General features: G+C 41.3%; 2 protein-coding genes across 2 annotated transcripts; one reads left to right on the top strand and one right to left on the bottom strand.

Annotated features, from left to right (window-relative positions):
- Positions 1–23,836: 23,836 nt before the first annotated feature.
- On the bottom strand, positions 23,837–64,483 carry LOC138741773 (acylphosphatase-2-like). Its single transcript, XM_069896061.1, has 4 exons — positions 64,379–64,483; positions 55,251–55,267; positions 29,997–30,106; positions 23,837–24,633 (listed from the first exon to the last, which is right to left on the bottom strand). The coding sequence occupies exons 1-4, from the start codon at positions 64,437–64,439 to the stop codon at positions 24,519–24,521; spliced, it is 303 nt and encodes a 100-aa protein (XP_069752162.1). The 5' UTR covers positions 64,440–64,483; the 3' UTR covers positions 23,837–24,518.
- A 14,410-nt stretch (positions 64,484–78,893) lies between these two features.
- Positions 78,894–80,450, top strand: LOC138741772 (probable G-protein coupled receptor 75). Its single transcript, XM_069896060.1, has one exon. The coding sequence runs from the start codon at positions 78,894–78,896 to the stop codon at positions 80,448–80,450; it is 1,557 nt and encodes a 518-aa protein (XP_069752161.1).
- Positions 80,451–144,179: the final 63,729 nt, after the last annotated feature.

The raw sequence follows: 144,179 nt of genomic DNA, 5'->3' as shown, positions 1-144,179 counted from the left end.
CTACCACTCTCTGGCCTCTCCCTTTCAGCCAATGTTCAATCCATTTGACTATCTCAAAATTTATACCTAAAGACTGCACCTTCCTAACTAACCTTCCATGTGGTACCTTATCAAAGGCCTTACTGAAGTCCATATAGACAACATCCACTGTGCTACCCTCATCCACATTCCTAGTCACCTCTTCAAAAAATTCAATCAGATTGGTCAAACATGACCTTCCTCCCACAAATCCATGTTGAGTGCTCCTGATCAGACCCTGTCTATCCAGATGTTTATAAGTACTATCTCTAAGAATTTTCTCCATTAATTTACCTACCACAGACGTCAAACTTACAGGCCGATAGTTGCCAGGCTTCCTCCTTGAACCCTTTTTAAATAACGGAACCACATGCGCAATGCGCCAATCCTCCGGCACTATCCCCATATCTAATGACATTTGGAAAATTACTGCCAGAGCCTCTGCTATTTCCTTCTTCACTTCTCTCAATGTCCTGGGGAAGATCCCGTCTGGTCCCGGAGACTTATCCACCTTTATGTTCTTCAAAAGCCCTAAAACTACACCTTTTGTAATCTCTATATTCCCTATATTTACCCAATTTGCTTTTTTTATCTCACATCTCCCAATATCCTTCTCCTTAGTGAATACCGAAGAAAAGAAACTGTTCAATATCTCCCCCATTTCTCTAGGCTCCACACACAGTTTTCCGTTCTGATTTTCTAAGGGACCAATTTTGTCTCTAGCTTTCCTTTTACCATTAACATATTTGTAGAACTCTTTTGGATTAGTTTTCACCCTGCTTGCCATAGTTTCCTCGTACCTTCTTTTAGCTTTCCTAATTCCTCTCTTAAGATTCCTCTTACATTCAATGTATCTTTCAAACATCTCCTTAACTCCATGCTTCTTATATCTAATGTACGCCTCCCTTTTTCTTCGAACCAAGTTTCCAATATTCCTTGAAAACCACGGCTCTCTCAAACCTTTTGCCCCTCCTTTTAACCTAACAGGAACATAAAGCTTTTGCACTCTCAAAATCTGATCTTTAAAAGACTTCCATCTCTCTACTACATCCTGCCAATAAAACAAATTGTCCCAATGCACACCCTGCAAGTCCTTTCGCATCTCCTCAAATCTAGCTTTTCCCCAATCAAAAACCTCAATCCTTGGCCCTGATTTCTCTCTTTCCATAATGACATTGAAGCTGATGGCATTATGATCACTGGACCCGAAGTGCTCGCCAACACTAACCTCCGTCACTTGACCCATCCCATTTGCCAACAGTAGATCTAACACTGCTCCTTCTCTGGTCGGCACCTCTACATATTGTTGTAAAAAACTATCTTGCACACATTTCACAAACTCTAACCCATCCAGTCCTTTCACAGAATGTGTTTCCCAATCTATATGTGGAAAATTAAAATCTCCCATAATTACAACCCTGTGCTTATCACAAATATCTACTATCTCCCTACAGATTTGCTCCTCTAGGTCTCGGTCCCCACTGGGTGGTCTATAATACACCCCTACAAGTGTAACCTCTACTTTCCTACTCCTCAGTTCCACCCAAATAGCCTCCGTTGATGTGCCCTCTAATCTATCCTTCCTAGGCACCGCTGTAATATTTTCCCTGACAAGCAATGCAACCCCACCTCCTCTTGCCCCTCCGACTCTATCACACCTAAAACAACGAAACCCAGGGATATTCAGTTGCCAATCACATCCCTCCTGCAACCATGTCTCACTAATCGCTACCATATCATACTTCCAAGTATCAATCCACACCTTCAGCTCATCCACCTTTTTTACAATACTCCTGGCATTAAAATATATGAATTTCAGAGATTTCCCAATTTTTAATCCCTGTTTTCCCTCATCTTTAATAATATTATTTACTTTTCCTGCCAATTGCCCTTCATCTTCTTCTAGACCATTTCTCTTCTCTATCACCTGCCCATCCATATTCAAATACTTACTACAAACTTTCTTTGTTTGCATTCTAACCTTCTCCTTACTGCTCTGTACTATTTTGTTCCCTCCCCCCAACCATTCTAGTTTAAAGGATCCTGAGTAGCCCTAGCAAATACCTCTGGCAGGATTCTGGTCCCCATGGGATTTAAGTGTAACCCGTCCTTACTGTACAGGTCACATCTCCCCCAAAAAAGGTCCCAGTTATCCAGAAACTTAAAACCCTGCCCCTTACTCCACCCCTTCAGCCACGTGTTAATCCTCCACCTCATTCTATTTCTATTCACACTGTCACGTGGCACAGGGAGTAATCCAGAGATTACCCCCTTTGCGGTCCTTCTTTTTAACTCCTTACCTAACTGCCTGTACTCACTTTTTAGGACCTCTTCTCTATTTCTCCCTATGTCATTGGTACCTACATGTACCACGACCTCTGGCTCCTGTCCCTCCCACTTTAGGATATCTGGGACACGAGCAGCAACATCCCGGACCCTGGCACCAGGGAGGCAAACCACCATCCGGTTCTCCTTGCTGCGTCCGCAGAATCCCCTATCCGTCCTCTTAACTATGGAGTCTCCTACCACAATTGCCCTCCTCTTCCTTTCCCTCCCTTTCTGAGCTACAGGGGCCGACCTCGTGCCAGAGGCACAGCCACTGTCGCTCCCCCCAACCTTGATGTCCCCCTCAACAGTGCTCAAAGAGGCGTACTTATTGCTGAGGGTTACATTCACAGGGCTCCTCTTTGGCACCTTACGTTTTTTTTGTCCCTCTCCTAACAGTTACCCACCTTTCATCCTCCCGTGGCCCTGGGGTGACCACCTGGCTGTAACTCCTGTCTATGACTTCCTCTGTTTCCCTAACCAGCCTGAGGTCATCGAGCTGCAGCTCTAGTTCCCTAACACGGTCCCTGAGAATCTGCAGCTCGACACACCTAGTGCAGATATGGACATCCGGGAGTCTGGAAGACTCCAGGACCTCCCACATCCGGCACTCCTGACAACACACAGCCTTAACACTCATCCCTTACCCCAATGAAGTAGTAATAAAGACTATCTTAGCTTTCTCTCCGTCTGCTTTCGCCGAAGCCTGATGAGCCAAAGCCTGGAAGTCCCACTCCTTCACTGGGCCACTCACTTGCTGGGCCACTCGCTGTCCCTCTTATTTATTGGCCTTTTACCAATTAACCCCTACACACTCTCCTGTACGCTCGCTCGATCAATGGCCGCCTCCGACGCCGACTCCTCCCCGCAGACCCTGGTAAGAGACTTTTAAAAAAGTTTTCTTACCTGCCCCGGACTCTTTTCTTTTCTGTCCTTCTCCTCTCTCCTTTTCTCTCCTTTTCTCTTCTCTCCTCTCCTCTCCTCTCCCTACTGCTAGGCTCTGTCCCCAATAAGAGTCTTTAAAAAGACCTTACCTTCCTGTCACACTCTCTTGTACGCTCGCTCGACCAATGGCCGCCTCCGACGCCGACTCCTCCCCGCAGACCCTGGTAAGAGACTTTTTAAAAAGTTTTCTTACCTGCCCCGGACTCTTTTCTTTTCTGTCCTTCTCCTCTCTCCTTTTCTCTCCTTTTCTCTTCTCTCCTCTCCTCTCCCTACTGCTAGGCTCTGTCAAACACTTCTTCCTCAGAGCTCTTGTCCAATGAGAGTGAGGGCTCCACCGTGTGGCAGTGCCTGATGTCAAGGGGCAGATGCTGAGCACGGAAGGTACAACCCACCCTCACCGCAATGACGTTCACTCTCCCTCACTAAGCAACATCTGACCAGGCCCCAGCCCTGACCTGAACAGCCACCGCTGCTGCTGACCAGGGACCCACCGCTGCCATCACCACTGAGCCAGCCGCCACCATCACCGCCACCACTGCCGACCAGGGACGCGCCACTGCTGCCAACTAGGGACCCGCCGCCGCTGCCGACTAGGGACCCGCCATCACTGAGGCAGCTGACCAGGTACCTGCAGCTGCGACCGACGCTACCGATGTGGTACCCACCGACGCTGCCAACTGGGGACCCGACGCTGCCAACCAGGGACCCGCCGATGACGACCGCCTGTCTGACCGCCCCACCGCCAACAGCAAGCAGCGAGCCCCAACACTTACCGTTGGCTGGCCAACACCCCTAGCAAGCTGCAGACAACAACACCAACTCCTCGATGCTGTCTCTTCAGGCCCAACTGTTTGCATGACGTCATCATGCACACATTATGTGACGTCATCACACAGGACTCTACTGTCCCCATTACAAGTCTCTGCATCAGTAACCCTCGACCAGGACTTCCCCCATCCCCTCACAAAAGCAATGGAACTGATTAAAGTGCATGGACACTATACCAATTGCTTATTTGACTCGGGGTCAACTGACAGTTTTATCCGCCCAGACCTGGCCCACCTTTGTGGACTGGCTATTCTCCCCACTGCACAGAGGATTTCATTGGTGAACAGATCGCTCTCGACTGGGGTAAAGGGGTACTGTGTGGTGACCCTGAAAGTCCAGGGCATCACTTTCACAGACTTCAAACTATTAGTCCTTCCCCAATTGTGTACCCCTGCACTGCTGGGATTAGATTTTCAGTGCCAGTTTCAAACCATTTCCCTGCACTTTGGGGGGCCTCACGCTCCACTCTCTGTCTGTAACCACTCCACCCCAGAAGCCTCCTGCCAGCGGTAGCCCGAGCCATCCGCCCCTGTGCCCCAGGGCCTCACCTGTAGTCTCTCCACCCTCCGAATTGCTCCGCCAGTGCTTTTCGCAAATCTCACCCTTGGCTGGAAGCCTGTGGCCACCAAAAGCCGGCAATATAGTTATGAACACAGAATATTTATCACAAGCGAGGTGTGCAGACTGCTGGACGAGGGCATTATGGAACCTAGCTCGAGTCCCTGGAGGGCCCAGGTGGTGGTTGTTAAAAATGGGGAGAAGCCACAATGGTGGTTGACTACAGCCAGACAATCAATCACTTCACGCTTCTGGATGCGTATCCCTTTCCACAGATCACGGATGTGGTGAATCAGATCGCCCAATACCGTGTATTTTCTACCATTGACTTATGTTCGGCCTATCATCAGCTCTCGATCCGCTGAGAAGACTAACCTTTCACTGCCTTTGAAGCGAATTGGAGGCTGTATCAATTCCTCAGGGTATCCTTTGGGGTCACAAATGGCATCACAGTCTTCCAGCGGGAAATGGACTGGATGGTGTACCAGAACGGACTGACTGCTATTTTCCCGTATCTGGACAATGTCACCATCTGCGGCCATGACACGGAGGATCATGATGCCACCTTGAGAAATTTTTTCAGACTGCAATTTGGCTGAACTTGACCTACAATTTCGACAAGTGTGTCTTCTGGTCCACTTGGCTCACAATTCTAGGTTGCGTGGTAGAGAACGGGGTGGTCATGCCAGACCCTGACTGCATGCGTCCCCTCATGGACTTGTCCCCACCCCCCCCCCCCCCACACCCAGAAGGCACTCAAATGCTGCCTGGGTTTTTTCTCTTACTATGCCCAATGGGTTCCACACTATGCCGACAAGGCACGGCCACTCATCAAGACCACCTCTTTCCCCCTGTTAACTGAAGTCAGAGCGGCCTTCGACCGCATCAAATCGGACATCGCTGCTGCAACGCTGCATGCCAGCGATGAGTCCATCCTGTTCCAAGTCGAGAGCGATGTGTCCGACTTTGCACTGGCAGCCACTTTGAACCAGGCCGTCTGGCTGGTAGCCTTCTTCTCCAGAACCCTCCAGGGTCCTGAGAGCCGACACTCCTCTGTCGAGAAGGAGACCCAGGCCATAGTCGAAGCAGTACGTTGTTGGAGACACTACCTCACTGGCAGGCACATTACACTGCTGACCGACCAACATGCGGTCTCCTTCATGTTTATGTCAGCGAGGTAAGATCAAAAATGACAAAATTGGCTGGTGGAGAATTGAGCTCTCCACCTTTAATTATGACATACTGTATCAGCCAGGTAAACTCAATGACCCACCAGATGCACTCTCCAGGGGGACTTGCGCCAACATACAACTGAACAGGCTGCAGAAACTCCATGAGGAGCTCTGTCATCCAAGGGGTCACTAGGTTCGCGCACTTTGTCAAAGCTCGCAACCTGCCCTATACAACGAGGAGATTTGCTCCATGACCCAAGCCTGCCCAGTGTGCGCTGAGTGCAAGCCCCACTTCTTCCATCTGGAGAACACCCACGACATCAAAGCCACCCGCCCATTTGAGAGTCTCAGCGTGGACTTCAAGGGGCCCCTACTGTCGACCTACCATAACACCTACATCCTTACTGCCATCAACGAGTACTCCCACTTCCAGTTCGCTGTGCCTTGCTTGGACATGACTGCCTCCTCAGTCATAGAGGCCCTGCACACCATCTTTGCCATCTTCGGGTACCCCAGTTACATCCACAATGACAGGGGGTCCTTGTTTATGAGCGCAGAGCTGCGGCAGTACCTTCTTGAGCATGGTATTGCTTCAAGTAGGACCACCAGCTATAACTCACGTAGTAATGGGCAAGCCGAAAGAGAGAATGCCACCGTCTGGAAAGCGGTTACGCTTGCCCTCTGGTCCAAAGGTCTCCCCATTTCTCGCTGGCAGGACATGCTTACTAGTGCCCTACACCCCATCCGCTCCCTCCTATGCACCACGACCAATGCCACCCCCATGAAAGGATATTCTCTTTTCTGAGGAAATCTGAATCGGGAACGACCATACCGGCGTCGCTCACGGTTTCCGGTCCTGTTCTCTTACAATGTCACGTCTGGTACTCAAAGAATGACCCCTTGGTTGACCGAGTGTCTCTGCTCCTTGCAAACCCGCATTATGCCTATGTTGAGTACCTGGACAGATGGGAGGACACAGTCTTGGTAAGGGACCTTGCCCAAGCCGGATCAGGCGCAGCAGTGCCTTTAACCCAACCTCCCCTATTCCTTCTCCCCCAGGTCATGTGCTTGAAACGAGGGACCAGCACCACCCCACTAGCTCAACCAGACTGTCGACAATGCCCTTGGGGAATTGAGCAAAACAGTGGCCGCACCCTACGGGCTTGCCGGCGACACGACTCCGGCGACCCCAATCCTGGCACCACGACGGTCACGCCAGATGGTCAGGCCCCCTGACCGGTACAGCCCCTAACCTCCATCCACCCTGGGGTCGGTTCTCAAAGAAGGGGTGAATGTGATAGTACAGATTCTATCACCAATGTGTATATGTACAGATTGTAGTGTAGGATGACAGTGATTGGCTGAGAGCATAGCCACACCTACTGGCAGGTCTTAAAGGATTGCTCCGAGGCAGACCAAGTCATTCTGGACTGGTCAACCTACTTGTGATATGCTCCAATCTTTTAGTTAATAAAAGCCTTGGTATGGATCAACAAGTCTTTGGTTCTTTCGATGCGCTCTACATGAAGCTTTAGGGGTGATTGACTTGTGCTTAGTTATCAGTTATCTGAGTTTGATTCAACCTCTAGCTTGAAATTAAAAATAAAAGGTGAGTGTATAAATCACCAGGTGAAAAACCAGCAACTATGAATATTGACCAATTCATAGCGAACTCTTCGGTGGTTAATTTAAAAATGGCTAAAAAGTCAGAACTGATGGTTATAGTTGGCAAGTTGAAACTTCTTACAGTAAGAACTGGGATGAAAAAAAAAGAAATTGCCCCAAAGATTGTTAAGCACGATGTAGGAAAGGGAGTATTTGAAGAAGCTGAATTAGAACAGTTTCCAAAGGAGAAAACATCAGAGGAAGTAAAGTTGGCTTTGAGAAAACTAGAGTTTGAGGAAAAACGAGAGGCAGAAAGAAAAGCTGAATGGGAAGCAGTAAGGCAGGCAGAAAGGGAAGAGAGAGAGGAAAAAAGAGAGGCATAAAGGAAAGCCGAACAGGAAGCAGTAAGACAGGCAGAAAGGGAAGAGAGAGAGGAAAAAAGAGAGGCAGAAAGGAAAGCTGAATGGGAAGCAGTATGCAGGCAGAAATGGAGGAGAGAAAGAATGGAAACATGAGCTAGAACTAGCTAAAATGAGACAGACCCTAACCCAAGGAGAGGGAGAAGCCCAAAACCTACATGCTGGTCAGGAAGAGAGGTTTCTGGTCAGTAGAGAAGTGAGGTTAGTTCCTCCATTTGAGGAAGCTGAAATAGACCACTATTTTCAGCATTTTGAGAAAGTAGCTGCAAATTTAAAATGGCCACCAGATCAGTGGTCACTCCTGCTACAAAGTGTTCTTAAAGGGAAAGCCCAACAGGTGTATTCGTGTCTCACAGTACAACAAGCAGCTGATTATGAATTTGTAAAGCAGGCTATACTCCGATCTTATGAACTAGTCCCAGAGGCTTATAGACAAAAGTTCAGGAGTTTTAAAAAAAGCAGCAATCCAATCTTACCTGGATTTTGCTTATAGGAAGGTTGTGTGTTTTGATCGGTGGTGTGCCACAATGAAAGTAGAAGATAACTTTGATTTATTGAGGGAAATTATTTTGATTGAGGAGATTAAAAATTGTGTTCCTGACGATATTCAAATGTACTTGGCAGAGAAAAATATAAAAACTTGGCAAGAATTGGCTTACTTTGCAGAGGAATATACTTTAACCCACAAGCCTAAGTGGACACCAGGGAAAACCTTTTAAAGGAATACTGCTGATAATACAAGTAGAATAGAAAGAAAATCTGCGCGCAGTACTGGCCCCACCCTTTACACCCATGGTTCGTGTGCTGTGGCCAAGCAAGCCGGGACGTGGCAGCATGGTCCTTGGTCATAGGTTTTATATTGGAGTGGCCTTCTCTTATGCAGGTTTCTTACCCGGGCTGGAGGGGCCTGCCTCCCCTCCTAGGTCGGACCATACTGCCCGGACAGGGGCCGGGCCCGCCGCTGCTTTCCCTGTGCCCGGACCGGGGCCGCCGACTTCTACTTTCTGCCCAGACCGGGGCCTCCGCCTGCCTCACTCGACCGAGGCCGAGGCCGCCGCCTCCCCTTCGCTCTTGCCCGGATAGGGGCCGCCGCCTGCCTCACTCGACCGAGGCCTGGGCCGCTGTCTCTCCTTCGCTCTTGCCCGGATCGGGGCCGCCGCCGCTTACCTTCTGCCCAGACCGGGGCCACCGCCTGCCTCACTTGACCGAGGCCGGGGCCGCCACCTCCCCCTCGCTTCTGCCTGGACTGGGCCTCCGCCTGCTTCACTCGACCGAGGCTGGGGCCACCGCCTCCCCTTCGCTCTTGCCCGGATCGGGGCTGCCGCCTGCCTCACTCGACCGAGGCCAGGGCCACCGCCTCTCCTTCGCTCTTGCCCGGATCGGGGCCGCCGCCGCCTACTGCGTGCACTGCACTCCACCTAAAAGCTCCTTTGCGCAGGCCCGAGAACATGTCCATGTCCTCCCCCTCCACAACCTCCCCCTCAAAAGATGCTCACAAATTCAAGCTAGCATGCTGGAACATCAGAACCATGCTGGACAAGGCGGACAGCCACCGACCTGAACGTCAGTCTGCCTCCATCGCACATGAACTCAGACTTGACATCGACATAGCCGCTCTCAGTGAAGTCCGCCTTGCAGATGTAGGCAGCCTCCAAGAACGCGGCGCGGGCTACACACTCTACTGGTCTGGCAAGCCTATGGATGAACGACGCCTATCTGGTGTAGGCTTCATGGTCAAGAACTCCATTGCCTCCAAACTGGATCATGTCCATGTGACTCCCCCTTCAAAACAAGCATCGCATCACCCTCATCAGTGTCTATGCTCCAACCTTCCAGGCGGAACAAGCAGAAAAGGACAAGTTCTACACTGATCTGCGCAACCTCATTCAACGCACCCCTACAGCCGACAAGGTTGTCATCCTTGGCGACTTCAACGCTCGCGTTGGCAAAGACTCAGAAACCTGGCCAGGAATCCTGGGCAAGCATGGTGTCGGCAAGTGCAACGACAATGGGCGCCTCCTGTTGGAGCTCTGCGCAGAACAGCGGCTTGTCATTACAAATACCCTTTTTCAGCAGAGGGACAGCCTGAAGACTACCTGGATGCATCCCCGTTCCAAACACTGGCACCTCCTGGACTACGTCCTGGTACGAGAAAGAGACAAAGGAGATGTGCTCCACACCAGGGTCTTGCCCAGCACGGAATGCCACACTGACCATCGGCTGGTTCGCTGCAAGCTCAACCTTCACTTCAAGCCAAAGCCCAGGAACAGTAAAGCCCCCAGAAAGAGGTTCAATGTTGGATACCTGCAGTCAGACGAAGTGAGAGGAAACTTCCAGGCAAACCTCAAAGCAAAGCTCGAGGATGCAATCCGCCTCATGGACTCGTCACCTGAAACCCTCTGGGAACAGCTGAAGACTACCATACTGCAATCCTCTGAAGAGGTACTGGGCTTCTCCTCCAGGAAAAACAAGGACTGGTTCGACGAAAACAGCCAGGAAATCCAGGAGCTGCTGGCAAAGAAGTGAGCTGCCCACCAGGCTCACCTTACAAAGCCGTCCTGGCCAGAGAAGAAACAAGCCTTCCGTCGCGCATGCAGCCATCTTCAGCGCAAATTCCGGGAGATCCAAAATGAGTGGTGGACTAGCCTCGCCAAACGAACCCAGATCAGCGCGGACATTGGTGACTTCAGGGATTTTTACGAGGCTCTAAAGGCTGTGTACGGCCCCTCACCCCAAGTCCAAAGCCCGCTGCACAGCTCAGATGGCAAAGTCCTCCTCAGTGACAAGATCTCCATCCTCAACCGATGGTCAGAACACTTCAAATCTCCTTTCAGTGTCAACCGCTCAGTCCAAGATTCCGCCCTGCTCCAGCTCCCTCAACAGCCCCTAAGGCTAGAGCTGGATGAGGTCCTCACCCGGGAAGAGACATATAAGGCAATTGAACAACTGAAAAGTGGCAAAGCAGCAGGTATGGATGGAATCCCCCCAGAGGTCTGGAAGGCTGGCGGCAAAACTCTGCATGCCAAACTGCATGAGTTTTTCAACTGCATCAGGACCTTCGTGATGCCATCATCATCACCCTGTACAAAAACAAAGGCGAGAAATCAGACTGCTCAAACTACAGGGGAATCACACTGCTCTCCATTGCAGGCAAAATCTTCGCTAGGATTCTCCTAAATAGAATAATACCTAGTGTCGCCGAGAATGTTCTCCCAGAATCACAGTGCAGCTTTCGCAACAGAGGAACTACTGACATGGTCTTTGCCCTCAGACAGCTCCAAGAAAAGTGCAGAAAACAAAACAAAGGACTCTACATCACCTTTGTTGACCTCACCAAAGCCTTCGACACCGTGAGCAAGAAAGGGCTTTGGCAAATACTAGAGCGCTTCAGATGCCCCCCAAAGTTCCTCAACATGGTTATCCAACTGCACGAAAACCAACAAGGTCGGGTCAGATACAGCAATGAGCTCTCTGAACCCTTCTCCATTAACAATGGCGTGAAGCAAGGCTGTGTTCTCGCACCAACCCTCTTTTCAATCTTCTTCAGCATGATGCTGAACCAAGCCATGAAAGACCTCAACAATGAAGACGCTGTTTACATCCGGTACCGCACGGATGGCAGTCTCTTCAATCTGAGGCGCCTGCAAGCTCACACCAAGACACAAGAGCAACTTGTCCGTGAACTACTCTTTGCAGATGATGCCGCTTTAGTTGCCCATTCAGAGCCAGCTCTTCAGTGCTTGACGTCCTGTTTCGCGGAAACTGCCAAAATGTTTGGCCTGGAAGTCAGCCTGAAGAAAACTGAGGTTCTCCATCAGCCAGCTCCCCACCATGACTACCAGCCCCCCCACAACTCCATCGGGCACACAAAACTCAAAACGGTCAACCAGTTTACCTATCTCGGCTGCATCATTTCATCGGATGCAAGGATCGACAACGAGATAGACAACAGACTCGCCAAGGCAAATAGCACCTTTGGAAGACTACACAAAAGAGTCTGGAAAAACAACCAACTGAAAAACCGCACAAAGATAAGCGTATACAGAGCCGTTGTCATACCCACACTCCTGTTCGGCTCCGAATCATGGGTCCTCTACTGGCATCACCTACGGCTCCTAGAACGCTTCCACCAGCGTTGTCTCCGCTCCATCCTCAACATTCATTGGAGCGACTTCATCCCTAACATCGAAGTACTCGAGATGGCAGAGGCCGACAGCATAGAATCCATGCTGTTGAAGATCCAACTGCGCTGGGTAGGTTATGTCTCCAGAATGGAGGACCATCGCCTCCCCAAGATCGTGTTATATGGCGAGCTCTCCACTGGCCATCGTGTCAGAGGTGCACCTAAGAAGAGGTACAAGGACTGCCTAAAGAAATCTCTTGGTGCCTGCCACATTGACCACAGCCAGTGGGCTGATATCGCCTCAAACCGTTCATCTTGGCGCCTCACAGTTCGGCGGGCAGCAACCTCCTTTGAAGAAGACCGCAGAGCCCACCTCACTGACAAAAGACAAAGGAGGAAAAACCCAACACCCAACCCCAACCAACCAATTTTCCCCTGCAACTGCTGCAACCGTGTCTGCCTGTCCCGCATCGGACTTGTCAGCCACAAACGAGCCTGCAGCTGACGTGGACATTTACCCCTCCATAAATCTTCGTCTGTGAAGCCAAGCCAAAGAAAGAGAAAGAAAATCTAGAAATGAGGTTAAAGGAAGAGAGGAAGAGAAATAGATAAAGAAAAAAAATTCGAGTGTTATTTGCCACTATTGTAAGAAGGCAGGGCACATAATAACAAGTTCAAATTGAAGAAAGAGAAAGGGGTGGTACCAACTGCCTGTGTTCAGAGTGAGAAAGTTAGGGATATTTTTAAACCATTCATGACTGAAAGTTTCATTTCAGTTAAACAAAGTGCCAGCTAAAATCCTGCAGGATACTGGAGCAGCAAAATCATTTGTATTAAGCAACGTTTTGAATTTTGGTGAGGAGATCGATACTGGAGATGTGAATTTAATTAAAGGCATTCATGGTGAAGCAGAGCCTATACCTTTGCATAGAACAGTGATGAAATCAGACTTAATTAATGGCCCGGTTATGATATGGATAAGATCAAGTCTGCCAGTGGATGGAGTTTCTCTTTTGTTAGGGAATGATTTAGCAGAGGGTAAAGTCATACCTGCAGTGAAACTCACAGGTAAGCCTTTGGTTTATGAGTCCAAAAAGGATTTGGAAATCTACCCTGCATGTGCTTTTACTAGAGCCATGTCTAGAAAAAAGGTAGAGGTAGAGAAAGTCTGTGATGATCCTGTAGTCGAGGCAAGCATTGAGGACAAACCTAAGGATGCAGCTTTGCTGTTGTCAAGAGAAGAATTAATAGCCAGACAAAAGCATGATCCTGATAAGAGATAAGATTCTGTCTAAGCAGGAAATTTAAACTGTGCCAGTAGGTTACTTTGTTCAAGATGGAATATTGATGAGAATGTGGAGACCACAAGTGATAGCTGCCAGTGAAAACTGGGTGGTAATAAGGCAAGTTGTAATTCCCAAAACCTAAAGGAATGAAATATTAGTTGGCTCATAGTATACCTTTAGGAGGTCATTTTGGAGTGAATAAGATGGTAGAAAAGATAAAGAAACAGTTTTATTGGCTGAAATTAAGAAAGGATATTGTGAACTTTTGTAGAACCTGTCACAATTGTCAACTGATGGGCAAGCCTAATCCAGGACCACCAGTGGTATCTTTACAACCCATCCCTGCTTTTGGGGAGCTCTTCTCAAAAGTGATAGTGGATTGTGTTGGCCCATTGCCAAAAACCAAAGTGGGAAATTAATATTTGTTAACACTCATGTGCACAGCTTCAAGGTTTCCGGAGGCTATTCCCCTGAGAAACATTAAAGCAAAGACAATTGTGAAGGCTATACTAAAATTTTTCACACTGTTTGGCCGACCAAGGGAAATTCAATCGGACCAAAGGAGTAATTTTTTGTCTGGAATATTTCAACAGGTGGTGTATGAATTGGGAGCCCATCAAATTGTGTCATCTGCCTATCATCCTGAAAGTCAATGGGCCTTGGAAAGATTGCATTTAACTGTGAAAAATATGATGTGGGCTTATTGTGTGGAAAATAATAAGGATTGGGATGAAGGTATCCATTTGTTATTGTTTGCTGTTAGAGAGGCAACTCAGGAGTCCCTTGGCTTTAGTCCATTTGAGTTGGTGTATGGTCATGAAATCAAGGGTCCATTACTATTATTGAAGGAACAGTGAATACATAATGATATACAATCAAATCTGTTAGATTATGTTTTAAAATTTAAAAACAAATTACATCAGGCTTGCGAGATGGCAAGGAAAAATTTAAAAAATATTCAGGGAAAAATGAAAATTTGGTATGATCAAAAAGCAAAAATTAGGGACATTAAATCTGGTGACAAAGCATTGATTTTGTTTCCAATGCAGTCAATCCCTTTGAGAGCTCAGTTTTCAGGACCATATAAGGTGAAATCAAAAATTAACCAGGTCACCTATGTCATTGAGACACGGATCATCGAAGAGGGACACAGGTCTGTCACGTGAACATGCTTAAACCTTACTTTGAGAAAATGACTGAGGAGGAGACTAGGATTCCAATCAAGGTGGTAGTTATAGAGGAAAGGAAGGAGAAGATAAGTTTCATGGAAGGTCATGGAGCACAGAAAGTGATAAGCCCTGGGCTGTAAAATTCTATAGTTTTGCAAAACTCAGACACCAAGTTAATGCATTTGACTAAATCAGAAAGGGAAGAAATGAAGTCATTATTTATGAAATTTAAGGATATATTCCCAGATATTCCAAGAAGATCTACTGTGGCTTGTCATGATGTGGAGATCAGTGATGCTAAGCCTATTAAGCAGCATCCTTACCGAGTTAATCAGGAAAAGAGCAGATTGTTGGATCAAGAGGTGAATTATATGCTCAAAAATGACATCATCTAAAAATCAAGTTCAAATTGGAGTTCACCCTGTGTTCTTGTGCTTAAGCCAGATGGCTCAATTAGGTTTTGTACAGATTATTGAAAGGTAAACATGGTGACAAAGATTGATGCGTTCCCTATTCCCAGAATAGATGATTGTATAGATAAGGTGGGGAAGGCTAAGTTTCTTACAAAGATTGATCTCTTAAAAGGATACTGGTATGCTTCTTTGACAGAGAAAGGCAGAGAAATTTCTGCATTTGTTACACCTTCGGGATTGTATGAATATAATGTTATGCCTTTCGGGATGGAAAAATTCACCTGGCACATTTCAGAGAATGATTAATGCAGTAATTCATGGTTTAGAGCACACAGGAGCCTACATCGATGATTTAGTAATTAGTACGGATGCATGGGAAGAACACATGCTTGAATTAGTTATTTCAGAGACTGGTGGAAGCACACCACACAGTGAATTTGCACAAGTGAGTTTGGACATGCCACTGTAATTTATCTGGGTTATGTGGTAGGACAGGGACAGATGGCATCGGTTGGAGCGAAAATATTGGCTATCACTGTGTTCCCCATCCCCAGTAATAAGAAAGCTCTTCGGAGATTTCTAGGTATGATTGGCTACTATCGTAGATTTTGTAAAAACTTTGCAGAAATTACATTTCCATTAACAAAACTACTTGGAAAGTAAGAAAAATTTATCTGGTCAGATGCATGCCAGGAAGTGTTTCTGAAGTTAAAGGCTATTTTATGCCTGAACTTGTGTCCCCTAACTTTGAAAAGCCATTCTCTTTAGCCTTGGATGCCAGTGACGAAGCGGTTGGTGCTGTACTATTACGGAAGAAGGATGGTGATGGAGTAGAACATCCTATTTTGTACTTCTCAAAAAAGTTTAACGACCCTCAACAAAATTATTCCAGCATTGAGAAGGCACTTGTTTTAGCGTTGCAACATTTTGATGTGTATATTTGTACTGCTCAAAAACTGTTAATAATATATGCTGATCATAATCCATTAGTTTTTCTGTCTAAAGTGAAAAATAAGAACAGACGGTTATTGAATTGGAGCTTACTATTACAAGAGTATGATTTAATTATTACAGACATACAGGGGATGGATAATGTAATAGCAAATTGTTTGTCAAGATGTTAATCTGGGTAGATATGATTCTAATCACATACTTATTGTAAAAAAAATGGAGTGTTTATTTTATTTTATTTATGTAATATTTCCATTAATTGTTAAAAATTTGTTCTTGTGGACCAAATATTTTTTTTAGCAGGAGAGGTGTTACAGAGTTCTGTGTTGTGTATTGGCCTGTGTGTTGTGTGATTTTATGTTAAAAAGTGACAGTTTGCCTGAGAGAGCCAAGGTGAAGGTGGACTGCTGAGAGAGTGGGAGACAGACTGAGCATGTGCAGAAAATGATCTAAATATTTCTGGACTTGGACGATAAACCACCACAATGGGTGCTGTGGAGTGGAAGAAGGTCCAGAGCATGAGTCATGGTCTGGAGGACAGTTTAGAATGTTGGGATTTCTAAAAGGATTAACATTCCAAAGGCAGCCAGAAGGATCCGGACCAAGCCAGTGGTTCCTCTCTCTGCAAGCAACACAAGGCAACTTCGAGTTTTGTGCTCTCTCTCTCTCTCTCTCTCTCTCTCTCTCTCTCTCAAAGATCTTTTGGCTTCAGTTTACCAAACAAACTGAATTTTGTTTATGATATTTGCTTCAGTTGAGATCGAAGTTTTGTGAGTCTTGTGTGTTTTGTGTTTTGGTTCTAAGTTTTTCTGTGGGCTGGTTGGAAGTGTAGCTTAGACTTTGATTATGTATGTTTTATTTAGGCTGGGGAATTTATTAGTTTTAAACTGTAATAGAGATTTGCATAGTAACCAGTGAGCATTATTATAAAAGGGGAGGGGGTTGAATTAAAGTTTGAAGGTTAATTTTTTTGTTAATAAAGTAATTGTTCATCTTTACCCTTGTGTGATATGTCTTCTTTGTGGTTGCTGGTTTGATCTTGTAACACATTTCTGCATTCCACTTGGCAATGTTGCACAGTTAAAACCTTTTTTTGGTTCACAATAGGTCATTTATTGGGACAAATAGTGGGGGTGAAATTCCCACAGGGTCCAATGCTCTTTCTTACTGGGAGATATTAGAGGGGCCAAACCTAAATTGAAATTGAATATATAGCAAGTGAAATTTGTTCAAATAGCTTTGGTGATAGCTAGAAAATGTATTGCATTAACTTGGAAGTCAGATATTGATTTGGGATTAGATCGCTGGCTTGCAGAAGTTAGGAGTTGTATACCACTTGAGAAAATTACTTAGAATTTAAGAAATAGATATTATATGTTTTGTAAAATATGGTGCCCATATTTACAAAGTGTGGGTATTAATATTTAAATGAATCTCTGACATTCCCTTTCTTATGGTCTCTCTCTAATATATAAAACACACACACACACACACACACACACACACACACACACACACACACACACACACACACACACCATATGTATTTGGAGTGAATTTGAAATATTGACTTTGCTTATTTTGTGGTTTAAAATAAAGTATTAAATAAAGAAAAACATACAAACTGACTGGGAAAAACAGAAAGTAAAATCACTAAAATTTGTCCCTGATTGAGTTTGTCTTTGAGAAGTCTGATAGTGGAGGGGCAGCAGCTGTTCCTGAACCTGGTGGCGCGAATCTTGTGGCACCTACAGCATTTTCCTGATGGCAGTAGCGAGAACAGAGAAGAATGAGGGGAGATTTGATAGAGGTATTTAAAATTATGAGTGGGATAGACAGAGTAAATGTATGTGAGATACACACCAGAGGATATGGGTTAAAGGTGGATGGGGGAAAATTTAGGGGGGACATAAGGGGGAACTTCTTCACACAAAGTCACACAGAGAGGGGTGGGTGTGTGGAACAAGCTGCCACTGAAGTGGTGAATGCAGCCTCAATTTTTAACATTTAAGAAGAATTTGGACAGGTACATGGATGGGAGAGGTATGGAGGGCTACCAATTGCAGGACAGTGGAATTAGACAGGAACAAGGTTCAGCACAGACTAGAAGGGCTCTGTTTCCGTGCTGTATTGTTTTATGGCACTAACAGCATGCGCTGGGAGGTGTGGATCCTTGATGATTGCTGCTGGAATGATTTAAATTTAATTTAAAAAATTTAGACATACAGCATAGCAACAGGCTATTTCGGCCCACAACTCTGTGCAGCCCAATTTTTGAATGGTGGGAGGAATCCAGAGCACCTGGGGAAAACCTGCGCAGACACGGGGAGAATGTACAGACTCCTAACAGACAGCATGGGATTCGAACCCCAGTCCCGACAGCTGACGGTGTAAAGGGGTCACGCTAACTGCCACGCCGTGAGTTGCCGGAAGATGCTGTTTGCTGGGTGGTAGGGCCATGAATTTCTACCTTGTATTAAAAGTCAGCCATCAACGGCTTAAAGAACAAGTTCGCCTGGACTTTTCCAATGACCTTGTCTTGTTCTGGTCAGTTGTGCTAAATAAAGCCCAGTTTGGAAGAATCTGGGGAGCAGCTGTTCACTGAAGTAACAAAGGCCAGATGGCCTGTTCTGTCTCCGCAAACAATTTCCACTATCTGCCGAGCTGTAACTTTGCAGTAACTCCCCAGGACTCTGCAGCCAACATCAACCCTATTGTTTACTCTACAAAATAAAGCAGCCTGAATCAACAGCTCGTCATATTTCTGCAAACCCTTTGCATCACCACATTAAAGACATTAAAGAACAAGGTTCTCTTGTTAAAAGTGTCACTGAAATTGGTTTATGAGAAGTACCAGCACCTTCCCTGGTGTGGGGCAGTTCCTCGCAGATGTGCCAGAGTCTAAAATACTTTGCCCCAGCCATTCTCAACCTTTCCTTGATGAAGGGCTCAAGCCCGAAATGCTGGTTATGTATCTTTTTCTTTACTGTGTGACCTGCTGAGTTTCCCCAGCATTGTGTTTTTACTTCAACCACGGGTGCCTGCAGATTTTCGTGTTTTACTCATTGGCTACATTCTAAAAAGGATGAGAAATGCTGAGTTTACACATATATTTATAGTTACAGTGGAATATTAAAATGGTTATGTCTTTAAAAGAGATAGATGGTGGGGGTTCAGTGTTGGTCACTTCAAACAGACAATAACACTTCACAAAAGACATCTCATTTAAAATGCAAGAGCTTTGCTGAAGATGAATGTTGAGGCTCCAGTGACTTTGCAGAGACAATGGAACTGCTAAGAACTTCAAAAGGACGTGCAAATTGGAACAGAGTCCAGGCTCAAGTACTGATAAGAATTTTCAAAGATTGGGTTTGGAGCCTTGGGAGAGGTCATTTGGTTTTTACAAGCAGAGAGGAAAAAAACAAACAGGATTCTTCTATGAGAGAGAGAGAGAGAGAGAGAGAGAGAGAGAGAGAGAGAGAGAGAGAGAGTCAGTTCTACAGTAGCAGTTGAGGCTGCAAAATGACAAGCTGGCAGGCTTGTTGAAAAACCCCATTTTGAATATGGGTTGTGAGCTCTGAGTTCAGCCTGTTCAAAACCCTTGTAGTCCTTACAAGAGGAAATGGCTGGCTAGAGCATTTCTCCTGACATATGAGAAACAAGAAGAACTCTGTGGTGACCTGGAAGAAGAGGTCATCATTTGGAAAACCCATGATGGGCACGTTTCTTCGGCAAAACATTGAAGTGACTGATTTGAGGAAATCAGTTTGTGTGTGTCCAATGAGCAACAAATTTATCTCTGAAACCAACAAGAACCTTGCTGAGTGGTAACCAATTAACTTTAAGCACCAGAGCTGGTGAAGGTTCATAAATGTTAAATTCTGTGCACAGTATAAGAATTGCCCGATACCGGTGAACTTTGAAAAGTGAGAAGTGAATGATTGGACTGTGAATCAAAGAACTTTCCTGAACATATACACATTACATACACATGCGCTCAGAATGAGAAGGGGGCTATGTTAAGTTAATAGTAATAAGTTAAAGTTTTATCTTGTTATTATGTTTAAAGAAAATTAAAAGCAACTTTTGTTTAAGTAACCATTGTCTTGATGAATTTCTATTGCTTCTGGGTTTTGGAGTTCCCTGGGCTGGTAACATGATATATTTCTGAGATGAATCTAAATAATGCATTTGTAAAGAGCTTTTGAACTCCCTTTCAGGACGTCCCAAGATGCTTTATAATTATTTAGCTTGTCACTACTGTAATAAAAACACAATGCTGGAGAAACTCAGCAGGTCAAACAGTTTACTTTATATAGCAAAGATAAAGATAAATAACCAATGTTTCAGGGTGGAGCCCTTCAAGGTATGTGAAAATGTTGGCAGATGCCCAAACAAAATGTTCGCTCCACCCCCTACCACTTTGTTTGGGTGCCTGTCTACATTTTTCCATACCTTGATGAAGGGCTCAAGCCTGAAACATTGGTTCTGTATCTTGATCTTTGCTACATAAAGGACACTGTTTGACCTGCTGAGTCTCTTCAGCATTGTGGTTTTACTTCATCCATGGCATCTGCAGAATTTCATGTTTAATTCTCAACTTTTCTTTTGGCTGGAATTGTGAAGGCTGCTGTGCGAATAATTCTGAGGCAAAGCTCACAGACTGTACAACAGGCTTTAATTAGCCTAAACGTGTACACATCAGTCTCAGTATCTTGCTGGCTCCACATGTCTGATTGTCCCCGAAGGGGCTGGCTCAAGTCTTTATACGGGCCGGTGATTGACAGCCGGCAGGTGGGACCGCCCTCGCAGATTGCTACCTGCATGTACAGTGGTTGCCCTCTACGGTAAGGCCAGTAGGAGTGCAGCCAGTGTAACGGTTGTATCACCATGGGAGTAGGTGTTACAGCCCGTCAAGCCTGCCCTGCCATTCAATAAGATCGTGGCTGATCTGATCATTGTTCTCTCTGTATTGCACAGTCAGTCTGGTTACATTAGTTATCTGTTCACAGTTCTTTTATTGGTTTACATGTTTACACTGTGTACGGTTTAGTTTTGGAACTACCAATTAGAGGCAATTCAGGAAAAAAGGAACCTCAGGGTTGTACGTGATGTCATGTATGTGCTCTGACAATAAATCTGAAATCTGCCATGGGAAAAAGGCGCTGGCTGTCAACCTTATTTATGTCGCTCAGAATCTGGTAGATCTCTATTAAATCTCCTCTCGTCCTGCAAAGGATAATTTTGCACAGCCTGGCTATTCCTATCTCCCATATATGTACAAGCTCTTTCATCTCATGGTTTGAATTATCAGAGTTCTCCAGCTTCAGTCTTACTCCATCAATTCATTGTTTCATTTCCACCTGTACCTTAAACTTATTGGCCTCTCAAATAAAAGAAATGAAACATTAATCTAATACAGGTCTCTCGAAACTTACGCACATTAACTAGACACCCCTCTCAGTTACCTCTGTTGCAAATAAATCTACGCCTTAGCTAAGCCAATCTTTCAGCATAATTAACATAATGCTGTTACAGCGCCAGCGACCTGGGTTCAAACCTGGCGCTGCCTGTAAGGACTTTGTACATTCTTCTCGTGACCTGCGTGGGTTTTCCTTGGGTGTTCTGGTTCCCTCGCCTTTCAATTGGGTGGCACAGGATTGTGGGCCAGAGAACCTGTTACTGTGCTATACTAATTTAAATTTTAAAAAAGTTAAAAAAATCTCCAGCTCTGACTCCAACTTTGTAAATGTCCTTCCTTGATCAAGCTGCCAAAGAATTTACTACCTCCATTCCTATATGTACATCAGTCACAGAACTGTGTGTGGGGTTGGGAATGTAACGAACAGAAGGGATTCCATCACATGATTCCCATACTTTTCCCTCCTTGATTGAGAATTCCTTTCCATATCTTCCATACATCCTTGTTTCAGAAAGATCTATGTGGTCTGCTATCCACAATTTGCTTCCGACCAGCTTTAACCTATGCCCCCTTGTTCTAGTTATATGACATTTTTAGTATGTTCTCTGCTTGAGCCCTGCTGCAGCCTTCAGACTAGCACTGGGAAAGGTGATGGTTACCCATGGAGTGAACAATTCTAACAGAATGTGCACAGCCCAGAATCCAGCCATTTGGCCCATCTAGTTCCTGCCGCTCTGGGCTGCAGGTTAGTCAATTCTCACCTTATGACATTTACAAGGCTATGGCAGGGTCTTTAAATTTATTTTATTTTTGACCAACAGCCCTTCCAGCCCATGAGCCCGCGCTGCCCAATTACACCCAACTAACTTACGGCCGCCATTACGTTGTGATGAATGGGAGGAAACCAGAGCACCCATTAGAAACCCACACATACAGACAGCGAAGGATTCAAACCTGGGTTGCTGGCAATGTAATAACATTGCCCTAACCGCAGTGCCAACCGTGTCCGCATGGGTTTCTTCGGGGGCTCCAGTTTCCTCCTGCACTTCAAAAATATATTGGAGCGTAGATTAATGGGGTGTAATTTGGGCAGCACGGACTCATAGGGCCGAATTGGCCTGCTACAGTGCTGTATGTCTAATTTAAATTTAAGAAAAGATGCAGAGGCATTTCTTTCGCCAAATGGTGGCCAGTCTGTGGATTTTGTGGCCACAGGTTGTTGTAGAGGCCAGATCATTGGGCGTATTTAAGGCAGAGATTGGTAGGTTCTTGATTAGCCAGGACATCAAAGGTTATGGGAAGAAGGACAGGCAGCAAGGCTGAGTGGGAAATGGATCAGCTCATGATGGAATGGTGGGACAGACTTGATGGGCCAAATGGCTTATTTCTGCTCTTTCATCTCATGGTCTAAGTACAAACTCCAGATATCTTACAATTCTGATTCTTGTTTTAATGCAACTAGCATTTTGAACAACATAATTCAACGGCATTGGTTTTTCCTTCTATACCACACATGTCAAACTCTGGCCCGCGGGCCAAATTTGGCCCGCGATATAATTATATTTGGCCCGCAAGATCATTTCAAAAATGTATTAGAGGTGGCCCACCCTGCAGCGAGAGCCGATGCTGTTTTTTGGTAATGTCACCCCCTCCATCCTCCCCCTTCATTGCACATCCTTCCCCATTGTAACATGAGAAATTGTAACACGAGAAGTCTGTCGATGTCATCAGCCGGCAAGCCGGTTGGAAGGCTCCCCGCACAACCAGTCACTTCTCCCACCTGTCGAGCGGTGCGGCGGATTGGCGAGCGCCTGTGATTTCCTGTCGGCGCGACGGGCATGGCAGGCTGCGCACGGCCCCCGGGCAGCGTGAGCCCCGTGCGACTGGCACCGGATGGCCCTTCCACAGCGCGAGCGCACTTCTCCCGGTCACCACGGCCTTCAGCTCTTGCACCCGCGCGGACCCCAGGGACGGCTGGTTCAGCCCTGCACGTGAAGAGAGAGATGGTGGCTGTCCACAAAGGCTGATCGGCAGCTCGCTGGGCCTGAGTGGGTAGGTAAGCAGGGGTGGGCAGAGGGTGTAGGTGAGGAGTAATGGGCAGGGGAAGTTATGGTGGTGCGAGGGGCAGTTAGAGGGAGGGATGAGTAGAAGGAGGGGTGGATAGGGAAGAGGTAAAAGGGGAGGGGCAGGGCGAGTAGGGGAGGGGTGATTAGAGGGTGAGAGACGGGTAGAGGGAGGAACAGGTTGAGGGGAGAGGCAGTAGAGGGGCGTGTATAGGATGGGGTGGGTAGAGGCAGAGCGAGTGGAGTGAGGGGTGAGTAGAGGTTGGGTAAAGGACTGGTCAGGTAGAGGGATGGTGGGTCGAGGGTGAATAGAGGCCTAGAGCCTGAGGAGTGATCAGGAAATGCTGAGTCCTGATGCAGCCAAAAATGGACACAGCCTGTGAATGCTGACTACATCTCCAAAGGGACCAAATATGTTTCCCTCAGGTCAAGCAAAGGGTGAACTTGAGCTACCTACTCCTGACCTGTAACATTATCCTCCTAAAATTATATCCTAAAGTTTTACATTACATATGTTGAAAGAAGAGAAAACATGCAGATGTTGTTGAAAAATTTCAATAAATATTTAGTTCGGCCCTCGACTTAGTCCAAGTTTTTAATTTTGGCCCTCCGTGAATTTGAGTTTGACACCCCTGTTCTATACGACTATTTGCAATGTTGCTCAAATACAGATGATTATGCTCAAAACTACTTCAATGATGCAGTCTAAACCCATAAGACGCTTTGATTGGAGATTTGGCTGGCAGAGCACACCCACTTTCGAACCACCTTCAAAGAGCCTGCTTTTCTGCAAGAGATTGGTGCCTTGTGTAACCAAAACAAGAATCAAATGTGGTAAGGTGGTTTTAATCGCGAGGCCCCAAGATGCAGATCACACCGTGCCACAGTGCAAAATAAAAGAATCTTGGGAAGTGTGCAAGAATGTTGCCAGATTTTCCTGGAGGGATGAGACAAATCTCTACTCAACTATTTCCCTCATGGGCTCCCTGGAAATCAGCATTGAAGCAAAACAAAGTCACAACAGGAATGCATGATGTTGCCAATTTAGATCAGACTCCAAAAGCTGTAAGGTTTAGATCTGATCTGAAAATTATATTGCAAAGGCCTTGAAAGCAACAAACTTCCCTTCCCTTCCAGCCTTGAATCACCTCTTCCCAGCCAGACGATGTAGTCAGAAGGTTAGCAGCCCTGGCAAGCATCCGCTGTTGTGCCCCCTCATTCTTAATATCTGGTTGAGAAATTATTAAAATCCAACTTGGAGATGTCTCTCTCATTTGAGAAATGAGCTTTGTCAATGCGCGACATTGGGCTTCCCACAGACTTCAGCCAATTCATCCTGCAATAAGAAACAGAAGAAATAATTGGAAAACAATACCGGTTGAGGTGGTAGACAATATTGGACAGCGAAAATTTTGATTCCTGAACACTTTTGTATTGTATGTTTTATGGGCTACTCATCACAAGAATTACCTTAAAACTTTCCTATCACATACCATTTTTAAGATGTAATCTATTTTTGCGATTACCAGTCAAATTTTAAGTCTACTAGGGAATTGCCCACAAAACAAATGTTGTCTTAGGCCTGGGCATGCATGGGAGGCATTTAAAGATGTTGTTGAGAATTTTATTGGCAACTTCTGAGCACCAAACTACATCCAGCTGATTGACAATGTACTTCAAGCATCCAAAACATGTCGTTGAAAATTTATTTTCTGCATTCGCACTCCTTCCCTGCTGATCAATGACGAACATGGTGAAAGGCTATACCAGGACATTACGACCATGGGAAAACTGAAAAATTTCAGGACAACTAAAATCCATCACTGCTGGCTGACTATCATTGGATGCTGACAAGAGAGGCATCAGATGCTGAGTACAAACGAAAGTCAGTGGCAAAACATTTTTGGGTCAGTTAAACTAACGCAATGTGTCAGCATCATTATGTGATTAAACATTCTAAATTTAATAAAAAGTTTAATGTTTCTCCAACATCCTACATGATACAGAAAATCTTGAAGTGGTTTATCATAATCCCCATTTTTTTCAGGAACCAACCTTCTAACCACCAGGCTGAGAAACAGCTTGTTCCCATAGGCATTGAGACAGATGAACTGCTCATACAAACCGTCTGAGATCCAACTATTTATTTAACAATAATATATATTTATTTTAATATTTGTATATATATGTATATGACATATGAGTTACGAGGGATGCCTATTCTGAAGAAGTTCTCCTCCTCTCTTCAAAGGGAGTCTGTGAGAGTCTCTTTCATTGCTCCTCATCTGCATTCTCTGCCACTCTCTACAACCATGACTCACTTCCACAGCACCTTTTTTGAATACTTTATTTATAAATTTTAAACCACAATATAATATTACATTAAATTGTAAACTAGTTAAAAAAAAATTACATGTGGATATGCTCCCCCCCCCCTCAACCCATCCTCCCACCCTTCCTAGCTATTTGTCCCCGACTCATAACTTGAAGAAAGGCTCAGGCCCGAAATTTCGGTTATATATCTTTACCTCCTATGAATACTGAGTGACCTGCTGAGCACTTCTGTGTTTTTAGAACGTACAAACTCCTTGCAGACAGTGCCGAGTTCGAACCCAGGTTTGCTGGTGCTAAGCTAACCGTGCCTCCAGCATTGGAACCTCCTGTCTCTCTTTTCAACTTGTGTACCACAGCCCCTGGGATGACTGGGTGGGGAGAACCATTTTGCAGAAGATTATCTCATTACTCAACAATTCGTTCTTTGAAACCTTTTTCTCCCCATCCCACCAAACAAGACTAAACATCCCACATCCAGCCATTATTTGGTTTTTGGGTTTCATTACCAGCACATTTGGCCACTAAACTAGTATCAACTAAATGGAAATAATCTTTACAGCCCTGTTATATGTGGATTGTGGAGGAACGTGTGGCCCCTGTCTAGAACATTGTGGATTGCGGACGTTGTGACCTCCCTGGCGGAAGCTTATTTGGAAGTCACATCAGCTGCCAATCAAGGTTAAACTCCCACCATCTTATCATTGCCTTATTTAAATCTCTCAGTGTCATCATATTAGCCAGATCCCCAGCTTAGAACTGTATAAAACATCGATGTGCACCACTTTTCTTTCTTTCTGCCTCTTGGTCCAAGTCCCGGTCACAATGTGGACATTGCTGGATGAGTCACCTTATCTAAGGAAGGATGTTCTTGCAATGGAGGGAGTGCAGAGGCGATTCACCAGGCTGATACCTGGAATGGCAGGAATGACTTGTGAGGAAAGATTGCGCAAATTGGGATTGTACTCGCTGGAGTTTAGAAGATTGAGAGGGGATCTCATAGAGACATATAAAATTCTGGCAGGACTGGACAGAATGGATGCAGATGGGATGTTTCCAATGATGGGAAAATCCAGAACCCGGGGCCATGGTTTGAGGATAATAGGCAAACCATTTGGGACCGAGATGAGGAGGAATTTCTTTACCCAGAGGGTGGTGAATCTGTGGAATTCATTGCCACAGAGGGCAGTAGAGGCAGGTTCATTAAATATATTTAAGAGGGAATTAGATATATTTCTTCAGTATAAGGGTATTAAAGGTTACGGAGAGAAGGCGGGGACGGGGTACTGAACTTTAAGATCAGCCATGATCTCGTTGAATGGCGGAGCAGGCTCGAAGGGTCGAATGACCTACTCCTGCTCCTATCTTCTATGTTTCTATGTTTCTATGAGTCGCGCGGTAAGGTGTGCACTAAAGTTGAGCCGAGGTATTGCGATAGATCAGTGCTTGCAGAAAGCTGCAGCCCTGTTGGTACAGGGATTTGGGAGTGTGTTTGAAAGTCCCTGTCTGAAATGTGTACACGTGTAGGAATGTGTCGATAATAGGCAGCCACTGGTATTGGAGTCCAACGTAAGACCTATGTGAATGTCTGTGTATTTGTTTAGTAGTAGAGTCATTAAGTATTATTTGACGACTTCCCTGTTTGTTTCCCATGTGTTCAATAAAGTTACCTCTGATTGTAACATGTGTCCAGACTTGTCTCTCTATGAACCCATCGAACCTGATACTTCTGTAACACAACCCCTCAGTCATTAGATGCCAAGGACTACAACACAATCATAAATACTGTATCTTTGGGAATATGCAGCATTTATCTTACAAATTCAGCCTTGCTGACAGCTTTCGTAAAAATCTTTCACTCCACAAATGGTGCACATATATAAGCTGACCTCATTCACACATCTCTCTCTGATGAATTTTTGAGTTTGTGCTAAATAGTCTTCATAAAAATAGCATCTATCTGCCCTAGTTTATTGTCAGAGAAGGGACAAACTTTAGGTCCAAAAAGAATTGTGGAAATGTCCAGAGCGCAGTTTTTCTAATTTTGTCTTTTAATCGGTGATACAGTTAAAAACTTCTATTTTCAACAAAACTTTAACCAATTTGGTGCCTAAGAGGGGCACAGTTAAGAGGCCATTTCTAACCTAGTCACATACAGTAAAACTCCAAGTATCTAATAATCCATAGTTTGGGAATTTCAGTGGTTCAGCATTTGGACCCTTTCCCCACTCTTTACTTTAAGCCAGATAAGGACCCTGTAGCCACACTCACTTTAAATTCATCTCATTCATTGGATTATACCACTGTGTAATGACTACCATTTATACTCATGAAAAAGTCAAATTTTGAAGCACATTTTTTACCTTTAAATTTATGGGATTGACTCTGAGATGTATACTATTTTTGACCATGGTACATATCTGCATCATCGGACATGATGGGAGCTCTGATGGCTGGGTGGATGGGACCGGCTGGGAAGTTCACAGTCGAGGCGTCTGGAGCTTCAATGGGTGGGCATCCGGGACTGGGTGGGAAGTCCTCGGTGAGGCGTTAGGAGCTCTGATGAGCGAATGGCCTGGACTGAGGCATGAGTCCATATTGGAGGTGTTGGGAGCTCTGGTGGGGTGGCGGCCAGGGCCAAGACATGAGTGTCTTGGAGGTGTCGGGAGCTCCAGCCTGTGGGTGGCCAGGGCCAAGGTGAGAGAATAGGGTTGACTTTACTCACAATATATGGAAAATATCAGTTTTGGGGCCAAAAACACAAAATCGACTTTTACATGAGTGTAAAAACAAGGTGAATTGAAAGTGTTGGGATAGTCATAACAGTAAAATCCAACAATCCAAATAAAGAACACTGCATGACCTTTTGAGTTTATCCAACATCTTTGTTTAAACCTGCAATCTGGAAAATCAGCCAGTCTGACTTCCAGGAGCAGAGGGAGTTGCATGATAGAAATTTTATTGCGTTTTAGTAACTGTTTATCCAAACCATTGATAACTTTAAACTTCATGCCTCTATTACAAATGGCATTTTGCTGATGGCACTTTAGAGGCAGTTGAGTTGATTTGCATCAATGGCAATGCACACAATGACGGGAAGGTTGGAGGTGTTGTTGAGCATGTAGAAGGTTGTCGTAGGTTACAACAAGGTATAGACAGGATGCAGAGTTGGGCAGAAACATGACAGGTGGAGTTCAATCCAGGTAAGTGTGAAGTGAGGCATTTTGAAAGATCAAACTTGAAGGCGGACTACATAGTTAATGGCACGATTCTTAATTGTAGGGAAGAACAGAAGGTTAATGGTAGGATACTTAACAAATTTGTTTTGGTCACCTTTATCTTTATTCTTAAATAAATTATTAGTTTAAGGGGTGCGAGAACATATTAAAATTTTTTAGGGGTGTGGGGCATAAAAAAGGTTGGGAATCACTGGTGTAGAAGAACAGAGGGACCAAATCCATAGATCTCTCAAGGTTTCCATGCTGGTTGATAAGGTTGTTAAGAAAGTTTATGGTATGCTGGCCGTCATTAGTCGGGGGATTTAGTTCAAGAGTCGTGAAGCAATGTTGCAGCTCTATAAAAATATGCTTTGACCACACTTGGAATATTTTAGTCAGTTCTGGTCACCTCATGTAGAAGCCAAAGGGAGAATGCAGAGGATACCAGGTTATGCCTGGATTAGAGAATGTGTCTTATGGGGCAAGGTTAACAGAACTAGGGCTTTTCTATGTTCATTGAAGTTCATAAGATTGGAAGGTAATCTCATTGAGACATACAATAAATAGATGCCAAGTATGTTTAACAGGAACAGCCTCTTAATAAGGGTTCTATCATTTAGGATTGGTTACATAAGTTACATTATGTCTATTTGTGTTCTGTTTAGAATTCTCTTCCCCTCCTGCTGGCAGTGGATCCTTAATTGAGTAAAGATACAACTGATAGATATAATTTAAAAATAATTAGACATACTGCATGGAAACAGAGCCTACCGGCCCACAAGCCCCTGCTGTTCAATCAACCTACAGCCCCCCTACATTTTGAAAGGTGAGAGGAAACTGGAGCATCTGGGGAAAACTCACAGAGATACAGGGAGAACCTACAAACTCCTTACAGACAGTGCCAGATTCAAATCTGGGTTGCTGGCGCTATAATGGCATTGCGCTAACCATGCTGCCCACATTTTGGAATGACCAGGATAAGGAGACAAGGCAAGAACATGGATTAAGAGAATCAGCCTGGGTTAGAGGATCTAGAAGACTTCCATTTTATCTGGTGATTGGTGAAGTCCAAAGGTGAAATGTACCATCTGACTCAAATCTGAAAGACTGAATGTGGAAGAGGGCCACAGGTTCATCTCGTAGTACTTACATAAAGTTCACTTTATCAACAGATCCTTGCACCTGCCCAGTTACTGTGCCTCCTGCTGTATTCTTCACCCAGCCAACCAGGCCTAGTTTTCTGGCCTGTTCCTCTGTGTACTGAAAACCAAAACACAACGGGACAAAATGTTACTGACACAATGCAAAAGTCCTTAAATCAGTCCCTGATTGAGTTCATTGTTGAGGAATCTAATGGTGGAGGGATAGCAGTTGTTCCTGATCCCAGTGGTGTGAGATTTGTGACACCTATACTTCCTACCTGCTTTTCTAGCCCGGTACCCTCATCAGGGCTGATCATCTAATTCAGTCTTCTGTTCTTACATCCCCTCCCATCACTTTTCCCCTCATGAGTTTGCCCCTGAGACCTTGTGAAAGATAATGATTTGACTTCAGATTGGAGGTCAATCCACAGGACCGTAAAAGCGGCAGAGAGGATCACTAGGGTATCTCTTCCCTCCCCCAACATTGACGTGATTTACTGGATTCATTGTCCAAAGAGGGCTCGCTAAATCATTGAGAACCCTCCTCACACAAGCATCTCTCAGCTGTTTCCGTCAGGAAAGAAATACAAGAGATTCGGAGCCAGAACCACCAGGTTGAGGAACAGCTTCTTCCCATGGGCCGTGAGAATGCTAAATGACTCATACACACCCTCCATGATTCAACTATTTCTTTAACAGAAATATTTATTTATTTTAATATATGTATCTATGATAATGATCATTTCAATTCTGCTCCCAACTCCCATGCAGACATGTCTGCCCATGGCCTCATGCACTGTCAAACTAAGATCACCCATAAATTGGAGGAAGATTTGATTATCCGTCTGGGCGCTCTCCAACCAGATGGCATTAACATTGACCTCCGGTTTCTGCTAGCCTGCTCCCCGTTCCCCCTGTCTTCCCTTTCCCTCTGTCTCCTTTCCTCCAGCTCTCCACCCCCTTCCCTCTCCATTCATAGAGGCTTCCCCCCCCTCTCCCTGCTTGCTCCCTCCCTTATCCACCTATTACCTCCTGTCTGTAGGCCTGTGCTCCTGCCCTTGCCCCGCCCCAGCCCACCATTTTGTTCAGGCGCCTGCCTATATTTTGTCATACCTTTGATGGAAGGCTCAAGTTCTAATCGTTGCTTATGTATCTTTATCTTTGCTACAGTAAGTAGAGTTTAACTTGCTGAGTTTCTCCAGCATTGTGTTTTTACTTCAATCACGGTGTCTGCAGACTTTCGTGTTTTACCAAATGAGAACGAATTTATCGTCATTTACATAAGTGCATCAACATTCTTACTTTCTGCAGCCAAAAGGATACTTCTTCTAAAAAAAACAATTACGTCTAGACATTAAATTACCAAAGTATGAAAATACATAATAAATATAAAAGATAGATTATTGGAGCAAGAGGAAAAAGTGGTGTTTCAATTTTGCAGACAGGGATTTTTATGTTGCTGGAGGAGTGTATGATTAGCGTTATATGGGGAGGTTTAAGAACATTTTAATTTCAATTTAGACATCCAGCATGGTAACAGGCCCTTTCTGCCCACGAGCCAGTGCCACCCAATTTACACCAATTGACCTACTACCTCCGTACGTTTTGAACGGTGGGAGGAAATCGGAGCACCCAGAGGAAACCCACGCAGGCATTGGGAGAATGTACAAGCTCCTTACAAATGGCTTTCGATCCTGGGTTGCTGGCGCTGTAACAGCATTGCGCTACCTGCGACAGTAACTGGAGAAAGACTGCGCTTAAACCTAGGGATGCTGGTCCTCAAGTTTCCACACTTTCTTCCCGAAGGTGGCAGCGAGAAGAGGTTGTGACAAAAGCAAATGTTTTATATATGGGCTGGAGCAATTTTCTTTTTAAATAATAGGGTGATATTAGCTACCCTCCAGTCTGATGGAATTGTTCCAAAGTCCAAAGAACTTTGGAAAAAATCAGCAAAATGTATCATTTATTACTCAGGCCATTTCTTTAACTAATCTGAGCCAATTTCTTAAGTATCTTTTCATTAAAAAGAGGAGAAAAATATGGGAGAAATAACCACACATTTAGTGCTTTCAATATTCTTTTTTTAAAAAAAAATTGCAAATGCCAGAAATCTAAATTAGAAATAAGAAATGCTGAAACACTCAGCAGGGCAGTTCACACTGTGATTCAGATGCATCCTGGCCTGGTGAATATTTCGAGGTAAATATTCACTTCAAAACATTATACTTTTCTGTGTTACATACACTCAGGCAGGCGGCAAGCTGTTGGCGACGTGGGCGAGGAACCCCTGCAGGCTGTGGGCTGCTGGTGACTTGAAGTCAAAGGACCCGCACCAGGCTGCTGGAAGCTGGTTCATGGGAACCAAGTAGCGGAACCAGCATTTGAGAGGATGCTGTGGGCAAGTGAGGCTCCCAAAGGGCACCAAGGGTTGAAGGCTCCTTGATCCATCGAGGATTTGGACCTGTGCTTGGATTGACAAAGGTTGGGTTGGTTTTGAACGGAACTGGAAGCTTGTGCAACTGCGAGAACACTGGAGGCGAATTCATGGACATTCAGTAATTCTGAGGGGATTCTGCTTCTCCTTCTCTATCTAAAACAGGCAACACAAATGGTGAATCTTTGACAGCTTTATGGCAATTTTGTGGCAAGACACAAGAGAAACTTGTCCGTGAACTACTCTTTGCAGATGATGCCGCTTTAGTTGCCCATTCAGAGCCAGCTCTTCAGCGCTTGACGTCCTGCTTTGCGGAAACTGCCAAAATGTTTGGCCTGGAAGTCAGCCTGAAGAAAACTGAGGTCCTCCATCAGCCAGCTCCCCACCATGACTACCAGCCCCCCCACATCTCCATCGGGCACACAAAACTCAAAACGGTCAACCAGTTTACCTATCTCGGCTGCACCATTTCATCAGATGCAAGGATCGACAATGAGATAGACAACAGACTCGCCAAGGCAAATAGCGCCTTTGGAAGACTACACAAAAGAGTCTGGAAAAACAACCAACTGAAAAACCTCACAAAGATAAGCGTATACAGAGCCGTTGTCATACCCACACTCCTGTTCGGCTCCGAATCATGGGTCCTCTACCGGCACCACCTACGGCTCCTAGAACGCTTCCACCAGCGTTGTCTCCGCTCCATCCTCAACATCCATTGGAGCGCTCACACCCCTAACGTCGAGGTACTCGAGATGGCAAAGGTCGACAGCATCGAGTCCACGCTGCTGAAGATCCAGCTGCGCTGGATGGGTCACGTCTCCAGAATGGAGGACCATCGCCTTCCCAAGATCGTATTATATGGCGAGCTCTCCACTGGCCACCGTGACAGAGGTGCACCAAAGAAAAGGTACAAGGACTGCCTAAAGAAATCTCTTGGTGCCTGCCACATTGACCACCGCCAGTGGGCTGATAACGCCTCAAACCGTGCATCTTGGCGCCTCACAGTTTGGCGGGCAGCAGCCTCCTTTGAAGAAGACCGCAGAGCCCACCTCACTGACAAAAGGCAAAGGAGGAAAAACCCAACACCCAACCCCAACCAACCAATTTTCCCTTGCAACCGCTGCAATCGTGTCTGCCTGTCCCGCATCGGACTGGTCAGCCACAAACGAGCCTGCAGCTGACGTGGACTTTTTTACCCCCTCCATAAATCTTCGTCCGCGAAGCCAAGCCAAAGAAGAGGAAGAAATAGTATCTGATCAAGTGCATTATCCGTTTTACTGCCATTTAATGATGATCTACCAATTTTGAAATGAAATTAGCGCAAATCTATATTTTCTATCACATATTCCCTATGACTGAATCAACATACTGTGCTCAAATGGAGAGTACATGACACTGGCAGAAACTGGGAAGCTTCTCCAATCATTAACCATTCTCTGCCATCTGCACCATCACAGATGCTCTGATTTTCTGTGGGCAAAGCCACAGGAGTGAATGTGGGAAAGAAAATGCGAGTATGATTTTTAAAATTTTTTTTATTTTTCACATTATGAACCATATCAACCAAAATATGTACAAATGTTTCTCATTAAATTTGCACAGTGGTCTTTTCTCCCTTTTTCCCCCCCTCCTTCCCTCCCTCCCCTCTACCCACCCCCTCCAATACCCATAAATATTCAACATATACAATACAATAAAACCATAAAACAATATCTTCACATAAAGGAATATAAACAAGAAAAATGCGTCATCTATTTATTACACACTGAATCCAGTCGTTTTGTCTTCTTATCATTTTCATTCTCATTTTAGGGGCTGGCAGTCCGAGGCAAGCTTTCTGATATGTTCCATCTATGGTTCCCAAATTTGTTCAAACATTGTGACTTTATTTTTTAAATTATATGCTATTTTTTCCAAATGAATACATTTATTCATTTCCATGTACCATTGCTGTATTCTCAGGCTCTCTTCCATTTTCCAAGTTGACATTATACATTTTTTTGCGATCTCTAAGGCTATCATAATAAATCTTTTTTGCACTTTATCCAATTTGAGGCCTAATTCTCTACTTCTTATGTTACTTAAAAGAAATATCTCTGGTTTTATCTCTGGTTTTTTTGGTATGTTATTTTTTGTAATTTTATTTAATATCCAACTGCACGAAAACCAACAAGGTCGGGTCAGATACAGCAATGAGCTCTCTCCATTAACAATGGCGTGAAGCAAGGCTGTGTTCTCGCACCAACCCTCTTTTCAATCTTCTTCAGCATGATGCTGAACCAAGGCATGAAAGACCTCAACAATGAAGACGCTGTTTACATCCGGTACCGCACGGATGGCAGTCTCTTCAATCTGAGGCGCCTGCAAGCTCACACCAAGACACAAGAGCAACTTGTCCGTGAACTACTCTTTGCAGACGATGCCGCTTTAGTTGCCCATTCAGAGCCAGCTCTTCAGCGCTTGACGTCCTGTTTTGCGCAAACTGCCAAAATGTTTGGCCTGGAAGTCAGCCTGAAGAAAACTGAGGTCCTCCATCAGCCAGCTCCCCACCATGACTACCAGCCCCCCCCACATCTCCATCAGGCACACAAAACTCAAAACGGTCAACCAGTTTACCTATCTCGGCTGCACCATTTCATCAGATGCAAGGATCGACAATGAGATAGACAACAGACTCGCCAAGGCAAATAGCGCCTTTGGAAGACTACACAAAAGAGTCTGGAAAAACAACCAACTGAAAAACCTCACAAAGATAAGCATATACAGAGCCGTTGTCATACCCACACTCCTGTTCGGCTCCAAATCATGGGTCCTCTACCGGCATCACCTACGGCTCCTAGAACGCTTCCACCAGCGTTGTCTCCGCTCCATCCTCAACATTAATTGGAGCGCTTTCATCCCTAACGTCGAAGTACTCGAGATGGCAGAGGTCGACAGCATCGAGTCCACGCTGCTGAAGATCCAGCTGCGCTGGGTGGGTCACGTCTCCAGAATGGAGGACCATCGCCTTCCCAAGATCGTGTTATATGGCGAGCTCTCCACTGGCCACCGTGACAGAGGTGCACCAAAGAAAAGGTACAAGGACTGCCTAAAGAAATCTCTTGGTGCCTGCCACATTAACCACCGCCAGTGGGCTGATATTGCCTCAAACCGTGCATCTTGGCGCCTCACAGTTTGGCGGGCAGCAACCTCCTTTGAAGAAGACCGCAGAGCCCACCTCACTGACAAAAGGCAAAGGAGGAAAAACCCAACACCCAACCCCAACCAACCAATTTTCCCCTGCAACCACTGCAACCGTGTCTGCCTGTCCCGCATCGGACTTGTCAGCCACAAACGAGCCTGCAGCTGACGTGGACATTTACCCCCTCCTTAAATCTTCGACCGCGAAGCCAAGCCAAAGATTTAATATCTGACTTAGTTCTTCCCAAAACGTATTTACTTTCGTACATGCCCAAGTTGCATGTACTGTTGTTCCCATTTCCTTCTTACAGCGAAAACATCTATCTGATAATGTTGGATCCCATTTTTTAAACTTTTGAGGAGTGATATATAACCTGTGTAACCAATTATACTGTATCATGTGTAACCTTGAGTTTATTGTATTCTTCATAGTTCCAGAACATAACTTTTCCCATACTTCATTTTTTATCTTTATGTTTAGATCCTTTCCCCACTTCTGCTTAGGTTTATAGTTTATTTCATTTTCCTTATCTGTACATGTTGATTATAAATCTTTTAATTATCATTGTGTCTGTAATCACATATTCAAAGCTGCTTCCTTCAGGTAATCTCAAGCTGTTTCCCAATTTATCCTTTAAATAAGCTTTCAATTGATGACAGGCAAACATTGTACCATGAGTTATTCCATATTTGTACTTCAACTGTTCAAATGTTAATAAATTATTTCCCAAAAAACAATTTTCTATTCTTTTGATTCCTTTTCTCTCCCATTCTCTAAACCAGGGGTGTCAAATTCAAATTCACAGAGGGCCAAAATTAAAAACTTGGACTAAGTCGAGGGCCAAACTAAATATTTTTTGAAAATTTTCAACAACATCTGCATGTTTTCTCTTCTTTCAACATATGTAATGTTAAACTTTTTCTTATTAAAATAAATGTTTAATAATAGTTTTGGTTAAACTCTTTCCAGAAGAAGCATTAACAAATGAAAAATAAAATATTCAATAAATAATATTTCTCTATAGCCTTTAAGCTCCTTTTAAATGTATTTTTTTTCACAAGCCAAAAAGTCAAGAAAATAACAACTTGCTTCAATGAAAATCCAATCTTTCAACTATGAACAGTCCAAAGTTAACCAAAGAAAATATTAATCCAAGCTACACTGTGATTTACTCTGATGCACCTGGGTCTAAACCAGATACTTGGCATCTCTTCTTAGATGCAAGTTCATCAAACTCTTGGGTCAGAGTTTCCCTCCCACCTGTCTTGAAAGGTCCTGTTTTCTGTCTTTCGTTTGGCCATTTTTTGTAAGGGGTTTATTACATGTGAGTTGGGCGACAGGTCGCAGATGCTAATGAAAGTAAAGAGAGGAGGTGGGGGCGATTAGCGGGCTGACGGGCCGGCACCAACGCATTTGCAAAGCATTCTGGGATTTGTAGTATTAGCTGTGCATGCGCTATACTGGCGCGACGGCCAGCGGGCCAGCTCTAATGCATATTTGATATGATCTTGCGGGCCAAATATAATTATATCACGGGCCAAATTTGGCCCGTGGGCCTGAGTTTGACATGTGTGTTCTAAAGGAAAGGTTATCTATTGTGAAAGGGATTCGTGGATTTTCCATCAATAATAATTTTGGTAGTTGGTAATTCATTTTTTTTTCCTTTCTAAGTGGATCTTCTTCCATGTATTAAGTAAATGATGCAGTACTGGTGAGATTTTATATTGCACCAGCTTTTCAACCCACTTATAAAGTATATGTTCCGGTATCTTCTCTATTTTATCTAGTTCTATCTTAGTCAAGTCTGGTTTTTCCATTGTCTGGTAAAAATCTGATAAATACCTTAATTGTGCAGCTCTATAATAATTTCTAAAATTTGGTAACTGCAAACCACCTTGATTATACCTTTCTGCTAATTTATCTAACACTTCCCTTGGTTCCTCCCTTTCCCAAGAATTTCCTCTTTAGTTCATTAAACAATTTTTCTGTTAAAGAAATTGGCAATGATTGAAGTAAGTATTGTATCCTTGGGAACACATTCATTTTAATGCAGTTTACCCTCCCTATCAACATTAGCGGTAATTCTTTCCAATGTTCTAAGTCTTATTCCAATTTCTTTAATAGTGGCTGATAATTTAGTTTATACAAGTGGCTTAAGTTATTATCTAACCTCATCCCTAGGTATTGGATTGCTTGTGTTTGCCATTTAAATGGTGATTCTTTTTTAAATTCTGCATAGTCTGCGTTACTCATCGGCATCACTTCACTTTTATTTGTGTTGATCTTGTACCCCAATATTTCTCCATATTCCTTCAATTTCTTATGTAATTCTTTTATTGATATTTCTGGTTCTGTTAGGTATATTATGATGTCATCTGCAAATAAACTGATTTTATACTCCTTCTCCTTTATTTTTATCCCTTTTATTTTATTTTCTATTTTTATCAGTTCTGCCAAAGGTTCTATTGCTAAGGCGAACAATGAGGGGGATAGTGGACATCCCTGTCTAGTTGACCTACTTAATTTAAAGTGACTCGATACATATCTATTTACTGCTACCTTCACCAATGTTCCATTATACAATGCTTTAATCCAATTTATATATTTTTCTGGTAGATTGAACTTCTGTAATACTTTAAATAAGTAGTTCCACTCTACTCTGTCAAAGGCTTTTTCTGCGTCTACAGCAACAGCCACCTTTGGTTTCTTATTTCCTTGAACTGCGTGGATTAGATTAATAAGTTTACAGACATTGTCCGCTGTTCGTCTTTTCTTAATAAATCCAGTTTGAACTTGTTTTACTATTTTTGGTACACAATCGGCCAATCTGTTTGCTAATACTTTCGCTATTATCTTATAGTCTGTGTTAAGTAGAGATATTGGTCGATATGATGTTGGTGTTAATGGATCCTTCCCCGTCTTTGGTATTACTGTAATTATTGCTGTCTTACATGAATCTGGCAAGTTTTGTGTTTCTTCTATCTGGTTCATTACTTCCAGGAGAAGAGGAATTAATAACTCTTTAAATGTTTTATAGAATTCTATTGGGAGTCCATCCTCTCCTGGTGTTTTATTGTTCGGAAGTTTTTTTTAATATATCCTGTATTTCCTCTATTTCAAATGGTTTTATTAATTTATTTTGCTCCTCTTCTTGCAATTTCAGTAGTTCAATTTTAGCTAGAAATTCATCTATTTTGTCTTCTTTCCCTTCGTTTTCAGTTTGATATAGTTGCTCATAGAATTCCCTGAAGTTTTCGTTGATCTCCGTTGGGTTATATGTAATTTGTTTGTCCTTTTTCCTTGATGCCAATACCGTTCTTTTAATTTGTTTTGTCTTAAGCTGCCACGCTAGTATTTTGTGTGTTTTTTCTCCTAGCTCATAATATTTCTGTTTTGTCTTCATTATGTTCTTCTCCACCTTATATGTTTGTAGTGTTTCATATTTTATTTTTTTATCTGCCAATTCTTTTCTTTTAGTTGTATCTTCCTTTGTTGCTAATTCTTTTTCTGTACTTGCTATTTCCCTTTCCAACTGTTCTATTTCACGATTGTAGTCCTTCTTCATCTTAGTTACATAACTTATTATCTGCCCTCTGATGAACGCTTTCATTGCGTCCCATAGTATAAACTTATCTTTCACTGATTTTGTATTTATTTCAAAGTACATTTTAATTTGTTGCTCAATGAATTCTCTAAAATCCTGTCTTTTAAGTAGCATGGAGTTTAATCTCCATCTATACATTCTTGGAGGGATGTCCTCTAGCTCTATTGCTAATAATAGGGGTGAATGATCTGATAGTAGTCTACGTTTATACTCAGTTTTCCTAACTCTCCCTTGAATATGGGCTGACAACAAAAACATATCAATCTTTGAGTAAGTTTTGTGCCTACTCGAATAATATGAAAATTCCTTCTCTCTTGGGTGTTGCCTCCTCCATAAGTTTCATTTCCTGCATTGATTTAACCATAAATTTGGCTACTTTATTCTTTTTACTCGTCTTTTGTCCAGTTTTATCCAACATTGGATCCAAATTAAAGTTAAAATCCCCTCCTATCAATATATTTCCTTGTGTGTCTGCAATCTTCAAAAAAATATCCTGCATAAACTTTTGATCCTCCTCGTTAGGCGCATATATATTGAGCAAATTCCAAAATTCTGAGAATATCTGACACTTTATCATTGCATACTTCCCTGCCGGATCTATTATTTCCTCCTTTATTTTGATTGGTACATTTTTGCTAACTAGTATGGTTACACCTCCAGCTTTTGAATTATAGGATGCTGCTGTTATGAGTCCTAACCAGTCTCTCTTTAGTTTGTTATGTTCCTCTTCAGTTTGATGCGTTTCCTGCACAAATGCTGTATCTATTTTTTCCTTCTTCAATAATTTAGTGGCCTCTTCCTTTTAATTTGGTTATGTATTCCATTAATGTTTATAGTCATATAGTTCAACATGGCCATCTTATATCTTGCATACACCTCTTTTGAAAATGCGAGTATGATTGATGGTAACTGTTAACCTAAACAATTCTCTTCACACCCGATCTGTTTCACTGACATTCCTCGGGAATGGAAGTCTGCCATCCTTGTCCAATCAGGCCTGTCTGACAGATAAGCCTGATTGGACAAGGTTGGCTATCTGTGGTTCCAAACCACAGGAGTAGGGTTGTATAAAAAAGGGCGGCACTGCCGCTAGTGCGGACCCAGTAGAGCGGAGACACAGCACTGCTCCGAAGGTTTCAACCAACCAGTCCTAATGCCAGCAGCTCCGTACAGGTGTTAAATGGCCTGTTAAAGGAGCCGACATTCTAAAAGTAAAATCCTGTAACCTCGGGCCTGTGCCCAAATAGCGACACCGGTGCTGGGCAGCAGCCATGAGGGTTAGCAAATTCTGGAGAGCAGCAGACCAATGCAGGGCACAAGAAATGGGGAACGCACTCGCCCCATTGAGAAGGAGACACCCTACCGGATGGTGACCATGGCAGCAGACCAGCGAGGGGCTCAGTGGCTGAGAGACCCACCACAGGCTGTGGGCGACTTGCACTCGGGGGGACCCAGACAAGCTGCGGGATGTTGGAGACTGGGTCACGGGACCGGGTATCGGAGCTGGGATTCGAGAGGGTGCTGAGGGCTTCCCGATCGTATTGGAGGTATGGACCTGGAGCTTGAGTTGCCGATGGATCGAACAGGAGTGTGTGCGGCTGCAGTGACTGCGGAGCACAGGAGGCAAATCCACAGACATCAGTTATTCTGAAGGGACTCCCTTTTGCTTCTCCTTCTCTCTTGCTATAAGGGGTTCCAGGCGACTCTGCCTTATGACAGGCAGAAGGCAATTTTGTGCAATATTATGTTCTTTACTACTACAAGCCAATAGAAGAATCTGGAATCTTGAGGAATTTTTTTGCACACTGAAATGGTACATTCAGGGATACTTAAGATTAGACAATACATAATCAGTTTAAAAAGCAGTAAAAGTTGGGTCATGAATGATCTAAGTAAAGGACAGAAACTAGATTCATTAATGACAAGCTAGGGAAAATGGATTTAATGTTCTTGGCAAAATATCGGGGAATGAAGCAAAAACTTGTGAACATGATGTGATCTGGAACAGTGGCTGAAACAGTGATTGATGCAGATTCAATTGAGACTTTGCAAAGAGACTTGGATAAAATATATATTTTTTTAAACAAACAGCTCTGTGGGGAATGGGAATGAATTGTTTTACAAAGAGCCAGCTCAGGTTTCATGGCACAAATAGCCTCCTTCCTAATTGTAACAATTCTATCATTCAATAAATAATACCAAAATTGTTCTGTCATGCTCTGGTTCACAAAGAAGATACCGTATATATCCACGAAGAAGTCGATCTCATTTAAATGTCGAGCCCCTATTTTTGCCCAAAAGATCTGGAATTTTCCATGCATCTCATGCAAAAGTTGACCCTGGTCTTTCACTTTGACCCCAGCCACCCGCAGGCCAGAACTCCCAACACCTCAAACAAAGACTCTTGCCTCTCCGCCCCTCCCCCACCCCGCTCATCAGGGCTCCTGATGCCTCGAACGCTGGCTCTTGCTTCTCGCACACCGATCATAAGTCCCGATGCCTCCAACAACAGATATTTTCTGCAGCCCCGACCTCCCCCAAGGTGGGATGTGTGTTTTGATGCATACACCCTGTGTTATTACTTAAATTCATCATGTTTTTGTTCTTTATTCATTTAGAAATCATTTGGACTTCTGATACTGATAAAGGTATTGAATTCTAATGTGAATTCTAGTCCCTCAAAAGTAGTATCCATGTTAATATTCAATCCCATAAATTTAATATTAAAAAATGGTCTACCAAATTTGACTTTTAAATGAGTATATATGGAATTAAAATTTTCTTTTCAACTCATGTGCATAAAAAAAATTGATTTCTTCCAGACTTCTCCATTTTTTTATATAGTTGGTAGGAACCAAAACTTGACTGCTTTATGGGGAAGGGGACCCATAAACTTTACACAGTGTCCTGGGGGCAGCATAGCTGACGAAAGGTTAATCAACAGCAAGGAAGACAATACCAAGGAGGTGGGGTGGGGTGGTGGGAAGAGTCAACAGGAGGGACACCCACTAGGACCTGACATCTGAGGATCAGGGTTTCTTTAAACAGCATAACACTGATGGCAGCAGTTAGCATAGCGGTTAGTGCAATGCCATTACACAGCCAGTGATCGTGACAGAGGTTCGAATTCATCGCTATCTGTAAGGAGTTTGTATATTCTCCCCAGATCTGCGTGGGTTTCCTCCAGGTGCTCTGGTTTCCTTCAATCATTCAAAATGTACCAGAAGTTGAAGTTAATTGGGTGTAATTGAGCGGCATGAGATTGTGGGCCAAAATTGCCAAAACAGTGCTGCTTGTTTAAAATTTTTTTAATTAAAAAATCAAAACTAATGAATGACTGGGCATCATTGGTGCCAAAAACCTCATGGGATGCAGAAAGCAAGTCACCATCATAAAAGGAGACAATATTGCTGGGATAATCCACGGCCTGGTAAGAATGATTTAATTCCCGAACAGTGAAAAGAAAATATTTTCATGAAGCCCAACTTGATCTTTCGAAATTGATCAAAGGAACGTAACACAAAACTGTGAAACATGAATGTCTGCAGTATCTGTGATTGTTGTAAAAGACACAAAATTCCTCGAGGAACTTAGCAGATCATGCACCATCCATAGGAAGTAAAGAAATATAACCAATGTTTTTTGGCCTGAGCCTTAAAAAGCAGGCAGGCAGCTGAATTAAAAGGCTGGGTAGAAGGAAGGAAAGGGCAAGGGGAAGAGCACAGACCAACTGACAAGAGGCCATAATTGGACATGTATAAGGCAGAAGAGAAAAAGTGAGCATTGAATGGTGGAATAATGTGGCTCTGAATGCAGAGCAAGAGGAGAAAAGTCAGAGGGAAAAGGAAAGAGAGAAAGAGACAGACGACATAGAGGAGAAATAGGGATCGTAAAGAGGGAGGACCTAATGGAAATTGGGTAAGTCATTGTTAATGCTATCCAGTTGGAGGGTGCCAGGTCGGAATATGTATTGTTATTCCTACAATTTTCCGGTGGTCTTAATCTGGCAGTACTTGAGAGAGCATGGACAGGTATGTCAGCAAGGAAATGGAGCAAGTAATTGAAATGGGTTGCCACCTGCTGATCCCCACGATTGCAGCGGACAGAGGTGAGGTGGTCTGTGTGAAGCCTCATTGATGTAGAGGAGACTACAACAGGAGCAGCGGATGCAGTAGAACTGCTTTTTTTTAAAGAATGCTAAACAGAAGTTAAATTAAAGTACAAACTATCACTTCAAAGTTCAGATTTATTGTCAAGAGCATTTTAATTTCATGGCATCACATACAATCCTGAGATTCTGTTTCCTGCAGGCGAGGCAGAATTACCACTTATTGACAGTGCCACTAAAACTGTACTCATCGTACACATGTAAACAAATAAAGAAATGTAAACAAACTGACTGTACAATACAGAGAGAAACAATCAATTAAGTGCAAAAGGAAGAGTCCTTAAATGAGTCCCTGATTGAGTTTGTTGTTGAGGATTCTGAAGGTGGAGGGGTAGTAGCTGTTCCTGAACCTGGTGGTGTGAATCTTGTGGCACCTAGACCTTTATTCTGATGGCAGCAGTGATAAAAGAGCGTGTGTTGGGTGATGTGGATCCTTGATGATTGTTGCTGTTCCCATAGATGTTCTTGGTGGTGGGGAGGGCTTTGCCTGTGATGTTCTAGGCCACGTCCACTACCTTTTGCAGGGTTTTACGCTTGGGGATATTGGTGTCCCCATACCAGACCGTGATGTAGCCGGTCAGCACACTTTCCACCACACATCTCTAGAAAGTTGCAAGGATTTCCTCTGTCACATCAAACCTCTGCAAACTCCTGAGGAAGTAGAGGCACTGATGTGCTTTCTTCATGATACCATTAGTGTGTTAGGTGCAGGAAAGAGTCCTCCAAGATAATGTCTTCCAATAACTTAAATTTGCTCACCCTCTCCACCTCTGATCCCCTAATGATCATTGGATTGTATACCTATGGCTTTCCTTTCCTGAAGTCAACAATCAGCTCCTTAGTTTTGGTGACATTGAGTGCAAGGTTATTGGTACACCATTCAGCCAAGTTTTAAATCTCCATCTCGTAAGTTGATACATCACCTTCCTTCAGGATTTAAAAATTTACATTGCAAGAAAAACAAAGATCAGAATTGAAGTGGGAAGGCATCATTTTGAACACAAAGTTCATTTTTACAGTAGCACAGTAGTTCACTGTTCTGTTATCCAGAGGTCTCCAAAACTGATCCAGAAACAAGTCTTCAAACCACTTCTCGGCAGTTGGAATTTAAATTGAGTTAAAAAGATAGATTTGAAATGAAAAGCTATTATCAGTGATGGTGACAATGTAACCACTGGATTATCATTAAACCCCATCTGGTTCACTCGTGCCCTCCAGGGATGGAAATTTGGCTTCCTTATCCAGTCTGGTTTCTATGTGACTCCAGATGTGGTTGGTTTTTAACTGGTCTCTTAGTTTTGGAGCAATTAAGCAGGGCAATAAATGCTGGGCTGCCCTCCATGAACGTCTATATGAAAAGCATAAAGTTTAATCAGAATGTCTGAGAGTTCCTGTAATTTACTTGATGAAAGGATAGAGACCTGAAATATTATCTCAATTTTTTTTCTTTCACTCCATCTGCTGCTGAGTGCTTCCAGCATCTCTGCTTTCATTCCAGATTTTCAACATCCACAAGATTTACTTTTCTACTGACTTTTTCACTTAATGAAGAGTTCCAACCCGAAATGTCAACAGTTCTTTTGCTGCTCGCCCTGCCAAGTTCCTCCAGTAGACTGCGCTCTCCTCCATTTCACTCTCATCTGCTCTGGCCCCCTCCAGCCCGAGACGCAACAAAACGGGATTCCTTTGTCCTCACCTACAATCCAACACATTATCCTCCATAATTTTCGTCACCTACAACATGATCCCACTACGGCCCCCTCCAGCCCGAGATGCAACAAAACAGGATTTCTTTGTCCTCACCTACAATCCAACACATTATCCTCCATAATTTTCATCACCTACAACATGATCTCACTACCAGACACATATTCCCCTCCCTCCGTGACTCTCTCGTCCACTCATCTCTCCTCACCAATCTCCTCCACCCCCCCCACCCCCTCCCACCCCAGCACCTTCTCCTGTGGCCGCAGGAAGTGTCACACTTGCAACCACACCTCCTCCCTCCTCAACCTTTGGGGCCCCAAACAGTCCTTCCAAGTGAAGCAACACAGGAGTTTTTCTATTGCATCCAGTGCTCCTATTGTGGGCTTTTCTACATCAGAGAGACTGGAGGCAAACTGGGAGATCGCTTCGCTGAGCACCTTAGCTCTGTCCACATCAGTGACAGGGATCACCCAATGGTCAACCATTTCATTTCTGTGTCCCACTCACTCACTGACATATCTGTCCATGGCCTTGTGTTCAGTCAAACCAAGACCACCCATAAATTGGAGGAGCAGCACCTAATTTTCCATCTCACCCCTCTCCAACGGGACGACAGTAAACATCGACTTCTCCAATGTCTGCTATCCCACTCCCCATTCTCCTTCTCTTCTCCAAACTTTTCCTCCAGCTTTCCACCCCATTTCTCTTCATTCACAGACAGAGCCACCCCCTCCCCCTGTTTGCTGGTGTGCCCTCCCTCCCATTTCCACCTATTACCTCCTGCCTTCTGCTACCCCTCCACCCCACCATTTTGTTAGGATGCTTGCCGACATTTTTGCATACCTGAACACTGTATGTATCTTTATCTTTGCTACACACTGTGTGACCTGTTGAGTTCCCCCAGCTTTGTGATTTTACTTAATTCATGGTGTCTGCAAATTTACTATTTTACTCCTTCAGTGGACTGTGTTTTTGCTTCAAATTAATTTTGCTTTCTCCCTGTTTAGCTGGTACTTACAATTTCATCATCTCCATATTAATCATGAGATTGCAATTCTCCCTCCCAATTGCAGCTGTAACCTTGAACATAGAACATTACAGTGTAGTACAGGCCCTTTGGCCCTCGATGTTGTGCCGACCCATATATTCCTACCAAAAAAAAGTACGAAACCCTTCCTACCTTGTAACCCTCTATCTTTACTTCATCCATGTGCCTGTCAAAGAGTCTCTTAAATGTCCCTAATGTTTCAGCCTCTACCACCAACCCTGGCAAGGCATTCCTGGCAACCACAAGTCTCTGCGTTAAAAAAAAACTTACCCCTATTATCTCCCCTATACTTTCCTCCCTTTGTGTTTGCTATTCCTGCCCTGGGAAAAAGGCACTGGCTGTCCACCTTATCTATGCTTCTCAGAATCTTGTAGACTTCTTTTCAGTCTCCTCTCATCCTTCTTCTCTCTTGCCTCTTACGACTTATATTCCAATCCAGGCAACATCCTGGTAAATCCCCTCTCCACAGCTTCCTCATCTTTCCGATAATGAGGTGACCAGAACTCAAACTTGTATGTTTTAAGGAAGGCTTGATGCATATTCGAGGGAAAGAGGAATAGTGATCTGCAGGAACAGGGTGCGCCCTGGTAAATATAATGGGAATGCTGCTCACTTCAATACCAACAGGGCTGATGCAGGCAACAATATGCAACACATCGGCATCTTTTTATCATACCATTTTTTGAAAGACTTTTGCAAAGTACTCTATTCAGTCTTTTTAATTGCTTTGCTAATTTTAAAATCACTGACCTAAATTTAGAGCTTGTGCCAGGGGCAAGGTGTTTCAGATGCTAGGTGTGGGAGAAGGTATACGCAATGCATCCATGAGTTTCTGCTAAGTAATAGTCAAGATTGCTTGCTCCTAGTACGTGTTCTGAAAGCCTAGACAATGCTGCATTAATGTTTCATTAAAAATAGGCTAGAATTGATAGCTAGATAAAATCAGATTCACCAGAAATGAATCCACGAAGGGTTGCTCATGTCTTACTAATCTGGCTGTAACTGAAATACCAAAGTCTGCAGATGCTGTGTTTGCATTAAAAACACACAGAAATGCTGCAGAAACTCAGCTGGTCTTGCAGTGAGATAAAGATTTATTGTCAATGTTTCAGGCCTGACCCCTTTTTCAACGAATAAGCAAAGAATAGCCAAAAAAAAAACTGGAAATAGAGACAGTGCTGGCTGGGGGAGGAGTCAAGACCAACAAAAGGGGTGAGGTGGAATGAATTTAGTCTGCATGAAAGGAGACAAAGGGAAATAGGGAGAGAAACAGAGTTGGGGAAAGGCAATGGGAGAAGAAGTGGTGGGTGGTTTAATCAAAGACAGAGAAATCTATGTTAATGCCATTCAGTTGTTGGGTGTTGTTCCTCCAATTTGCAGGTGGTCTCAGTCTAGCAGTGAATGAGATGATGGACAGACATATCAGCAAGGGAATGGGATGGGGAATTGAAATGGGTGGGCACTGGGAGATCTATGCTATTGCAGCGGACAGAGTCAAGGTGCACAACAAAGCAATATCCCAGTCAACGCCCAGTCTCTCCGATGCAGAGGAGACCACAAGGGGACCTCTGGATGCAGTGATGATGTCCGCAGATTCACAAGTTAAATGTTGCTTCACTTGGAAGGTCTGTTTGGGATCCAAACGTAGTGAGGGAGGAGGTGTGGGTGCAGGTGGAGCACCTTTTGCGGTCTTAAAGTACCAAGGGGACGACTGGTGGGGAGGGAGGAGTGGACAAGGGTGTCACGGAGGGAGCAGTCCCAGAGGAATGCAGAGAGGCGAGGAGAGGGGAATATGTGTCTAGTGGTGGGATCATGAAGTAAGTGGCAAAAACGGCAGAGAAGGATGTGATGGATGCAGAGTCAATCTGGCCATAAATCTTGAGGAGGGCATTAACATAGTGGGTTGAGAAGAAAGAACTCCTGATGATTTCAAAACAGTGTCAAAGAATCACTGGCATCTACTTGAAAAGGAAGACAGATCTACAGTTACCATGATAGGATAAATTCCAAACATGATCTAGAATTCCTTGAAGCAAAATACTTGCAAGGTAGACAGTTACTGGAATGTTTGTGAGTGTGGTGCACTCTTAGCCAGAATCAGACACACACAAAGATAAAGACTGTACAACAGGCTTTAATCCACAAAGACTTCCACAGAGCCAGCTGGCTGTGGCCGCAGCAACTCCAAGTGAGACCTCGAGAGGCTGGCGCAGGCTTATATCCTGGAGGGTGATTGACACCCGACCGGGTGGGGCTTGATCCATTCAGGCCGACTGATTGACAGCCGGCCATGTGTTGTCCTGTCCCCTTTCACTCCTGCAGGTACAGAGGTTTCCCCCTGCAGTAGGCCGGTGATGTACCACCACATTGAGGGAAGATGTTAATAGTGTATCAGGAAAGATCATATTTAAGTTGTATCCCACTCAAGCTAGAATATTAAGTCAAGAATGCAAAATATGCTTCAGTTCGAGGGAAGTCAATCTCACTCGCAGATGGTTCAGGGAAAAGAGGGTAAAGACTTAAAATTTGGGGTTTATATAAAAAGCATTTTATTTAAAATCCTGTGACTGCGGTTTCTGGGCCCAAGATGGTGGCACCTGTGTTCGGCAGAGGACACGAATGGTTGCAGACCCTGGGAGAGCAAAGGACTGGCACTGAGCACCAGAAAACAGGGAGACCATCTCCCACCCTCCGTTTGAAAAGGAGAAGCACAGGAAACAACCCATGGGATGATGACCATGACAGTGAACCAGCGAGGGGCTCTGAGGCTGAATAACGTACAGGCAGCGAGCTGTTGTTAACTCGAGGTGAGGAACTAACGCAGGCTGTGGGGTGCTGGTGATTGGGGCCAAGGGACTCACACCAGGCTGAGGATTGCTGGAAAAAGGCTTGAGACTGTCTGAAGGAGTATCTGGTATCGGAACCAAGATGAGAGGGGGTGCCAAGGGCACTGAAGGCTTTCTGATTGTGTTGGTTTGGATCTGGAGCTCAGCTTGCTGATTGTTTGGACTGAAGGTGTGTGGCTGCAGGAACACTGGAGGCAAATACCCCATTACTCTGGGTGGACCCTCTTTTGCTTCTCTTTCTCCTACTGTCAGGGGCACTGGGCAATTTATGCTGAGTGTCATTTTATGTCTGCCCATGATGGACAAAAGGAAATGTCGTGTCATATAGGTTGAGTACCCCTTAATCGGGAAATCTGAAATGCTCCAGAACCGACACTTCTTGAATGCCGACATGACGCCAAAGAAGAAAATTCCACACCTGACCTCATTTGCCCATGTGGGGCTCTGACACTCTGTTGGCATCAGTTTGTTACCAACCATGGTTACCGCCGGACCTACGTGTATTACTCACTGTGTTTTTTGTTTATTTCCTGCTCTATGGTATAAAGATATTGTTAAAAATGCCCAAAGGTGAAATAAAACAGTCCTTCCAAGTGAAGCAACATTTAACTGATGCTGAATCAAGGTAAGTACAAAACATTATTTCTTAAATCTGAAATTCATCTCCGCCTAAAATGCCATGTTCGAGTGCAATACGTAAACCAGCAACATAATTACGTCGAAAACAATGAAATACAGTGAACCTTTTGATCAAAGCACAGCATTGTAGGTGGAGACTGAAAGCCTGCCGTTGTTTAACAGCTGATACAGGTATCAGCTATCAGTCATCAGTTATCCCAAACACATCATTCCAAAATCAAAAAAAATCCAAAATCTGATAAGGGGTACTCAACCTGTATTACTTTTCCTATTTTATTACATGACAATAAAAGAGTCTTGATTTTTAAAAAAATTTGGACATGTGGCACAGTAACAGGCTCTTCCAGCCCACTTGCTTGTGCCGCCCAAATACCCCAATTAACCCAAACCCCCCCCACCCCATACGTTTTTGTAGGGTTCGAGGAAAACAGAGCACACGGGATTGTGGTGCGCTATCGGACAGAAGCAAACACACAAAACCTAAAGTCTGTACAAAAGACTTTATTCGACGTCAACTTCCACAGAGCCAGCTGTGAGGAGTGTCTTTGAAGGGCTGGCTCAGGCTTATAACCCAGAGGGTGGGGCTTGGTCTATTCAGGTCGGCTAATTGACAGCTGGCCAGGTGTTGTCTTGTCCCCATGCTCTTCTGCAGGAACAGAGGTTTCCCCCTGCAGTAGGCCAGTGGTGTACCACCACAGGGGTATCCCATGCATACACGGGGAAAAGGTACAAAGTTCCTCCAGATACACCAGATTCAAACCCGGGTCGCTGGCGCTGTATCAGAAATGCGCTGTGCTGCCCTAAAATGCAACATCATCCTTCTCTCATATATGCAGCCCTATTACAATTTCGAACTGATAATACTTTACAGACTTAGTGTGCCAGGCCTCTTCACTAACAAGAGAGATCCAACAGAGGTGGCCACAAGGTGATATGCACATGGATGGGAGTAGCCTTGTGATCCTGACTGCAGATGCCACAAGGTTTCATGGCAATACGTCAAATGTTACCACAACAGTACCACATATAAGCCTCCCTCAGCCGATGAATGGTTGCTCCTTCAGGCTGAATAATCCGTGAAAGCACCAAATGCAGCAAGGGGCAGGATGTACTCAGGGCTTGGGGAACATCAATATCCATCACTAAGTTACCACTATTGGCTGCGTCCTCAGGGACATTGCTGCCAGATTAGTGTGTGTGCCAGCTGTTTTCAATGGGGCCATACTCTGGGGGCCACAGCCTATTTATGGGGGGAGGGAGGGGGACACTGACTGAGATCGTAAAATAAATTTTATGTAGTCAGTAGGAGGGAAGAGCAGAAGAAACCAACTAGATTTAAGTGCTTCTCAGAGAAGGGGGCCCATAAACCTTGAGCAGTCCTTAGGGGGCCATAGCCAAAAAATGGTTGGTGGAAACCAACAAAAACAATTACTGTTTTCCATTGCTTGTTCAGAACCGACCTCGGGACGGTGTAATACTAGATCTCCTGTTAGGGAATGAGCTGGGTCAGGTATCGAACATTAATGTATGAGAACAAATTGGGTCTAGTGATCATAACTCTGTTAGTTTTCAGCTAATTTTAGGGAAGAGCAAAGAGGGGCCTAAAGTTGAGGTTCTGGATTGGAGAAGAGCAAATTTCGAAGGAATAAGAAGGGATTTGGGGAGTATTGAATGGGTCAGGATATTTTCAGGTAAGGATGTAAATGAAAAATGGAGGATATTCAAAAAAGAAATTTTGCGGGTACAGAGTAGATATGTCCCAGTGAGGATCAAAGGAAAGGCTGGAAGTCATAAGGAGGCTTGGTTTTCGAGGAATATTGGAAATTTGGTTAGGAGAAAAAGGGAGGTGTACAAGAGGTATAAAGAGCAGGGAGCTGAGAGTTTGAAGGAGGACTACAAGGAGTGTAGAAGGAATCTTAAGAAATTAGAAAGGCCAAAAAAAGGCATGAAGAGGCTTTGGCAGACAGAGTAAAAATAAATACAAAGGGTTTCTATGGGTACATTAAAAGTAAAAGATTAGTGAGGGATAAAATTGGACCCCTTGTAGATAGTGAGGGTAGGCTGAGTGAGAAGTCAGAGGAAATGGGAGAAATTTTGAATGATTTCTTTGCCTTGGTATTCACTAGGGAAAAAAAATATTGAACCAGTTGAAGTAAAGAAAAATAGTGGGGAGGTCATGAAGCATACAAGGATAACCGAGGAGGTAGTGATGGCTGTGTTTAAAAAGATAAAGGTGGATAAATCTCCGGGACCGGACAAAATATTCCCAAGGACACTCAAGGAGGATTGTGGACAGATAGTGGGGCCATTAACAGAGATATTTAGGATGTCACTGATCACGGGGGTAGTGCCAAAGGATTGGAGGGTGGCGCATGTGGTTCCGATGTTTAAGAAAGGGTCCAAATGTAAACCTGAGAATTATAGGCCCGTGAGTCTGACGTCTGTGGTGGGTAAGTTGATGGAAAGTGTTCTGAGGGATGGTATTTACAAATATTTGGAGGTACAGGGATTGATAGGGAGTAATCAGCATGGTTTTGTCAGGGGTAGATCATGCTTGACAAACCTGATTGAGTTTTTCGAAGGGGTTACAAAAAAGGTTGATGAAGGGAAAGCTGTGGATGTTGTCTATTTAGACTTTAGTAAAGCTTTTGACAAAGTTCCCCACAGGAGGTTAGGAAAAAAGGTGGAGGCATTAGGTATAAATAAGGGGGTAGTGCAATGGATTCAGCAATGGTTGGATGGGAGGTGTCAGAGAGTAGTGGTGGAAAATTGTTTGTCCAATTGGAGGCCAGTGACTAGTGGAGTTCCTCAGGGATCGGTCCTGGGTCCACTATTGTTTGTTATATATATTAACGATCTGGAAATAGGGGTGGAGAATTGGATAAGCAAGTTTGTGGATGATACAAAGATTGGTGGTGTTGTGGACAGTGAGGAAGATTACCGTAGATTAAAAGGTGATTTAGGAAGGCTGGAGGTGTGGGCTGAGAAATGGCTGATGGAATTTAATACAGATAAGTGTGAGGTGTTACATTTTGGAAAGGCAAATCTAAATAGGTCATATGCATTAAATGGTAGGCTATTGAGATGTGCAGAGCAACAAAGGGATTTAGGAGTGATGGTAAATAGTACCCTCAAGGCTGATACTCAGGTAGATGGTGTGGTGAAGAAGGCATTTGGAATGTTGGCCTTCATAAATCGTAGTATTGAATTCAAGAGTAGGGAGGTTATGATGAAATTGTACAAGGCATTGGTGAGGCCAAATTTGGAGTACTGCGTACAGTTTTGGTCACCAAATTATAGGAAAATAGAGAGAGTACAGAGAAGGTTCACAAGAATGTTGACAGGATTTCAAGGTTTGAGTTACAGGGAAAGGTTGTGCAGACTAGGGCTTTTTTCTCTGGAGTGTAGAAGATTGAGAGGGGACTTGATAGAGGTGTTTAAGATTTTAAAAGGGACAGATAGAGTAAATGTGGATAGGCTTTTTCAGTTAAGAGTGGGGGAGATTCAAACTAGAGGGCATGGTTTAAGATTGAAGGGGGAAAATTATAAAGGGAACATGAGGGGAAATTTCTTTATGCAAAGGGTGGTAGGGACGTGGAATGAGCTTCTGGCAGACGTGGTTGAGGCGGGATCATTGGTTACATTTAAGGATAAACTGGATAGTTACATGGAGAGGAGAGGACTGGAGGGGTATGGACCGGGTGTTGGTCAGTGGGACTAGGAGGGTGGGGATTTGTTACGGCATGGACTAGTAGGACCGAACTGGCCTGTTCTGTGCTGTAAGTGGTTATATGGTTATATAGTAACAGACGTGATAAAGTCTCACCTTTTTGTCTAGTCCAGGAACACAATCCTTTACCTGAACATCTAAAATCCAGAAAGCTCCAAAATCTGGCAAGTGGGGAGAGCGACAGCAGCATGACTGGAAGGGGGTGGGGGTGGATAAAGCAGCACAATTCGGGTGGGCTTAAATCTGGCTTTCCGAAATCCAGAAAAATCCGTAATCCGGAACACACTGTTCTCCAAGGGTTCCAGATAAAGAATTCTGTTCCTGTACCATTTGCCCAAATTTGGTCCACATTCCTCCAAACGTTTTCTATTCCTGCCTTTAAATGTATTTTTAAAAGTTGCTACAATTGTTCTCGTCTCTACCACTTCGTCTTGTGCCTTATAGACACCACACTCATGTGTGAAGAAGGTGCTTTAAGGCCCTTTAAATCTTTCCCCTTTCAACTTAAATCTTTGCCCTCTGGTTTTAGATTCTCCTACCTTGGATCACACTTCATGTTCTGTCTGGGCACCCTCCAAATGGATGGCAATAACATCGACCTCTCCAGTTTCTGTTAGCCCCCGTGGCATAGCAGTTAGCGTAATGCTATTACAGAGTCACCAATCCAGGTTCAAATCTGCCACTGTCTGTAATGAGTTTGTACGTTATCTCCGTGCCCGCATGGGGCACTGCTGTTTCCTTCCACCTTTCAAAATGTATGGGGATTATAGGTTATTTAGATGGCAAGGGCTGTTACCATGCTGCATGCTTAAATTTAAATCTTTCCCTATGTCTCCTTTCCTCTAGGTCTGTCTCTCTTTCCCTCTGTCTCCTTTCGCCAGCTCTGCTTTCACAGAACCAAAACCATCTACCTCCCCACTCAACTCTCTCCTCTCCCCCATCCATATTCAATCAACACCTTTTGTCTATTAATTTGTATTCCACACCCTACCCATTCTTCTCTTCTTCCCAGCCTTTTCATTCAGGTGTCTGCCTGCTCTTTACTCGAAGAAGGGCTCAGGCCCAAGACATCAGGATTGAAGGCATCCACTTAGAACAGAAATGCGGTGGAAGTTTTTTTTAGCCAGAGGGTGGTACATCTATGGAATTTGGTTGTGGAGGCCAGGTCATTGGGTGTATTAAAGGCAGAGATTGTTAGGTTCCTGATTAGTCAGGGCATCTCAGGTTATGGGGAGAAGGCCGGGCAGTGGGGCTGAGTGGAAAAATGCATCAGATCATGATTAAATGGTGGGGTAGAGTCAATGGGCTGAACAATCTATTTCTTTTCCTAGGTCTTATGAACACAGTGAGACCTGCTGAGTTCCTCCAATGTTTCAGTGCTTTTTAACTACAAGATTCAGTTTACCTTATCTATGTCCCTTATGATTTTATAAGTATCTTTGAGATCCCATCCCCCCATAACCTCCTCGCCTCTAATTATTATTCAAGTCTACCAATTCTGCTCGCATTCTCGTGAATTTTTTTCCACACACTTTCCAACTTAGTATCTTTCCCGTCGTTAGGTGATCAGAACGGCACACAATGCTCGAAGTGCAGTCTTACCAACATGTTGTAACGTAACATCCCTGTTCCTGTAATCAACCCCCTGACTGACGAAAGCGTATTCTTTCTGTGATTACGACTTGTGAAGAGGATTGAGTTTTAACTATTATTTTTAAGAGCTGAGCAGGCTAATCTGCTCATAAAATGAACTTGGAAAGTCAAAAGAATTCCTCTCAAAAAAATAAGTATTAACTCTCACAGCTTCCTTCCTGTTCAATAAGTACATACTCACATTTGACAGCCTGAGTGACATAACTAGCTGTGGTGAGAAATGGATCCATTGGGAGTCAGCAATCTTACCTTTCGGAAAAAGACACCTAGAAGTGGAAAGGAACAAAAATAATAATTTTAGGGTTTCCAACAAACAGTTCAGCTGCAATATTTTTAAACAAGTAAATCGGCTGGCATAGCAGCTAGCACGCCTTTACAGAGCTGGTGATTGGGACTAGATTGGGGTTTGAATCTGTTTGTAAGGAGTTTGTACCATCTCCCTGTGTCTGCTTGGGTTTTCTCCAGAGTGTCCAGTTTCCTCCCACTATTCAAAATGGTACTGGGAGTGTAGGTTAATTGGAGGTAAAATTAAGCAGCTTGGACTCGTGGGCTGAAATGGGCTGTTACCGTGCTGTATGTCAAGATTTTTAAAAGATTTGCAGACACGGTGATTGAAGTTTACATAAAAAATGCTGGAGAAACTCAATAAGTCCATGTGGCACAAATGTTTCGGGCCTGAGTCTTTCATCAAGGTATGAGCAAAAAGCAGGCAGGTGCCTGAATAAAATGGTGGGGGAGGGGCAGAGAACTGCAGGCAAGAGGTAAAAGTGTTACGGGGAGGGGTCTGAATGGAGAGGGAAGGGGTGGTTAGCTGGAGAGAGAGAGAGAGAGAGAGAGAGAGAGAGAGAGAGAGAGAGAGAGAGAGAGAGAGAGAGAGAGAGAGAGAGAGAGAGAGAGAGAGAGAGAGTAGTCCTGGGTTGGCAGTGCATGAGGCTTTGTACAGATATGTTGGTGGGGGAGTGGGACACGGAATTGAAAGGGTTGGCCATCGGGAGATCCCTGCACTTGCTGTGGACAGATAGAAGGTGCTCAGTGAAACCATCTCCCAGTCTGCATCCAGTCTCTTTTACGATCTGCACCATTTCACTGAGGACAGTTTGGTGCCCTGAATGGCAGTGAGGGAGGTGTTGTGGGCACAAGTGTGGCACCTCCTGAGGTCACAAAGTTAGGTACCAAGGGGATGATTAATAGGGAGGGATGAGTGGATGAGGGAGTCATGGAGGGAGTGATCCCTGCAGACACAAACTGAATATTTTTCTTGGGTCTGTTACCCAAGACTTGCACTTTGAAAGCAAGTGGAAAGCTACAAATAAATATTCTACGTGGATCTGGAGCTGCACTGGCCCTTTAAAGCACAAAGTTAATGCACTACCTCTGGTCCCTGGAGTTTCTAGAACTCTTCTGTGCCCAATTCATATAGACTGGTGAGCAATTCCCATTCTTATCTGCATCATTAGTTAAAAATAGACATAATTCCAGAGATATTTTTATCTCAAAAATATTCTGGTGTCTTTGGTACAATTACTTTCATCACAAGCGAGAGCCCTCCCAGTCAGATGCTTCTTATACAACCAGAACATCACCCTCCACCCTGTTATCCTCAGGACAACTGCAGTGGAGTGGAGGCAGTCACCCATTTTTTTTACTGAATGAAGCAGGGGGGCATTGTCATGGTTTATCCCCAACAGCAGCGGGACAGAGGATGCTATCATCTGCGGACTGCTCCCAGGGACACACTCTTTGTGTCCAACATCCAGAACTGAAGACCATCAACTCTGTGAAAGATGCACTTTGGTTAGCCTGAAACCTGTTGGCCTTTCATCTTACTGAGATGTCAGTCTGGGAATGTTGCCAACCAGCACATTCAAGACTGCAAGAGCATGGGCTGAAGGACGCACTGAGGCTTGGCGTAGCCAAATGAGGGCACTGTGGGGAAGGATCTAGAGTTTAGAGTCCTCCCTTTACCGGGAACTGAGGGGCTGACACTGAGGGAAAGCCCCTCAGCCAACAGAGCAAGGAGACACCACAAGATGCCACTGTAGCGGAAATGGAGAATGGAGAGAAGAATATGTCAATATGATTGGCACTAAAAAAGTAAAAAGTCATCAATGGTTTTCTTGTAATGTAAATAATTTATTGAGAATAAAGTATATTTTTGGGAAGAAAAAAAGATTTTGCCAAAGAACATCTATTAATTGATAGTAGAGAGCTGTGAACTCAGCCAGTGTCATCGTGGACACCAACTATCACTCCATTCAGGACATCCACAAGAGGCATTGTCTCACAAAAGTAGCTTTTATACTGAGCTAAAAACATTGGTTATGTATCTTTATCTTTTCTATATCAAGTACACTGTTTAATCTGCTAAGTTTCTCCAGCATTCTGCTTTCACTATTACCAGCCAGGCATGACATCAGAAACCCTGGCAAATTTCTGCAGAAATGTGGTAGAAAGTGTGCTCACTTGGCTGCATCATGGGCTGGTATGGAAACACAAATACCCCTGAGGCAAAACACTCCCTACATCTCCAGGGAATGCTGTCTTTGGAGAGCAGCAGCAATCATCAAGGACCCACACCACCCAGCGCACGCTCTGTTCTCACTGCTGCCATCAGGAAAGAGGTCTAGGTGCCACAAGACTCGCCCCACCAGGTTCAGTAGCAGCTGCTACCCCTCCACCATCAGACTCATCAACGACAAACTCAATCAGAAACTCATTTAAGGACTTTTGGGCACTTCAATTATTTTTTTTGTTCTCTCTGTATTGCAGTCAGTTTGTTGACAGTTCTTTGTTTGTTTAATGCTATGTACAGTTTATTCTTTGCACTACCCTTTAGTGTTAATTCTTCCACGCCTGCAGGAAAAAGGGATGAAGACCAACACCCAACAGTACAAAAACAGTTTCTTCCCCTCCACCATCAGATTTCTGAATGGACAATGAACCACAGACACTGCCTCACTTTCTTTTCTTTTGCACTAATTTATTAATTTTAAAATATGTACTTTATAGCAATTTTTCACTAGTCATGCTGGCGCAAAACAATGAATTTTGTGACATGTTCATGAGAATAAATTCTGATTCTGATAAATTCATGCACGTAATGAAAAAATGTAATGTTCCTAATTGAATACACAGCATATGATCACACTGCTGTCCAACGAAGCTCGCTGGAGGCCCAGCAGTTTTCGTTGTCAAGCTTGCATAGTACTGGGAAGCAGCTAATTTTGAGATGAGAGCCAACAGCATGGTGAAGTGGGAAAATCTGACTGCTGCTCCGTAGGGTTGATCCTCAACTCAGGCTTGGAGGCAGCAGTGTGGATCTCATTCTGTAGCCCCTGCAGATCATCTGTCAGGTTGAAGACAACCTGACCACTGAGGAGTGTGATAGAACAGAGGGATCTGGGAATAGGGATACATAGTTCCCTGAAAGTGGCATTTCAGATAGATTAGGGTCATAAAGAGAGCTTTTGGCATATTGGCCTTTATAAATCTAAGTCTTAAGTACAGGAGTTGGAATGCTATGGTAAAGTTTGCATAAGACATTGGTGAGGCCAAGTTGTGTGTCATTTTGGTCACCTAACTACAGGAAAGATATCAGTAAGATTGAAAAAGTGCAGAGAAGACTTACTGGACTTACAGATTTCAGTGAGTTACAGGGAAAGTTAAACAGATTAGAACAATTTTTTCTGGGGGTTGGTAGAAGAATGAGGGAAGATTTGATAGAAGTATTTAAAATCATGAGGGAGATGGACAGGGTAAATGTAGATAGGCTATTTTCACAGATGGTAGGTAAGATACAAACCAGAGGACATGGGTTAAGGCTGAAAGGGGAAGAATTTAGGGGAACATTTGGGTGAACTTCTTCACACAGAGAGTTTTGGGAGTGTAGAAGAAGCTGCCAGCTGAAGTGGTGTATGTGGGCTCAATTCTAATATTTAAGAAGAATTTTGACAGGTACATGGATGGGAGGCCTATGGACTGGGTGCAGGTCAGTGAGACAGGCAGACAAATAGTTCAGCACAGACTAGAAGAGCCGAAAGGCATGTTTCTGTGCTCTAATATTCCATGGTTCAATGGAAGTAGACAACGTCTTGCAACTAAAATTAGGCAATCTTGGTAGTGGAACAGATATTCGTCCATGCAATACAGAATCATGATTTTGAGCAACTCTGGTCCAGTCTCAGACAATTGACTGAGAAGTGGACTGGTTTGGGAACCAAGTCTGTGACAGTGTCAATGGACAAACATTTCATGTTGATCTCATCTCCTTTGTGAAAATGAACTAACACACAAACCACCAGGAGGAACTCAGAGAGTTAAATAAATTCAGTGGGGGAAAAGTTGTCAAGATTCCAGAAGTCATTGGTCTTGATGAAGGCTTCCAGCCTGCAATGTTGACAATTCTTCTCTTCTCTCATTGTTGGAACTTGACCCGCTGAGTTCCTCCAGCAGACTGGGTGGTGCTTCAGATTCTAGTATAACATCTAGAGCTTTTTGTGTTTCTATATTAAAAATATGGACACTTTGATTAGTAGTTTACCAACTTTTTTCCCCCCACTCACATATCACCTTAAGGGATTACTTGAGTAGAAAGTGAGAGTAGAAAGAAAAAAGTTTGAAAGCACGGTTTCATAACTCCAAAGGAAATGGGCCAAAGACAATTTTTCTCAAGCAAAATATTGGATCTGGACCAGTGGTTCTCAACCTTTTTTCCTCACTCACAGACCACCTTAAGTAATCCCGATGCCATAGATCCTGTGCCATTAGTAAGGGATTACTTAAGGTGGTCTGTGAGTGGAAAGAAAAAGTTTGAAAACCACTGGGTTACATAACAAAAGCTTTTTTTCCCCAATCACCAACTGGTACAAATCATCAATGTTCTTGTTATAAATCCAAAGGGATCAACCAATCCGGTAAAATCATGGTATCTGTAGACATGACAACATGTTATCACCAATAATGAAAGGAGTTCTCATCAGATCCCATTTAATGGAGGAAGCTTTAATCTTAATTTGTTAGGGTGATAAAATTGTGAAACATTTTGACAATTAATTCTAATCAGTAGCATGAAGCATTGCCTGCTCCCAGTTCACACAAATAAACCTGCTGTCTTGTACTGCAGATCTGAAGTTAAACCCCTGCACCAATTATTAAGGCACCTTGGGGCAATTTCTGCTGATGGCAAATCTTTGTCTGCCTTACAGTAGACTAAAGGACATTTTGTGAAATACTGTTTTACATTTTCTGTTTAATTACATGACAATAAAAAAAAATCTTGAACGACCAAAGGAACTGCTCACACTAATCATCTGAGACTCTTGTATGTACAAAGCAATATTTATTTGTTTGTACTGATAAAATACTTGTCCTGCATATGTATTGTTTGTGTGTCATGTCTGGTTGTGTGTCTATGTGCTTTGTACCAAGGAGCGGAGAACGTTGTTTCGTCGGGCTGTACTTGTACAATGACAATAAACTTGCTTGAACGTGAACATCTTGTGCCTTATGCAGGTTACCATAGGCAGCGCATGCTTTTCCGATATGTGGCTTGGAGCACCACCAAGAGGACGGAAATACACATTGAATTAAAAACACAACACAGTCCTGAATTGGTACACAAGTGTAAAATTGTTGCTGCCAGAAGCAAACACACTCAAAGACCTAAAATATCAAGTGACAGATTTCCAACTTATGCTGTTGTACTCCATTTTTCCTGAGACAAATTATAACCTATAATAATTTTTATTTAAACATTCAGCATGGGAACAGGTCTTTCTAGCCCATGAGCCCGTGCCGCCCAAATATCCCAATTAACCTAACCCCCATGCATTTTGAAAGGTGGGAAGAAACTGGAACGTCCAAAGGAAACCCACACAGGGAGAACACACAAACTCCTCACAGATTATGACAGATTTGAACCCAGGTTGTTGGTGCTGTAATAGCATTGTAATAATCGCTATGCCAACCATTCAGCTTTTCAAGAAGAAAACAAGCCTTTGCTAGCAAATGATAGAATTAACATGCTTGAGATCCTGGTTGGGGCCTAGAAGTGGAGCTGTAAATTACATGGAACAACATGGTGGCAGAGACAGGTTGAGAGGAACAAAACAAGGCTGTGGTCATCTTTGGTGGTCGAAAGAGCTGGGGGTGGGGGGGCGCAGTGGAAAGTACAGTAGGCGAGGTGTGTGAGAAAGCTTCAGACAACTCCCTTTGGAGAGAGGAAGAAAACGGCTCCAAACCCTGAGAATTTGCAGTGGAGTAGAATAATATAGAACACAAAGATAGTCTTGAGAAAGGATCCTGACCCAAATGTTGACTGACAAGTTTTACCCATGGATTATTTTGCTACCCAGGCAGACTGTGCTAGGTGGTGGGGGTCTTTGATGATTGCTGCTGCCCTTCAAAGGTTAGTTCTCAACGGTGGGGAGGACTTTACTTGTGATGTCCTGGGGTGTTTCCACTATCTTTTGGAGGGCTTTACACTCAGGGGTATTGGTGTCCCAATACCCACCGTGATGCAGCCGGTCAGCACACTTTCCACAACACCTCGTAGAAATTTGCTAGGGTTTCTGGTTTTGTACTTCTCTCCCACCAACTAAATATAAAAAAAAACCATTAAGAAATATTTTATGATTTCAATCCTTGGCCCCATCTCTTAAATGTGCTGCAGACCCCATTAAGAATGACTAGGCTAGGGAATCAGAATTTATTGTCAAGAGCATGTCATGAAATTTGTTGTTTTGTGTCAGCATTACAGTACAAATATTGTTATAAAATGAAACAAAAATAAATAAATTAATGCAAAAATAAGAGAAAGTTCATTGTCCATTCAGAAATCTGATGGCAGAGGGGTAAAAGCTGTTTTTGTGTCACTGGGTATACATCTTCAGGCTCCTGTATCTCCTTCCTGATGGTAGCAGTGAGAAGAGGGTATGGCCAGGGTGGTGAAGGTCCTTGAGGACAGAGGCTGCTTTCTAAAGACTCTGTCTCTTGTAGATGTCCTTAATGGAGTGAAGACTGATGCCGATGATGGCACTGGCTGAATTTATAACTCTCTGTAGTTATTTCTTGTCCTGGTACCTCCATACCAGTTAGTGATGCAACCACAGAATGCTCTCCATGGTACACCTGTAGAAATTTGCAAGAGTCTTTGGTGATATTCTAAATTTCCTCAAATTCCTCATTAAGTACAGCCACTGGTGAGCCTTCTTCGTGACTGCATTGACATGGGAGGCCCCAGGACGGATCTTCAGAGATGCTGACACCCAGGAACTTGAAGTTCTTAACCCTTTCCACTGCTGACCGCACAATGAGAACTGGTTTGTGTTCTCCTGATTTTCCCTTCTTGGTCCACAATCAGCTCCTTGGTTTGTTGCTGGCGCTGAGTGTAAGCTTGTTGTTGTGGTACCACTCAACTAGCTGATCTACCTCCTGCACGCTTCCTCATTGCAATCTGTGATTCTGCCGACAACCATGGTGTCATTGGCAAGTTTGTAGATGGCATTTGTATTGTGCCTGGCCAGACAGTCATGGGTGGATAGCTAGTAGAGCAGTGGGCTAAGTACGCATCCTTGTTAATTGTCAGTGAGGAGAAGACATTGTTTCAGATTTGTACTGACTGTGGTCTTCTGATGAGGAAGTCAATTTGAGATTTGAAGGGAGAGTAATGGGAGGGATATGTGCAAATTTGAGGTAACACATTCACAGGCCTTTTTTGTGAAGAAAATAACAAGAAAGGCAACATCTTGTGAAAGCCCTATAAGCCTTTTTAAAGGCCATCCAGCCTAAAACACCTCCTGAGAAATCCACAAAAAGATCTCATATGAATTTCTGAGACAATTTGTGGCCTGCTTTGGTCAGGTTCTTCCAACTCAACTTGGTCTGGGTCAAAGAGAGTTCCAACCCTATCAAGTAAGATGGACATTCTGGACATGAAAAGAATCCACAAAGTTGTTGCACTCAAGTTCATTGAGCTATTTCCAGCATCTCTGGAACAATGACAGAGAAGAGATGGAAAATCTCGTGGAATGGTGCGAGAATAACAACAGGAGTCCCAACATGGACAAGACGAAGGAGATGTTCGTGGAGTTCAGGAGGTCCAAGAACCACCACCCTTCACTACACATCAACAACTCTGTAGTGGAAAGACCAGAGAGGACCAAGTTCCTCGAAGTCCATTTAGCAAGTCATCTATTGTGGACACACAAAATATCCTCACTTATCAGGAAGGCGCAACAGCAACTGCACTTTCTGAGAAAACTAAAGCGGTCAAGGCTACCAGCCACCATCTATCGAGAGCATCCTGGCTGGCTGCATCGTAGCGTGGTACCATCGCTGAAGAGAATTGCATCGGCAGTCAATCCACAGAACCATAAGAGTGACAGAGCAGATCCCTGGGGTCTTCCTCCCCCTCCTTCGACGTGATTTACCGGAATCGTATTCTGAAGAGGGTGCACAAAATCATCGAGTACCCTTTCCACCCTGCACGCAGCATCTTTCCCATTGGGAAAGAGAAGCAGCTTCTTACAACAAGCAGTGAGAATGCTGAACGACTCAATGAGCTGCTCACTCTAATCCATTTTACATCTATACGTTTGTCCTGTAAATGTTGTCTTTATGTGTGTTGTGTGTGGTTGTGTGTTTGCATGTTTTTGCACCGAGGAATGGAAAATATTTTGTCAGTTTATACTTGATCAATCGGATGATAAATAAACTTGAACTGGACCAGAGTATTTCTTTCTCTCCCGGCTTTGCTGTGCTGCTTACACCAGGGTTACTAGATAGCTACCAGCAGAGGCAGATATTATTCCCCCTCCTGTCTGTGCCCACCTTGGCCAACTTTAGTACTTCCCCAGTTCAGATCAGACAATTCAGCACAGATAATAAGTCAAACATGAGACTTTTTTTTTATACTGTGTTTTGTGGCCTACAGGTGCACTTAACATCATATCGTTAAGGCTACTTCAGGATCATTCATAACAGTTTGCATTTTCAACAGAAAATTATCTGCAATGCAATATAATCTATGGCAAAGGTAACTCTGCGAAAGGGTCTTGACAGAAATATTATAGCACAGCATAACTGAGTAATTGTAAAAATGCAAGAAGCTATTGAATGTTCATCAATATATCAAGATGAGTAAGTTATGAATTATTGAATTTAAATGTTGTCAGGCACTCTCGTCAAAAAGACTTGGAATACACATACATTTCTCAAATCTCTTTCGCCTTTGCTTCTTCTATAGGCAGTTGCCTTTTGTGCAGATCAAGGCAAGTTTTGCTGTGCTATTTTCAGTAGTTGCCCTGAGTCCAGACAGAGAAAGGAAATGAAATAAAATTAAAAAGCAGGAAAGAAGGCTTGTCCTGCGTCGCACCAACCCTGAACATCTCCAAAGATCTCGTAATCCACGGATTTCAGTCCTGTGCTGGAGGAGCTCATCTCTGAAGCTGACGCATACGAGTGAATATGCTGCAATTTGATAGTAGAGCCACTGCTTCTGTCTGTTGCGTCTACAGGATCCGAATGGGAACAAAATCCTTTTGTCAGTCAGAGGGAGCTGAAGGAAACACATAAGCAAAGGGGAGAATGATAATGAGGGTGAAACACATGATGAAGAATCTATACCATATTGTTAGGCCAGTACTGTTTTACATTCTCACATGTCAGCACAATTCTGGATCACGACAATATATTTAATTTGTTCCAGTTTAAGATGATGCATTAAAATCAACAAACAGATTAGTTCACCAACTTAAATGTTATCAATTCAGGTAAAATAAATCACAAGGGAATGTTACACATACATTCATGCCTAACATTTTTGAAATCTCCTGATAATGCATTTTTCTTTTTTTCCCAACAAAATTTCCCATGTATTGTGGTTTAGAAAATGTCATCCTCCTAATTTTATTGCACATAGATTTTTGCTCAAAGTTGATAGCCTTAATAAAATGCAGGATTATCTGAATTTGATATGGTGGTCAGCTGTTAGTGTCGGTCTCCCCTGTTAGAATTGTACTCTCCAAAACCTTGTTTCGCTATGATTTCTTGCATTTGGGCAGCCAGAAATAACAAGCTTATTTCTGAATAGACTTGTAAGGCAATTTGATTTTCCAAATACTGCGTTCCCCAACCTAATAGTGATTGTTTAGCACTGAACAGTCAATTTATTGAGACGATTTATTGACAAACAAAATCAACATAAAAGTCCAATTACTTTCACTTTGTACTTTAAGTCACAAGATATAGGAGCAGAAGTAGGCCCTTTGGCCCATCGAGTCTGCCCCGCCATTCTAATCCATCCACCCATTCAGCCCCATTCCCGTTTTTGTCCCTGCAACTCTTGATGCCCTGACTAATCAATACCGTTCAATCTCTGTCTTAAATGCACCCAGCGACTTTGCTTCTCCAGGCGCCTGTGGCAACAAGTTCCATAGACTCATGATCCTCTGACTAAAGACATTTTTCTGCATCCCTGTTTTAAATTGATGCCTGAAATTATGTTCTCATCTTCGTCGTTTATTGTCATCTGATTGCATGAGTATAACCTGACGCAACAGCATTCTCCAGTCCTAGGTGCAAAACACGCAGACACACAACCAGACAAAAAGCACACACAGACAAACACGCAGACACACAACCAGACAAAAAGCACACACAGACAAACAACACAATGCAGGACAAGTATTCACATATACAAATAAATAAATATTGTTTTGTGAGTAGGAGGATCTCAGGTGGTCAGCGTGAGCAGTTTCTCTGGTTGTTCAGCGTTTTCACTGCCCGAGGGAAGAAGCTGTTGCTTAGTCTGGTGGTGCTGGCTCCGATACTCCATACAGGTATACTCCAGTTTACGAAAGTAGAGCGTCTCTATGAAACCTTTCGTAAGTCAAAATGATGTAAAGCAAAGACCCATTCACTACTATTGAAGGCTGTTTTTGTAAAAGTGAAAACCCATTCAAAATTATTTCGGATAGCGAACACAGGTTTCTTTGTAAAAGCTAATTAAAGTAGGTATTCTAAAGTAGGGTATACCTGTATCTCTTTGCCAATGGGAGCAGCTGAAAGATGCAATGTGCAAGATGCAAGTTGTCCTCAATGATTTTGTACAGTCTCTTCAGACAATGATCTCAGTAGTCACATCGATGGGGGCGGTGGGGAGATATCCAGTTATCCTCTCTACCACTCTTATGGTCTTGTTGATTGACCTCTGATCCATTTTTCTGCTGTGATGCAGCCAGCCAAGATGTTCTCAGAGCTCCTGTAGAAGCCGGTAGCCTTGCCCATTCAGTTTTCTCAGAAGTGCAGTTGCTATTGCACCTTTCTGACAAGTGAGGAGATGTTGAGTGTCCACCATAGGTCACTGGTTAAGTGAACTCAAAAGAACTTCACTCTTCACTCTTTCCACTACAAAGTTGTTGATATGTAGTGAAGGGTGGTCATTCCTGGTCCTCCTGAAATGCACAATCATCTCCTTTGTCTTTCTCGTACAATTTCACTTCTCTCTCTGTGCTGTGACTCATGTTGTTGCTGATCAGGCCAACTTGCTGACACTGTTTGAGCTGGATCTGGCAATGCAGTCGTGGGTCAGTAGCGTGAACAAGAGTGGCCTGAGCACACAGCCCAGAGGTCCACCAGTGCTCAGTTTGAGAGTGCTTGTCATTCTGCTATTGACCCAGAGAGCCAGACAGCCTTTGTGCTAATTGACCACTAGAGGGTGTCAGAGTCAGAATGTCCCACCTTGGGTTAGATACACAAAATGGATGTCCCACAAGGTCATGAGTTAATAATATGTAAGTAATACAAAATAACTCAAGTTTTTTTATCACAATAGAAGAAACATCGCATGGTACCAGAAGTAGGGCATCAGTGAGTATCAGCAGGAGACATGGAAGTGTGAAGCCGCCTGACACTGTGAATTGGACTGGGAATGTCAACCATGAATGGCACTTGTTCAATCAACAATTCATGATATATCTACAAGTCATTGGACTCAATAGCAAACCAGATGCATGGAAGATTGCATTACTACTTACCGTGGTGGGATCTCAAGCACAAGAGGCTTTCAACATTTGTCTTTGCTGAGGCAAATGACATGGGAAAGTTTGACAAGGTTATCAAGATCTTTGATGGACACAGCTCACCAAAGAAAAAATGAAACGTTCGAGAGGTACATGTTTTGCAGGCAGAGAGCTTTGATACTTTTTTAATGGGCTTGAAATTGAAAGCAAGAACATGGAATTTTGGGTTCGGAATCTCTGACAAGAAAGTGCGAAAGAGGTTGCTACGAGAGATGGAGCTGTGAAGATATACCATGCCAGTGAATTAGTTCTGCAGTACGCATAAAAGTTTAGTGAGAGTACAAGGGCCAATGAAGGCAAAAGCACAGCCGTAGCCACAGTGACTATACACGCACATAAACAGAGAACGAGACAGGGGAACAACAAAAATATGGAAAGACATTCAATTGTCAACAATGTGACATTGAACATGCACCAAAACAATGCTCAACCTATGGAAAAGTCTGCAACAAGTGCAAAGGACAGAATCACTATGCAAAGCAATGTTTTACCAAAGGGAAACAAAATAGAAGTGAAAGTGTGCACACTATAGAAGAAACTACCCTCAGTGATGCATTCTTCGTGGACATGGCAGCGCAGAAAGGTTTCAAACGAACAGACACTGAACATCCAAGCATGAAAAGAGTTGAACAGAACAAGTGGACGGTACCATTGAAAATGGAGCAGATATTCCTTTCAAGCTGGACACGGGCAAAGGCCAATTTGATCTGTGAGCACATCATCAGGGCAATGAAGATAAAACCACACATCCATCCAAATTCTGTTCAGCTCAAGGCCTGCAATGCACTCAAAAGGCACATGTAGACACAAGGTGAAAGTTAAAGGTAAAGAGCACCACCTCATGTTTGCAGTAGTCCCAAATAAACATGGGTCACTGCTTGGTGACAAAGCGTGTGAAAACGTAGGCCTAGTCAAGAGGGTATACCACATTAACAGCGCCAATGCACAGAACAGTGTAGAGGAAATACTGGATCAATTTCCAAACATCTTCAAGGGGTTTAGTGTTCTACCATTTACCTATAAGATACAGTTAAGGGAGGATGCACAGCCAGTAGTGCATGCTCCTAGGCAGCTTCCAGCTGCTCAAGACAAGCTCAAGCAGAAACTTGACTGAATGGCATCACTAGGGGTCATAAAGAAAGTGGAGGAGCCCACAGAATGGGTAAATACAATGATGTGAAATTCAATGAGGGAGAATTGGGATGACTGAAGACCTAACTACAGAATGAATGCTTTTGACGTTCTTTGGCCCATCCAGAAAGACAAAAGTATCTACGAATGCTTCAAAAGATGGAATAGGTGCTGCACTCCTTCGGGCTGCGGGAGAAGATTGGAGGCCAGTTGCACACACATCAAGGACGTTGACCACATCTAAATGTTGATATATCCAGATAGAGAAAGAGTATCTAGGTCTGGTCTAGGGACTCGAGAAATTCCACAGCTATGCGTATGATCTACCAACATTCATGGCAAAGACAGACTACAAGCCATTAATAGCCTTAATCAAGAAAAACCTCAGTGAGATGTTGCCACAAATCCAAAGACTGATGTTGAATTTACAACATTACGACTTTAAATTGGTGCACACACCAGGGGAATTTATTGTGCTGGCTGATGCGCTGTCCAGGACAACATGCAGAGTGAAGCACACAATAAGAGTTCCACAGAAGCAGATGTGAATCTCCACGTGTACCTGATCACTGGATCTCTTCCCCTATATGTCATGAAAACCAAGCAGATTGCAGCTGAAAAAGGACATAGTTCTACAGAAGGTCATCAAGAATCTGAATGAAGCAATCTTCATTCAGAGGTAAATGTCAGCAACACTCAAACATTGGAGCAGAGCTGAGTGTTGTCAATGGGCTTCTACTCAGACAGAGCAGAATTGTCATTCCTCAATCACTGCCACAAGAGATGTTGAAAAGGCTTCATGAAGGGCACCTTGGAATGGAAAAATGCAACAGAAGGGCCAAAACTGGCATTTATTGGCCAGGGATAAATGCTGACAGTGACAGTTTGGTCTCAAGCTGTGAGACCTTGTTTGAAACATCACACAAAGCAGCCAAAGGAGCCCATGACCATAAATGACTTACCAGAAGAACCATGGCAGAAAGTTGGGACTGATCTATTCCACCTGGATAGAAAGAATTACCTGCTGTTATTGACTATCTATCATACTATCCTGAGATGGCACTGCTTCCCAACATGTCTGCTGCCTGTATGAAGTTGATACATGATACATGAAGTTGATCTTTGCAAGACATGGAGTTGCTCAAATCGTCTATAGTAGAGTATAATCTTAGACATATGACTTCAAGTCCTTTGCAACCCCAATCAAATGGTAAAGCCAAGGAGTTCACAGTTACACAGCTGCTCAAGAAAGCGCAAGACAGTGGCTCAGATCCTATCTAGCTCTGTTGAGTTACCGAGCTTCATGTCACCTGCTGAGCTCCTGATGGGATGTAGACCATGTACCACATTTCCCTACTCTGTAGGCCCAAACAAGAAGAGATGTCAAACAGAAACTAAAACGTCTACAAAGGAGGCAATAAGCAAGCTACGACAAGTCAGCAAGAAGCTTAGGACCACTGGCACAACACGACACAGTGAGACTCAGAGATTCCACACCTGGGACAAAAAGATTACTGTTTTTGAGGAAATAAATCCAAGATCCTACACTGTCAGAACAGAGGATGGTCAAATGCTGAGGAGGAATTGAAACTGTCTGCTGAAAATGCAAGTGAAGTTGCAAGAACAAACAAATACAGAAGATCTAGCCTGCATAGCAATAGAGGTAACACCACCAGTGCTGGACAGTAGTGGAGCCAACACATGCGTTAAGATGATCCACACGCATTATCAAAGCACCTGACAGACTGAATCTCTAAAAGAAAAAAAACTGCACACTTAAAAGCTTTGTGCTGTTGATGTTTGTGTTTATGTGTGTGATTAACTTTAAATTGATATTAATTAATAAATAAAAATATTAATACAACTCAATTTGTTTGATTGAAAATGTGGGGTACCTTGGATAGAATGATAATAATTTAAGTGTTAGGTATCTTTTAACATATATCTTATGTATTTTGTATTTTTCATGTGAAATTTCAATGTTAATTAAAATACTGAAAAAGAAAAAAAATTAAATTGAAATTAATACTGTATTATTGTGTAATGTCACTAGATTTAACATTTTAAGGAAAGGGGATGTGGTGATTGCGAGTTGGTGATCCTCCTGCCCACTAGAGGGTGTCAGAGACGAAATGTCCCACCTCAGTTTAGATGCACAAAATAAGTTGATAATAAAATATAAGTAATTCAAAAGAACCCAAGTTTCTTTATCACAATAGAAGAAACATCACAGTGTTTCTATCAGGAAGTCCTGAATCCAGTTAGAGAGAGGTGTGTTGAGTCCCTGTGAGGACAGCTTCTCCAGCAGCCTCTAGGGAATGACTGCATTAAATGCTGAGCTAAAGTCAATGAACAGCAGCCTTGTCTTTACCACTTACTTTCCATTGCAGCTGTTCAGGTCAAATAGTTTTGTGTTACAAAATAGCACTTCATCCATTTTTTTATTCTTTGATTAATTAAATGATAGCCAACCAGACTGCATCTGATTTTTCACTCAACGTTTTACTTAAATCCAAAAATCTGATGTAATGACTCAATGGAAGCTGTAGCCAATCAGTATTACCAGTTAGAACCCTATCATTGTGTGTTACTTGAAATGTATAAATGGAAGTTATAAACAAAAAAGATCATTCATGTCATTCCATTCTTCCACCTAGTACTATGGTTGATATTGCAGCTGTGCACACAGCATTATAGTTATGCTTCAGGTCAAACAATTCATTAAAATGGAAGGAAACAAACCTGAAATAGAACATTACAACAAATTACAGGCCCTTTGGCCCACCATGTCCTGAGAGATAAAAATCTACTCAAAAACAAAATCTTTTCACTATTTTACACCCATTACTATCTATTTTTCTTGTATCCATGTGCCCGTCTTAGAGTCTTTTAAATGTCCTTATTGTACCAACCTCCACCACCACACCTGACAATGCACTTTCAGTGTTAAAAAATACCTATCCCTGAAATCTCCCCTAAACGTTCCTCTACTCATCTTGTACGAATATCATCTGGTGTTTGTACTTTGTTAATACTTTTGTTTAGACTTTTCTTCTCTACATATGGCATGTCCACTGAGGACTTCCACCATTTTCTGCTTTTATCTCACAACTTCTGCTTGAGCTAGATTTAATTAGCCATGCTGTTAAGTCATTATTTTAAGGAAATTTTATTACAGAAAATATCAGAATGTATATTCCTTTCACTCCAACAAGTCAGCTCCAACGAATGACGCCATGAACAATTCCCCAATCTGCAATTTTTTTTAAAGTCACTTTCTTTGTCTTCTTCCCTTCAGTCTCCTCTTTCATAAGGGGTGTCACAACTTTGTCTCCAGCATTTTTCAATTAATTTTGACAAACAACACGGCAACAGGCCTTTCCAACCCATGAGTACATGCTGCCCAATTACACCCAATTAAACCTCAACTCTCATACCTTTTGAAGGATGGGAGGAAACTGGACAGCCAGGAGGAGACCCACGCAGACACGGGGAGCACGTACAAACTCCTTACAGACAGTGTGGGTTTCGAACCCGGGTCGCTGGCTCTATTGTAGCATTGCACTAACTGCTACACTAACCATGCTTCCTTATTTACAGGGTTTAATCTTTTCATCTAATCACTCCACAATTCTTCCATTCTTCAGATTGTTAAAACAGCTGTGATATGGCTTTTGAAACAAAAATATAACCCAAGCTTGTTATAGTTAGCTTTTATTTTAGAGATAGCCCATGCCACCCAATTACATGCATGTGACCAATTAACCTACTAACCCAGTAGGTCATTGGAATGTGGAAGCTTGAGTCTCCAGAAGAAACCCACCCAGTTACAGGGAGAAAGTGCAGTATGTGCTATAATAGCATTGTGCTAATTGCTACGCTAACTGTGCTGTCATAATGGTTACAGTTCAGGTAAACCCTATCTCCCCAAAAGTTTCTTGTACTCCTTGCCCACCCTGTGCATCCTTTCCAAAACAAAATGGGGTTGCCAGCCATTGTAATTCACTCAATTCTTCTGCATCACAGTGTAGTATGGCTGCTGCAGAGAAATGGATCAGAGGTCGATCCACAGGACTATAAAAGTGGCAGAGAGGATCACTGGGTCTCCCCCCCCCAACCATTGATGTGATCTATCGGGATCGTTTTCTGAAGAGGCCATGCAAAATCATCAAGGACCCTTTCCGCCCTGCGCATGGCATCTTTCAGATGCTCTTGTCGGGGAAGAGATCCAGGAGGATCAGAGCCAGCACCACCAGACTGAGCAACAGCTTCTTCTCACGGGCAGTGAGAATCTGAATAACCAAAGGAACTGCTCACACTCACAATCTGAGACTCTCATATTTACGAAACTATATTCATTGATTTATTTGTATATACTTGTCCTGCATATGTATTGTTTGTTATACGTGTTATGTCTACATCTTTTGCACCGAGGACTGGAGAACGATGGGTCATCGTGTTGTAAAAACACAATGCTGGAGAAACTCAGCAGGTCAAACAGTGTCCTTTATATATCAAGGGCTCAAGCATGAAATGTTGGTTCTGTATCTTTATCTTTGCTATATAAAGGACACTGTTTGACCTGGTGTCTCCAGCTTTGAGTCTTTACTTCAATGACAGGGTCTGCAGACCTTTTGTGCTTAATTTGTCGGGTTGCACTTGTGCAATAAGAGATGACAATAAACTTGACGAAACCTATTTCTTAAGCTGCAGTTATTCTGCTTGATCATAACCTTATTGTTAACAAATTGATCATCGATAAGATACTTTTGTAAAGCCACAGAAATGCTAGAGGAACTCAGCAGATCTCACAGTGTCCATAGGAGGTAAAGATAAATGTTTCGGGCCAGAGCCCTTCATCAAGGTATGAGCAGGAAGGCAACTGATTAAAAAAGGCTGGAGGAGAAGGGAAGAAAAGGCCAAAGGAGGAGTACAGGCCAACAGACCAATTGGACCTGGATAGGAGAACAAGAGAGGAGAGGTAGGTTTCCCTATACCCATTTCTCCTTTCCTCTAGCTTGTCTCTCTCTTTCCTTTCTCCTCTGTGTCCTTTCCTCCAGCTCTTCATTCACAGAGCCACCCACCTTCCCCGATCAAGACCACTGTTGTCTTCCTATCCCGTCCAATAATCACCTTTTGCCTGTTGGCCTGTGCTCCTCTCCCAGCCTTTTAATTCAGGTGCCTGGCTGCTTTTTGCTCTAACCTTGAAGGGTTCAAGCCCGAAACGTTGGTTATGGACACTGCGACACCTGCTGAGTTCCTCCAGCATTTTTGCGTATTTACTGCAATCACAGCGTCTGCAGATTTTCATGTTTCACCTGCTGTTTTATAGTATTTCAGAAATGTTTCTAAGAAATCACAGCAGCCAGTAATTGCTTGGTTCTCCAGTCCTGAAGCTCATTCTGAAGGGTTTATGACTCTTTCACAGTACGTCTTCCACACCTTCGCATTTTGTGTCTTAGCCATTATTAACTGAGGTGACATAGAACTGAGATACATTTGGATCTCAGAACGTGCAGATTCAGAGGTTATTTAAAATAATCTTTCAAATGATGGGATTCAAGATAAAAATGAATATTGCATCTGATCACTTGTATTGAAAGAGTAAATATACTGTATGACCAACGGGCAGGTTAATCAGTCTGTACCAATCTGCCCATAAATGCATCACGGGCTCAGCTTGGAAGCAAAATACATTTCTAATTCGTACGTACTTGTAGTTTCCATGGTAACACTCCTTAGAAACCAGAGATTGCTCCAGACTGCAGCAATACAAAGAGACCGCAATCAATGTATGTTCAGTACTGAATAAACTAAATAATTTTCTTTATGTTAACATTCAAGTTTTCCATGTGGGTGTGTTTCTGGTCACCATTTAATGCAACATTACCGTCTTCTTGTCAAGCCTGAAAATTTCTGATTCCCTTAGTCATCAATGTGAAAGGCTGTAGTCCAGGTACCTAGCCTGAATGCCAACTGATTTTCTCGTCTCGTGGAGATTTCGCAATCATCGAAGGAAAATGTGACTTTATGATCAAAAGCAAACGTGGTATGTACTGGTTCTTAATTTATTTCTGAATAATAATTATGTTAGTAAGATTTTTTTTAATGCAAACGTCTAAAGTATCAATTTAAGTACCTTGCTTCGAAAAATCTGTGAGAAATGACCTAATTGATCATTTGTTTTCTTCTAAATGTAATACAAAATATTATTGATATCTAGTTCAGTACAACATTGAGCAGGTTACATTTGACATTATGTTTGGAATTAAATACATAAGCTTTCAGGCACGCAGCATGCAAGTTGTATACATGTGTCTGTATTAACCTGCAGTGCATAACAGAAAGACTGGCAGGAAATGTGCAAGGAAGACATTTCAGATCCGATGATGGCAATTATGTTGCTACTATTATGCAAATACCTCTGTGCCGCCCAATTAACCTACACCCCCAGAACATACACGTGGGCCAAAATGGCCTGTGACCATGTTGTATGTCTCAATGTAAAAATTAAAAGGTTGGCCACCCCTGAATTAAAGCAGCAAAAAGGTTGATTATAGATACAGCTGCTTCTAGTAACATCCCTGTAAATGTCAACGACAAGTTCTAGGATTAGCATGCAAAGTTCTTTGAGAGTCTCTCTCACTGGACTCCTGCTTCTCTCACAAGATCTATGATCTTGTTACCATCTGCCTGACTTTGGAACTCCTGAAGAAGATTCAGATTTCAGATTTATCGTCAGAGTACATACATGGCATCCCATAGAGCCCCGAGCTTCCTTTCCCTGCAGGCACGGCAGAATTACCACTAACGGGTAGTGCAAAAAATAAACTGTACATTGAGTAAACAAGTAGGGCGCAGGCCCAAAACATTAACTGTCTTTTAACATTCTATGGATGTTGTGTGACCTGCTGAATTTGTCCAGCACTTTTGTGTACTGCACTAATATATCTAAAAGAGAATTCAGATGAATCTTCCATACAGAGTAAGGGACCTTCAGGACTTGATCTGATAGACATGGTTCAGTCCATTAAAATATATTTGGATGAATATCCAAGGGAAAAAGAAATACAAGGATGCACTGATAGGAGAGCAAAAGTGAAAGAAGCATTGATACTTGCACGAGTCTGTTGGAGTTATCTGTGCTTAAAAAAGACCGTAGACCATAAGACATAGGAGCAGAAATAGGGTATTCAGCCCATCGAGTCTGTTTTACCATTTAATCCATTCTCCCACTCAGCCCTACTCCCCGGACTTCTCCCCATAACCTCTAATGCCCTGGCTCATCAATTTCCAATGACAGTCTCTACAACAAATTCCACAGATTTATTGCCCTCTGGCTAAAGAAATTTTGCCTCATCTCTGACCTAAGCGGATGACCTCCAATCCTGAAGTTGCTCCCTCTTGTTCTGGACTCTCCAACCATGGGAAACAACCTTCCTGCATCTACTCTGACCATGCCTTTCAACATTTGAAATATTTCAATGAGGTCCATGCTCATTCTCTTAAATTCCAACAAGTACAGGCCAAGAGCCATCAAACATTCCTCATACGGTGATCCTTTTATTCCTGGAATCATTCTTGTGAACCTCTTCTGAATCCTCTCTAACATCAGGACATCCTTTCTTAAATGAGGAGCCCAAACCTGCTCACAATACTATGTGACGCCTCAATAGTGCCTTATAAAGCCTCAACATCACATTCCTGCTCTTACATTCTATTCCTCTTGAAATAACTGCCAACAATGCATTTGCCTTCTTCACCACTGACTCAACCAGCAAGTTTACCTACAGGCTATCCTGACGAGGCCTTCCAGATCCCACGGCATCTGGGAATTTTCACTTTTCTCCTCATTTAGAAAATAGTCTGCCCGTTTATTTTTTCTACTGAAGTGCATGACCATATACTTTCCGACATTGTATTTCATTTGCCACTGATCTGCCCTTTCTCGTAATCTAGTGGTTCTTTCCACTTACATACCACTTGAAGTAATCCCTTACTATCCACAGATCACCTATGGCATTACTAACCTCTGTGGTTAGTAAGGGATTACTTCAGGTGGTTATGTGAGTGGAAGAAAAAAGGTTGAGAACTGTGGTGAAACCATTATTGTATACATCTGCATGCCATATGTAAATCTCATGACCTTTCCTCATTGACCCTGCTCTCACTGGCCAGCTTGTGACCCCTTCCCCCCTTCTTCCCCATAAAGGCGGTCATACCACAAGCCTACCCCCAGTTTGAGTCCGGGTCAGTGTGAGCGACCAACACAGGGATGCTGTCATTCTCTTGTAAATAAAAGCCTTCAGTCTTGGCAACTTCAGTCTTTGTGTAATTACATCAAGAACCACTGTCCTACACAGTGTTAAGTTCTGCAGCCTTCCTGTTTCCTCAACACTATCTGCTCCTCCACCTACCTTTGTATCATCTGCAAAGCTGGCCACAAGCGATTTATTCCATAATCTAAATCATTAATAAATGGTGCAGTTGGTGTAGCGGTTAACACAATGTCTTTACAGCACCAGCGATTGGAACTGGGGTACGAATCCAGTAATGTCTGTAAGGAGTTTGTAAGTTCTCCCTGTGTCTGTGTGGGTTTTCCCCAGGGGCTCCGGTTTCCTCCTACCGTTCAAAATGTATTGGGGTGCAGGTTAATTGGGTGTAAATTGGGCTGCATGGATTTGTGGGATGAAATGGCCTGTTACCATGTCTAAATTTTTGAAAAAAATTAATTTAAATTAAAAAAAGCCTTGTGAATTGGAAGAGGCCTGTATGTCTAAATTTTAAGAAGAAAGTTTTCAAATGGCACAGGTTGTCATCCTGTGCTGCTTTGAACGGACTCCCAGTTCGATGTTTGCAGACCACAGTGTGAGAGTATTATCAGACTGTCACTGCAGGACGAGGATAGCCCAGTGCATCTGGGAGAGAGAAAGCCATTACTGAAAAAAAGACATTTTTATCTTTGAATCAATATTTGCAGTCCACATCATTCCAGAGTGAATCATCTTTTCATTTCACTTGCTTTGTCAACTTCTGGAAAAGCTATATTCTATATATCTGATAGGTTAATATATATGAAAGATTTAGAACTATTTTTGCTGTCTAAAATATCCAGGATAATTTTCAAGGGACATACTCCTTAAATTTACACAAGCCTTCCACAGTTGGAAATAGTTTTGTCCAAAGGATGGTAGAAATTCTTGTAAATGCCAATTGATATTGGGTGAAATATTTATTTCTAAATGTAAAATTTTTAACATTTGTGTAATTACATCAATGACACACAGCACGGTAACAGGCCATTTCAGCCCACGACATCATTCAGCCCAATTTACACCCAATTAACCTCCAACCCCCTACCCCCGTACATTTCGAATGGTGGGAGGAAACTGGAGCACCCGGACGAATCCCACCCGGACACTCACAGGGAGAACATATTAACTCATTACAAACAGCACCAGATTCAAACCCTGGTTACAATTGGTGGCAGTGTCGCAGCTTTGTGCTAACCTCTACGCTAACCATTCCACGTCAGCTTGAATCTGAAACTGATGAGCAAAACATGATGTGAGAGAAAAACATAAAAAATATTTCTTGAACTCTACCTGGGCAGTGAAAATAGAGTCAATTGGTGTTTTCAAAGGAAAAAATTAGAGAGAAAAAAAAAGACAGGGGTGCAGGGGAAAAAAAATCCAAGATAGCAGGAAAGACCTGATTGCTTCACAAAGAGCTCACATCGATTCTGAGCTTTCTCCCAAGTCATAACAACTTGATATCATAAGAGGTTTTTGTTTTCCAAAGATAAGCTCAAATTTCAGATTTATTGTCAGACACTACAACCCTGAAATTCTATTTCCTGCAGGCGAGGCACTGAGCTGAAAAATGTTAAACTACCTCAATATATTTGGTGCTGCCCCTGTTCAGACGTAAGCCATGTATTTATGTGGCTTGTCCAGATGAATATCTGGTCAACAGTGAGTCCCAGGATGTTAATGTCAGAGCATTTGGTAATGGTAGTGCCATAAAATATCAGGAATAAGTAGACTCTCTTACAAAAAAAAAACGTTGGAGGGAATCAGCAGGTCAAGCATTATCTGTTCAGGGAGGGGACGCTGAGGGTGGCAGAGGAAAGTGGTTGGGAGCAAAATGGTTAGCACAGGGCCGCATGGTTGGCTTAGCAGTTCACACCATGCTGCTACAGCACCAGAAACCCGGCTTCTAATCCAACCCTGAAAGGAGATTGTACGTTTTCCCTGTGTCTGCATGGGTTTCCTCCGGGTGCTCCATTTCCCTCCTCCCCCTCCCCCTCCCCCTCCCACCCCCAAGTCAACTGGATGTAATTGAGCAGCATGGGCTTGTGGGATGGAAGGGTCTATTACCATGCTGTATGTCTAATTTTAGATTGGTGGGTTACTTGGCCATTGCAAATTTTCCACAGTATGCAAGTGGTAGAAGCCAAGGGAGTTGAGATTATAAGAATAAAATGGGTTTTCTGCAAGTAAGTGCTTGATGGTTGGACTCATTGGGTTAAGGGGCCTGCTTCTGCACTCAACGACTTTATTAATGTATTTATTTCTTAATTCAGGAATCAGAACACTTCTCAAAACTGCCATTATTAAACATGCACTCTACATGAATGGATACCAAGCCCTCTTTTGAAGAAGAAAATCTCCTTTTCAAGATGAACACAAGTCTGGAATGTATTTTCCCTGTGCTCGCAAACTGCTCCCCAGGCAAGAATCAAACTGAGGTGCAAACAGCCATTCACAGAGCCACGCTGGCCACATGCATCCTTCTGCTTATCCTGGTGTTCTGCCTGGGCTCCTATGGGAATCTAATTGTCTTTTCATCCTTCTTCAATCCAACTTCCAGGAAATTTCGGACCCATTTTGATTTCATGATCCTGAACCTGTCTTTTTGTGATCTCTTCATCTGCCTCGTGACAGCCCCCATGTTTGGCTTTGTAATGTTTTCTAATAGCGGGGATAGTATGTCTGATACTTTCTGCTTCACCTTCCACCTCACAAGTGCAGGATTTATTATAATGTCTTTGAAAACGGTGGCTGTTATAGCTGTTCACCGTCTGCGTATGGTGCTGGGACAACAGACAAACCACTCCTCCTCGTTTATTTGTAGACTCCTTTTTACAATCGTCTTGTGGGTCATTAGTTTCACCTTAGCCACCCTAGCAGCCATGCCTAAGTACCACAGCTCCAGGATCTGCGTTCCATTACTAGGACTGATCAACGAGGATGGCAAAGCCATTTTATACACTTATGTGGTGGACTTTACGCTTTGCGTGGGCATTGTTGCAATTTCTTATGCAATGATTGCACAAACGCTGCATAAAAATGCACAGATGCACAGGTGCCCTGTAATGACTGTGGTTGACCCCAAAAAGCCAGACTGTTTTACCGCTCCTGAAGGATCAGGGCCTTCTTTATACAGAAAACAGAAATTTAACAAAGCTCCCCACGTGCAGATACATCTGCATGCCCCTGAGCAGAGTAAAAACATTGTTTCATCCAATAAAAAACTGGAAAAAACAGTGAATCTTTCAGCTGTTAAGGATTCCAAAGCAGTGGTGACTTGTGTTATGACACTACTGTCAGTAGTGTGTTGTCTACCACTCGGTATAGCACTGGTACATGATGCCTTATCTTCCAAAAGCAGTTTTATTATTTACCAGTTTGAGCTCTGTGGGTTAACCTTGGTATTTTTTAGGTCAGGCCTCAACCCGTTCATCTACTCTCGTAACAACTCCGGCCTCCGCAAGAAGGTCGCTTGGTGTACGCACCTCATAACCCTGTTGCTGTGCTGCAAGCAGAAAACACGGTTGAAAGCAGTCGGCGATGGCAGCCTGGTTGCAAACAGGAACAAGTCTTCTCACCATGATACCAACTCAGCATATATTCTCTCTCCCAAACCGCAGAAAAAGCTTGTTGACCAGGCTTGTGGTCCAAGTCATTCCAAGGATGCCTTTGCCTCGGTTGAAGCCCAGCAAAAAGCGCAAAGCTCCTCAACGCCCATTAACACTAGAATAGAGCCCTATTACAGTATCTACAACACCAGTGCCCTCCAGGAAAACAGCACACCTGCAAGCCTGCAGCCCAAGAGACATACCTTTGAGTCAGCTCAATGCTATACTGGAATGTACTACCACATCTCAAAAACATCAGATTTCATTCAGGACTATGACTGCACTTCTGCCAAGCACATTCCTATTCCATCCGTCTAAATCAAAAACAGGATTGAGCGTAATACTGGTGGCACAAATGCTTTTGCTTGAAATCAGACTACCCACCCCCCCCCCTCCACCCGCCATTAATAATTATCAGCAATACAAGCAAAGTCCGAAAATCTGGAATGCTCATGGAATGGGTCGGTCTGGATTTTCCAGATTTTCAGGCAGTACTTTTAAAATTCTAATTTATGGCGGAATAAAGAAGAGATGAACATGTAAATTTTGATTGTTTATATTCATTAGCAAATACAGCAAGATTCATTTATCAAAATGAGCAATTTTAAAGAAAAATAAAGTCAACACTTGACAAAAATGTAAACATTAAATTTTTCTCTACCAAAAAAAAGACAATGCTTGAAATTATGTTTAAAAATTAACATTGCAAAGAAAGATAGTCTGCAAATTAATTTCTTTGTGATAAGATTACCTGTATTTAGCGTGGTCGCTTGTTGCCGCTGTGCATCTGTGGTGCTTACGAAGGCAAGCGTGCACACAAAAGCCTGCTGAATTTTAAAAGTTTGAGAGTTTTCAAAAAGTCCAGAATCTCGGGTGGTTCGGATTTATGGCATCCAGAGTTTAGGTCTTCTACTGTATACAAAAATACTGCCGATCGTGGGGCACTATACTGTTAAAATATTAGCTAACAACGAATATTGGTTATTATCTAACAATCCAAGCATGGTTTTTGAATGCTTCCCTGCAAGATGACATGGATATATGCTGCAAAATGTATAACTGTGCACCCAAACTGTGAAAAAACACAGGCCATTGTTGCTGGTAGAGAGACTGATGCACATTAAACAGGCAGATGGAACAGATCCATTCTACATAAATTACATCTCCAACATGACTTGCAGAGGCAAGGTATTTCAGCTAAAAGGTTAAACAGGGTCGCTCTCATTGCCTGATACTAAGAGGAGTTGATAGAGACGCACAAGATCATGATTGATTCAAAGGGGATAATTTGAGAAAAGCCTTATTAGTGTATGGTTCAAGGTCCATGGGACACAGAATGAAAGTAATGACAAATGGTACATGTGGGAATGTGATGAGGTTTTTTAAAAAAATACATAAAGTGTGTTTGTGTTGAGAAAGAGTATCAGGTTCACAGAGAGATGAGTCTGGATACAAGTGTTACAATTTCATGTACCTTTTATTATCACATGGGAAACGGGAGAAAGTTAAACGGTACTCGACACTATTTCACTTAAGAGACAATAGACATTCACCTCAGACTTCGATTGGACTCCGACAACAGAAAACCTATATTCAACACGCTCGCACACTGAAAACAGGGACTCTTACACACACCCGATTCCCTGACTAATGGGGGTGCAGCTCCCTGCAAGTATTAATCTATTGCAATACTATGGTTCAGCTTCAGTGTAGTGCACACCTTACTCACGACACTTCCAGTGATGTCTGCAGTAACGACCTGGTATGGAGCCGTGTCTGGGTCTTGGATCACCAGGCAGTGAGAAAGAATGTGCTGTGCGTTGGTATTATATACAGTGCTAATCTGAGCTTGTAGCCAATAATGACCCTAGGTGATTTAAATTGGCTAACAGCAAGGTGTGGTCAGAGTCCAATCTTGATTGACAGGTAATGTGACCTCCAAATTAGTTTCAGACGAGGACACGTGACCTAATTGACTTACACCCCAGCATAGACTCATGAGCCGAAATTGCCTGTGACTGCGCTGTATGTCTAAATTAAAAATTAAAAGGTTAGCCACCCTTGGTATAAACAGTACCTACCACCCCCTCGGTGACTGGCAGGCATGGCACTCCATCTGATTGAAGATATATTACAATAATTACACTTATGGTTAAGTTACAATAGTCCTTCTCAAGCATGCACCACTATAGCTCTCCACCCTTTAATGGCACACACCTTACTATGATTTTTCCAGCATTGCCCATAACTTAACACCTGGAATAGAACTAGGGTTCGTACCTTGGGAAAAAGAGGAAGAGCTGCTCTATGGGGTGGGCTTTATATTGTAATCAGCTGCAGGAGCCAGCTCAGGTATGCCTAAATGAGGCAAGGTGATTAAGAAAGCCAATCACAAGTTGTATGCTCACCCGTAGGTGGGCTAGGCCTTGATTGGCAGGTGAAGTGATTTCTGACGAGGCTCCTGCTGGAGGTCACATGACCCTGCTCGTTACAGCACTCCATGTGGATAACTTGAAGGATCACAGAAAAAAATAGGCTAATAAGACTTGATAGATGGCTACTATACAACCCGTACATCACCCATGATGCACGTTATCCCCGAGATGACTGCGGTGGAGTCAGTTGCCTTCATCTTTCGCTAAGAATGTGTGGAGGAGGATTTAAGCGTCTTTGTTATGGTTCATTCCTAGCAGGAGCGTGAGAGAAGACCCTCTGATCTATGGGCTATTCCCAGACACACACAGAGTCAGACATCCAGGACTGCTGGAACATCATCAACTTTAGTCCGCAGAAACCTGTTGGCCTTTCAACAAACAGAGATGTTGGTGCGAGAAAATGCTGCTGACCGACATATTCCAGGCTGTAGGAGTACATGCTAAGGAACGCAGAAACTTGGGGCAGCCAAAGTGAGGGCACTATGGGGAAGGATCACAGTCTAGATTCCTTTCATTACTGGGCATTAAGGGGATGAGACTGAGAGAAAGTCCCTCAAACAACAGAGGGGGGGAGTAACGACAAGATGCCACAATGCTGCTAAATAGAAATATTGTAACAATGTACAGAATGGAAATGTATTGACATGAAACTAAAGGTGCAAAGAGACTTTGAACAAATTAATTTTTGCAAATAATTTATTGTGAATTAAGTCTATTTTTGGTAAAATAAAAAAAAGACGACAGGATTTCAGTCAAAAACCCTATGTTTTCTTTGTGCTCTGTTGTAACCATTCTACAATTCTGTAACAGTGTTCAATCAGCTGAATAATTGAGGAAGAAGGAAAACTGACAAAGGTGAGTGACTTCTAACAACGCTTAATCTAATCTTTTAGCAGGTCCAGATGCAATCATCATCATGCCACATTAGAGAGTGGATCTGAGTGGACCCAATGTTCTAATGAATCCCAACATTGATAACTGTCTCAGTTATAAAGGAAAAAAAAGACCTCATACCTTTCATTTAAATAGTGACATATTCTTCCAGTCCAGAGCTTCTGAAATGTCTGCAGTCTTCAACAAGCGTAGCTCCCCCTCTACCACTATCAACTCAGCCCTCACCCGCATCTCCTCCATTTCCCGCTCATTTGCCCTAGCCTGTTCTGCCCTCAGATGCAACAAACCTAGAATCTCTCTCATCCTCACCTACCACCCCACAAGCCTCCGCATCCAAACATCCACTGGAATTTCCAACACTTTCTACAGGACCCTACCACCAGACACATTTTTCCCTCTCAGCCTTCTGCCAGGACCGCTCCCTCTGCAATTCCCTCATGCACTCATCACACCCCCGGCATCTTCCCCCGTGCCCACAGGAGGTGCATCACTTGCTCCCACACCTCCTCCCTAACCACGGTCCGGGGCCATAATTAGGCCTTTCACGTGAAGCAACACCACATGTAGCCAGAGGACTTATTTACTGCACCTGGTGCACCCTTTGTGGCATTATCTACATCGGAGAGATCGGTCATAAGGCTTTTTCAGGTGCATTCTACGCTAAGAATGTGCCTGAAGAAGCAGAAGCGGCCCTTTAAATTGCCGTTCGGGTGGCAGTGTTTAAAGTGCCACGCTGGCCACCTGAAGGACACAGCTGCACAGGATGCGGCTCTGAGCACACTCGGCTCCTGCCCAGTGTCAGCTTTACCCTTTAACATCCGGTTTTAGCCAGCTGCATTCAGATGGCTGGGGGAGCCACTGAGCTGAGTTGATTATCCCTCTCGGAGGAGGGTTACGTAGCTCACCTCAAGAACACCTCCTGCACATTCAGGTGGCCTCAGAACAGCCACATATTGCCTAAACATGCTGCTTTACATGTGGGGAAATTGGCCACCTGAAAGTGCCTGTAGACTGGGAGATCACTTTGGTCAGCATCTTCGCTCCGTTCGCAACCTCAGCGACCTCCCAGTGGCCAACCATTTCAATTCCAGTCACACTCCCATGTCTGTCCATGGGCTTATGTGCTGTCCCATCCCACCCTGACTACCTTCATATTGGAGGAACACCATCTTATTTTCCATCTGGACACCCTCCAGCCACATGGCATAAACATTGACTTTACTGCCTTTCATTAAACCAGCTTGCCTTTTCTTTCGCCTCTCCCTTTTCCTGTCCTTTACAGCCCTTCTATCCCTCTTCCCCCTCATTGCTGCTGTCCCTTCCCTCCTTTTGTTTGGACTCCTGCTGACATTTTCTCATCTTTGATGAAGGGTTCAAGTCCGAAATGTCAGTGATGTATCTTTGCCTTTGCTACATAAAGGACACTGTTTGACCTGTTGAGCTTCTCCAGTATTTTCTGATTTTACTTCAACCACAGTGTCTACAGAATTTTTTGATTTACCTATAAACCAGAGGAAGCTCTCAATATAAGACTGGGCCAGAGTATACATCGGAGAGACGGGGTGAATCTCATTTCTATTTCCTGTCCCATTCCTTTTCTGACATGTCTGCCCACGGTCTCATGCACTGGCAGACTGAGACCACCCGCAAATTGGAAAGCACCTCATCTTCCATCTGGACACCCCTTCCACTGAATGGCATTAACATCAACTTCTCCAGTTTCTGTGAAACCCCCCCCACTTCATCATCCTTTGTTAACTTTCCTCTGACTTGGTCTGTCCCCCTCTCTACCTTTTTCTCTGTCTCCTTTCACAGAACCAAAATCCATTCTTACCTCTCCTCTTATCATATCCAAGTGTCACCTTATGTTGATCTAAACTCCACCCCCTCTTATTTGTCAATCTTTATTCTAACACCTTCCTGTTCTTTGCTTACACCTTGAAGAAGGGCTCAGGCTCAAAACGTCGATGATGTATTTTTTTTAACCTCCTATGGATGTTGCATAACCGGCTGAGTTCCTCCAGCATTCCTGTGTGTTCTTACTACATTCACAAACTATAGACTTTTGTGTTTCACTCTAGAGTAGCTTTATTAAAACAGACGCCTTGGAATAGGTGGGGGGGGGGGGGCATTCTGGCATTTTCCTTTAAGTCACATACAAACCAATTTCAATTTTACCCAAAGTGAAATCATGCCAGCAGCAAAATTGGACCAGGCAGTTCCTTGCTCAATTCACTTGAGGGATATGACTTCCTGCTGCTATCACTCCAACATAAATTGGAATTCAAATTCTCCACAGAATGAATATTGCCAGTCTGCCTGATTTGAAGAAGGAGCACAATGTGCCAACATATTTTTTTATTGATTTCAAGGGCCATTTGCTGACATTGAGAGCAGACTGGACAACCTCAGAAATGACTGAAAGCATAACATTCCTCTCATCAATCCATGTTGACACGACAGATGCCAGAAATGTGTGTGTGTGTGCACGCACACGCTTGTTTGTTTATATTTTGGTCAAGTGTTGTCTTTTTCGCGAAAACTGCTCCTTTTGATAAATGAAGCTTGCTGTGTTGGCTAATGAATGAACTATCAAAATTTACCTGTTCATCTCTTCTTTATTCCTCCTTAAATTTGAATTTTATAAGTACTACCCGAGAATTTGGAAAATCCAAAAATCCAGACCAACCCAATCCTTGTGCAGTCCAGATTTTAGGACTTTTACTGTCCCAATTCTATTATTAGCAAAGAGAGATATAGCATGGAAATAGGATCTTCAGCCCATCAAGTCCATGCTAACCACCAACCAACCACATACACTATTTCTATGTTAACTCCACTGTTTTTATTCTCCTCACATTCTCATCAATTCTCCACATGTTCTATCAGTTACATAGATGCAGTTGCTTTAGAGCATGGGATCTGAGGTCAATTCACAGGACCTTAAGAGCAGCAGAGAGCATCACTGGGATCTCCCTCACTCCCCATCGACGTGATCTAGCAGGATCGTTGTCTGAGAGGGCATGCAAAATCGTCAAGGACCTCTTCCAACCTGCACATAGCACCATTCAGCTGCTCCCATTGGGGAAGAGAGATAGGATTATTAGAGTAAGAACCACCAAGCTGAGGAACAGTTTCTTCCCTTGGGCAGTGAGAATGCTGAATGACTGATGAAAAGCTAATACAAAACCCTTGAGACTTTATTTATTTATTTTTATATATGTCATATGCAAATCTGTCTGGCTTGCAGCAGGCAAAGGAATTTCATGTAATATGATACTGTTTTATTACTATAACAATAGAGTCTTAAATCTAATGCATATAAATCGCTTGTAAATATATGTTCTACGTCTATATATGTTTGCATGTTTTTACAACAAGGACCAAAGAACACAGTTTTGACCAGTTGTACTTTACAATTAGATGACAATAATAAACTTGAACATACTTGAGAAAATTTAAAGTCATCAATCAACCTACTGGCCCACACATCTTTAAAATATGGGAAGAAACAAATATGATCACAGAGAATGTGCAAGACAGTCAGCACCTAAAGTTAAGAATGAATCTGAATCTCTTGCACAGTGAAGCTGCAAGTCTACTAGCTGGACCACCAAGTTTTTAAGGGTCCTGTTCAAGGGTCCTTAATAATAGATTTTGGCAGGAGATTTCCCTGGCTTGTCACTCAAAAGTTTCATACTTTCCTATGGTTTACATGAGTGCTTTGTGCACGAATAGATGCTGGGAAAATTCTAGATATCAAACTAGAAAGATGTGACGGCACCAGAAGTGCAGGAAAAGATGTGTTTGAATGGTCTGGATTGAAGAATCTTCAGTTGTGTAGAAAAACAGGAATACCCATGTCCTCCTTATCGTGAAGCAGATGAATTGATATCACTAATAAACATAGTTAATGAGGCAATTTTTTCTCAAAATCAAGAAGAGGGCATAGATTTAAAGTGATTAGCAAAAGAAACAATTGCAACTCGAGGGAAAACTTATGAGGAGTGAGTTTCAGTGAGTGGAATTCATGGTAAAATGTTGGGTAAAAGCTGATTCAATTAACAGGACCAGCCATGCCGTTCAGCCCAGACTGGAATCCCCACATCAGAATTATGTCTGGATCAGTAGCAGAAGTCAAGCAGAGTCACGCTGAGCACTGGCGCACCTAAGGGCTGTGTGCTCAGCCCACTCCTGTTCACATTACTGACCCACGACTGCATCGCCAGATCCAGTTCCAACAGTGTCATCAAGTTTGCAACAATGAGTCGCACTACAGAGAAGAAGTGAAAAATTTTGTGATGTGGTACGAGTGTAACAACCTGAGTCTCAATGTGGTCAAGATGAAGGAGAGGATTGTGGACTTCAGAAGAACCAGGAATTACCACTCTCTACTGCACATCAACCATTCTGTAGTGGAGGGAGTGGAGACCCCCAAGTTCCTTGGAGTTCATTTGACTAGTGCACTTGTCAGGAAGGTACAACAGCAACTGCACTTTCTGAGAAGAGTGATGCGGGCAAGGCTATTGGCCACCTTTGTATCAACCTATTACAGGAGCTCTATAGAAAGCATCCAAGCCAGCTACATTACAGCATGGTATGATTACAGCAGAGAATTATATTAGGTCAATCCACAGGACCATAAGAGTGGCAGAGAGGATCAATGGAGTCTCCCCCCCACCCCCACATCAACGTGATCTACTGGGATCATTGTCTGAAGAGGGAGTACAAACTCATTGAGGGCCACTTCCACCCTGCACATAGCATCATTCAGCTGCTTCGGTGGAAAAAGATACAGGAGTATTAGAGCCAGCACCAACTGCCTGAGAAACAACTTCTTCCCACGGGCAGTGAGAATGTTGAACGACCAAAGGAACTGCTCATACTAACCCTCCAAGATTTTCAAATTCATGAAACAATATTTATTTATTGTACATATGAATATTTGTTCTGCATAACTATATGTGTTATGTCTGGTTGTGTGTCTGCATGTCTTGCACCAAGGACTAGAGAACACTGTTTCATCGGGTTGTCTGATGACATAAATTTGACTTGATGCTAAATAAAAGGAACAAGATTCAACACTGCATAAACAATCTTCATTCAAAAGCTAAGAATTATTACATATTAACAGGAAAAAGCCATTTGGCAATGTTCAATTGTTCAGTGTGACAGAATGATTTATCACTTCACTCACTATTTTAAAATCATTTACTTCCTCTTTCACAAACCTCTTCATTATTTATCACCTAGAAAACAGGAATGGTAAGCATCAAAGGGCATGCACAAAACCAAAATAGGAGAGTTGGACAAACCATTTGAGTAAAAACACAGAAATGCTGGAGGATCTCAGCAGGTCCTACAGAGTCCAAAAGAGGTAAATATGTATGAATTTGAGCAACTGACATGAAAAGGCCCTGTGGCCTTGTTTTTGTATTTTATCTTAAGAAACTGTGTTATCAAGGGAAAATGTTATGCATGCTATATTCTTGGAAAGCATTTGATAATTCCGTCTACGCAGATACATTCTCCAAACACCTTGTCCAAACCTTAATGAAGGACTCAAGTCAAAAATGTTCATTATGTACATTAACTACATAAACTACACTATTTGACCGACAGCATTATATTTTAACTTCTCCTTCCACTGTTTAACAAGCTGAGTTTCTCCATCGTTGCGTTTTCACTACACTTTACACTGTTGAACCACATGAGTTCCTCCATCATTGTGTTTTAACTTCACCATACACTTTTTAACCAGATGAGTTTCTCCATCGTTGCGTTTTAACTTCACTTTACACTGTTCAACCAGCTGAGTTTCTCCATCGTGGTGTTTTAAATTCACCTTACACTGTTTCACCAGCTGAGTTTCTCCATCGTTGCGTTTTAACTTCACCTTACACTGTGTAACCAGCTGAGTTTCGCCAACATTGTGCTTTAACTTCACTTTACACTGTTTAACCAGATGAGTTACTCCATTGTGGTGTTTTAACTACTCCTTACACTGTTTAACCAGCTGAGTGTCTCCATCGTGGTGTTTTAACTTCTCCTTACACTGTTTAAACAGCTGAGTTTCTCCTTCGTCGTGTTTTAACTTCACCTTACACTGTTGAACCAGATGAGTTCCTCCATCATTGTGTTTTAACTTCACCTTACACTCTTTAACCAGATCAGTTTCTCCATGGTTGCGTTTTAACTTCACTTTACACCGTTCAACCAGCTGAGTTTCTCCATCGTGGTGTTTTAAATTCACCTTACACTGTTTCACCAGCTGAGTTTCACTATCATTGTTTTAACTTCACCTTACACTGTTTAACCAGCAGTATCTCCATTGAAGCGTTTTAACTTCACTTTACAGTGTTTAACCAGCTGAGTTTCTCCATCGTGGTGGTTTAACTTCACCTTACACTGTTCATCAAGTTGAGTTTCTTCATCATTGTGTTTTAACTTCACCTTACAATGTTTCACCAGCTGAGTTTCTCCATTGTTGCATTTTAACTTCACATTACACTGTTTAACCAGCTCAGTTTCTCCATCGTTGTGATTTAACTTCACCTTACACTCTTTAAGCAGTTGAGTCTCTCCATCGTGGGGTTTTAACTTCACCTTACACTGTTTAACCAGCTGAGTTCCTCCATCATTGAGTTTTAACTTCACTTTACACTGTTTCACCAGCTGAGTTTCTCCATCATTGAGTTTTAACTTCACTTTACACAGTTTAACAAGCAGAGATTCTCCATCGTTGTGTTTTAACTTCACCTTACACTGTTTAACCAGATGATTTTTTCCATCGTTGTGTTTTAACTTCGCCTTATACTGTTTAACAAGCTGAGTTTCTCCATCGTTGTGTTTTAAGTTCATTTTACACTGTTTAACCAGATGAGTTTTTCCATCGTTGTGTTTTAACTTCGCCTTATACTGTTTAACAAGCTGAGTTTCTCCATTGTTGCGTTTTTAGTTCATTTTACACTGTTTAACCAGATCAGCTTCTCCATCGTTGTGTTTTAAGTTCATTTTACACTGTTTAACCAGATGAGTTCCTACATCGTTGTGTTTTAACTTCGCCTTATACTGTTTAACAAGCTGAGTTTCTCCATCGTTGCGTTTTAAGTTCATTTTACACTGTTTAACCAGATGAGTTTCTCCATCGTTGCGTTTTAAGTTTATTTTACACTGTTTACCCAGATGAGTTTCTCCATCGTTGTGTTTTAACTTCATCTTACACTGTTTAACCAGCTGAGTTTCTCCATCGTTGTGTTGTAACTTCACTTTACACTGTTTAACCTGCTGAGTTTCTCCATCGTAGTGGTTTAACTTCACCTTACACTGTTTAACCAGCTGAGTTTATCCATCGTTGTGTTTTAAATCCCTTGCAATGTTTACCCAGCTGAGTTTCTCCATAGTTGTGCTTCAACTACACCTTACACAGTTTAACCAGCTGAGTTTCTCCATCGTGGTGTTTTAACTTCACTTTACACTGTTTAACCAGCTGAGATTCTCCATCATTGCATTTTTACTTCACATTACACTGTTTAACCAGCTGAGTTTCTCCATCGTTGTGTTTTAACATCACCTTACACAGTTTCACCAGCTGAGTTTCTCCATCGTTGCATTTTAACTTCACTTTACACTGTACAACCAGCAGAGTTTCTCCATCGTTGTGTTTTAATTTTACCTTACACAGTTTAACCAGCAGAGTTCTCCATCGTTGTGTTTTAACTTCACCTTACACAGTTTAACCCGCAGAGTTTCTCCATCGTTGTGTTTTAACTTCACCTTACACTGTTTAACCAGATGAGTTTTTCCATCGTTGTGTTTTAACTTTGCCTTATACTGTTTAACCAGCTGAGTTTCTCCATCGTTGCGTTTTAAGTTCATTTTACACTGTTTAACCAGCTGAGTTTCTCCATCATTGAGTTTTAACTTCACTTTACACTGTTTAAGCAGCTGAGTTTCTCCAACGTTGTGCTTTAACTTCACTTTACACTGTTTATCCAGCTGAGTTTCTCCATCGTTGCGTTTTAACTTCACCTTACACTGAGTAACCAGCTGAGTTTCGCCAACATTGTGCTTTAACTTCACTTTACACTGTTCAACCAGCTGAGTTACTCCATTGTGGTGTTTTAACTACTCCTTATACTGTTTAACCAGCTGAGTTTCTCCATAGTTGTGTTTTAACTTCACCTTACACTGTTTAACCAGATGATTTTTTCCATCGTTGTGTTTTAACTTCGCCTTATACTGTTTAACAAGCTGAGTTTCTCCATCGTTGTGTTTTAAGTTCATTTTACACTGTTTAACCAGATGAGTTTTTCCATCGTTGTGTTTTAACTTCGCCTTATACTGTTTAACAAGCTGAGTTTCTCCATTGTTGCGTTTTTAGTTCATTTTACACTGTTTAACCAGATCAGCTTCTCCATCGTTGTGTTTTAAGTTCATTTTACACTGTTTAACCAGATGAGTTCCTACATCGTTGTGTTTTAACTTCGCCTTATACTGTTTAACAAGCTGAGTTTCTCCATCGTTGCGTTTTAAGTTCATTTTACACTGTTTAACCAGATGAGTTTCTCCATCGTTGCGTTTTAAGTTTATTTTACACTGTTTATCCAGATGAGTTTCTCCATCGTTGTGTTTTAACTTCATCTTACACTGTTTAACCAGCTGAGTTTCTCCATCGTTGTGTTGTAACTTCACTTTACACTGTTTAACCTGCTAAGTTTCTCCATCGTAGTGGTTTAACTTCACCTTACACTGTTTAACCAGCTGAGTTTATCCATCGTTGTGTTTTAAATCCCTTGCAATGTTTACCCAGCTGAGTTTCTCCATTGTTGTGCTTCAACTACACCTTACACAGTTTAACCAGCTGAGTTTCTCCATCGTGGTGTTTTAACTTCACTTTACACTGTTTAACCAGCTGAGATTCTCCATCATTGCATTTTTACTTCACATTACACTGTTTAACCAGCTGAGTTTCTCCATCGTTGTGTTTTAACATCACCTTACACTGTTTCACCAGCTGAGTTTCTCCATCGTTGCATTTTAACTTCACTTTACACTGTACAACCAGCAGAGTTTCTCCATCGTTGTGTTTTAATTTTACCTTACACAGTTTAACCATCAGAGTTTCTCCATCGTTGTGTTTTAACTTCACCTTACACAGTTTAACCCGCAGAGTTTCTCCATCGTTGTGTTTTAACTTCACCTTACACTGTTTAACCAGATGAGTTTTTCCATCGTTGTGTTTTAACTTTGCCTTATACTGTTTAACCAGCTGAGTTTCTCCATCGTTGCGTTTTAAGTTCATTTTACAATGTTTAACCAGATGAGTTCCTCCATCGTTGTGTTTTAACTTCGCCTTATACTGTTCAACAAGCTGAGTTTCTCCATCGTTGCGTTTTAAGTTCATTTTACACTATTTAACCAGATGAGTTTCTCCATCGTTGCGTTTTAAGTTCATTTTACACTGTTTAACCAGATGAGTTTCTCCATCGTTGCGTTTTAAGTTCATTTTACACTGTTTAAACAGCTGAGTTTCTCCAACGTGGTGTTTTAAATTCACCTTACACTGCTTCACCAGCTGAGTTTCCGTATCATTGTTTTAACTTCTCCTTACACTGTTTATCCAGCTGAGTTTCTCCTTCGTCGTGTTTTAACTTGCCCTTACACTCTTTAACCAGTAGTTTCTACATTCTTGTGTTTTAACTTCACCTTACACTGTTTAACCAGCTGAGTTTCTCCATCATTGAGTTTTAACTTCACTTACACTGTTTAAGCAGCTGAGTTTCTCCAACGTTGTGCTTTAACTTCACCTTACACTGTTTAACCAGCAGTATCTCCATTGTAGTGTTTTAACTTCACTTTACAGTGTTTAACCAGCCTAATTTCTCCATCGTGGTGGTTTAATTTCACCTGACACTGTTCATCAAGTTGAGTTTCTTCATCATTGTGTTTTAACTTCACCTTACACTGTTTAACCAGCTTAGTTTCTCCATCATTCTGTTTTTAGTTCACCTTACGCTGTTTAACCAGCTGAGTTTCTCCATCGTTGCGTTTTCACTACACTTTACACTGTTGAACCAAATGTGTTCCTCCATCATTGTGTTTTAACTTCACCTTACACTCTTTAACCAGATGAGTTACACCATCGTTGCGTTTTAACTTCACTTTACACCGTTCAACCAGCTGAGTTTCTCCATCGTGGTGTTTTAAATTCACCTTACACTGTTTCACCAGCTGAGTTTCTCCATCATTGTTTTAACTTCTCCTTACACTGTTTAACCAGCTGAGTTTCTCCATAGTTGTTTTTTACCTTCTCCTTACACTGTTTAACCAGCTGAGTGTCCCCATCGTGGTGTTTTAACTTCGCCTTACACTGTTTAACCAGCAGTATCTCCATTGTAGCGTTTTAACTTCACTTTATAGTGTTTAACCAGCCTAGTTTCTCCATCGTGGTGGTTTAACTTCACCTTACACTGTTCATCAAGTTGAGTTTCTTCATCATTGAGTTTTAACATCACCTTACACTGTTTCACCAGCTGAGTTTCTCCATCGTTGCATTTTAACTTCATTTTACACTGTACAACCAGCAGAGTTTCTCCATCGTTGTGTTTTAACTTCACCTTGCACAGTTTAACCAGCAGAGTTTCTCCATCGTTGTGTTTTAACTTGACTTTACACTGTTTAACCAGATGATTTTTTCCATCGTTGTGTTTTAACTTCGTCTTATACTGTTTAACAAGCTGAGTTTCTCCATCGTTGTGTTTTAAGTTCATTTTACACTGTTTAACCAGATGAGTTTTTCCATCGTTGTGTTTTAACTTCGCCTTATACTGTTTAACAAGCTGAGTTTCTCCATTGTTGCGTTTTTAGTTCATTTTACACTGTTTAACCAGATCATCTTCTCCATCGTTGTGTTTTAAGTTCATTTTACAATGTTTAACCAGATGAGTTCCTCCATCGTTGTGTTTTAACTTCGCCTTATACTGTTTAACAAGCTGAGTTTCTCCATCGTTGCGTTTTAAGTTCATTTTGCACCGTTTAACCAGATGAGTTTCTCCATCGTTGCCTTTTAAGTTCATTTTACACTGTTTAACCAGATGAGTTTCTCCATCGTTGTGTTGTAACTTCTCTTTACACTGTTTAACCTGCTGAGTTTCTCCATCGTAGTGGTTTAACTTCACCTTACACTGTTTAAGCAGCTGAGTTTATCCATCGTTGTGTTTTAAATCCCTTGCAATGTTTACCCAGCTGAGTTTCTCCATTGTTGTGCTTTAACTACACCTTACACAGTTTAACCAGCTGAGTTTCTCCATCGTGGTGTTTTAACTTCACTTTACACTGTTTAACCAGCTGAGATTCTCCATCGTTGCGTTTTTACTTCACCTTACACTGTTTAACCAGCTGTGTTTCTCCATCGTTGTGTTTTAACTTCACCTTACACTGTGTAACCAGCTGAGTTTCGCCAACATTGTGCTTTAACTTCACTTTACACTGTTTAACCAGCTGAGTTACTCCATTGTGGTGTTTTAACTACTCCTTACACTGTTTAACCAGCTGAATTTCTCCATAGTTGTGTTTTAACTTCTCCTTACACTGTTTAAACAGCTGAGTTTCTCCTTCGTCATGTTTCAACTTCACCTTACACTGTTTAAACAACTGAGTTTCTCCATCGTGGTGTTTTAACTTCACTTTTCACTGTTTAACCAGGTTAGTTTCTCCATCGTTCTGTTTTTAGTTCACCTTACGCTGTTTAACCAGCTGAGTTTCTCCATCGTTGCGTTTTCACTTCACTTTACACTGTTGAACCAGATGAGTTCCTCCATCATTGTGTTTTAACTTCACCTTACACTCTTTAACCAGATCAGTTTCACCATCGTTGCGTTTTAACTTCACTTTACACCGTTTAACCAGCTGAGATTCTCCATCGTTGCGTTTTTACTTCACCTTACACTGTTTAACCAGCTGAGTTTCTCCATCGTTGTGTTTTAACTTCACCTTACACTGTGTAACCAGCTGAGTTTCGCCAACATTGTGCTTTAACTTCACTTTACACTGTTTAACCAGCTGAGTTACTCCATTGTGGTGTTTTAACTACTCCTTACACTGTTTAACCAGCTGAATTTCTCCATAGTTGTGTTTTAACTTCTCCTTACACTGTTTAAACAGCTGAGTTTCTCCTTCGTCATGTTTCAACTTCACCTTACACTGTTTAAACAACTGAGTTTCTCCATCGTGGTGTTTTAACTTCACTTTACACTGTTTAACCAGGTTAGTTTCTCCATCGTTCTGTTTTTAGTTCACCTTACGCTGTTTAACCAGCTGAGTTTCTCCATCGTTGCGTTTTCACTTCACTTTACACTGTTGAACCAGATGAGTTCCTCCATCATTGTGTTTTAACTTCACCTTACACTCTTTAACCAGATCAGTTTCACCATCGTTGCGTTTTAACTTCACTTTACACCGTTCAAGCAGCTGAGTTTCTCCATCGTGGTGTTTTAAATTCACCTTACACTGTTTCACCAGCTGAGTTTCTCTATCATTGTTTTAACTTCTCCTTACACTGTTTATCCAGCTGAGTTTCTCCTTCGTCGTGTTTTAACTTGACCTTACACTCTTTAAACAGTAGTTTCAGCATTCTTGTGTTTTAACTTCACCTTACACTGTTTAACCAGCTGAGTTTCTCCATCATTGAGTTTTAACTTCACTTTACACTGTTTAACCAGCTGAGTTTCTCCATCATTGAGTTTTAACTTCACTTTACACTGTTTAACCAGCTGAGTTTCTCCAATGATGTGCTTTAACTTCACCTTACACTGTTTACCCAGCTGAGTGTCGCCATCGTGGTGTTTTAACTTCACCTTACACTGTTTAACCAGCAGTATCTCCATTGTAGCGTTTTAACTTCACTTTACAGTGTTTAACCAGCCTAATTTCTCCATCGTGGTGGTTTAATTTCACCTTACACTGTTCATCAAGTTGAGTTTCTTCATCATTGAGTTTTAACTTCACCTTACACTATTTAACCAGCTTAGTTTCTCCATTGTTCTGTTTTTAGTTCACCTTACGCTGTTTAACCAGCTGAGTATCTCCATCGTTGCGTTTTCACTACACTTTACACTGTTGAACCAAATGTGTTCCTCCATCATTGTGTTTTAACTTCACCTTACACAGTTTAACCCGCAGAGTTTCTCCATCGTTGTGTTTTAACTTCACCTTACACTGTTTAACCAGATGAGTTTTTCCATCGTTGTGTTTTAACTTTGCCTTATACTGTTTAACCAGCTGAGTTTCTCCATCGTTGCGTTTTAAGTTCATTTTACACTGTTTAACCAGCTGAGTTTCTCCATCATTGAGTTTTAACTTCACTTTACACTGTTTAAGCAGCTGAGTTTCTCCAACGTTGTGCTTTAACTTCACTTTACACTGTTTATCCAGCTGAGTTTGTCCATCGTTGCGTTTTAACTTCACCTTACACTGAGTAACCAGCTGAGTTTCGCCAACATTGTGCTTTAACTTCACTTTACACTGTTCAACCAGCTGAGTTACTCCATTGTGGTGTTTTAACTACTCCTTATACTGTTTAACCAGCTGAGTTTCTCCATAGTTGTGTTTTAACTTCACCTTACACTGTTTAACCAGATGATTTTTTCCATCGTTGTGTTTTAACTTCGCCTTATACTGTTTAACAAGCTGAGTTTCTCCATCGTTGTGTTGTAACTTCACTTTACACTGTTTAACCTGCTAAGTTTCTCCATCGTAGTGGTTTAACTTCACCTTACACTGTTTAACCAGCTGAGTTTATCCATCGTTGTGTTTTAAATCCCTTGCAATGTTTACCCAGCTGAGTTTCTCCATTGTTGTGCTTCAACTACACCTTACACAGTTTAACCAGCTGAGTTTCTCCATCGTGGTGTTTTAACTTCACTTTACACTGTTTAACCAGCTGAGATTCTCCATCATTGCATTTTTACTTCACATTACACTGTTTAACCAGCTGAGTTTCTCCATCGTTGTGTTTTAACATCACCTTACACTGTTTCACCAGCTGAGTTTCTCCATCGTTGCATTTTAACTTCACTTTACACTGTACAACCTGCAGAGTTTCTCCATCGTTGTGTTTTAATTTTACCTTACACAGTTTAACCATCAGAGTTTCTCCATCGTTGTGTTTTAACTTCACCTTACACAGTTTAACCCGCAGAGTTTCTCCATCGTTGTGTTTTAACTTCACCTTACACTGTTTAACCAGATGAGTTTTTCCATCGTTGTGTTTTAACTTTGCCTTATACTGTTTAACCAGCTGAGTTTCTCCATCGTTGCGTTTTAAGTTCATTTTACAATGTTTAACCAGATGAGTTCCTCCATCGTTGTGTTTTAACTTCGCCTTATACTGTTCAACAAGCTGAGTTTCTCCATCGTTGCGTTTTAAGTTCATTTTACACTATTTAACCAGATGAGTTTCTCCATCGTTGCGTTTTAAGTTCATTTTACACTGTTTAACCAGATGAGTTTCTCCATCGTTGCGTTTTAAGTTCATTTTACACTGTTTAAACAGCTGAGTTTCTCCAACGTGGTGTTTTAAATTCACCTTACACTGCTTCACCAGCTGAGTTTCCGTATCATTGTTTTAACTTCTCCTTACACTGTTTATCCAGCTGAGTTTCTCCTTCGTCGTGTTTTAACTTGCCCTTACACTCTTTAACCAGTAGTTTCTACATTCTTGTGTTTTAACTTCACCTTACACTGTTTAACCAGCTGAGTTTCTCCATCATTGAGTTTTAACTTCACTTACACTGTTTAAGCAGCTGAGTTTCTCCAACGTTGTGCTTTAACTTCACCTTACACTGTTTAACCAGCAGTATCTCCATTGTAGTGTTTTAACTTCACTTTACAGTGTTTAACCAGCCTAATTTCTCCATCGTGGTGGTTTAATTTCACCTGACACTGTTCATCAAGTTGAGTTTCTTCATCATTGTGTTTTAACTTCACCTTACACTGTTTAACCAGCTTAGTTTCTCCATCATTCTGTTTTTAGTTCACCTTACGCTGTTTAACCAGCTGAGTTTCTCCATCGTTGCGTTTTCACTACACTTTACACTGTTGAACCAAATGTGTTCCTCCATCATTGTGTTTTAACTTCACCTTACACTCTTTAACCAGATGAGTTACACCATCGTTGCGTTTTAACTTCACTTTACACCGTTCAACCAGCTGAGTTTCTCCATCGTGGTGTTTTAAATTCACCTTACACTGTTTCACCAGCTGAGTTTCTCCATCATTGTTTTAACTTCTCCTTACACTGTTTAACCAGCTGAGTTTCTCCATAGTTGTTTTTTACCTTCTCCTTACACTGTTTAACCAGCTGAGTGTCCCCATCGTGGTGTTTTAACTTCGCCTTACACTGTTTAACCAGCAGTATCTCCATTGTAGCGTTTTAACTTCACTTTATAGTGTTTAACCAGCCTAGTTTCTCCATCGTGGTGGTTTAACTTCACCTTACACTGTTCATCAAGTTGAGTTTCTTCATCATTGAGTTTTAACATCACCTTACACTGTTTCACCAGCTGAGTTTCTCCATCGTTGCATTTTAACTTCATTTTACACTGTACAACCAGCAGAGTTTCTCCATCGTTGTGTTTTAACTTCACCTTGCACAGTTTAACCAGCAGAGTTTCTCCATCGTTGTGTTTTAACTTGACTTTACACTGTTTAACCAGATGATTTTTTCCATCGTTGTGTTTTAACTTCGCCTTATACTGTTTAACAAGCTGAGTTTCTCCATCGTTGTGTTTTAAGTTCATTTTACACTGTTTAACCAGATGAGTTTTTCCATCGTTGTGTTTTAACTTCGCCTTATACTGTTTAACAAGCTGAGTTTCTCCATTGTTGCGTTTTTAGTTCATTTTACACTGTTTAACCAGATCATCTTCTCCATCGTTGTGTTTTAAGTTCATTTTACAATGTTTAACCAGATGAGTTCCTCCATCGTTGTGTTTTAACTTCGCCTTATACTGTTTAACAAGCTGAGTTTCTCCATCGTTGCGTTTTAAGTTCATTTTACACCGTTTAACCAGATGAGTTTCTCCATCGTTGCCTTTTAAGTTCATTTTACACTGTTTAACCAGATGAGTTTCTCCATCGTTGTGTTTTAACTTCATCTTACACTGTTTAACCAGCTGAGTTTCTCCATCGTTGTGTTGTAACTTCTCTTTACACTGTTTAACCTGCTGAGTTTCTCCATCGTAGTGGTTTAACTTCACCTTACACTGTTTAAGCAGCTGAGTTTATCCATCGTTGTGTTTTAAATCCCTTGCAATGTTTACCCAGCTGAGTTTCTCCATTGTTGTGCTTTAACTACACCTTACACAGTTTAACCAGCTGAGTTTCTCCATCGTGGTGTTTTAACTTCACTTTACACTGTTTAACCAGCTGAGATTCTCCATCGTTGCGTTTTTACTTCACCTTACACTGTTTAACCAGCTGTGTTTCTCCATCGTTGTGTTTTAACTTCACCTTACACTGTGTAACCAGCTGAGTTTCGCCAACATTGTGCTTTAACTTCACTTTACACTGTTTAACCAGCTGAGTTACTCCATTGTGGTGTTTTAACTACTCCTTACACTGTTTAACCAGCTGAATTTCTCCATAGTTGTGTTTTAACTTCTCCTTACACTGTTTAAACAGCTGAGTTTCTCCTTCGTCATGTTTCAACTTCACCTTACACTGTTTAAACAACTGAGTTTCTCCATCGTGGTGTTTTAACTTCACTTTTCACTGTTTAACCAGGTTAGTTTCTCCATCGTTCTGTTTTTAGTTCACCTTACGCTGTTTAACCAGCTGAGTTTCTCCATCGTTGCGTTTTCACTTCACTTTACACTGTTGAACCAGATGAGTTCCTCCATCATTGTGTTTTAACTTCACCTTACACTCTTTAACCAGATCAGTTTCACCATCGTTGCGTTTTAACTTCACTTTACACCGTTTAACCAGCTGAGATTCTCCATCGTTGCGTTTTTACTTCACCTTACACTGTTTAACCAGCTGAGTTTCTCCATCGTTGTGTTTTAACTTCACCTTACACTGTGTAACCAGCTGAGTTTCGCCAACATTGTGCTTTAACTTCACTTTACACTGTTTAACCAGCTGAGTTACTCCATTGTGGTGTTTTAACTACTCCTTACACTGTTTAACCAGCTGAATTTCTCCATAGTTGTGTTTTAACTTCTCCTTACACTGTTTAAACAGCTGAGTTTCTCCTTCGTCATGTTTCAACTTCACCTTACACTGTTTAAACAACTGAGTTTCTCCATCGTGGTGTTTTAACTTCACTTTACACTGTTTAACCAGGTTAGTTTCTCCATCGTTCTGTTTTTAGTTCACCTTACGCTGTTTAACCAGCTGAGTTTCTCCATCGTTGCGTTTTCACTTCACTTTACACTGTTGAACCAGATGAGTTCCTCCATCATTGTGTTTTAACTTCACCTTACACTCTTTAACCAGATCAGTTTCACCATCGTTGCGTTTTAACTTCACTTTACACCGTTCAAGCAGCTGAGTTTCTCCATCGTGGTGTTTTAAATTCACCTTACACTGTTTCACCAGCTGAGTTTCTCTATCATTGTTTTAACTTCTCCTTACACTGTTTATCCAGCTGAGTTTCTCCTTCGTCGTGTTTTAACTTGACCTTACACTCTTTAAACAGTAGTTTCAGCATTCTTGTGTTTTAACTTCACCTTACACTGTTTAACCAGCTGAGTTTCTCCATCATTGAGTTTTAACTTCACTTTACACTGTTTAACCAGCTGAGTTTCTCCATCATTGAGTTTTAACTTCACTTTACACTGTTTAACCAGCTGAGTTTCTCCAATGATGTGCTTTAACTTCACCTTACACTGTTTACCCAGCTGAGTGTCGCCATCGTGGTGTTTTAACTTCACCTTACACTGTTTAACCAGCAGTATCTCCATTGTAGCGTTTTAACTTCACTTTACAGTGTTTAACCAGCCTAATTTCTCCATCGTGGTGGTTTAATTTCACCTTACACTGTTCATCAAGTTGAGTTTCTTCATCATTGAGTTTTAACTTCACCTTACACTATTTAACCAGCTTAGTTTCTCCATTGTTCTGTTTTTAGTTCACCTTACGCTGTTTAACCAGCTGAGTATCTCCATCGTTGCGTTTTCACTACACTTTACACTGTTGAACCAAATGTGTTCCTCCATCATTGTGTTTTAACTTCACCTTACACAGTTTAACCCGCAGAGTTTCTCCATCGTTGTGTTTTAACTTCACCTTACACTGTTTAACCAGATGAGTTTTTCCATCGTTGTGTTTTAACTTTGCCTTATACTGTTTAACCAGCTGAGTTTCTCCATCGTTGCGTTTTAAGTTCATTTTACACTGTTTAACCAGCTGAGTTTCTCCATCATTGAGTTTTAACTTCACTTTACACTGTTTAAGCAGCTGAGTTTCTCCAACGTTGTGCTTTAACTTCACTTTACACTGTTTATCCAGCTGAGTTTGTCCATCGTTGCGTTTTAACTTCACCTTACACTGAGTAACCAGCTGAGTTTCGCCAACATTGTGCTTTAACTTCACTTTACACTGTTCAACCAGCTGAGTTACTCCATTGTGGTGTTTTAACTACTCCTTATACTGTTTAACCAGCTGAGTTTCTCCATAGTTGTGTTTTAACTTCACCTTACACTGTTTAACCAGATGATTTTTTCCATCGTTGTGTTTTAACTTCGCCTTATACTGTTTAACAAGCTGAGTTTCTCCATCGTTGTGTTTTAAGTTCATTTTACACTGTTTAACCAGATGAGTTTTTCCATCGTTGTGTTTTAACTTCGCCTTATACTGTTTAACAAGCTGAGTTTCTCCATTGTTGCGTTTTAGTTCATTTTACACTGTTTAACCAGATCAGCTTCTCCATCGTTGTGTTTTAAGTTCATTTTACACTGTTTAACCAGATGAGTTCCTACATCTTTGTGTTTTAACTTCGCCTTATACTGTTTAACAAGCTGAGTTTCTCCATCGTTGCGTTTTAAGTTCATTTTACACTGTTTAACCAGATGAGTTCCTACATCGTTGTGTTTTAACTTCGCCTTATACTGTTTAACAAGCTGAGTTTCTCCATTGTTGCGTTTTAAGTTCATTTTACACTGTTTATCCAGATGAGTTTCTCCATCGTTGTGTTTTAACTTAATCTTACACTGTTTAACCAGCTGAGTTTCTCCATCGTTGTGTTGTAACTTCACTTTACACTGTTTAACCTGCTAAGTTTCTCCATCGTAGTGGTTTAACTTCACCTTACACTGTTTAACCAGCTGAGTTTCTCCATCGTTGTGTTTTAACTTCACCTTACACTGTGTAACCAGCTGAGTTTCGCCAACATTGTGCTTTAACTTCACTTTACACTGTTTAACCAGCTGAGTTACTCCATTGTGGTGTTTTAACTACTCCTTACACTGTTTAACCAGCTGAATTTCTCCATAGTTGTGTTTTAACTTCTCCTTACACTGTTTAAACAGCTGAGTTTCTCCTTCGTCATGTTTCAACTTCACCTTACACTGTTTAAACAACTGAGTTTCTCCATCGTGGTGTTTTAACTTCACTTTACACTGTTTAACCAGGTTAGTTTCTCCATCGTTCTGTTTTTAGTTCACCTTACGCTGTTTAACCAGCTGAGTTTCTCCATCGTTGCGTTTTCACTTCACTTTACACTGTTGAACCAGATGAGTTCCTCCATCATTGTGTTTTAACTTCACCTTACACTCTTTAACCAGATCAGTTTCACCATCGTTGCGTTTTAACTTCACTTTACACCGTTCAAGCAGCTGAGTTTCTCCATCGTGGTGTTTTAAATTCACCTTACACTGTTTCACCAGCTGAGTTTCTCTATCATTGTTTTAACTTCTCCTTACACTGTTTATCCAGCTGAGTTTCTCCTTCGTCGTGTTTTAACTTGACCTTACACTCTTTAAACAGTAGTTTCAGCATTCTTGTGTTTTAACTTCACCTTACACTGTTTAACCAGCTGAGTTTCTCCATCATTGAGTTTTAACTTCACTTTACACTGTTTAACCAGCTGAGTTTCTCCATCATTGAGTTTTAACTTCACTTTACACTGTTTAACCAGCTGAGTTTCTCCAATGATGTGCTTTAACTTCACCTTACACTGTTTACCCAGCTGAGTGTCGCCATCGTGGTGTTTTAACTTCACCTTACACTGTTTAACCAACAGTATCTCCATTGTAGCGTTTTAACTTCACTTTACAGTGTTTAACCAGCCTAATTTCTCCATCGTGGTGGTTTAATTTCACCTTACACTGTTCATCAAGTTGAGTTTCTTCATCATTGAGTTTTAACTTCACCTTACACTATTTAACCAGCTTAGTTTCTCCATTGTTCTGTTTTTAGTTCACCTTACGCTGTTTAACCAGCTGAGTATCTCCATCGTTGCGTTTTCACTACACTTTACACTGTTGAACCAAATGTGTTCCTCCATCATTGTGTTTTAACTTCACCTTACACAGTTTAACCCGCAGAGTTTCTCCATCGTTGTGTTTTAACTTCACCTTACACTGTTTAACCAGATGAGTTTTTCCATCGTTGTGTTTTAACTTTGCCTTATACTGTTTAACCAGCTGAGTTTCTCCATCGTTGCGTTTTAAGTTCATTTTACACTGTTTAACCAGCTGAGTTTCTCCATCATTGAGTTTTAACTTCACTTTACACTGTTTAAGCAGCTGAGTTTCTCCAACGTTGTGCTTTAACTTCACTTTACACTGTTTATCCAGCTGAGTTTCTCCATCGTTGCGTTTAAACTTCACCTTACACTGAGTAACCAGCTGAGTTTCGCCAACATTGTGCTTTAACTTCACTTTACACTGTTCAACCAGCTGAGTTACTCCATTGTGGTGTTTTAACTACTCCTTATACTGTTTAACCAGCTGAGTTTCTCCATAGTTGTGTTTTAACTTCACCTTACACTGTTTAACCAGATGATTTTTTCCATCGTTGTGTTTTAACTTCGCCTTATACTCTTTAACAAGCTGAGTTTCTCCATCGTTGTGTTTTAAGTTCATTTTACACTGTTTAACCAGATGAGTTTTTCCATCGTTGTGTTTTAACTTCGCCTTATACTGTTTAACAAGCTGAGTTTCTCCATTGTTGCGTTTTAGTTCATTTTACACTGTTTAACCAGATCAGCTTCTCCATCGTTGTGTTTTAAGTTCATTTTACACTGTTTAACCAGATGAGTTCCTACATCGTTGTGTTTTAACTTCGCCTTATACTGTTTAACAAGCTGAGTTTCTCCATCGTTGCGTTTTAAGTTCATTTTACACTGTTTAACCAGATGAGTTTCTCCATCGTTGCGTTTTAAGTTTATTTTACACTGTTTATCCAGATGAGTTTCTCCATCGTTGTGTTTTAACTTCATCTTACACTGTTTAACCAGCTGAGTTTCTCCATCGTTGTGTTGTAACTTCACTTTACACTGTTTAACCTGCTAAGTTTCTCCATCGTAGTGGTTTAACTTCACCTTACACTGTTTAACCAGCTGAGTTTATCCATCGTTGTGTTTTAAATCCCTTGCAATGTTTACCCAGCTGAGTTTCTCCATTGTTGTGCTTCAACTACACCTTACACAGTTTAACCAGCTGAGTTTCTCCATCGTGGTGTTTTAACTTCACTTTACACTGTTTAACCAGCTGAGATTCTCCATCATTGCATTTTTACTTCACATTACACTGTTTAACCAGCTGAGTTTCTCCATCGTTGTGTTTTAACATCACCTTACACTGTTTCACCAGCTGAGTTTCTCCATCGTTGCATTTTAACTTCACTTTACACTGTACAACCAGCAGAGTTTCTCCATCGTTGTGTTTTAATTTTACCTGACACAGTTTAACCATCAGAGTTTCTCCATCGTTGTGTTTTAACTTCACCTTACACAGTTTAACCCGCAGAGTTTCTCCATCGTTGTGTTTTAACTTCACCTTACACTGTTTAACCAGATGAGTTTTTCCATCGTTGTGTTTTAACTTTGCCTTATACTGTTTAACCAGCTGAGTTTCTCCATCGTTGCGTTTTAAGTTCATTTTACAATGTTTAACCAGATGAGTTCCTCCATCGTTGTGTTTTAACTTCGCCTTATACTGTTCAACAAGCTGAGTTTCTCCATCGTTGCGTTTTAAGTTCATTTTACACTATTTAACCAGATGAGTTTCTCCATCGTTGCGCTTTAAGTTCATTTTACACTGTTTAACCAGATGAGTTTCTCCATCGTTGCGTTTTAAGTTCATTTTACACTGTTTAAACAGCTGAGTTTCTCCAACGTGGTGTTTTAAATTCACCTTACACTGCTTCACCAGCTGAGTTTCCGTATCATTGTTTTAACTTCTCCTTACACTGTTTATCCAGCTGAGTTTCTCCTTCGTCGTGTTTTAACTTGCCCTTACACTCTTTAACCAGTAGTTTCTACATTCTTGTGTTTTAACTTCACCTTACACTGTTTAACCAGCTGAGTTTCTCCATCATTGAGTTTTAACTTCACTTACACTGTTTAAGCAGCTGAGTTTCTCCAACGTTGTGCTTTAACTTCACCTTACACTGTTTACCCAGCTGAGTGTCGCCATCGTGGTGTTTTAACTTCACCTTACACTGTTTAACCAGCAGTATCTCCATTGTAGCGTTTTAACTTCACTTTACAGTGTTTAACCAGCCTAATTTCTCCATCGTGGTGGTTTAATTTCACCTTACACTGTTCATCAAGTTGAGTTTCTTCATCATTGAGTTTTAACTTCACCTTACACTATTTAACCAGCTTAGTTTCTCCATTGTTCTGTTTTTAGTTCACCTTACGCTGTTTAACCAGCTGAGTATCTCCATCGTTGCGTTTTCACTACACTTTACACTGTTGAACCAAATGTGTTCCTCCATCATTGTGTTTTAACTTCACCTTACACTCTTTAACCAGATGAGTTACTCCATCGTTGCATTTTAACTTCACTTTACACCGTTCAACCAGCTGAGTTTCTCCACCGTGGTGTTTTAAATTCACCTTACACTGTTTCACCAGCTGAGTTTCTCCATCATTGTTTTAACTTCTACTTACACTGTTTAACCAGCTGGGTTCGTCCATAGTTGAGTTTTACCTTCTCCTTACACTGTTTAACCAGCTGAGTTTCTCCTTCGTCGTGTTTTAACTTCACCTTACACTCTTTAACCAGCTGAGTTTCTCCATCGTGGTGTTTTAACTTCACTTTACACTGTTTCACCAGCTTAGTTTCTCCATCATTCTGTTTTTAGTTCACCTTACGCTGTTTAACCAGCTGAGTTTCTCCATCGTTGCGTTTTCACTACACTTTACACTGTTGAACCAAATGTGTTCCTCCATCATTGTGTTTTAACTTCACCTTACACTCTTTAACCAGATGAGTTACACCATCGTTGCGTTTTAACTTCACTTTACACCGTTCAACCAGCTGAGTTTCTCCATCGTGGTGTTTTAAATTCACCTTACACTGTTTCACCAGCTGAGTTTCTCCATCATTGTTTTAACTTCTCCTTACACTGTTTAACCAGCTGAGTTTCTCCATAGTTGTTTTTTACCTTCTCCTTACACTGTTTAACCAGCTGAGTGTCCCCATCGTGGTGTTTTAACTTCACCTTACTCTGTTTAACCAGCAGTATCTCCATTGTAGCGTTTTAACTTCACTTTACATTGTTTAACCAGCCTAGTTTCTCCATCGTGGTGGTTTAACTTCACCTTACACTGTTCATCAAGTTGAGTTTCTTCATCATTGTGTTTTAACATCACCTTACACTGTTTCACCAGCTGAGTTTCTCCATCGTTGCATTTTAACTTCACTTTAGACTGTACAACCAGCAGAGTTTCACCATCGTTGTGTTTTAACTTCACCTTGCACAGTTTAACCAGCAGAGTTTCTCCATCGTTGTGTTTTAACTTGACTTTACACTGTTTAACCAGATGATTTTTTCCATCGTTGTGTTTTAACTTCGCCTTATACTGTTTAACAAGCTGAGTTTCTCCATCGTTGTGTTTTAAGTTCATTTTACACTGTTTAACCAGATGAGTTTTTCCATCGTTGTGTTTTAACTTCGCCTTATACTGTTTAACAAGCTGAGTTTCTCCATTGTTGCGTTTTTAGTTCATTTTACACTGTTTAACCAGATCAGCTTCTCCATCGTTGTGTTTTAAGTTCATTTTACACTGTTTAACCAGATGAGTTCCTACATCGTTGTGTTTTAACTTCGCCTTATACTGTTTAACAAGCTGAGTTTCTCCATCGTTGCGTTTTAAGTTCATTTTACACTGTTTAACCAGATGAGTTTCTCCATCGTTGCGTTTTAAGTTTATTTTACACTGTTTACCCAGATGAGTTTCTCCATCGTTGTGTTTTAACTTCATCTTACACTGTTTAACCAGCTGAGTTTCTCCATCGTTGTGTTGTAACTTCACTTTACAGTGTTTAACCTGCTGAGTTTCTCCATCGTAGTGGTTTAACTTCACCTTACACTGTTTAACCAGCTGAGTTTATCCATCGTTGTGTTTTAAATCCCTTGCAATGTTTACACAGCTGAGTTTCTCCATTGTTGTGCTTCAACTGCACCTTACACAGTTTAACCAGCTGAGTTTCTCCATCGTGGTGTTTTAACTTCACTTTACACTGTTTAACCAGCTGAGATTCTCCATCATTGCATTTTTACTTCACATTACACTGTTTAACCAGCTGAGTTTCTCCATCGTTGTGTTTTAACATCACCTTACACTGTTTCACCAGCTGAGTTTCTCCATCGTTGCATTTTAACTTCACTTTACACTGTACGACCAGCAGAGTTTCTCCATCGTTGTGTTTTAATTTTACCTTACACAGTTTAGCAGCAGAGTTTCTCCATCGTTGTTTTAACTTCACCTTACACAGTTTAACCCGCAGAGTTTCTCCATCGTTGTGTTTTAACTTCACCTTACACTGTTTAACCAGATGAGTTTTTCCATCGTTGTGTTTTAACTTTGCCTTATACTGTTTAACCAGCTGAGTTTCTCCATCGTTGCGTTTTAAGTTCATTTTACACTGTTTAACCAGCTGAGTTTCTCCATCATTGAGTTTTAACTTCACTTTACACTGTTTAAGCAGCTGAGTTTCTCCAACGTTGTGCTTTAACTTCACTTTACACTGTTTAACCAGCTGAGTTTCTCCATCGTTGCGTTTTAACTTCACCTTACACTGAGTAACCAGCTGTGTTTCGCCAACATTGTGCTTTAACTTCACTTTACACTGTTCAACCAGCTGAGTTACTCCATTGTGGTGTTTTAACTACTCCTTATACTGTTTAACCAGCTGAGTTTCTCCATAGTTGTGTTTTAACTTCTCCTTACACTGTTTAACCAGCTGAGTTTCTCCTTCGTCGTGTTTTAACTTCACATTACACTGTTTAAACAGCTGAGTTTCTCCATCGTGGTGTTTTAACTTCACTTTTCACTGTTTAACCAGCTTACTTTCTCCATCGTTCTGTTTTTAGTTCACCTTACGCTGTTTAACCAGCTGAGTTTCTCCATCGTTGCGTTTTCACTTCACTTTACACTGTTGAACCAGATGAGTTCCTCCATCATTGTGTTTTAACTTCACCTTACACTCTTTAACCAGATCAGTTTCTCCATCGTTGCGTTTTAACTTCACTTTACACCGTTCAACCAGCTGAGTTTCTCCAACATGGTGTTTTAAATTCACCTTACACTGCTTCACCAGCTGAGTTTCTCCATCATTGTTTTAACTTCTCCTTACACTGTTTAACCAGCTGAGTTTCTCCATAGTTGTGTTTTACCTTCTCCTTACACTGTTTAACCAGCTGAGTGTCTCCATCGTGGTGTTTTAACTTCACCTTACACTGTTTAACCAGCAGTATCTCCATTGTAGCGTTTTAACTTCACTTTACAGTGTTTAACCAGCCTAGTGTCTCCATCGTGGTGGTTTAACTTCACCTTACACTGTTCATCAAGTTGAGTTTCTTCATCATTGTGTTTTAACATCACCTTACACTGTTTCACCAGCTGAGTTTCTCCATCGTTGCATTTTAACTTCACTTTACACTGTACAACCAGCAGAGTTTCTCCATCGTTGTGTTTTAACTTCACCTTGCACAGTTTAACCAGCAGAGTTTCTCCATCGTTGTGTTTTAACTTGACTTTACACTGTTTAACCAGATGATTTTTTCCATCGTTGTGTTTTAACTTCGCCTTATACTGTTTAACAAGCTGAGTTTCTCCATCGTTGTGTTTTAAGTTCATTTTACACTGTTTAACCAGCTGAGTTTCTCCAACGATGTGCTTTAACTTCACCTTACACTGTTTAACCAGCAGTATCTCCATTGTAGCGTTTTAACTTCACTTTACAGTGTTTAACCAGCCTAGTTTCTCCATCGTGGTGGTTTAACTTCACCTTACACTGTTCATCAAGTTGAGTTTCTTCATCATTGTGTTTTAACATCACCTTACACTTTTTCACCAGCTGAGTTTCTCCATCGTTGCATTTGAACTTCACTTTACACTGTACAACCAGCAGAGTTTCTCCATCGTTGTGTTTTAACTTCACCTTACACTGTTTAACCAGCTGAGTTTATCCATCGTTGTGTTTTAAATCCCTTGCAATGTTTACCCAGCTGAGTTTCTCCATTGTTGTGCTTTAACTACACCTTACACAGTTTAACCAGCTGAGTTTCTCCATCGTGGTGTTTTAACTTCACTTTACACTGTTTAACCAGCTGAGATTCTCCATCGTTGCGTTTTTACTTCACCTTACACTGTTTAACCAGCTGAGTTTCTCCTTCGTCGTGTTTCAACTTCACCTTACACTGTTTAAACAACTGAGTTTCTCCATCGTGGTGTTTTAACTTCACTTTACACTGTTTAACCAGCTGAGTTTCTCCATCGTTGCGTTCTCACTTCACTTTACACTGTTGAACCAGATGAGTTCCTCCATCATTGTGTTTTAACTTCACCTTACACTCTTTAACCAGATCAGTTTCTCCATCGTTGCGTTTTAACTTCACTTTACACCGTTCAACCAGTTGAGTTTCTCCATCGTGGTGTTTTAAATTCACCTTACACTGTTTCACCAGCTGAGTTTCTCTATCATTGTTTTAACTTCTCCTTACACTGTTTTTCCAGCTGAGTTTCTCCTTCGTCGTGTTTTAACTTGACCTTACACTCTTTAAACAGTAGTTTCAACATTCTTGTGTTTTAACTTCACCTTACACTGTTTAACCAGCTGAGTTTCTCCATCATTGAGTTTTAACTTCACTTTACACTGTTTAACCAGCTGAGTTTCTCCATCATTGAGTTTTAACTTCACTTTACACTGTTTAACCAGCTGAGTTTCTCCAATGATGTGCTTTAACTTCACCTTACACTGTTTAACCAGCTGAGTGTCGCCATCGTGGTGTTTTAACTTCACCTTACACTGTTTAACCAGCAGTATCTCCATTGTAGCGTTTTAACTTCACTTTACAGTGTTTAACCAGCCTAATTTCTCCATCGTGGTGGTTTAATTTCACCTTACACTGTTCATCAAGTTGAGTTTCTTCATCATTGAGTTTTAACTTCACCTTACACTATTTAACCAGCTTAGTTTCTCCATTGTTCTGTTTTTAGTTCACCTTACGCTGTTTAACCAGCTGAGTATCTCCATCGTTGCGTTTTCACTACACTTTACACTGTTGAACCAAATGTGTTCCTCCATCATTGTGTTTTAACTTCACCTTACACTCTTTAACCAGATGAGTTACTCCATCGTTGCATTTTAACTTCACTTTACACCGTTCAACCAGCTGAGTTTCTCCACCGTGGTGTTTTAAATTCACCTTACACTGTTTCACCAGCTGAGTTTCTCCATCATTGTTTTAACTTCTACTTACACTGTTTAACCAGCTGGGTTCGTCCATAGTTGAGTTTTACCTTCTCCTTACACTGTTTAACCAGCTGAGTTTCTCCTTCGTCGTGTTTTAACTTCACCTTACACTCTTTAACCAGCTGAGTTTCTCCATCGTGGTGTTTTAACTTCACTTTACACTGTTTCACCAGCTTAGTTTCTCCATCATTCTGTTTTTAGTTCACCTTACGCTGTTTAACCAGCTGAGTTTCTCCATCGTTGCGTTTTCACTACACTTTACACTGTTGAACCAAATGTGTTCCTCCATCATTGTGTTTTAACTTCACCTTACACTCTTTAACCAGATGAGTTACACCATCGTTGCGTTTTAACTTCACTTTACACCGTTCAACCAGCTGAGTTTCTCCATCGTGGTGTTTTAAATTCACCTTACACTGTTTCACCAGCTGAGTTTCTCCATCATTGTTTTAACTTCTCCTTACACTGTTTAACCAGCTGAGTGTCCCCATCGTGGTGTTTTAACTTCACCTTACACTGTTTAACCAGCAGTATCTCCATTGTAGCGTTTTAACTTCACTTTACATTGTTTAACCAGCCTAGTTTCTCCATCGTGGTGGTTTAACTTCACCTTACACTGTTCATCAAGTTGAGTTTCTTCATCATTGTGTTTTAACATCACCTTACACTGTTTCACCAGCTGAGTTTCTCCATCGTTGCATTTTAACTTCACTTTAGACTGTACAACCAGCAGAATTTCTCCATCGTTGTGTTTTAACTTCACCTTGCACAGTTTAACCAGCAGAGTTTCTCCATCGTTGTGTTTTAACTTGACTTTACACTGTTTAACCAGATGATTTTTTCCATCCTTGTGTTTTAACTTCGCCTTATACTGTTTAACAAGCTGCGTTTCTCCATCGTTGTGTTTTAAGTTCATTTTACACTGTTTAACCAGATGAGTTTTTCCATCGTTGTGTTTTAACTTCGCCTTATACTGTTTAACAAGCTGAGTTTCTCCATTGTTGCGTTTTTAGTTCATTTTACACTGTTTAACCAGATCAGCTCCTCCATCGTTGTGTTTTAAGTTCATTTTACACTGTTTAACCAGATGAGTTCCTACATCGTTGTGTTTTAACTTCGCCTTATACTGTTTAACAAGCTGAGTTTCTCCATCGTTGCGTTTTAAGTTCATTTTACACTGTTTAACCAGATGAGTTTCTCCATCGTTGCGTTTTAAGTTTATTTTACACTGTTTACCCAGATGAGTTTCTCCATCGTTGTGTTTTAACTTCATCTTACACTGTTTAACCAGCTGAGTTTCTCCATCGTTGTGTTGTAACTTCACTTTACAGTGTTTAACCTGCTGAGTTTCTCCATCGTAGTGGTTTAACTTCACCTTACACTGTTTAACCAGCTGAGTTTATCCATCGTTGTGTTTTAAATCCCTTGCAATGTTTACCCAGCTGAGTTTCTCCATTGTTGTGCTTCAACTACACCTTACACAGTTTAACCAGCTGAGTTTCTCCATCGTGGTGTTTTAACTTCACTTTACACTGTTTAACCAGCTGAGATTCTCCATCATTGCATTTTTACTTCACATTACACTGTTTAACCAGCTGAGTTTCTCCATCGTTGTGTTTTAACATCACCTTACACTGTTTCACCAGCTGAGTTTCTCCATCGTTGCATTTTAACTTCACTTTACACTGTACGACCAGCAGAGTTTCTCCATCGTTGTGTTTTAATTTTACCTTACACAGTTTACCCAGCAGAGTTTCTCCATCGTTGTTTTAACTTCACCTTACACAGTTTAACCCGCAGAGTTTCTCCATCGTTGTGTTTTAACTTCACCTTACACTGTTTAACCAGATGAGTTTTTCCATCGTTGTGTTTTAACTTTGCCTTATACTGTTTAACCAGCTGAGTTTCTCCATCGTTGCGTTTTAAGTTCATTTTACACTGTTTAACCAGCTGAGTTTCTCCATCATTGAGTTTTAACTTCACTTTACACTGTTTAAGCAGCTGAGTTTCTCCAACGTTGTGCTTTAACTTCACTTTACACTGTTTAACCAGCTGAGTTTCTCCATCGTTGCGTTTTAACTTCACCTTACACTGAGTAACCAGCTGTGTTTCGCCAACATTGTGCTTTAACTTCACTTTACACTGTTCAACCAGCTGAGTTACTCCATTGTGGTGTTTTAACTACTCCTTATACTGTTTAACCAGCTGAGTTTCTCCATAGTTGTGTTTTAACTTCTCCTTACACTGTTTAACCAGCTGAGTTTCTCCTTCGTCGTGTTTTAACTTCACATTACACTGTTTAAACAGCTGAGTTTCTCCATCGTGGTGTTTTAACTTCACTTTTCACTGTTTAACCAGCTTACTTTCTCCATCGTTCTGTTTTTAGTTCACCTTACGCTGTTTAACCAGCTGAGTTTCTCCATCGTTGCGTTTTCACTTCACTTTACACTGTTGAACCAGATGAGTTCCTCCATCATTGTGTTTTAACTTCACCTTACACTCTTTAACCAGATCAGTTTCTCCATCGTTGCGTTTTAACTTCACTTTACACCGTTCAACCAGCTGAGTTTCTCCAACATGGTGTTTTAAATTCACCTTACACTGCTTCACCAGCTGAGTTTCTCCATCATTGTTTTAACTTCTCCTTACACTGTTTAACCAGCTGAGTTTCTCCATAGTTGTGTTTTACCTTCTCCTTACACTGTTTAACCAGCTGAGTGTCTCCATCGTGGTGTTTTAACTTCACCTTACACTGTTTAACCAGCAGTATCTCCATTGTAGCGTTTTAACTTCACTTTACAGTGTTTAACCAGCCTAGTGTCTCCATCGTGGTGGTTTAACTTCACCTTACACTGTTCATCAAGTTGAGTTTCTTCATCATTGTGTTTTAACATCACCTTACACTGTTTCACCAGCTGAGTTTCTCCATCGTTGCATTTTAACTTCACTTTACACTGTACAACCAGCAGAGTTTCTCCATCGTTGTGTTTTAACTTCACCTTGCACAGTTTAACCAGCAGAGTTTCTCCATCGTTGTGTTTTAACTTGACTTTACACTGTTTAACCAGATGATTTTTTCCATCGTTGTGTTTTAACTTCGCCTTATACTGTTTAACAAGCTGAGTTTCTCCATCGTTGTGTTTTAAGTTCATTTTACACTGTTTAACCAGCTGAGTTTCTCCAACGATGTGCTTTAACTTCACCTTACACTGTTTAACCAGCAGTATCTCCATTGTAGCGTTTTAACTTCACTTTACAGTGTTTAACCAGCCTAGTTTCTCCATTGTGGTGGTTTAACTTCACCTTACACTGTTCATCAAGTTGAGTTTCTTCATCATTGTGTTTTAACATCACCTTACACTTTTTCACCAGCTGAGTTTCTCCATCGTTGCATTTGAACTTCACTTTACACTGTACAACCAGCAGAGTTTCTCCATCGTTGTGTTTTAACTTCACCTTACACTGTTTAACCAGCTGAGTTTATCCATCGTTGTGTTTTAAATCCCTTGCAATGTTTACCCAGCTGAGTTTCTCCATTGTTGTGCTTTAACTACACCTTACACAGTTTAACCAGCTGAGTTTCTCCATCGTGGTGTTTTAACTTCAATTTACACTGTTTAACCAGCTGAGATTCTCCATCGTTGCGTTTTTACTTCACCTTACACTGTTTAACCAGCTGAGTTTCTCCTTCGTCGTGTTTCAACTTCACCTTACACTGTTTAAACAACTGAGTTTCTCCATCGTGGTGTTTTAACTTCACTTTACACTGTTTAACCAGCTGAGTTTCTCCATCGTTGCGTTCTCACTTCACTTTACACTGTTGAACCAGATGAGTTCCTCCATCATTGTGTTTTAACTTCACCTTACACTCTTTAACCAGATCAGTTTCTCCATCGTTGCGTTTTAACTTCACTTTACACCGTTCAACCAGTTGAGTTTCTCCATCGTGGTGTTTTAAATTCACCTTACACTGTTTCACCAGCTGAGTTTCTCTATCATTGTTTTAACTTCTCCTTACACTGTTTATCCAGCTGAGTTTCTCCTTCGTCGTGTTTTAACTTGACCTTACACTCTTTAAACAGTAGTTTCAACATTCTTGTGTTTTAACTTCACCTTACACTGTTTAACCAGCTGAGTTTCTCCATCATTGAGTTTTAACTTCACTTTACACTGTTTAACCAGCTGAGTTTCTCCATCATTGAGTTTTAACTTCACTTTACACTGTTTAACCAGCTGAGTTTCTCCAATGATGTGCTTTAACTTCACCTTACACTGTTTAACCAGCTGAGTGTCGCCATCGTGGTGTTTTAACTTCACCTTACACTGTTTAACCAGCAGTATCTCCATTGTAGCGTTTTAACTTCACTTTACAGTGTTTAACCAGCCTAATTTCTCCATCGTGGTGGTTTAATTTCACCTTACACTGTTCATCAAGTTGAGTTTCTTCATCATTGAGTTTTAACTTCACCTTACACTATTTAACCAGCTTAGTTTCTCCATTGTTCTGTTTTTAGTTCACCTTACGCTGTTTAACCAGCTGAGTATCTCCATCGTTGCGTTTTCACTACACTTTACACTGTTGAACCAAATGTGTTCCTCCATCATTGTGTTTTAACTTCACCTTACACTCTTTAACCAGATGAGTTACTCCATCGTTGCATTTTAACTTCACTTTACACCGTTCAACCAGCTGAGTTTCTCCACCGTGGTGTTTTAAATTCACCTTACACTGTTTCACCAGCTGAGTTTCTCCATCATTGTTTTAACTTCTACTTACACTGTTTAACCAGCTGGGTTCGTCCATAGTTGAGTTTTACCTTCTCCTTACACTGTTTAACCAGCTGAGTTTCTCCTTCGTCGTGTTTTAACTTCACCTTACACTCTTTAACCAGCTGAGTTTCTCCATCGTGGTGTTTTAACTTCACTTTACACTGTTTCACCAGCTTAGTTTCTCCATCATTCTGTTTTTAGTTCACCTTACGCTGTTTAACCAGCTGAGTTTCTCCATCGTTGCGTTTTCACTACACTTTACACTGTTGAACCAAATGTGTTCCTCCATCATTGTGTTTTAACTTCACCTTACACTCTTTAACCAGATGAGTTACACCATCGTTGCGTTTTAACTTCACTTTACACCGTTCAACCAGCTGAGTTTCTCCATCGTGGTGTTTTAAATTCACCTTACACTGTTTCACCAGCTGAGTTTCTCCATCATTGTTTTAACTTCTCCTTACACTGTTTAACCAGCTGAGTTTCTCCATAGTTGTTTTTTACCTTCTCCTTACACTGTTTAACCAGCTGAGTGTCCCCATCGTGGTGTTTTAACTTCACCTTACACTGTTTAACCAGCAGTATCTCCATTGTAGCGTTTTAACTTCACTTTACATTGTTTAACCAGCCTAGTTTCTCCATCGTGGTGGTTTAACTTCACCTTACACTGTTCATCAAGTTGAGTTTCTTCATCATTGTGTTTTAACATCACCTTACACTGTTTCACCAGCTGAGTTTCTCCATCGTTGCATTTTAACTTCACTTTAGACTGTACAACCAGCAGAATTTCTCCATCGTTGTGTTTTAACTTCACCTTGCACAGTTTAACCAGCAGAGTTTCTCCATCGTTGTGTTTTAACTTGACTTTACACTGTTTAACCAGATGATTTTTTCCATCGTTGTGTTTTAACTTCGCCTTATACTGTTTAACAAGCTGAGTTTCTCCATCGTTGTGTTTTAAGTTCATTTTACACTGTTTAACCAGATGAGTTTTTCCATCGTTGTGTTTTAACTTCGCCTTATACTGTTTAACAAGCTGAGTTTCTCCATTGTTGCGTTTTTAGTTCATTTTACACTGTTTAACCAGATCAGCTCCTCCATCGTTGTGTTTTAAGTTCATTTTACACTGTTTAACCAGATGAGTTCCTACATCGTTGTGTTTTAACTTCGCCTTATACTGTTTAACAAGCTGAGTTTCTCCATCGTTGCGTTTTAAGTTCATTTTACACTGTTTAACCAGATGAGTTTCTCCATCGTTACGTTTTAAGTTTATTTTACACTGTTTACCCAGATGAGTTTCTCCATCGTTGTGTTTTAACTTCATCTTACACTGTTTAACCAGCTGAGTTTCTCCATCGTTGTGTTGTAACTTCACTTTACAGTGTTTAACCTGCTGAGTTTCTCCATCGTAGTGGTTTAACTTCACCTTACACTGTTTAACCAGCTGAGTTTATCCATCGTTGTGTTTTAAATCCCTTGCAATGTTTACCCAGCTGAGTTTCTCCATTGTTGTGCTTCAACTACACCTTACACAGTTTAACCAGCTGAGTTTCTCCATCGTGGTGTTTTAACTTCACTTTACACTGTTTAACCAGCTGAGATTCTCCATCATTGCATTTTTACTTCACATTACACTGTTTAACCAGCTGAGTTTCTCCATCGTTGTGTTTTAACATCACCTTACACTGTTTCACCAGCTGAGTTTCTCCATCGTTGCATTTTAACTTCACTTTACACTGTACGACCAGCAGAGTTTCTCCATCGTTGTGTTTTAATTTTACCTTACACAGTTTACCCAGCAGAGTTTCTCCATCGTTGTTTTAACTTCACCTTACACAGTTTAACCCGCAGAGTTTCTCCATCGTTGTGTTTTAACTTCACCTTACACTGTTTAACCAGATGAGTTTTTCCATCGTTGTGTTTTAACTTTGCCTTATACTGTTTAACCAGCTGAGTTTCTCCATCGTTGCGTTTTAAGTTCATTTTACACTGTTTAACCAGCTGAGTTTCTCCATCATTGAGTTTTAACTTCACTTTACACTGTTTAAGCAGCTGAGTTTCTCCAACGTTGTGCTTTAACTTCACTTTACACTGTTTAACCAGCTGAGTTTCTCCATCGTTGCGTTTTAACTTCACCTTACACTGAGTAACCAGCTGTGTTTCGCCAACATTGTGCTTTAACTTCACTTTACACTGTTCAACCAGCTGAGTTACTCCATTGTGGTGTTTTAACTACTCCTTATACTGTTTAACCAGCTGAGTTTCTCCATAGTTGTGTTTTAACTTCTCCTTACACTGTTTAACCAGCTGAGTTTCTCCTTCGTCGTGTTTTAACTTCACATTACACTGTTTAAACAGCTGAGTTTCTCCATCGTGGTGTTTTAACTTCACTTTTCACTGTTTAACCAGCTTACTTTCTCCATCGTTCTGTTTTTAGTTCACCTTACGCTGTTTAACCAGCTGAGTTTCTCCATCGTTGCGTTTTCACTTCACTTTACACTGTTGAACCAGATGAGTTCCTCCATCATTGTGTTTTAACTTCACCTTACACTCTTTAACCAGATCAGTTTCTCCATCGTTGCGTTTTAACTTCACTTTACACCGTTCAACCAGCTGAGTTTCTCCAACATGGTGTTTTAAATTCACCTTACACTGCTTCACCAGCTGAGTTTCTCCATCATTGTTTTAACTTCTCCTTACACTGTTTAACCAGCTGAGTTTCTCCATAGTTGTGTTTTACCTTCTCCTTACACTGTTTAACCAGCTGAGTGTCTCCATCGTGGTGTTTTAACTTCACCTTACACTGTTTAACCAGCAGTATCTCCATTGTAGCGTTTTAACTTCACTTTACAGTGTTTAACCAGCCTAGTGTCTCCATCGTGGTGGTTTAACTTCACCTTACACTGTTCATCAAGTTGAGTTTCTTCATCATTGTGTTTTAACATCACCTTACACTGTTTCACCAGCTGAGTTTCTCCATCGTTGCATTTTAACTTCACTTTACACTGTACAACCAGCAGAGTTTCTCCATCGTTGTGTTTTAACTTCACCTTGCACAGTTTAACCAGCAGAGTTTCTCCATCGTTGTGTTTTAACTTGACTTTACACTGTTTAACCAGATGAGTTTTTCCATCGTTGTGTTTTAACTTTGCCTTATACTGTTTAACCAGCTGAGTTTCTCCATCGTTGCGTTTTAAGTTCATTTTACACTGTTTAACCAGCTGAGTTTCTCCATCATTGAGTTTTAACTTCACTTTACACTGTTTAAGCAGCTGAGTTTCTCCAACGTTGTGCTTTAACTTCACTTTACACTGTTTAACCAGCTGAGTTTCTCCATCGTTGCGTTTTAACTTCACCTTACACTGAGTAACCAGCTGTGTTTCGCCAACATTGTGCTTTAACTTCACTTTACACTGTTCAACCAGCTGAGTTACTCCATTGTGGTGTTTTAACTACTCCTTATACTGTTTAACCAGCTGAGTTTCTCCATAGTTGTGTTTTAACTTCTCCTTACACTGTTTAACCAGCTGAGTTTCTCCTTCGTCGTGTTTTAACTTCACATTACACTGTTTAAACAGCTGAGTTTCTCCATCGTGGTGTTTTAACTTCACTTTTCACTGTTTAACCAGCTTACTTTCTCCATCGTTCTGTTTTTAGTTCACCTTACGCTGTTTAACCAGCTGAGTTTCTCCATCGTTGCGTTTTCACTTCACTTTACACTGTTGAACCAGATGAGTTCCTCCATCATTGTGTTTTAACTTCACCTTACACTCTTTAACCAGATCAGTTTCTCCATCGTTGCGTTTTAACTTCACTTTACACCGTTCAACCAGCTGAGTTTCTCCAACGTGGTGTTTTAAATTCACCTTACACTGCTTCACCAGCTGAGTTTCTCCATCATTGTTTTAACTTCTCCTTACACTGTTTAACCAGCTGAGTTTCTCCATAGTTGTGTTTTACCTTCTCCTTACACTGTTCAACCAGCTGAGTGTCCCCATCGTGGTATTTTAACTTCACCTTACACTGTTTAACCAGCAGTATCTCCATTGTAGCGTTTTAACTTCACTTTACAGTGTTTAACCAGCCTAGTGTCTCCATCGTGGTGGTTTAACTTCACCTTACACTGTTCATCAAGTTGAGTTTCTTCATCATTGTGTTTTAACATCACCTTACACTGTTTCACCAGCTGAGTTTCTCCATCGTTGCATTTTAACTTCACTTTACACTGTACAACCAGCAGAGTTTCTCCATCGTTGTGTTTTAACTTCACCTTGCACAGTTTAACCAGCAGAGTTTCTCCATCGTTGTGTTTTAACTTGACTTTACACTGTTTAACCAGATGATTTTTTCCATCGTTGTGTTTTAACTTCGCCTTATACTGTTTAACAAGCTGAGTTTCTCCATCGTTGTGTTTTACCTTCTCCTTACACTGTTTAACCAGCTGAGTTTCTCCAACGATGTGCTTTAACTTCACCTTACACTGTTTAACCAGCAGTATCTCCATTGTCGCGTTTTAACTTCACTTTACAGTGTTTAACCAGCCTAGTTTCTCCATCGTGGTGGTTTAACTTCACCTTACACTGTTCATCAAGTTGAGTGTCTTCATCATTGTGTTTTAACATCACCTTACACTTTTTCACCAGCTGAGTTTCTCCATCGTTGCATTTGAACTTCACTTTACACTGTACAACCAGCACAGTTTCTCCATCGTTGTGTTTTAACTTCACCTTGCACAGTTTAACCAGCAGAGTTTCTCCATCGTTGTGTTTTAACTTGACTTTACACTGTTTAACCAGATGATTTTTTCCATCGTTGTGTTTTAACTTCGCCTTATACTGTTTAACAAGCTGAGTTTCTCCATCGTTGTGTTTTAAGTTCATTTTACACTGTTTAACCAGATGAGTTTTTCCATCGTTGTGTTTTAACTTCGCCTTATACTGTTTAACAAGCTGAGTTTCTCCATTGTTGCGTTTTTAGTTCATTTTACACTGTTTAACCAGATCATCTTCTCCATCGTTGTGTTTTAAGTTCATTTTACAATGTTTAACCAGATGAGTTCCTCCATCATTGTGTTTTAACTTCGCCTTATACTGTTTAACAAGCTGAGTTTCTCCATCGTTGCGTTTTAAGTTCATTTTACACCGTTTAACCAGATGAGTTTCTCCATCGTTGCCTTTTAAGTTCATTTTACACTGTTTAACCAGATGAGTTTCTCCATCGTTGTGTTTTAACTTCATCTTACACTGTTTTACCAGCTGAGTTTCTCTATCGTTGTGTTGTAACTTCTCTTTACACTGTTTAACCTGCTGAGTTTCTCCATCGTAGTGGTTTAACTTCACCTTACACTGTTTAACCAGCTGAGTTTATCCATCGTTGTGTTTTAAATCCCTTGCAATGTTTACCCAGCTGAGTTTCTCCATTGTTGTTCTTTAACTACACCTTACACAGTTTAACCAGCTGAGTTTCTCCATCGTGGTGTTTTAAATTCACCTTACACTGTTTCACCAGCTGAGTTTCTCCATCATTGTTTTAACTTCTCCTTACACTGTTTAACCAGCTGAGTTTCTCCATAGTTGTTTTTTACCTTCTCCTTACACTGTTTAACCAGCTGAGTGTCCCCATCGTGGTGTTTTAACTTCACCTTACACTGTTTAACCAGCAGTATCTCCATTGTAGCGTTTTAACTTCACTTTACATTGTTTAACCAGCCTAGTTTCTCCATCGTGGTGGTTTAACTTCACCTTACACTGTTCATCAAGTTGAGTTTCTTCATCATTGTGTTTTAACATCACCTTACACTGTTTCACCAGCTGAGTTTCTCCATCGTTGCATTTTAACTTCACTTTAGACTGTACAACCAGCAGAGTTTCTCCATCGTTGTGTTTTAACTTCACCTTGCACAGTTTAACCAGCAGAGTTTCTCCATCGTTGTGTTTTAACTTGACTTTACACTGTTTAACCAGATGATTTTTTCCATCGTTGTGTTTTAACTTCGCCTTATACTGTTTAACAAGCTGAGTTTCTCCATCGTTGTGTTTTAAGTTCATTTTACACTGTTTAACCAGATGAGTTTTTCCATCGTTGTGTTTTAACTTCGCCTTATACTGTTTAACAAGCTGAGTTTCTCCATTGTTGCGTTTTTAGTTCATTTTACACTGTTTAACCAGATCAGCTTCTCCATCGTTGTGTTTTAAGTTCATTTTACACTGTTTAACCAGATGAGTTCCTACATCGTTGTGTTTTAACTTCGCCTTATACTGTTTAACAAGCTGAGTTTCTCCATCGTTGCGTTTTAAGTTCATTTTACACTGTTTAACCAGATGAGTTTCTCCATCGTTGCGTTTTAAGTTTATTTTACACTGTTTACCCAGATGAGTTTCTCCATCGTTGTGTTTTAACTTCATCTTACACTGTTTAACCAGCTGAGTTTCTCCATCGTTGTGTTGTAACTTCACTTTACAGTGTTTAACCTGCTGAGTTTCTCCATCGTAGTGGTTTAACTTCACCTTACACTGTTTAACCAGCTGAGTTTATCCATCGTTGTGTTTTAAATCCCTTGCAATGTTTACCCAGCTGAGTTTCTCCATTGTTGTGCTTCAACTACACCTTACACAGTTTAACCAGCTGAGTTTCTCCATCGTGGTGTTTTAACTTCACTTTACACTGTTTAACCAGCTGAGATTCTCCATCATTGCATTTTTACTTCACATTACACTGTTTAACCAGCTGAGTTTCTCCATCGTTGTGTTTTAACATCACCTTACACTGTTTCACCAGCTGAGTTTCTCCATCGTTGCATTTTAACTTCACTTTACACTGTACGACCAGCAGAGTTTCTCCATCGTTGTGTTTTAATTTTACCTTACACAGTTTACCCAGCAGAGTTTCTCCATCGTTGTTTTAACTTCACCTTACACAGTTTAACCCGCAGAGTTTCTCCATCGTTGTGTTTTAACTTCACCTTACACTGTTTAACCAGATGAGTTTTTCCATCGTTGTGTTTTAACTTTGCCTTATACTGTTTAACCAGCTGAGTTTCTCCATCGTTGCGTTTTAAGTTCATTTTACACTGTTTAACCAGCTGAGTTTCTCCATCATTGAGTTTTAACTTCACTTTACACTGTTTAAGCAGCTGAGTTTCTCCAACGTTGTGCTTTAACTTCACTTTACACTGTTTAACCAGCTGAGTTTCTCCATCGTTGCGTTTTAACTTCACCTTACACTGAGTAACCAGCTGTGTTTCGCCAACATTGTGCTTTAACTTCACTTTACACTGTTCAACCAGCTGAGTTACTCCATTGTGGTGTTTTAACTACTCCTTATACTGTTTAACCAGCTGAGTTTCTCCATAGTTGTGTTTTAACTTCTCCTTACACTGTTTAACCAGCTGAGTTTCTCCTTCGTCGTGTTTTAACTTCACATTACACTGTTTAAACAGCTGAGTTTCTCCATCGTGGTGTTTTAACTTCACTTTTCACTGTTTAACCAGCTTACTTTCTCCATCGTTCTGTTTTTAGTTCACCTTACGCTGTTTAACCAGCTGAGTTTCTCCATCGTTGCGTTTTCACTTCACTTTACACTGTTGAACCAGATGAGTTCCTCCATCATTGTGTTTTAACTTCACCTTACACTCTTTAACCAGATCAGTTTCTCCATCGTTGCGTTTTAACTTCACTTTACACCGTTCAACCAGCTGAGTTTCTCCAACGTGGTGTTTTAAATTCACCTTACACTGCTTCACCAGCTGAGTTTCTCCATCATTGTTTTAACTTCTCCTTACACTGTTTAACCAGCTGAGTTTCTCCATAGTTGTGTTTTACCTTCTCCTTACACTGTTTAACCAGCTGAGTGTCCCCATCGTGGTATTTTAACTTCACCTTACACTGTTTAACCAGCAGTATCTCCATTGTAGCGTTTTAACTTCACTTTAAAGTGTTTAACCAGCCTAGTGTCTCCATCGTGGTGGTTTAACTTCACCTTACACTGTTCATCAAGTTGAGTTTCTTCATCATTGTGTTTTAACATCACCTTACACTGTTTCACCAGCTGAGTTTCTCCATCGTTGCATTTTAACTTCACTTTACACTGTACAACCAGCAGAGTTTCTCCATCGTTGTGTTTTAACTTCACCTTGCACAGTTTAACCAGCAGAGTTTCTCCATCGTTGTGTTTTAACTTGACTTTACACTGTTTAACCAGATGATTTTTTCCATCGTTGTGTTTTAACTTCGCCTTATACTGTTTAACAAGCTGAGTTTCTCCATCGTTGTGTTTTACCTTCTCCTTACACTGTTTAACCAGCTGAGTTTCTCCAACGATGTGCTTTAACTTCACCTTACACTGTTTAACCAGCAGTATCTCCATTGTAGCGTTTTAACTTCACTTTACAGTGTTTAACCAGCCTAGTTTCTCCATCGTGGTGGTTTAACTTCACCTTACACTGTTCATCAAGTTGAGTTTCTTCATCATTGTGTTTTAACATCACCTTACACTTTTTCACCAGCTGAGTTTCTCCATCGTTGCATTTGAACTTCACTTTACACTGTACAACCAGCACAGTTTCTCCATCGTTGTGTTTTAACTTCACCTTGCACAGTTTAACCAGCAGAGTTTCTCCATCGTTGTGTTTTAACTTGACTTTACACTGTTTAACCAGATGATTTTTTCCATCGTTGTGTTTTAACTTCGCCTTATACTGTTTAACAAGCTGAGTTTCTCCATCGTTGTGTTTTAAGTTCATTTTACACTGTTTAACCAGATGAGTTTTTCCATCGTTGTGTTTTAACTTCGCCTTATACTGTTTAACAAGCTGAGTTTCTCCATTGTTGCGTTTTTAGTTCATTTTACACTGTTTAACCAGATCATCTTCTCCATCGTTGTGTTTTAAGTTCATTTTACAATGTTTAACCAGATGAGTTCCTCCATCGTTGTGTTTTAACTTCGCCTTATACTGTTTAACAAGCTGAGTTTCTCCATCGTTGCGTTTTAAGTTCATTTTACACCGTTTAACCAGATGAGTTTCTCCATCGTTGCCTTTTAAGTTCATTTTACACTGTTTAACCAGATGAGTTTCTCCATCGTTGTGTTTTAACTTCATCTTACACTGTTTAACCAGCTGAGTTTCTCTATCGTTGTGTTGTAACTTCTCTTTACACTGTTTAACCTGCTGAGTTTCTCCATCGTAGTGGTTTAACTTCACCTTACACTGTTTAACCAGCTGAGTTTATCCATCGTTGTGTTTTAAATCCCTTGCAATGTTTACCCAGCTGAGTTTCTCCATTGTTGTTCTTTAACTACACCTTACACAGTTTAACCAGCTGAGTTTCTCCATCGTGGTGTTTTAACTTCACTTTACACTGTTTAACCAGCTGAGATTCTCCATCGTTGCGTTTTTACTTCACCTTACACTGTTTAACCAGCTGAGTTTCTCCATCGTTGTGTTTTAACTTCAACTTACACTGTGTAACCAGCTGAGTTTCGCCAACATTGTGCTTTAACTTCACTTTACACTGTTTAACCAGCTGAGTTACTCCATTGTGGTGTTTTAACTACTCCTTACACTGTTTAACCAGCTGAATTTCTCCATAGTTGTGTTTTAACTTCTCCTTACACTGTTTAAACAGCTGAGTTTCTCCTTCGTCGTGTTTCAACTTCACCTTACACTGTTTAAACAGCTGAGTTTCTCCATCGTGGTGTTTTAACTTCACTTTACAATGTTTAACCAGCTTAGTTTCTCCATCGTTCTGTTTTTAGTTCACCTTACGCTGTTTAACCAGCTGAGTTTCTCCATCGTTGCGTTTTCACTTCACTTTACACTGTTGAACCAGATGAGTTCCTCCATCATTGTGTTTTAACTTCACCTTCCACTCTTTAACCAGATCAGTTTCTCCATCGTTGCGTTTTAACTTCACTTTACACCGTTCAACCAGCTGAGTTTCTCCATCGTGGTGTTTTAAATTCACCTTACACTGTTTCACCAGCTGAGTTTCTCTATCATTGTTTTAACTTCTCCTTACACTGTTTATCCAGATGAGTTTCTCCTTCGTCGTGTTTTAACTTGACCTTACACTCTTTAACCAGTAGTTTCAACATTCTTGTGTTTTAACTTCACCTTACACTGTTTAACCAGCTGAGTTTCTTCATCATTGAGTTTTAACTTCACCTTACACTATTTAACCAGCTGAGTTTATCCATCGTTGTGTTTTAAATCCCTTGCAATGTTTACCCAGCTGAGTTTCTCCATTGTTGTGCTTCAACTACACCTTACACAGTTTAACCAGCTGAGTTTCTCCATCGTGGTGTTTTAACTTCACTTTACACTGTTTAACCAGCTGAGTTTCTCCATCATTGAGTTTTAACTTCACTTTACACTGTTTAAGCAGCTGAGTTTCTCCAACGTTGTGCTTTAACTTCACTTTACACTGTTTAACCAGCTGAGTTTCTCCATCGTTGCGTTTTAACTTCACCTTACACTGAGTAACCAGCTGTGTTTCGCCAACATTGTGCTTTAACTTCACTTTACACTGTTCAACCAGCTGAGTTACTCCATTGTGGTGTTTTAACTACTCCTTATACTGTTTAACCAGCTGAGTTTCTCCATAGTTGTGTTTTAACTTCTCCTTACACTGTTTAACCAGCTGAGTTTCTCCTTCGTCGTGTTTTAACTTCACATTACACTGTTTAAACAGCTGAGTTTCTCCATCGTGGTGTTTTAACTTCACTTTTCACTGTTTAACCAGCTTACTTTCTCCATCGTTCTGTTTTTAGTTCACCTTACGCTGTTTAACCAGCTGAGTTTCTCCATCGTTGCGTTTTCACTTCACTTTACACTGTTGAACCAGATGAGTTCCTCCATCATTGTGTTTTAACTTCACCTTACACTCTTTAACCAGATCAGTTTCTCCATCGTTGCGTTTTAACTTCACTTTACACCGTTCAACCAGCTGAGTTTCTCCATCGTGGTGTTTTAAATTCACCTTACACTGTTTCACCAGCTGAGTTTCTCCATCATTGTTTTAACTTCTCCTTACACTGTTTAACCAGCTGAGTTTCTCCATAGTTGTTTTTTACCTTCTCCTTACACTGTTTAACCAGCTGAGTGTCCCCATCGTGGTGTTTTAACTTCACCTTACACTGTTTAACCAGCAGTATCTCCATTGTAGCGTTTTAACTTCACTTTACATTGTTTAACCAGCCTAGTTTCTCCATCGTGGTGGTTTAACTTCACCTTACACTGTTCATCAAGTTGAGTTTCTTCATCATTGTGTTTTAACATCACCTTACACTGTTTCACCAGCTGAGTTTCTCCATCGTTGCATTTTAACTTCACTTTAGACTGTACAACCAGCAGAATTTCTCCATCGTTGTGTTTTAACTTCACCTTGCACAGTTTAACCAGCAGAGTTTCTCCATCGTTGTGTTTTAACTTGACTTTACACTGTTTAGCCAGATGATTTTTTCCATCGTTGTGTTTTAACTTCGCCTTATACTGTTTAACAAGCTGAGTTTCTCCATCGTTGTGTTTTAAGTTCATTTTACACTGTTTAACCAGATGAGTTTTTCCATCGTTGTGTTTTAACTTCGCCTTATACTGTTTAACAAGCTGAGTTTCTCCATTGTTGCGTTTTTAGTTCATTTTACACTGTTTAACCAGATCAGCTCCTCCATCGTTGTGTTTTAAGTTCATTTTACACTGTTTAACCAGATGAGTTCCTACATCGTTGTGTTTTAACTTCGCCTTATACTGTTTAACAAGCTGAGTTTCTCCATCGTTGCGTTTGAAGTTCATTTTACACTGTTTAACCAGATGAGTTTCTCCATCGTTGCGTTTTAAGTTTATTTTACACTGTTTACCCAGATGAGTTTCTCCATCGTTGTGTTTTAACTTCATCTTACACTGTTTAACCAGCTGAGTTTCTCCATCGTTGTGTTGTAACTTCACTTTACAGTGTTTAACCTGCTGAGTTTCTCCATCGTAGTGGTTTAACTTCACCTTACACTGTTTAACCAGCTGAGTTTATCCATCGTTGTGTTTTAAATCCCTTGCAATGTTTACCCAGCTGAGTTTCTCCATTGTTGTGCTTCAACTACACCTTACACAGTTTAACCAGCTGAGTTTCTCCATCGTGGTGTTTTAAATTCACTTTACACTGTTTAACCAGCTGAGATTCTCCATCATTGCATTTTTACTTCACATTACACTGTTTAACCAGCTGAGTTTCTCCATCGTTGTGTTTTAACATCACCTTACACTGTTTCACCAGCTGAGTTTCTCCATCGTTGCATTTTAACTTCACTTTACACTGTACAACCAGCAGAGTTTCTCCATCGTTGTGTTTTAACTTCACCTTGCACAGTTTAACCAGCAGAGTTTCTCCATCGTTGTGTTTTAACTTGACTTTACACTGTTTAACCAGATGATTTTTTCCATCGTTGTGTTTTAACTTCGCCTTATACTGTTTAACAAGCTGAGTTTCTCCATCGTTGTGTTTTACCTTCTCCTTACACTGTTTAACCAGCTGAGTTTCTCCAACGATGTGCTTTAACTTCACCTTACACTGTTTAACCAGCAGTATCTCCATTGTAGCGTTTTAACTTCACTTTACAGTGTTTAACCAGCCTAGTTTCTCCATCGTGGTGGTTTAACTTCACCTTACACTGTTCATCAAGTTGAGTTTCTTCATCATTGTGTTTTAACATCACCTTACACTTTTTCACCAGCTGAGTTTCTCCATCGTTGCATTTGAACTTCACTTTACACTGTACAACCAGCACAGTTTCTCCATCGTTGTGTTTTAACTTCACCTTGCACAGTTTAACCAGCAGAGTTTCTCCATCGTTGTGTTTTAACTTGACTTTACACTGTTTAACCAGATGATTTTTTCCATCGTTGTGTTTTAACTTCGCCTTATACTGTTTAACAAGCTGAGTTTCTCCATCGTTGTGTTTTAAGTTCATTTTACACTGTTTAACCAGATGAGTTTTTCCATCGTTGTGTTTTAACTTCGCCTTATACTGTTTAACAAGCTGAGTTTCTCCATTGTTGCGTTTTTAGTTCATTTTACACTGTTTAACCAGATCATCTTCTCCATCGTTGTGTTTTAAGTTCATTTTACAATGTTTAACCAGATGAGTTCCTCCATCGTTGTGTTTTAACTTCGCCTTATACTGTTTAACAAGCTGAGTTTCTCCATCGTTGCGTTTTAAGTTCATTTTACACCGTTTAACCAGATGAGTTTCTCCATCGTTGCCTTTTAAGTTCATTTTACACTGTTTAACCAGATGAGTTTCTCCATCGTTGTGTTTTAACTTCATCTTACACTGTTTAACCAGCTGAGTTTCTCTATCGTTGTGTTGTAACTTCTCTTTACACTGTTTAACCTGCTGAGTTTCTCCATCGTAGTGGTTTAACTTCACCTTACACTGTTTAACCAGCTGAGTTTATCCATCGTTGTGTTTTAAATCCCTTGCAATGTTTACCCAGCTGAGTTTCTCCATTGTTGTTCTTTAACTACACCTTACACAGTTTAACCAGCTGAGTTTCTCCATCGTGGTGTTTTAACTTCACTTTACACTGTTTAACCAGCTGAGATTCTCCATCGTTGCGTTTTTACTTCACCTTACACTGTTTAACCAGCTGAGTTTCTCCATCGTTGTGTTTTAACTTCAACTTACACTGTGTAACCAGCTGAGTTTCGCCAACATTGTGCTTTAACTTCACTTTACACTGTTTAACCAGCTGAGTTACTCCATTGTGGTGTTTTAACTACTCCTTACACTGTTTAACCAGCTGAATTTCTCCATAGTTGTGTTTTAACTTCTCCTTACACTGTTTAAACAGCTGAGTTTCTCCTTCGTCGTGTTTCAACTTCACCTTACACTGTTTAAACAGCTGAGTTTCTCCATCGTGGTGTTTTAACTTCACTTTACAATGTTTAACCAGCTTAGTTTCTCCATCGTTCTGTTTTTAGTTCACCTTACGCTGTTTAACCAGCTGAGTTTCTCCATCGTTGCGTTTTCACTTCACTTTACACTGTTGAACCAGATGAGTTCCTCCATCATTGTGTTTTAACTTCACCTTCCACTCTTTAACCAGATCAGTTTCTCCATCGTTGCGTTTTAACTTCACTTTACACCGTTCAACCAGCTGAGTTTCTCCATCGTGGTGTTTTAAATTCACCTTACACTGTTTCACCAGCTGAGTTTCTCTATCATTGTTTTAACTTCTCCTTACACTGTTTATCCAGATGAGTTTCTCCTTCGTCGTGTTTTAACTTGACCTTACACTCTTTAACCAGTAGTTTCAACATTCTTGTGTTTTAACTTCACCTTACACTGTTTAACCAGCTGAGTTTCTTCATCATTGAGTTTTAACTTCACCTTACACTATTTAACCAGCTGAGTTTATCCATCGTTGTGTTTTAAATCCCTTGCAATGTTTACCCAGCTGAGTTTCTCCATTGTTGTGCTTCAACTACACCTTACACAGTTTAACCAGCTGAGTTTCTCCATCGTGGTGTTTTAACTTCACTTTACACTGTTTAACCAGCTGAGTTTCTCCATCATTGAGTTTTAACTTCACTTTACACTGTTTAAGCAGCTGAGTTTCTCCAACGTTGTGCTTTAACTTCACTTTACACTGTTTAACCAGCTGAGTTTCTCCATCGTTGCGTTTTAACTTCACCTTACACTGAGTAACCAGCTGTGTTTCGCCAACATTGTGCTTTAACTTCACTTTACACTGTTCAACCAGCTGAGTTACTCCATTGTGGTGTTTTAACTACTCCTTATACTGTTTAACCAGCTGAGTTTCTCCATAGTTGTGTTTTAACTTCTCCTTACACTGTTTAACCAGCTGAGTTTCTCCTTCGTCGTGTTTTAACTTCACATTACACTGTTTAAACAGCTGAGTTTCTCCATCGTGGTGTTTTAACTTCACTTTTCACTGTTTAACCAGCTTACTTTCTCCATCGTTCTGTTTTTAGTTCACCTTACGCTGTTTAACCAGCTGAGTTTCTCCATCGTTGCGTTTTCACTTCACTTTACACTGTTGAACCAGATGAGTTCCTCCATCATTGTGTTTTAACTTCACCTTACACTCTTTAACCAGATCAGTTTCTCCATCGTTGCGTTTTAACTTCACTTTACACCGTTCAACCAGCTGAGTTTCTCCATCGTGGTGTTTTAAATTCACCTTACACTGTTTCACCAGCTGAGTTTCTCCATCATTGTTTTAACTTCTCCTTACACTGTTTAACCAGCTGAGTTTCTCCATAGTTGTTTTTTACCTTCTCCTTACACTGTTTAACCAGCTGAGTGTCCCCATCGTGGTGTTTTAACTTCACCTTACTCTGTTTAACCAGCAGTATCTCCATTGTAGCGTTTTAACTTCACTTTACATTGTTTAACCAGCCTAGTTTCTCCATCGTGGTGGTTTAACTTCACCTTACACTGTTCATCAAGTTGAGTTTCTTCATCATTGTGTTTTAACATCACCTTACACTGTTTCACCAGCTGAGTTTCTCCATCGTTGCATTTTAACTTCACTTTAGACTGTACAACCAGCAGAATTTCTCCATCGTTGTGTTTTAACTTCACCTTGCACAGTTTAACCAGCAGAGTTTCTCCATCGTTGTGTTTTAACTTGACTTTACACTGTTTAGCCAGATGATTTTTTCCATCGTTGTGTTTTAACTTCGCCTTATACTGTTTAACAAGCTGAGTTTCTCCATCGTTGTGTTTTAAGTTCATTTTACACTGTTTAACCAGATGAGTTTTTCCATCGTTGTGTTTTAACTTCGCCTTATACTGTTTAACAAGCTGAGTTTCTCCATTGTTGCGTTTTTAGTTCATTTTACACTGTTTAACCAGATCAGCTCCTCCATCGTTGTGTTTTAAGTTCATTTTACACTGTTTAACCAGATGAGTTCCTACATCGTTGTGTTTTAACTTCGCCTTATACTGTTTAACAAGCTGAGTTTCTCCATCGTTGCGTTTGAAGTTCATTTTACACTGTTTAACCAGATGAGTTTCTCCATCGTTGCGTTTTAAGTTTATTTTACACTGTTTACCCAGATGAGTTTCTCCATCGTTGTGTTTTAACTTCATCTTACACTGTTTAACCAGCTGAGTTTCTCCATCGTTGTGTTGTAACTTCACTTTACAGTGTTTAACCTGCTGAGTTTCTCCATCGTAGTGGTTTAACTTCACCTTACACTGTTTAACCAGCTGAGTTTATCCATCGTTGTGTTTTAAATCCCTTGCAATGTTTACCCAGCTGAGTTTCTCCATTGTTGTGCTTCAACTACACCTTACACAGTTTAACCAGCTGAGTTTCTCCATCGTGGTGTTTTAAATTCACTTTACACTGTTTAACCAGCTGAGATTCTCCATCATTGCATTTTTACTTCACATTACACTGTTTAACCAGCTGAGTTTCTCCATCGTTGTGTTTTAACATCACCTTACACTGTTTCACCAGCTGAGTTTCTCCATCGTTGCATTTTAACTTCACTTTACACTGTACGACCAGCAGAGTTTCTCCATCGTTGTGTTTTAATTTTACCTTACACAGTTTACCCAGCAGAGTTTCTCCATCGTTGTTTTAACTTCACCTTACACAGTTTAACCCGCAGAGTTTCTCCATCGTTGTGTTTTAACTTCACCTTACACTGTTTAACCAGATGAGTTTTTCCATCGTTGTGTTTTAACTTTGCCTTATACTGTTTAACCAGCTGAGTTTCTCCATCGTTGCGTTTTAAGTTCATTTTACACTGTTTAACCAGCTGAGTTTCTCCATCATTGAGTTTTAACTTCACTTTACACTGTTTAAGCAGCTGAGTTTCTCCAACGTTGTGCTTTAACTTCACTTTACACTGTTTAACCAGCTGAGTTTCTCCATCGTTGCGTTTTAACTTCACCTTACACTGAGTAACCAGCTGTGTTTCGCCAACATTGTGCTTTAACTTCACTTTACACTGTTCAACCAGCTGAGTTACTCCATTGTGGTGTTTTAACTACTCCTTATACTGTTTAACCAGCTGAGTTTCTCCATAGTTGTGTTTTAACTTCTCCTTACACTGTTTAACCAGCTGAGTTTCTCCTTCGTCGTGTTTTAACTTCACATTACACTGTTTAAACAGCTGAGTTTCTCCATCGTGGTGTTTTAACTCCACTTTTCACTGTTTAACCAGCTTACTTTCTCCATCGTTCTGTTTTTAGTTCACCTTACGCTGTTTAACCAGCTGAGTTTCTCCATCGTTGCGTTTTCACTTCACTTTACACTGTTGAACCAGATGAGTTCCTCCATCATTGTGTTTTAACTTCACCTTACACTCTTTAACCAGATCAGTTTCTCCATCGTTGCGTTTTAACTTCACTTTACACCGTTCAACCAGCTGAGTTTCTCCAACGTGGTGTTTTAAATTCACCTTACACTGCTTCACCAGCTGAGTTTCTCCATCATTGTTTTAACTTCTCCTTACACTGTTTAACCAGCTGAGTTTCTCCATAGTTGTGTTTTACCTTCTCCTTACACTGTTTAACCAGCTGAGTGTCCCCATCGTGGTGTTTTAACTTCACCTTACACTGTTTAACCAGCAGTATCTCCATTGTAGCGTTTTAACTTCACTTTACAGTGTTTAACCAGCCTAGTGTCTCCATCGTGGTGGTTTAACTTCACCTTACACTGTTCATCAAGTTGAGTTTCTTCATCATTGTGTTTTAACATCACCTTACACTGTTTCACCAGCTGAGTTTCTCCATCGTTGCATTTTAACTTCACTTTACACTGTACAACCAGCAGAGTTTCTCCATCGTTGTGTTTTAACTTCACCTTGCACAGTTTAACCAGCAGAGTTTCTCCATCGTTGTGTTTTAACTTGACTTTACACTGTTTAACCAGATGATTTTTTCCATCGTTGTGTTTTAACTTCGCCTTATACTGTTTAACAAGCTGAGTTTCTCCATCGTTGTGTTTTAAGTTCATTTTACACTGTTTAACCAGCTGAGTTTCTCCAACGATGTGCTTTAACTTCACCTTACACTGTTTAACCAGCAGTATCTCCATTGTAGCGTTTTAACTTCACTTTACAGTGTTTAACCAGCCTAGTTTCTCCATTGTGGTGGTTTAACTTCACCTTACACTGTTCATCAAGTTGAGTTTCTTCATCATTGTGTTTTAACATCACCTTACACTTTTTCACCAGCTGAGTTTCTCCATCGTTGCATTTGAACTTCACTTTACACTGTAGAACCAGCAGAGTTTCTCCATCGTTGTGTTTTAACTTCACCTTACACTGTTTAACCAGCTGAGTTTATCCATCGTTGTGTTTTAAATCCCTTGCAATGTTTACCCAGCTGAGTTTCTCCATTGTTGTGCTTTAACTACACCTTACACAGTTTAACCAGCTGAGTTTCTCCATCGTGGTGTTTTAACTTCACTTTACACTGTTTAACCAGCTGAGATTCTCCATCGTTGCGTTTTTACTTCACCTTACACTGTTTAACCAGCTGAGTTTCTCCTTCGTCGTGTTTCAACTTCACCTTACACTGTTTAAACAACTGAGTTTCTCCATCGTGGTGTTTTAACTTCACTTTACACTGTTTAACCAGCTGAGTTTCTCCATCGTTGCGTTCTCACTTCACTTTACACTGTTGAACCAGATGAGTTCCTCCATCATTGTGTTTTAACTTCACCTTACACTCTTTAACCAGATCAGTTTCTCCATCGTTGCGTTTTAACTTCACTTTACACCGTTCAACCAGTTGAGTTTCTCCATCGTGGTGTTTTAAATTCACCTTACACTGTTTCACCAGCTGAGTTTCTCTATCATTGTTTTAACTTCTCCTTACACTGTTTATCCAGCTGAGTTTCTCCTTCGTCGTGTTTTAACTTGACCTTACACTCTTTAAACAGTAGTTTCAACATTCTTGTGTTTTAACTTCACCTTACACTGTTTAACCAGCTGAGTTTCTCCATCATTGAGTTTTAACTTCACTTTACACTGTTTAACCAGCTGAGTTTCTCCATCATTGAGTTTTAACTTCACTTTACACTGTTTAACCAGCTGAGTTTCTCCAATGATGTGCTTTAACTTCACCTTACACTGTTTAACCAGCTGAGTGTCGCCATCGTGGTGTTTTAACTTCACCTTACACTGTTTAACCAGCAGTATCTCCATTGTAGCGTTTTAACTTCACTTTACAGTGTTTAACCAGCCTAATTTCTCCATCGTGGTGGTTTAATTTCACCTTACACTGTTCATCAAGTTGAGTTTCTTCATCATTGAGTTTTAACTTCACCTTACACTATTTAACCAGCTTAGTTTCTCCATTGTTCTGTTTTTAGTTCACCTTACGCTGTTTAACCAGCTGAGTATCTCCATCGTTGCGTTTTCACTACACTTTACACTGTTGAACCAAATGTGTTCCTCCATCATTGTGTTTTAACTTCACCTTACACTCTTTAACCAGATGAGTTACTCCATCGTTGCATTTTAACTTCACTTTACACCGTTCAACCAGCTGAGTTTCTCCACCGTGGTGTTTTAAATTCACCTTACACTGTTTCACCAGCTGAGTTTCTCCATCATTGTTTTAACTTATACTTACACTGTTTAACCAGCTGGGTTCGTCCATAGTTGAGTTTTACCTTCTCCTTACACTGTTTAACCAGCTGAGTTTCTCCTTCGTCGTGTTTTAACTTCACCTTACACTCTTTAACCAGCTGAGTTTCTCCATCGTGGTGTTTTAACTTCACTTTACACTGTTTCACCAGCTTAGTTTCTCCATCATTCTGTTTTTAGTTCACCTTACGCTGTTTAACCAGCTGAGTTTCTCCATCGTTGCGTTTTCACTACACTTTACACTGTTGAACCAAATGTGTTCCTCCATCATTGTGTTTTAACTTCACCTTACACTCTTTAACCAGATGAGTTACACCATCGTTGCGTTTTAACTTCACTTTACACCGTTCAACCAGCTGAGTTTCTCCATCGTGGTGTTTTAAATTCACCTTACACTGTTTCACCAGCTGAGTTTCTCCATCATTGTTTTAACTTCTCCTTACACTGTTTAACCAGCTGAGTTTCTCCATAGTTGTTTTTTACCTTCTCCTTACACTGTTTAACCAGCTGAGTGTCCCCATCGTGGTGTTTTAACTTCACCTTACACTGTTTAACCAGCAGTATCTCCATTGTAGCGTTTTAACTTCACTTTACATTGTTTAACCAGCCTAGTTTCTCCATCGTGGTGGTTTAACTTCACCTTACACTGTTCATCAAGTTGAGTTTCTTCATCATTGTGTTTTAACATCACCTTACACTGTTTCACCAGCTGAGTTTCTCCATCGTTGCATTTTAACTTCACTTTAGACTGTACAACCAGCAGAATTTCTCCATCGTTGTGTTTTAACTTCACCTTGCACAGTTTAACCAGCAGAGTTTCTCCATCGTTGTGTTTTAACTTGACTTTACACTGTTTAACCAGATGATTTTTTCCATCGTTGTGTTTTAACTTCGCCTTATACTGTTTAACAAGCTGAGTTTCTCCATCGTTGTGTTTTAAGTTCATTTTACACTGTTTAACCAGATGAGTTTTTCCATCGTTGTGTTTTAACTTCGCCTTATACTGTTTAACAAGCTGAGTTTCTCCATTGTTGCGTTTTTAGTTCATTTTACACTGTTTAACCAGATCAGCTCCTCCATCGTTGTGTTTTAAGTTCATTTTACACTGTTTAACCAGATGAGTTCCTACATCGTTGTGTTTTAACTTCGCCTTATACTGTTTAACAAGCTGAGTTTCTCCATCGTTGCGTTTTAAGTTCATTTTACACTGTTTAACCAGATGAGTTTCTCCATCGTTACGTTTTAAGTTTATTTTACACTGTTTACCCAGATGAGTTTCTCCATCGTTGTGTTTTAACTTCATCTTACACTGTTTAACCAGCTGAGTTTCTCCATCGTTGTGTTGTAACTTCACTTTACAGTGTTTAACCTGCTGAGTTTCTCCATCGTAGTGGTTTAACTTCACCTTACACTGTTTAACCAGCTGAGTTTATCCATCGTTGTGTTTTAAATCCCTTGCAATGTTTACCCAGCTGAGTTTCTCCATTGTTGTGCTTCAACTACACCTTACACAGTTTAACCAGCTGAGTTTCTCCATCGTGGTGTTTTAACTTCACTTTACACTGTTTAACCAGCTGAGATTCTCCATCATTGCATTTTTACTTCACATTACACTGTTTAACCAGCTGAGTTTCTCCATCGTTGTGTTTTAACATCACCTTACACTGTTTCACCAGCTGAGTTTCTCCATCGTTGCATTTTAACTTCACTTTACACTGTACGACCAGCAGCGTTTCTCCATCGTTGTGTTTTAATTTTACCTTACACAGTTTACCCAGCAGAGTTTCTCCATCGTTGTTTTAACTTCACCTTACACAGTTTAAACCGCAGAGTTTCTCCATCGTTGTGTTTTAACTTCACCTTACACTGTTTAACCAGATGAGTTTTTCCATCGTTGTGTTTTAACTTTGCCTTATACTGTTTAACCAGCTGAGTTTCTCCATCGTTGCGTTTTAAGTTCATTTTACACTGTTTAACCAGCTGAGTTTCTCCATCATTGAGTTTTAACTTCACTTTACACTGTTTAAGCAGCTGAGTTTCTCCAACGTTGTGCTTTAACTTCACTTTACACTGTTTAACCAGCTGAGTTTCTCCATCGTTGCGTTTTAACTTCACCTTACACTGAGTAACCAGCTGTGTTTCGCCAACATTGTGCTTTAACTTCACTTTACACTGTTCAACCAGCTGAGTTACTCCATTGTGGTGTTTTAACTACTCCTTATACTGTTTAACCAGCTGAGTTTCTCCATAGTTGTGTTTTAACTTCTCCTTACACTGTTTAACCAGCTGAGTTTCTCCTTCGTCGTGTTTTAACTTCACATTACACTGTTTAAACAGCTGAGTTTCTCCATCGTGGTGTTTTAACTTCACTTTTCACTGTTTAACCAGCTTACTTTCTCCATCGTTCTGTTTTTAGTTCACCTTACGCTGTTTAACCAGCTGAGTTTCTCCATCGTTGCGTTTTCACTTCACTTTACACTGTTGAACCAGATGAGTTCCTCCATCATTGTGTTTTAACTTCACCTTACACTCTTTAACCAGATCAGTTTCTCCATCGTTGCGTTTTAACTTCACTTTACACCGTTCAACCAGCTGAGTTTCTCCAACGTGGTGTTTTAAATTCACCTTACACTGCTTCACCAGCTGAGTTTCTCCATCATTGTTTTAACTTCTCCTTACACTGTTTAACCAGCTGAGTTTCTCCATAGTTGTGTTTTACCTTCTCCTTACACTGTTTAACCAGCTGAGTGTCCCCATCGTGGTATTTTAACTTCACCTTACACTGTTTAACCAGCAGTATCTCCATTGTCGCGTTTTAACTTCACTTTACAGTGTTTAACCAGCCTAGTTTCTCCATCGTGGTGGTTTAACTTCACCTTACACTGTTCATCAAGTTGAGTGTCTTCATCATTGTGTTTTAACATCACCTTACACTTTTTCACCAGCTGAGTTTCTCCATCGTTGCATTTGAACTTCACTTTACACTGTACAACCAGCACAGTTTCTCCATCGTTGTGTTTTAACTTCACCTTGCACAGTTTAACCAGCAGAGTTTCTCCATCGTTGTGTTTTAACTTGACTTTACACTGTTTAACCAGATGATTTTTTCCATCGTTGTGTTTTAACTTCGCCTTATACTGTTTAACAAGCTGAGTTTCTCCATCGTTGTGTTTTAAGTTCATTTTACACTGTTTAACCAGATGAGTTTTTCCATCGTTGTGTTTTAACTTCGCCTTATACTGTTTAACAAGCTGAGTTTCTCCATTGTTGCATTTTTAGTTCATTTTACACTGTTTAACCAGATCATCTTCTCCATCGTTGTGTTTTAAGTTCATTTTACAATGTTTAACCAGATGAGTTCCTCCATCATTGTGTTTTAACTTCGCCTTATACTGTTTAACAAGCTGAGTTTCTCCATCGTTGCGTTTTAAGTTCATTTTACACCGTTTAACCAGATGAGTTTCTCCATCGTTGCCTTTTAAGTTCATTTTACACTGTTTAACCAGATGAGTTTCTCCATCGTTGTGTTTTAACTTCATCTTACACTGTTTAACCAGCTGAGTTTCTCTATCGTTGTGTTGTAACTTCTCTTTACACTGTTTAACCTGCTGAGTTTCTCCATCGTAGTGGTTTAACTTCACCTTACACTGTTTAACCAGCTGAGTTTATCCATCGTTGTGTTTTAAATCCCTTGCAATGTTTACCCAGCTGAGTTTCTCCATTGTTGTTCTTTAACTACACCTTACACAGTTTAACCAGCTGAGTTTCTCCATCGTGGTGTTTTAAATTCACCTTACACTGTTTCACCAGCTGAGTTTCTCCATCATTGTTTTAACTTCTCCTTACACTGTTTAACCAGCTGAGTTTCTCCATAGTTGTTTTTTACCTTCTCCTTACACTGTTTAACCAGCTGAGTGTCCCCATCGTGGTGTTTTAACTTCACCTTACACTGTTTAACCAGCAGTATCTCCATTGTAGCGTTTTAACTTCACTTTACATTGTTTAACCAGCCTAGTTTCTCCATCGTGGTGGATTAACTTCACCTTACACTCTTCATCAAGTTGAGTTTCTTCATCATTGTGTTTTAACATCACCTTACACTGTTTCACCAGCTGAGTTTCTCCATCGTTGCATTTTAACTTCACTTTAGACTGTACAACCAGCAGAGTTTCTCCATCGTTGTGTTTTAACTTCACCTTGCACAGTTTAACCAGCAGAGTTTCTCCATCGTTGTGTTTTAACTTGACTTTACACTGTTTAACCAGATGATTTTTTCCATCGTTGTGTTTTAACTTCGCCTTATACTGTTTAACAAGCTGAGTTTCTCCATCGTTGTGTTTTAAGTTCATTTTACACTGTTTAACCAGATGAGTTTTTCCATCGTTGTGTTTTAACTTCGCCTTATACTGTTTAACAAGCTGAGTTTCTCCATTGTTGCGTTTTTAGTTCATTTTACACTGTTTAACCAGATCAGCTTCTCCATCGTTGTGTTTTAAGTTCATTTTACACTGTTTAACCAGATGAGTTCCTACATCGTTGTGTTTTAACTTCGCCTTATACTGTTTAACAAGCTGAGTTTCTCCATCGTTGCGTTTTAAGTTCATTTTACACTGTTTAACCAGATGAGTTTCTCCATCGTTGCGTTTTAAGTTTATTTTACACTGTTTACCCAGATGAGTTTCTCCATCGTTGTGTTTTAACTTCATCTTACACTGTTTAACCAGCTGAGTTTCTCCATCGTTGTGTTGTAACTTCACTTTACAGTGTTTAACCTGCTGAGTTTCTCCATCGTAGTGGTTTAACTTCACCTTACACTGTTTAACCAGCTGAGTTTATCCATCGTTGTGTTTTAAATCCCTTGCAATGTTTACCCAGCTGAGTTTCTCCATTGTTGTGCTTCAACTACACCTTACACAGTTTAACCAGCTGAGTTTCTCCATCGTGGTGTTTTAACTTCACTTTACACTGTTTAACCAGCTGAGATTCTCCATCATTGCATTTTTACTTCACATTACACTGTTTAACCAGCTGAGTTTCTCCATCGTTGTGTTTTAACATCACCTTACACTGTTTCACCAGCTGAGTTTCTCCATCGTTGCATTTTAACTTCACTTTACACTGTACGACCAGCAGAGTTTCTCCATCGTTGTGTTTTAATTTTACCTTACACAGTTTACCCAGCAGAGTTTCTCCATCGTTGTTTTAACTTCACCTTACACAGTTTAACCCGCAGAGTTTCTCCATCGTTGTGTTTTAACTTCACCTTACACTGTTTAACCAGATGAGTTTTTCCATCGTTGTGTTTTAACTTTGCCTTATACTGTTTAACCAGCTGAGTTTCTCCATCGTTGCGTTTTAAGTTCATTTTACACTGTTTAACCAGCTGAGTTTCTCCATCATTGAGTTTTAACTTCACTTTACACTGTTTAAGCAGCTGAGTTTCTCCAACGTTGTGCTTTAACTTCACTTTACACTGTTTAACCAGCTGAGTTTCTCCATCGTTGCGTTTTAACTTCACCTTACACTGAGTAACCAGCTGTGTTTCGCCAACATTGTGCTTTAACTTCACTTTACACTGTTCAACCAGCTGAGTTACTCCATTGTGGTGTTTTAACTACTCCTTATACTGTTTAACCAGCTGAGTTTCTCCATAGTTGTGTTTTAACTTCTCCTTACACTGTTTAACCAGCTGAGTTTCTCCTTCGTCGTGTTTTAACTTCACATTACACTGTTTAAACAGCTGAGTTTCTCCATCGTGGTGTTTTAACTTCACTTTTCACTGTTTAACCAGCTTACTTTCTCCATCGTTCTGTTTTTAGTTCACCTTACGCTGTTTAACCAGCTGAGTTTCTCCATCGTTGCGTTTTCACTTCACTTTACACTGTTGAACCAGATGAGTTCCTCCATCATTGTGTTTTAACTTCACCTTACACACTTTAACCAGATCAGTTTCTCCATCGTTGCGTTTTAACTTCACTTTACACCGTTCAACCAGCTGAGTTTCTCCAACGTGGTGTTTTAAATTCACCTTACACTGCTTCACCAGCTGAGTTTCTCCATCATTGTTTTAACTTCTCCTTACACTGTTTAACCAGCTGAGTTTCTCCATAGTTGTGTTTTACCTTCTCCTTAACTGTTTAACCAGCTGAGTGTCCCCATCGTGGTATTTTAACTTCACCTTACACTGTTTAACCAGCAGTATCTCCATTGTAGCGTTTTAACTTCACTTTACAGTGTTTAACCAGCCTAGTGTCTCCATCGTGGTGGTTTAACTTCACCTTACACTGTTCATCAAGTTGAGTTTCTTCATCATTGTGTTTTAACATCACCTTACACTGTTTCACCAGCTGAGTTTCTCCATCGTTGCATTTTAACTTCACTTTACACTGTACAACCAGCAGAGTTTCTCCATCGTTGTGTTTTAACTTCACCTTGCACAGTTTAACCAGCAGAGTTTCTCCATCGTTGTGTTTTAACTTGACTTTACACTGTTTAACCAGATGATTTTTTCCATCGTTGTGTTTTAACTTCGCCTTATACTGTTTAACAAGCTGAGTTTCTCCATCGTTGTGTTTTACCTTCTCCTTACACTGTTTAACCAGCTGAGTTTCTCCAACGATGTGCTTTAACTTCACCTTACACTGTTTAACCAGCAGTATCTCCATTGTAGCGTTTTAACTTCACTTTACAGTGTTTAACCAGCCTAGTTTCTCCATCGTGGTGGTTTAACTTCACCTTACACTGTTCATCAAGTTGAGTTTCTTCATCATTGTGTTTTAACATCACCTTACACTTTTTCACCAGCTGAGTTTCTCCATCGTTGCATTTGAACTTCACTTTACACTGTACAACCAGCACAGTTTCTCCATCGTTGTGTTTTAACTTCACCTTGCACAGTTTAACCAGCAGAGTTTCTCCATCGTTGTGTTTTAACTTGACTTTACACTGTTTAACCAGATGATTTTTTCCATCGTTGTGTTTTAACTTCGCCTTATACTGTTTAACAAGCTGAGTTTCTCCATCGTTGTGTTTTAAGTTCATTTTACACTGTTTAACCAGATGAGTTTTTCCATCGTTGTGTTTTAACTTCGCCTTATACTGTTTAACAAGCTGAGTTTCCCCATTGTTGCGTTTTTAGTTCATTTTACACTGTTTAACCAGATCATCTTCTCCATCGTTGTGTTTTAAGTTCATTTTACAATGTTTAACCAGATGAGTTCCTCCATCATTGTGTTTTAACTTCGCCTTATACTGTTTAACAAGCTGAGTTTCTCCATCGTTGCGTTTTAAGTTCATTTTACACCGTTTAACCAGATGAGTTTCTCCATCGTTGCCTTTTAAGTTCATTTTACACTGTTTAACCAGATGAGTTTCTCCATCGTTGTGTTTTAACTTCATCTTACACTGTTTAACCAGCTGAGTTTCTCTATCGTTGTGTTGTAACTTCTCTTTACACTGTTTAACCTGCTGAGTTTCTCCATCGTAGTGGTTTAACTTCACCTTACACTGTTTAACCAGCTGAGTTTATCCATCGTTGTGTTTTAAATCCCTTGCAATGTTTACCCAGCTGAGTTTCTCCATTGTTGTTCTTTAACTACACCTTACACAGTTTAACCAGCTGAGTTTCTCCATCGTGGTGTTTTAACTTCACTTTACACTGTTTAACCAGCTGAGATTCTCCATCGTTGCGTTTTTACTTCACCTTACACTGTTTAACCAGCTGAGTTTCTCCATCGTTGTGTTTTAACTTCAACTTACACTGTGTAACCAGCTGAGTTTCGCCAACATTGTGCTTTAACTTCACTTTACACTGTTTAACCAGCTGAGTTACTCCATTGTGGTGTTTTAACTACTCCTTACACTGTTTAACCAGCTGAATTTCTCCATAGTTGTGTTTTAACTTCTCCTTACACTGTTTAAACAGCTGAGTTTCTCCTTCGTCGTGTTTCAACTTCACCTTACACTGTTTAAACAGCTGAGTTTCTCCATCGTGGTGTTTTAACTTCACTTTACAATGTTTAACCAGCTTAGTTTCTCCATCGTTCTGATTTTAGTTCACCTTACGCTGTTTAACCAGCTGAGTTTCTCCATCGTTGCGTTTTCACTTCACTTTACACTGTTGAACCAGATGAGTTCCTCCATCATTGTGTTTTAACTTCACCTTCCACTCTTTAACCAGATCAGTTTCTGCATCGTTGCATTTTAACTTCACTTTACACCGTTCAACCAGCTGAGTTTCTCCATCGTGGTGTTTTAAATTCACCTTACACTGTTTCACCAGCTGAGTTTCTCTATCATTGTTTTAACTTCTCCTTACACTGTTTATCCAGCTGAGTTTCTCCTTCGTCGTGTTTTAACTTGACCTTACACTCTTTAACCAGTAGTTTC

This window comes from Narcine bancroftii, chromosome 8, assembly GCF_036971445.1.
Source record: "Narcine bancroftii isolate sNarBan1 chromosome 8, sNarBan1.hap1, whole genome shotgun sequence".
Lineage (NCBI taxonomy): Eukaryota > Metazoa > Chordata > Chondrichthyes > Torpediniformes > Narcinidae > Narcine > Narcine bancroftii.
The sequence above is the reverse complement of the archived record's forward strand: the minus strand, read 5'-3'. Positions and strand labels throughout refer to the sequence as shown.

Coding starts and splice junctions, on each gene's coding strand:
- LOC138741772 (XM_069896060.1), top strand. CDS start 78,894: ATGAACACAAGTCTGGAATGTATTTTCCCTGTGCTCGCAAACTGCTCC.
- LOC138741773 (XM_069896061.1), bottom strand. CDS start 64,439: ATGAGCTCCTCCAGCACAGGACTGAAATCCGTGGATTACGAGATCTTT. Junction 24,634..29,996: donor GTTGATAAAGTGAACTTTAT/GTAAGTACTACG, acceptor TTCTTATTGCAG/GATGAATTGGCTGAAGTCTG.